This window comes from Schistocerca americana, chromosome 3, assembly GCF_021461395.2.
Source record: "Schistocerca americana isolate TAMUIC-IGC-003095 chromosome 3, iqSchAmer2.1, whole genome shotgun sequence".
Classification (NCBI taxonomy): domain Eukaryota; kingdom Metazoa; phylum Arthropoda; class Insecta; order Orthoptera; family Acrididae; genus Schistocerca; species Schistocerca americana.
In genome coordinates, this window is record NC_060121.1 from 782,707,407 (window position 1) to 782,851,585 (window position 144,179).

A 144,179-nucleotide genomic window follows, 5' to 3' on the forward strand; every position below is an offset into this window, starting at 1 on the left:
TTTTTTGTCTGTACCCTAGATATTTATAGGCATCTGTTTTTTCCATTGCTTCTATGCACGCGCTGTGGTTATCCAATATGTAATCATCTTGTTTAGTGTGTTTTCCCTTGACTATGCTATTTTTCTTACATTTGTCTGTTCCAAAAGCCATATTTATATCATTGCTGAATACTTCTGTTATCTTTAGTAATTGGTTGAGTTGTTGATTTGTTGCTGCCAGTAGTTTTAGATCATCCATGTATAGCAAATGTGTGATTTTGTGTTGGTATGTTCCAGTAGTATTGTATCCATAATTTGTATTATTTAGCATGTTGGATAGTGGATTCAGAGCAAGGCAGAACCAGAAACGACTTAATGAGTCTCCTTGGTATATTCCATGCTTAATCTGTATTGGCTGTGATGTGATAGTATTTGAATTTGTTTGGATATTAAGTGTGGTTTTCCAATTTTTCATTACTATGTTTAGGAACTGTATCAATTTAGAATCTACTTAGTATATTTCCAATATTTGTCTTAACCATGAGTGGGGTACACTATCAAAAGCTTTTTGGTAATCAATGTATGTGTAGTGTAGAAACCTTTGTTTAGTTTTAGCTTGGTATGTCACCTCTGCATCTATCATCAGTTGCTCTTTACATCCTCGTGCTCCTTTGAAACAGTCTTTGTTCTTCATTTATAATTTTGTTCTGTGTTGTATGTGTCATTAATTTCTGTGTAATGACTGAACTTAATATTTTGTACATTGTTGGTAGGCATGTTATGGGGCGATATTTAGCTGGGTTTGCTGTGCCTGCTTGATCTTTAGGTTTCAGATAAGTTATTCCATGTGTAAGTGTATCTGGGAATGTGTATGGGTCTGCAATGTAACTGTTAAATAATTTAGTTAGATGTGAATGTGTTGAGGTGAACTACTTTAGCCAGAAATTTGCTATTTCATCTTTTCCAGGGGCTTTCCAATTGTGAGTAGAATTAATTGCTTGTGTGACTTCATGTTGCAAAATTATCACTTCAGGCATTTGTGGTATCATCTTGTATGTGTGTGTTTCTGCTTGTATCCACCGTGCATACCTGTTATGTTGTACCGGGTTTGACCATATGTTGCTCCAGAAGTGTTCCATGTCTGTTATGTTTGGTGGATTGTCTATTTTAATGTGTGTGTTATCTATTGTCTGGTAAAATTTCTTTTGGTTTGTGTTGAATGTTTGCTTTTGTTTCCTTCTATTTTTACTTTTTTTGTATCTTCTAAGTCATTTGGCCAATGCTTGTATTTTCTGCTTCTTTTCGTCTAATTGCTCTATCGCTTCTTGTCGTGAGATTTTACCTAACCTTTTTCGTTTTTTGTCTGATATTTCATTTCTTATAAATTGTGTTAGCTGTCCGATGTCTCTTCTCAGTTTTTCTATTCTGATGTGTAGCCTGTGTTGCCATGCTGGTTTTGTGGGTTTCTTCTGTGTGTTGGTTGGTTCTGATCTCTGCCTAGTGCGTATATTTAGTGTAGTGAGTGCTCCTATATAAATCAGTAGTTGTAACTATTCCATAGTTGTATTTTCATTTATTTTGTTGTGTATGATTGTGTTGATAGTTGTTGTTGTTGTTTAGACTTGTGGGTTATTTGGTGGTCTATGGAAGAATGGTCTAATGTCTGTATTTGTGTCTTTGTATTCTATATATGTCAGCTGATATTTTTCTTCTATATCTAACATGTGTGTGACTTCGTGTTCTATTTGTGCTTGTTCTGGTGGCTGTCTTAGGATTTCGTTTTCCTCTGATTGTTTAATTGATCCGTGTTGTTCTTTGTTTGTTTGCTCTGGGATGTTTGAGTCCATTACTGTATATTCTTCTTCTTCTGATTGCACATTATTTTGTTCCAGTATTTGTTGTACTTTTTGTTTAATGTTTTCTAATTCTGACTGGGGTATCCCGTTATTTTTGATTATTACACGAATCTGATCAGCTAGTCGTTGTTCTGTTAAAAATTTTAATTCTGGGTATCTGGTAATAAATGTTGTGTATACTTGTGATCTGTATCCAGTTGTGTTGGTTCCTAGGTTTGTTGCTTGGTAATAACAGAACATGAGGTGTCGGTTAACTTCATCTGACCATCTCATCCTCTGTCTTTGTTTTCCTTCTAGAGTGATTGTAGGAAGCATATCCTGCAAAACACCTCTGTTTGGATTTAAGTCCTTTTCCGTGTGGCTAGCAGTGTCGTTACCATTGTGGACGGGCATAGGGTTCAAGCGGCGTCCCCGACCATGACAGCGCTTGTACGAGGCTTCATTAGTTCTGTCCTGAACCAACTAATCACACTGAAAGGGGGGTTAGCCCTATTAGTGGTTTGTTCTTTTCGTCGCCTTTTACGACTGGCTGAACATACCGGAGGCCTATTCTATTCCCGGGCCTCCACGGGTATTATTATTATTAATTATCTATGTGTAGCAGTTATGTCCTGACAACATCATAGATGGTTGATATAGTAAACAAATTTTACATTTCGCATATTGTAAGCAATTTAAATTAGAAATGTGTTATATTTTGAGGCTAAGTTCATTGATAAAAACATTATTTTGGTTCATACAGCTCAAACTTTGTTGAATGATGTGGTTCTGCTGCTTGGAATTTAATGCCTAAGAACAGCACTCAGATTCTGAGAGAGTTAAAATTTGCAATCTGAAACTTATATAGCCTTTCGTAATTACATAACTCTCAGGAGGATGGTTTAGTCGAATGCGCTGCCACAAATTGTGCGCTGTTGGAGAAGAATGAGGAGGTAGAAAGTAATACAGTTTATCATCAGCTATAATTCAAAGTTTCACTATATCTTCAGATATCGATTGCATTTAATATTAACGTAGGTCACGCTTCAGGCACATTGGAAGTCCTTCTGTCAACAGCAGGTTAAATACTGTGTTACAACAGATATATTTCACGGGTGCTTCTTTCAGAAATAAAGTGAATTCAGTATATACTACTGGCCATTAAAATTGCTACACCAAGAAGAAATGCAGATGATAAACAGGTATTCATAGGACAAATATATTATACTAGAACTGACATGTGATTACATTTTCACGCAATTTGGGTGCACAGATCCTGAGAAATCAGTATCCAGAACAACGACCTCTGTCCGTAATAACGGCCTTGATACGCCTGGGCATTGAGTCAAACAGAGCTTGGATGGTGTGTGCAGGTACAGCTGCCCTTGCGTCTTCAACACGATACCACAGTTCATCAAGAGCAGTGACTGGCGTATTGTGACGAGCCAGTTGCTCGGCCACCATTGACCAGACGTTTTCAATTGGTGAGAGATCTAGAGAATGTGCCGGCCAGAGCAGCAGTCGAACATTTTCTGTATCCAGAAAGGCCCGTACAGGACCTGCAACAGGCGGTCGTGCATTATCCTGCTGAAATGTAGGGTTTCGCAGGGACCGAATGAAGGGTAGAGCCACGGGTCGTAATACATCTGAAATGTAACGTCCACTGTTCAAAGTGCCCTCAATGCGAACAAGAGGTGACCGAGACGTGTAACCATTGGCACCCCATTCCATCACGCCGGGTGATACGCCAGTATGGCGATGACACATACACGTTCCCAATGAGCGTTGACCGCGATGTCGCCAAACACGGATGCGACCATCATGATGCTGTGAACAGAACCTGAATTCATCCAAAAAAATGACGTTTTGCCATTCGTGCACCCAGGTTCGTCGTTGAGTACACCATCGCAGGCGCTCCTGTCTGTGATGCAGCGTCAAGGGTAATCGCAGCCACGGTCTCCGAGCTGATAGTCCATGCTGCTCCAAATGTCGTCGAACAGTTCGTGCAGATGGTTGTTGTCTTGCAAACGTCCCCACCTGTTGACTCAGGGATCGAGACGTGGCTGCACGATCCGTTACAGCCATGCCGATAAGATGCCTGTCATCTCGACTGCTAGTGACACGAGGCCGTTGGGATCTAGCACGGCGTTCCGTATTACCCTCCTGAACCCACCGATTCCATATTCTGCTAACAGTCTGTGGATCTCGACCAACGCGAGCAGCAATGCCGCTATACGATAAACCACAATCGCGATAGGCTACAATCCGACCATTATCAAAGTCGGAAACGTGATGACACGCATTTCTCCTCCTTACACGAGGCATCACAACAACGGTTCACGAGGCAAAGCTGGTCAACTGCTGTTTGTGTATGAGAAATCGGTTGGAAACTTTCCTCATGTCAGCACGTTGTAGGTATCGCCACCGACGGCAACCCTTAGTGAATGCTCTGAAAAGCTAATCATTTGCACATCACAGCATCTTCTCCCTGTCGGTTAAATTTCGCGTCTGTATCACGCCATCTTCGTGGTGTAGCAATTTTAATAGCCAGTAGTGTAATAAATTCACTAGGCAACCATTTAACTAACGGAATTAAAGTAATTAAGTAACCCAATAGCACAGTGCTAAAGCAAAAACTGTTTTGAGTAGTTTTATTGAACCGAAACTGCAAATAGTAACAATTAAAGAGCCATTACACTTAGCTCCCAGTAGCACGACTAGGTTGAACTTGGCTCATGATGATAGATAGCAATTTGAAGTGGTGAGATCTCAGTGTATTTATGAGATGCATGAATAGATACTTTCAAGCAGTTAAAGAATGTTGGAGATCATGGCCGTTACTATTGATCCTTGATATCCTGGCCGCGAGACTACGTCAGTTTCATGTAGACAGCTCATGACGATATGTGCAATGTGTGAAGGATCATTGTACTATCGAAAAATATCACCACGGTTCCATCACGTGGGAGGTACCACAGGATGTCCATGACGTACTGTTGTGCCCTCACAGTTCCCGCACGCCCCACCTGCCGTGATGCAAAGCCACACCCAGTGGCTCCCCACATCACGACGCCAGGTGTAACACCGCTGTGCCTCTCCAAAACATTGGGAGAATGGACGTCTCCTCAGGTCGCGTATCGTACTCGTGTACGCGTATGAATTTACATTAGTGCAGAATCTCGGTTTCTCGCTGTGCCATTCATCAGCAGTCCATGTTTCTTGGTCGCAGAACTACTCCAAACGCAGCGATTTCTGTTGTGCTATTAACGGGAACCTACATACGGGATGGTAATTTCCTAGTACGGGTATTGATAGTCTCCGACCAGTTATGTGGGATGACTCAGAAAATTCTAAGGAGTCTATTACTTTTTCTCACAAGATAGGCACTGGTTGCCGTCTGCTTCATGGAAATTACGGCGGCCCTCTCTGGTGGTGATCAGACGTTGTCGACCGAAACCGTGATGATGACAGCCACATCCGAATCCCTCACAAATCTGGATATTGCACAATTTGACCAGCCAGTCATATTGAGACCCACAAACCTCTGTCAGGTGGCGATAACGTCCACGCGAATTACTGGCATCTGAGAGTCCTTCAAAGTGATCACTCAACATCTGACGCTGTTTGCACCACTTATATACCGCACCAGACTTTGTAACAACACTAAATTCTAACAACACCAACGCAGTATGTTGACCGTTCTACCCGTCACATAGAATTGCAACTCTAATGTCTCGCATACCAGGCAACGTGTGTACGCGTATGAATTCACATTAGTATCAGACCATGTATTTTGGGTGATACATTTTCTTTTGACAGACAGCGTATATCAACAAGGGTAGTGCTATAATTGCCATGATACTACATTACTGGTCTGGACTAGCATAAAAGCCCTCCAGTCCTTTTCATTGAAATGACCCAACTGCCATGATTAAATTGGTTCTAAAATTAGGAAGCGAACATTGAGTGACAAATTCTTGAAAAGCAGGAAATCCAGGACCCAGTTCAGATTCTTGCATAAATTTTCATATCTCACTTCAGTAGTACACTGAAGCACTAAACAAACTGGCATAGGTATGCGTATTCAAATATACACTCCTGGAAATGGAAAAAAGAACACATTGACACCGGTGTGTCAGACCCACCATACTTGCTCCGGACACTGCGAGAGAGCTGTACAAGCAATGATCACACGCACGGCACAGCGGACACACCAGGAACCGCGGTGTTGGCCGTCGAATGGCGCTAGCTGCGCACCATTTGTGCACCGCCGCCGTCAGTGTCAGCCAGTTTGCCGTGGCATACGGAGCTCCATCGCAGTCTTTAACACTGGTAGCATGCCGCGACAGCGTGGACGTGAACCGTATGTGCAGTTGACGGACTTTGAGCGAGGGCGTATAGTGGGCATGCGGGAGGCTGGGTGGACGTACCGCCGAATTGCTCAACACGTGGGGCGTGAGGTCTCCACAGTACATCGATGTTGTCGCCAGTGGTCGGCGGAAGGTGCACGTGCCCGTCGACCTGGGACCGGACCGCAGCCACGCACGGATGCACGCCAAGACCGTAGGATCCTACGCAGTGCCGTGGGGGACCGCACCGCCACTTCCCAGCAAATTAGGGACACTGTTGCTCCTGGGGTATCGGCGAGGACCATTCGCAACCGTCTCCAAGAAGCTGGGCTACGGTCCCGCACACCGTTAGGCCGTCTTCCGCTCACGCCCCAACATCGTGCAGCCCGCCTCCAGTGGTGTCGCGACAGGCGTGAATGGAGGGACGAATGGAGACGTGTCGTCTTCAGCGATGAGAGTCGCTTCTGCCTTGGTGCCAATGATGGTCGTATGCGTGTTTGGCGCCGTGCAGGTGAGCGCCACAATCAGGACTGCATACGACCGAGGCACACAGGGCCAACACCCGGCATCATGGTGTGGGGAGCGATCTCCTACACTGGCTGTACACCACTGGTGATCGTCGAGGGGACACTGAATAGTGCACAGTACATCCAAACCGTCATCGAACCCATCGTTCTACCATTCCTAGACCGGCAAGGGAACTTGCTGTTCCAACAGGACAACGCACGTCCGCATGTATCCCGTGCCACCCAACGTGCTCTAGAAGGTGTAAGTCAACTACCCTGGCCAGCAAGATCTCCGGATCTGTCCCCCATTGAGCATGTTTGGGACTGGATGAAGCGTCGTCTCACGCGGTCTGCACGTCCAGCACGAACGCTGGTCCAACTGAGGCGCCAGGTGGAAATGGCATGGCAAGCCGTTCCACAGGACTACATCCAGCATCTCTACGATCGTCTCCATGGGAGAATAGCAGCCTGCATTGCTGCGAAAGGTGGATATACACTGTACTAGTGCCGACATTGTGCATGCTCTGTTGCCTGTGTCTATGTGCCTGTGGTTCTGCCAGTGTGATCATGTGATGTATCTTACCCCAGGAATGTGTCAATAAAGTTTCCCCTTCCTGGGACAATGAATTCACGGTGTTCTTATTTCAATTTCCAGGAGTGTAGATATGTAAGCAGGCAGAAGACGGTCTTGCGGTCAGCTACGTTTGTATAAGATAACAAGTGTCTAGAGCAGTTCTTAGATCGATTATTGCTGCAAAAATTAAGTGAGTTTGAACGTGCTGTTATAGTCGGCGCACGAGCTATGAGACACAGCATCTGCAAGATAGCGATGAAGTGGCGATTTTTCCTTACGACTATTTAACGAGTGTACCGTGAATATCACGAATCCGGTAAAACATTAAATCTCTGACATCACTGCGACCGGAAAAATATCCTGCAAGAACGGAACCAACTACGACTGAAGAGAATCATTCAGCTTGAGAAAAGTGCAAGCCTTCCACAAATTGCTACAGATTTCAATTTTGGGCCATCAACAAGTGTCAGCGCGAAAACCATTCAACGAAACATCGTCGATATCGGTTTTCGGAGCCGAGGGCCCTCTTGTGTACCCTCCTGACAGCACGTCACAAAGCTCTACGCCTCGCCTGGGCCCGTCAACACGGACATTGGACTGTTGATGACTGAAAACAAGTTGCCTGGTCGGACGAGTCTCGATTCAAATTGTATCAAGTGGATGGACGTGTAGAGATATGGAGGCAACCTCATGAAACCATCGACCCTGCATGTCAGCAGGGGACTTTTCAAGCTGGTGGAGGCTCTGTAATGGTGTAGGGCTTTGCTGTTGGAGTAATATGGGACCCCTGATACGTCTAGTTACGACTTACGTACATAAGCATCCTGCCTGATCACCTGCATCCATTCGTGTCCATTGTGCATACCGACGGACTTGGGCAATTCCAGCAGGACAATGCGACACCCCACACGTTCAGAATTGCCACAGAGTGGCTCCAGCATTGCAATTCTGATTTGAAACACTTCCGCTGCCCAAAAACTCCCCAGACATGAACTTTATTGACCATGTCTGGGAAGCCTTGCAATGAGCTGTTCAAAAGATGTCTCCACCCCCTCGTACTCTTTACGGATTTATGGCCAGCCCTGCAGGATTCATGGTGTCAGTTCCCTCCAGCACTACTTCAGACATTAGTCGAGCCCATGCCACGTCGCGTTGCGGCACTAGTGCGTGTTCGCATGGCACCCTACACGATATTAGGCAGGGGTACTGAAAACTGTGAGCATGGCACTACAGCGGCGGTGAACACAATTCGTGGGATTCACTGGTTTTCAGTGAGGCCGTGTTACAGGCACGGCAGAGGATAATTGGTGGGTCCTAGAAAATAACTGTCAAACATGCTGGATATTTGGTATTATTGTTGGTGCGGGAAAGGAAAGTAGCTTCACATGGATGTCGATCTGTTACAGAAGACAGCATTTCACATGTTACTGCCAGAACCGATGTAAGGACAAGCGTACATTACTGCTCGTGCAGTGGCTGCGACACAAATCAGATTTAGTTTTGCAGAGGAAGTTTTAGAAAGGATTTTCAATATCCATATTCAGGGTGAGGGCTAGGAGCCACTTCACCACCGGGAAGGTTTCTTCCGTGACGCAGTGAAAAATAATAACGGTGAAAAGATGTTTTAGTAATGTGAACACGTAACGCTGATCGTTTTTGAGTGAGAGGTCGACCAGCACTGCAGCAGTTATAGGCACGTAGCGAGCAGCGACATACAGGAACGACTCTGGCTCACCAAGACTGCAGTCGCCCTGCAACTCTACTGTTTGTTGGCAGAACAGTAAGCAGGATAGTACACACTAAAAACTTCTACATCTACATGGATACTCTGCAAATCACATTTGAGTGCCTGGCTTCCAGCCCGTCCTGGCATTACTACAATATCAGAATGCCTGCAGGAAGGAAACGCTCTTACGTTAGCCTCTTACGCGCTCTCCAATGCTCCTAGACTGTCCTACGCAATCTTATCGCCAGACCTGGCCCACACTGAGTAGGTGTCGAGCAAAGGTTATCATGCCCTATCTGCATTACCGGTAACGTCATTGACCAAATGCGAAACCGTGTGGAAGTAGCAGTGAACACTAATTCGCAAAATGCACTCACTTTTACTTTTACTGTTCCTTTTTGTCTGCAGCTCGTGGTCTAGTGCGTAGCGTTGATGCCTCTGGATCACGGGGTCCTGGGTTCGATTCCCGGCCGGGTTGGGAATTTTCTCTGCCCAGGGACTGGGTGTTTGTGTTGTCCTCCTCGTCATAATCATTCGGGAGAGTGGCTAGATTGAATTGTGTAGAAACTGGACTGTGTAAAAATTGAGACTTTGTACAGAGGCTGATAACCGCGCAGTTGAGAGCCCCAAAAACCACAAAATTCTTAAGGGCTTGTCCACTCTTCAGAAGTTGCCCTGTATTCCCGTTCGCCAGCTATTTTACGATCATGGCAGTCTTCCTCTTTCAGATCTCTCATCCTCATCGTTGTAACTGCTCCACCCCACCATGTTAATCTCGTCCGTCCACGCCTTTTCGGTGGCGACCATTCGACGATTGCTTTTCTTGCCATCGTCAGTGCCCAATTCGCCGGACCGCGGCCATACCACTCAAGATTTCTATCCTCAATTCTTTACACAACTAGTTTTCCATATCCGTTATCTCCCTAATTTCCTCATTTCGCCTCTTTTCTATTCTGAACATCCTGGCTGCCCTCCTTATTCCATTATCTGTATTGCCTGTCCTCTATTTCTCTGCCACTCCCCAGGGTCCATCCTTCAGCGCCGTATGTTAGTGTACTTTCCACTACCATTTGCAGAATACTCTTCTTTGTTTCTTTTGATAAAGCCCTGTCCAACAGAACCCCACTTAGTATCTTAATTGCTCCTCTTGCCTGCTGGATCCGACGTTCACATTTGCTTTACAGCTTTCCGAGGAATAGCTAATCGATCCTAAGTACTTAAAATGCTTCACTGCTTTCTACATCGACAACCACGTCGATACTCCGCAATCCACGTTATGGCACGTGGCGTAGGGTACCCCGTACCACTGCTTGTTACTTCCTTTCCGGTTCTACTTGCAAACAGAACTGGGGAAAGATGACTGTCTATATGTCTCTATATGAGCCCTAATTTCTCGCATCATATCCTCTTTGTCCTTACGCGCAGTGTATGTTGGAAGCAACAGAATCTTTCTGCATTCAGTTTCAAAAGCCGGTACTCTAAATTTTCTCAATATTATTCCTCGAAAAGAATGTCGCCTTCCCTACAGTGATTCCCATTTGCTGCGCGGGATTAGCCGAGCGGTCCGAGGCGCTGCAGTCATGGACTGTGCAGCTGGTCCCGGCGGAGGTTCGAGGCCTCCCTCGGGCATGAGTGTGTGTGTTTGTCCTTTGTATAATTTAGGTTCAGTAGTGTGTAAGCTTAGGGACTGATGACCTTAGCAGTCAAGTCCCATAAGATTTCACACACATTTGGACACTTTTGATTCCCATTTGAGTTCCCGAAGTATCTCCGTAACACTTGCGTGTTGTTCGAACCTACCAGTAACAAATGTAGCAGCTCGCCGCTGAAGTGCTTCGATGTCTTCCTCTAATCCAAGCCGGTACGGATCCCAAACACTCGAGAAGTACTCAAGAATAGATCGCATTAACGTCCTATACGCTGTCTCCTTTACAGATGAACCACGTTTTCCTAGGATTCTGCCAATAAACCGAAGTCGACCATTCTCCTTTCCTACCATAATACTCACACGCTCGTTCCATTTCATATCGCTTTGCACCGTTACACCCCGATATTTAAACGACGTGACGGTGTCTAGCAGGGCACTACTAATGGTGTATCGCAACACTGCGTGTTTGTTTCCCCTACTCATCTGCATTAACTTACACTTTTCTACATTTAGAGCAAGCTGCCAATCATCACACCAACTCGAAATTTGGTCTAAGTCATCTTGTATCCTCCTGGAGTCACTCACCTTCGAGCCACTCACATATCTGTGAACCTATTCCATATGCTCGTACTTCCTTTGACAGCCTGCAATGGGGCACCGTTTCAAATGCTTCCCGGAAATCTACGAGGGCAGTTCAATAAGTAATGCAACACTTTTTTTTCTGAAACAGGGGTTGTTTTATTCAGCATTGAAATACACCAGGTTATTCCCCAATCTTTTAGCTACACAACACTATTTTTCAACGTAATCTCCATTCAATGCTACGGCCTTACGCCACCTTGAAATGAGGGCCTGTATGCCTGCACGGTACCATTCCACTGGTTGATGTCGGAGCCAACGTCGTACTGCATCAATAACTTCTTCATCATCCGCGTAGTGCCTCCCACGGATTGCGTCCTTCATTGGGCCAAACATATGGAAATCCGACGGTGCGAGATCGGGGCTGTAGGGTGCATGAGGAAGAACAGTCCACTGAAGTTTTGTGAGCTCCTCTCGGGTGCGAAGACTTGTGTGAGGTCTTGCGTTGTCATGAAGAAGGAGAAGTTCGTTCAGATTTTTGTGCCTACGAACACGCTGAAGTCGTTTCTTCAATTTCTGAAGAGTAGCACAATACACTTCAGAGTTGATCGTCTGACCATGGGGAAGGACATCGAACAGAATAACCCCTTCAGCGTCCCAGAAGACTGTAACCATGACTTTACTGGCTGAGGGTATGGCTTTAAACTTTTTCTTGGTAGGGGAGTGGGTGTGGCGCCACTCCATTGATTGCCGTTTTGTTTCAGGTTCGAGGTGATGAACCAATGTTTCATCGCCTGTAACAATCTTTGACAAGAAATTGTCACCCTCAGCCACATGACGAGCAAGCAATTCCGCACAGATGGTTCTCCTTTGCTCTTTATGGTGTTCGGTTAGACAACGAGGGACCCAGCGGGAACAAACCTTTGAATATCCCAACTGGTGAACAATTGTGACAGCACTACCAACAGAGATGTCAAGTTGAGCACTGAGTTGTTTGATGGTGATCCGTCGATCATCTCGAACGAGTGTGTTCGCACGCTCCGCCATTGCAGGAATCACAGCTGTGCACGGCCGGCTCGCACGCGGGAGATCAGACAGTCTTGCTTGACCTTGCGGCGATGATGACACACGCTTTGCCCAACGACTCACCGTGCTTTTGTCCACTGCCAGATCACCGTAGACATTCTGCAAGCGCCTATGAATATCTGAGATGCCCTGGTTTTCCGCCAAAAGAAACTATCACTGCCTGTTGTTTGCAACGCACATCCGTTACAGACGCCATTTTAACAGCTCCGCACAGGGCTGCCACCTGTCGGAAGTCAATGAAACTACACGAGACGAAGCGGGAATGTTTGAAAATATTCCACAAGAAATTTCCGGTTTTTTCAACCAAAATTGGCCGAGAAAAAAAATGTGTTGCATTACTTATTGAACTGCCCTCGTATAAATATGGAATGTGCCTGTTGCACATCATCCATAGTTCTCAGTATCAGTTGAGAAATGGCAAGCTGAGTTTTGCAGGAGCGATGTTTTCTAAGGCCGTGCCGATTCGTTGACATAGGTTTCTCGGTCTCAAGAAAATTTATTATATTCGAACTGAGAATATTTTCAAGGATTCTGCACCTTCAATAATCCTTGCGGCGGTACTATATCCCTTCCATCTCCTCCTACTAACAGATATTCTGTTTTGCTTATATTTATTCTAAGCCCGTTTTGTTCAAGCTATACCATTAACTTCTATACCATAAACTTGACATCCTATCTACTTTGTGCTATCAATACATGATCGTTGCCGGCCTTTGTGGCCGAGCGGTTCTAGGCGCTTCAGTCGGAACCGCGCGACCGCTACGGTCACAGGGTCGAATCCTGCCTCGGGCACGGATGTGTGTAATGTCCTTGGGTTAGTTAGGTTTAAGTAGTTCTAAGTTCTAGGGGACTGATGACCTCAGATGTTAAGTCCCATAGTGCTCAGAGCCATTTGAACCATTTGAACTTGATCGTTGGAAAATAATAAAGAGTAGATAGTACCACACTGGAAAGGAATTCTCACACCCCAGCACGACTGACTCCACGGTTCCAGTATATACTGCATATATATTTTAAACAGGATCGGCGACATACTGTAGCCCGTTCTAAGTCCTTTCGATCTTTGGAATGACTCACTTAACTTTCTCCCTACTTTAACAACAGCGAACAATTTCCTGGTATATTCTCGGAATTATGGATATTTTCTGTGTTTCTATACGGATCTACCCCATAGCTTCATACCCACCTACTCCATCGCTTCCCACAGTGCGTTAATAGTTACAAAATCACACACTATTTCTATATGCACAAATATTAAATGTACTTTCTGGCCGTTACAATACAACTACGCACTTATTTGCCTACGGCTGGAAATATGATCCATACAAAATAGTCCAACTGTTAAACTTCCCAGGTCCTCTCGCATTTTTCCCTCAATCTCATTTTCCAACCTGATTTTCAGTATAGTGCTTAGAAGTCTGCTGATAGATACCGTAACACAAACTCCTCTATGATTATTTGGGTGCTTCTTGTTTCCTTCTCTGTAGGTAGGAGATATGTACGATATACACCAGTTTCTTGATTTTTCGTCTCCCTCAACATTTTGACTGAACAATTTACATATAAGTCTCACCATTTAAGAGGGGCCCACATATCGAAAATTCCACCAAGATGAAATCGAGATTTTTATAATCGTATCTACGCACGATTGAGTACCGCAGTGGAGTTATAGGAGGGCATAAATGATAATGGTATTTTTTCTAAAACAATCTATCAACATCAATAAGATTCTGTTTATACATCGTGTGCACCATGCCGATTACAATTCATTCAAGTAGGTGTACTAACAAAACAGTTGATATGTCTAAGAAGGTGTGGCCCAAAGTTAGATGAGCAATCAGAGTTGAACCGATCCGTATTTTTTCGAGATAAAACTCCAGTACCATTAATAACGCATAGTAATAAAAAGCGTCTGAAAATAAAAAAATAGCAGCATAAATATGAGAGGGAACACTTGTTATTGACTGTCTAAAGAATCGAGGGTTATGATGAAGGCAAAGACGTAGGAATAAGTGAGAAACAAAGTGAAGGAAGAAAAGGAGAAAAATCTTCTTGTGTTTGCGAAAGGGACAGATGGGGTGAGTGGAGAGGAGCTGTTGGAATCGTGTGATGTGTTCCATTTAATAACGTCTATGTCGCAATGCTCTGCTTGCTTCGCTTATCGTCTCATTTAATACTCCAAATTCGCCCCTTCAACTCTTTTAAGACGGCAGAAGTAAAATGAAAAACCTTACAAAGATTGTCGATGGTTAACGCCGTAAAAATGAGTTTCTCAGGAAGCCGCGTGACAGAACGTCTCTGCAGGGTGGTCCATTGATAGTGGCCAGGCCAAATATCTCACGAAATAAGCATCAAACGAAAAAAGTACAAAGAACGAAACTCGTCTAGCTTGAAGGGGGAAACCAGATGGCGCTATGGTTGACCCCCCTAGATGGCGCTGCCATAGGTCAAACGGATATAAAATGCGGTTTTTTTTTTAAATAGGAACCCCCATTTCTATTACATATTCGTGTAGTCCGTAAAGAAATATGAATGTTTTAGTTGGACCACTTTTTTCGCTTTGTGATAAATGACGCTGTAATAGTCACAAACATATTGCTCACAATTTTAGACGAACAGTTGGTAACAGGTAGGTTTTGCATGTTTACTAGATCGAGACGGTACTCGGTGATATATTCCCTGGCTGGAGATCGGTTTGACGCTCCAATATTCTTGCGAGTATCGTATGTATTTCAAATGGTTCAAATGGCTCTGAGCACTATGCGACTTAACTTCTGAGGTCATCAGTCGCCTAGAACTTAGAACTAATTAAACCTAACTAACCTAAGGACAATACCACACATCCATGCCCGAGGCAGGATTCGAAACTGCGACCGAAGCGGTCACGCGGTTCCAGACTGAAGCGCCTTTAACCGCACGGCCACACCGGCCGGATCGTATGTATTTGATGACCTTTAGAGAACTTAACGATGTTTAGTTGTCGGTGCAAAATATTTTAATACCACTGAGTGTAGCGTCTGTAGAAAGAAAGGACAGGTTGGGGGTGTACAGATTGAGGGAACTATCGGTGCAATTTAGCATGCTTTGCAAAATAATGACAGCAAGCGCCAGAAAGAAAATGCTCAATTGATTATGGTGGGATATAGGAGCGGTGAGAACATATGCGTATGTTGAAAGCAGGAAGGCTACCATGTTATGTACGGGAGGAAGACTGGATTCGGCGATATTTTGATAAACAGGTTCTGTTAGAGCAGGAATTTTGGCGCATACAAGCTGAGACAACAAGAAAGCGAGTGTTAACTATTTCTGGGGCACTATAAAATTACGGAGATCTGGACTTGGCTGATATTTTTTTTCACAAAGCCATGTGACGTAAGAATAACATTGAGAATATTTTAGATGGCGATGTGTCAGCTTGGACGGGTACGTGCGGTTGAACGCGTGTGTCAACACGGCCGGCCGCGGTGGTCTCGTGGTTAAGGCGCTCAGTCCGGAACCGCGCGACTGCTACGGTCGTAGGTTCGAATCCTGCCTCGGGCATGGATGTGTGTGATGTCCTTAGGTTAGTTAGGTTTAAGCAGTTCTAAGTTCTAGGGGACTGATGACCACAGATGTTAAGTCCCATAGTGCTCAGAGCCATTTGAACCATTTTTTTTTTTTGTGTCAACACGCTCTGTGCTATTCTGCCTTCAATGGTAATTTAGAAACCTACCTGTTACCAACTGTTCGTCGAAAATTGTGAGCCATATGTTTGTGACTATTACAGTGCCATCTATCACAAAGCGAAAAAAGTGGTCCAACTAAAACATTCATATTTCTTTACGTACTACACGAATACGTAATAAAAAATGGTGGTTGCTATTTAAAAAAACGCAGTTGATATCCGTTTGACCTATGGCCGCGCCATCTAGGGGGGTCAACCATAGCGCCATCTGGTTTCCCCCTTCAGACTCTACAAGTTTCGTTCTTTGTAGCTTTTACGTTTGACGCTTATTTCGTGAGATATTTGGCCCGGTCACAATCAATGGACCACCCTATATATGGTACGGTAGTTTCGACCATTAGTTTATCCTCTTTATCGATATCATCTTGACAAGTAATTACCCTTTAAGTTATTTGAAACTTTGTATTGCATTTTATTTTGAGATTTCAGTAAGAGTATAACGATAGTCTTATAACTTTAGTCTTAGTGAGGTGTTTACAGGTATGAAAGTCTAATACAGCTTTGAAGAGAGTGCCATAGCGGCGCCGGCACAGAGTCGGATACAACACAAGAAAGTATTGGTTCACTGTTGCAGTCACTTTTATTTATATTTTTTACATCGTTCCGCGTTTCGATGTCACAACAGGCTTATCTGAAAGGGAAACTTTATTAAAACCTGATCACAGAGACAGCCAATAACAACTTCCTTTCCTCAGATTGCCGTCCCTTTCCCCTTTAGCACCCATACTTTAAACCACGAAATTAAAGATTCCGCAGATAAGAATTACTGTACAGGACTGTAAGCCGAATTCCGGCCACTAATCCACACGCCAATGGATTAACCAATAATCTAAAATCCAAGCTATATTAGCAGTGACAACAGTCACAAATAACATAGTTTTGAGAAGTGGCAGTGCTAGATTTCACCATCTAGTCACAGTTCTCAATAGCCAACTGCAGTAGAGTGACAATCAATTTGACAAAAGAATCAGGTGAACTCAAGCAGCTTTACTTCAAATAACGACGCAGGCTTGGAGTGAGCTTATCTACACTCCAGCGCCGGCAACGCGATCGCAAGCGCATAACAATAGTAGGCGCTAGCCTCAACAAAATAGCGTAATACTAGAACAAAACTGTGTGGGAATTCCTAAGGGACCAAACTGCTGAGGTCGTCGGACCCTAGACTTACACACTAGTTAAACTAACTTATGCTAAGAACAACACAAACACCAATGCCCAAGGAGGACTCGAACCTCCGGCGGGAGGGGCCGCGCAATTAGTGTCATGGCGCCTCTAACCGCACGGCAATACCAGAACGTATAAGGATAAAGCTCGCTGTCTGAAAGCACTTACAACGAACACTGATACCTTCATACCAATTACGTGCGATGGTTCCGGATCGATTATAATACACAGATCGTCTAACAATGCCGGGCATTGTACGATAAACACAAATAGGGTTACTAGGTAGGGTTACTAGTTTCTCCACGTCGGATGCTGCTGCTGATACCGCAACTGCTATTAAATTAATGAAAAGCCGCTCAAGTTCCATTTTTGCGAACCGGTAGAGAGAACAACAAAGTTCCAAAAAATAGCAACTGGAGCAACTTTCGTTAAAAGCAATAAGGTCTGCCAACAAGCTCGCTCGTGCCGTTTCCACTGCGTGTCCAGATGCACACCTCAACTGTGCAGCATCGGAGCTTTAACCCACTAGCATCAGTATATCCGTCGCCCAAGTGTGCCCTGCGTGTTAAAAGCATTTTCATGCTTTCAACACACAGGGCATACCGTCCGTCAGCCAGCGCCTTCGGTGCCCTTTTAATAGCCATACATCATGTCATACATCTGATTCTGATAGCTCGCTTTAACTGACTTCGTGCTTCCTCCTGCCATGGTCTCGTAATGGCACCCGTCTCGGGCTAGCCCGCACGCCACAAAGATGTACCCATCCCCGACATAAACAAGGATGAGCCAACTTGCGGCACAAGGTAGTTTAAAAAACTTTTACATTGTTGAATTTGTGTAGCTTTGAAAAGCGTGTAGTGATAAGCACTTGGAGTTCGCCCGGGCAGCATACGACAAATTCACTCATGGATGAAAACATTATGACCGTCTGCTTAGTAGCACGTTAGCACATCTTTGGATCACAACACAACAGCGATTCTGCATGCTGTGGATTCTAAAGTGTCCTCGTACTGAGGAGTCATAAAAGACACTTTAAAGGAGAAACAGTTTATTAACAAAACCAAACCTCAATTATAATGTCCTTTATGAATATCGACACAACTACATACGAGAGACGTATCTCCTGTGACGTTGTCTATGATGTGTCTACACGATGAACCCTGTAGTCCTAACAGGCGACGGCGTATAGACCTGAGACATTTCTGGGTCGGTACTGCCGGGTTATAGAGGCTGACATACTGCTGGTGAGACCGCTACTCACTGGGCCGCGTCTTTCCGCGTGGAGCGCTGAGACGAAACTGCTGGTACTGACAAACTGTAGCGCTGAGACTGAACTACTGAAGCGGAGGGGCTGAACTGCTGGTACTATCGACTGGAGGCATCGGGTGTAACTGACTTAGCATATTCCAGTGGTGGCCTAAATAGTCGGGCGCGGATGGATATCCCCGTGGCGCTGCAAGGGCAAGTGACCTGGCACAGCAAAACAGTGCCCTGCTGATAGCACTCTCTGCTGCGTCCAGCACGCTGCCTGTCGCTGCAGACAACACTCCAGGTTATACCAACAACATACGCATATATTCAGATGGCGGTAGCATCGCGTACGCAACATATAAAAAGGCGGTGTAGTGGCGGAGCTACCATTTGTACTTAAGTGATTCATGTGAAGAGGTTTCCGACGTGATGATGGCCGCACGACGAAAATTTACAGACTTTGAAGTCTGTGCTGCAAATATCAAATTTAGGCATTACCTCTCACCACGAACAACGCAATGGCCGACAGACTTCACTTAACGACCGAGTGCAACGGCGTTTGCATAGCGTTGTCAGTGCTACAGACAAGCATCACGGCGTGTAATAAGCTCAGAAATCAGTGTGGGACGTACGACAAACGTATCCGTTAAGGCAGTGCTGCGAAATTTGGCGTTAATGGGCTATGGCAGCAGACGACCGACGCGAGTGCCTTTGCTAACAGCACGACGTCCCCTGCAGCGCCTCTCCTATGCTGGTGACCATATCGGCTGGACCCTAGACGACTGGAAAATCGTGACCGATCTCAGCTGGTAAGACCAGTTCTCAGGATTCGAGTATGGCGCCGACCCCACAAAGACATGGACCCAAGTCGTCAAAAGGCACTGAGAAAGCTGGTGGCGGCTCTGTAATGGTGTTGGCTGTGTTTACGTGGAGTGGACTAGTTCCTCTGATCCAACTGAACCGATCATTGACTGGAAATGGTTATGTTCGGCTACTTGGAGACCATTTGCAGCCATTCATTGACTCCATGTTCCCAAACAACGATGGAATTTTCATGGAGGGCAATGCGCCATGTCAGTGGGCCACAGTTGTTCGAGATTAGTTTGAAGAACATTCTGGAAACTTCGAGCGAATGATTTGGCCACCCAGATTGCCCAACATGAATCCGATCTAACATTTATGGCACATAATCAAGAGGTCAGTTCGTGCACAAAATCCTGCTCCGGCAACACTTCCGCAATTATGGACGGCTATGGAGGTAGCATGGCTCAATTTTTTTGCATGTGTCTCCCAACGACTTGTTGAGTCCACGCCCCGTCGCGTTGCTGCACTACACCCGCAAAAGGAGTCCAACATTAGGTGGTAGCCCACGACTTTTGTCTTCTCGGTGTATATCTCTTTTACGGACATCCTCCCGGCAGAGCCGCTGCCCTCATTGCCTGCCTGCTGTCGCGAGGAATTTACTACCGGGCGGATACAACATACTCGACAACTCACTGGTAGATTTCCGCAGGAAATGACACCAGATCTCTGCAGATACAGGGTAGGTCATGCAATTCTCTTAAATTGCGGTGATTTGTGGGCGCGTAGAGACCAAAGAGCCGTTCATCTGGATGACGAAATATCCGGACCTGCTGTAACAAGGAATATGATTCACGAGACCATGTCACAAGTTTCCATTGCTCCACGCTCCAATCCATACGATCTCGTGCCCACTGCAGTCATAACTGACTATTGCATTTGATCAACATGGGAATACGTAGGGGTCGCCTGCTGGGGAACCTTATGTTTAACAATGTGCGCTGAACAGTGTGCTCTGAAACACTTGTAACTGCACAAGCATTGTACCCTGTTGTCAGATCTGCCGCAGAGTGTCACCTACCCTGCCTTCCAGAGCGGGCAAGCTCTGGCGCCTACCTGTGGTTTCACTGTCCTTCAACCGGTTGCCACAGATGCTCACAATAGCAACACGCGAACAGCCTACCAGCTTCGTCGTTTCTTAATCCACCTGGGGACAATGGAATGACCATCGAAACACGTAGTCGCGTTAAAAATGATAGCGATTGAAGCTGTTTGCCAACAGTTCTTTTAACAGTGTTTTAACATGTCTCAGTTGATCGTAAGCACATCTGAGAATCGACTTAGGCGCACAGTTTTAACCTGTCACATGCTGTCGTAATAAGGCCCTGCATCTAGTGTCTATGACTTAATTCTAATGCTGGAAGCAACTGAAAAAAAAACCATAATCATGCAGTTTGTTGTTGTTCTTTAGTTATACGTTCATTCACTTCACTTCATTAATGACATCATCGTATAAGAGAAAATCTGATCCATATAATAAACCACTAGCGGTTACTCTCATAACGTGCATATAGGCTATAGTGACAACACTCGCTGTCATGTGGTCACATATAAGAATATCAGTTTCTGCGTAAGTCTAGCTGTTGGGTGCCATAATCGCAAACCCGAACAAAGGTGACCATAAAATGTACCAAGATCACACTCTGGTGAAAAATGGAAACAGCTCAAAGAAATACTACTTCTTGTGTTATACTCTATATTATATACTACATACAACAGTAATCGGTAAGTCATATGAAAACAATAATTTGGACAACTTTACTGTACCCTGCAATACCACCCTCTAGCTAAAATGCTGATAGCGCGCGTAGACACAGCATAGAGGTGACTAATGTGATCTTGTGAGATAATGTTCCATGATACTTCAATCTGATGTAGTAAATGGTGAATCGATGTTCCCGGGAATGCGGACTAACGAAGACACCACTCCACATATATGCACTATAAATACTTAGGCTTCTGCGGCCGTTGTCAGTCTCATTCAAATACTTCTGGGTGTATTGTCAAGAATGCTTCATCTTTTTCTTGTAGTTTTATCCTGCATCGGCGTAGAGTCGGCGTGATTATTAAAGGATTTCGCTTGGTTAGTTTAAGAGGTAGCCGGATACCCCAGTTACCCCTCACCAAACCCCTACCCCCCACCACCACCCCACACTCCCGCACTGTGGTTTAAATGCACCCGTAGAAAGAAGTCTTAAGTTTGCTAAATGTTTGAGAATCTTGTAAATGAGATGAGACTTGGATACCAACTTGGTATTAACCTGGTGGTATGTAGAAAACCACCCACAACCATGTCCAGGCTGGCCGGAACACCGACACTTGTCGTTAAACCGCAGGGCAGATTCGATCCGGGGCCCACACACATCCAAGTTCCGGAAACGGCACTTTAATACATGCGACTATATGGGCGTGTAAAATACTTTAAGTGCTAAAATACTAAAAAATCAACGTTTCAACCATGTAACAAAAATGGTTCAAATGGCTCTGAGCGCTAAGGGACTTAACATCTGAGGTCATCAGTCCCCTAGACTTAGAACTACTTAAACCTAACTAACCTAAGGACACCACACACATCCATGCCCGAGGCAGGATTCAAACCTGCGGCCGTAGCAGCAGCGCGGTTCCAGACTAAAGCACCTAGAACCGCTAGGTCATAGCGGCCGGCAACCATACTACAGCGGGCTTCTTCAGAGCGTACACTAATTTAGTTGCGGAATCGGTGCATCAGTATATACTGTCGGGAAAAAAGTCGTAACACCAAGAACAAGTTGTGCGAAATAAACGAATGTTGGTAGGCGTGTTTCTACATCTGAAAGATGACGTCTATTCAAAATTCACGCCAATGCATAAGAGTGGCGCTAGTAACGCCACTATGAGAATGCAAATCAGGTTTGCTTTAAACAAACGCTGTAACGCTCGTGAGCGTTAGTTACCTTTGAGATTGGGCGTGGTGAGTTTATGTTAGTAAACAATGCCTCTGAAGCGACAAAGATGCCGTTATCAACACCTCACAGATTTTGAACGAGATCGTGTAATAGGGCTAAGATATTGACCTTGTCGTTGGGCGCCCGTAAGCTCCTCCAACGAGAAGCTGGACGTTCCTTCTGCGATATTGCAGAAAGACTTGGTAAGGAATGTAGTCACTGTACATGATTGCTGTCAGCGGCGGTCACGAGAATGTACGGTCGCTAGAAGACCAGCCTCTGGACGGCCACGTGGCACTACCGAGGGGGAAGACCATCACGTTCGGCGTATGGCTCTTGCGCATAGTACTGCATCTGCAGCAGCAATTTGAGCAGCAGGTGGCACCTCGTGACACAAAAAACTGTTACAGATCGGTTGATTCGAGGACATCTCCGAACCAGACTCCAAAACGACCCTCATTTGCAACTTCAGTGGTGTCAACCGAGATATCATGGGAGGGCTAGGATGAAGTCTGTTGTGTTTTCTGGTGAGGGCTGGTTCTGCCTCGGCGCAGTTATGGCTGTGCGTTGGTTAGAACGAGAGAAGTTGAGGATCTGCAACCAATCTGTTTGCGTGCTAGACGCACTGGACCTACAACTTGCGCTGTGGTGTGGAATGCGATGTTGTATGACGGCGGGAACACAATCGTGGTTAGTACGTCAGTCTAGTGATTCGACCTGTTGTGCTGCCATTCTTGACAGAGTTCCAAGGGGTGTTTTCCAACAGGACAACGTTCCCCCACACATCGCTGTTGCAACCCAATATGTTCTACATAGTGTCGACATGTTGCCTTGGGCTGCTCGATCACAAGACCCGTCTCCAGCCGAACACATATGGGACATCATCGGACGATAACTCCGGCGTCATCCACAAACAGCGCAAACCGTCCCTGTATTGACAGAACAACAAGAACGGAAATCCATCCCGCAAGCTGACATCCGACACCTGTAAAACACAATGCATTCACGTTTTGCATGTTTGGATTCCAAATTCTGGCTTTTACACCGGTTATTAATGTATCAGCATTTCACATTTGCAAAGGTGTATCTCTTGCTCACGTTACCCTGTGATCATGCAATGTTAATAATATGCCACCTAGATCATTACCCTACATTATCATTTGGTGTTACGATTTTTCCTTCAGTGTATATAGTTTCTAGCAATGTTATAAGATTTACATTTTATTCGTTCTTAACCAAGCTAAGGTTCGTGGTTTATCCGGCTTGTTGGTGTCGATCTATCGTGCTGCTCCAATCAAACATAGTTCTTATTATCTGCTTTGCAGAGGAGAACAAGCCTTCTGGTTTCCCCAATGTAGGCGACACCGCAATGTTCTCATATACGCCTGCCGTGTTCAGAACAGCGTCCTTTTACCTCTGCATCTGCATCTATACTCAACAAACCGCTGTGAAACGTACGACAGGACGTACGTCCCATTGTACCATTTATTAGCGTTTTTTTTCCGGTTCCATTCACATGTGGAGTGCGGGAAGAATGGTTGAATGCCTCATTGTGTTCTGTAATTAATCTAATCGGGTCCTTACAAGGAGTGATATGTAGGGGGTTGCATTGTGTCCACAGAGTCATTTAAAGCCGGTTTTTGAAACTTTGTAAGTAGGCTTACTCGGGATGGTTTACTTTTATCTTCACGAGTCTGCCAGTTCAGTTTCTTGATCTCTGTAACAGTCTTCCATAGGTCAAAATCCAGTGACCATTCATGCTGCTTTTCTCTGTATACATTCAATATCCCATTACTTCTCTTTGGTCCCACACACTTGAGCAATATTCTAGTCTGGGACACACGAGCTATTTTTAAGCCGTCTCCTCTGTAGACTGCTTGTATTTCGCAAGTATTCTACCAATAACCCAAATTCTGCCATCTGCTTTAGCCACGACTAACTGAGCCTTTGTGATTACTCCATTTCGTGTCGCTACACAGTGTGACACAAAGGTGTTTGTATGAGTTAACGGATCCCAACTTCGACTCATTGACATTGTAAGTATAACATACTTGCTGTATTCTTTCGTGAATATTTAAAGCGAGTTATCAATCTTTGCAGCACTTTGAAATCTTATCAAGATTTGACTGAATGTTTATGCAGCCTCTTTCAGACATTATTTCGTTATAGATAACTGATTCATCTGCGAAAAACTTGAGTTTATTATTAAAATTGTCAGCAAGGTGATTAATAATCAACATGAATAGCAAGGGTCGCAACACACTCCCTCGAGGGCACACCAGAAGTTAATTGTACATGTGTCGATGACTCTCCATGCAAGATAACTTGCTGCGTCCTCACTGCCAAAAAAACCCTCAATCCAGCCACATATTTCCTTGGCAGAAGCTATCAAATTCTGATTTCTGTTGACATTCTGGAAAACTGATTTTAAGCCTCCTAGGAAATTACCGCCTACTCGTTCGCTAACAGCGTTGATGTAAGGTAAGCATACCACTGAGAGCTGTTCTTTTACTTCATTTTCTGTACCTCGCTTCCTGTTGAACGTTAACTGTTTCAGTCGTTACTTGACATTGCCTTTTTACCACTGACACGTTGGGTTTGGGCAGTTAGCGTTTGTAGGACGGAACACTTCTGAGGCGAATACAGCGTGCAGGTACCGGGTTAGTGTGGTTAGGTATCCAGTAAACTTCGTGTACCAGATCGCTGTTAGGAGTTCTGTAGACCTGCACACCCATAAAGGGATGCGCCATTACTCTCTTGTTCTAGTATAAACTGAATAACAATATGCAGACTGTTAATATGCTGACGAAACGTTTCCATCTCTGCTTCTGCACGAGGCCAATTGAAAGCATCGGCGACGTATCACAGCCAACAGCACGAACTGAACAGCACAAAGCTTAACGTAATTTGCTCACAAGATTTCATGAGCATGTCTGCTGTTATCAGAGAGTGGTTGTCCCATTGCCACTACGTCCGTTTGTTCATAGTATGATCCACGCCACGTGAAACAGATCGACAACAGACATAACCATACCCCGTCAAAGGCAACAGTTTTATTCGTTTCTGAAGAAAACTAATAATCTCTCTTCCTAAGATATGTTGGTGAAGAGAGAAATTAGAGCAAGGATTACCATTAAATCAGTTTGCTGTGTCCAATGGTCGTGTACCAGTTGGATGAAGTAAGTCGAATCCATCACATTCGATTCTGTGTGTCCCACAACGTTATACAGTTTTCTAATCAGATACTTCGCCATATTGAAGGTGGGTGAATTGTTTCCATTAATTATAGGCCTGTAGGCCCATAAATTCGTAGTGTTGGATGAACTGTCGCTATGGCCGGCCGTGGTGGCCGAGCGATTCTAGGCGCTACAGTCTGAGAACCGCGCGACCGCTACGGTCGCAGGTTCGAATCCTGCCTCGGGCACGGATGTGTGTGATGTCCTTAGGTTGGTTAGGTTGAAGTAGTTCTAAGTTCTAGGGGGCTGATGACCTCAGAAGTTAAGTCCCATAGTGCTCAGAGCCATTTGAACCATTTTGAACTATCACTATGAGTCATCTGGCTATGTCATAATTAGTTCTGGAGTCTTTGATTTATTCTTTCACCATCTAAGATATTGGAATAGTACCACAAGCTAACACTAAAAATGTGTTAAGGTTCTTCACTGGAGATGCCAGAAGTCAAGCCGCTTGAGTCAATGACCGGCAAACTTTCAACTAGGAGGAAATATTGAGCAGGCCAAGGTGAACACGGAAGCGACTGCTACAAGGGGGAACAGTCGAGCGCCTCAGTCCGCAGATGACTTCATGGCAACAGGCATATCGTGGCACTGGTAATACAGCAAGGTCTTAAAGCCAAGTTATAACACCAAAATGTTCCACAAAGAATAATGTTTTCTTGATGGTCTCGAGCGTGGATACATCCTCCTCATCGCACCCTGCTCGGTCCAATCATGACAGTCGTAGGGGTCTTGCACAGGACCCATCGAGTGAGATGGCGCAGTGCTTAGCTGACTGGACTCACATTTCGAAGAACGGTAGTTCAGACCGCGTCCAGCCAGCCAGATTTAGGTTTCCCATGATTTCCCTAAATCGCTCTACGCGATTTCCGGGATGGTTCCTTTCAAAAGGCCATGGCCGATTTCCTTCCCCCTCCTTGACATAATCCAAGCTTTTCGTTCCATCTCTAATGATGTCAATGTTACCGAACGTTTAATCCAGTCTTCCTTCCTTCTTTCCTTCATCTACATCTACATCTACATCTACATTGATACTCCGCAAGCCACCCAACGGTGTGTGGCGGAGGGCACTTTACGTGCCACTGTCATTACCTCCCTTTCCTGTTCCAGTCGCGTATGGTTCGCGGGAAGAACGACTGTCTGAAAGCCTCCGTGCGCGCTCTAATCTCTCTAATTTTACATTCGTGATCTCCTCGGGAGGTATAAGTAGGGGGAAGCAATATATTCGATACCTCATCCAGAAACGCACCCTCTCGAAACCTGGCGAGCAAGCTACACCGCGATGCAGAGCGCCTCTCTTGCAGAGTCTGCCACTTGAGTTTGCTAAACATCTCCGTAACGCTATCACGGTTACCAAATAACCCTGTGACGAAACGCGCCGCTCTTCTTTGGATCTTCTCTATCTCCTCCGTCAGACCGATCTGGTACGGATCCCACACTGATGAGCAATACTCAAGTATAGGTCGAATGAGTGTTTTGTAAGCCACCTCCTTTGTTGATGGACTACATTTTCTAAGCACTTTCCCAATGAATCTCAACCTGGTACCCGCCTTACCAACAATTAATTTTATATGATCATTCCACTTCAAATCGTTCCGCACGCATACTCCCAGACATTTTACAGAAGTAACTGCTACCAGTGTTTGTTCCGCTATCATATAATCATACAATAAAGGATCCTTCTTTTTATGTATTCGCAATACATTACATTTGTCTATGTTAAGGGTCAGTTGCCACTCCCTGCACCAAGTGCCTATCCGCTGCAGATCTTCCTGCATTTCGCTACAATTTTCTAATGCTGCAACTTCTCTGTATACTACAGCATCATCCGCGAAAAGCCGCATGGAACTTCCGACACTATCTACTAAGTCATTTATATATATTGTGAAAAGCAATGGTCCCATAACACTCCCCTGTGGCACGCCAGAGGTTACTTTAACGTCTGTAGACGTCTCTCCATTGATAACAACATGCTGTGTTCTGTTTGCTAAAAACTCTTCAATCCAGCCACACAGCTGGTCTGATATTCCGTAGGCTCTTACTTTGTTTATCAGGCGACAGTGCGGAACTGTATCGAACGCCTTCCGGAAGTCAAGAAAAATAGCATCTACCTGGGAGCCTGTATCTAATATTTTCTGGGTCTCATGGACAAATAAAGCGAGTTGGGTCTCGCACGATCGCTGTTTCCTGAATCCATGTTGATTCCTACATAGTAGATTCTGGGTTTCCAGAAATGACATGATACTCGAGCAAAAAACATGTTCTAAAATTCTACAAGAGATCGACGTCAGAGATATAGGTCTATAGTTTTGCGCATCTGCTCGACGACCCTTCTTGAAGACTGGGACTATCTGTGCTCTTTTCCAATCATTTGGAACCGTCCGTTCCTCTAGAGACTTGCGGTGCACGGCTGTTAGAAGGGGGGGGGGGGGGGGCGCAAGTTCTTTCGCGTACTCTGTGTAGAATCGAATTGGTATCCCGTCAGGTCCAGTGGACTTTCCTCTGTTGAGAGATTCCAGTTGCTTTTCTATTCCTTTGACACTTATTTCGATGTCAGCCATTTTTTCGTTTGTGCGAGGATTTAGAGAGGGAACTGCAGTGCGGTCTTCCTCTGTGAAACAGCTTTGGAAACAGGTGTTTAGTATTTCAGCTTTACGCGTGTCATCCTCTGTTTCAATGCCATTATCATCCCGTAGTGTCTGGATATGCTGTTTCGAGCCACTTACTGATTTAACGTAAGACCAGAACTTCCTAGGATTTTCTGTCAAGTCGGTACATAGAATTTTACTTTCGAATTCAATGAACGCTTCACGCATAGCCCTCCTTACGCTAACTTTGACATCGTTTAGCTTCTGTTTGTCTGAGAGGTTTTGGCTGCGTTTAAACTTGGGACTGGAGCTCTCTTTGCTTTCGCAGTAGTTTCCTAACTTTGTTGTTGTACCACGGTGGGTTTTTCCCGTCCCTCACAGTTTTACTCGGCACGTACCTGTCTAAAACGCATTTTACGATTGCCTTGAACTTTTTCCATAAACACTCAACATTGTCAGTGTCGGAACAGAAATTTTCGTTTTGATCTGTTAGGTAGACTGAAATCTGCCTTCTATTACTCTTGCTAAACAGATAAACCTTCCTCCCTTTTTTTATATTCCTATTAACTTCCATATTCAGGGATGCTGCAACGGCCTTATGATCACTGATTCCCTGTTCTGTACATACAGAGTCGAAAAGTTCGGGTCTGTTTGTTATCAGTAGGTCCAAGATGTTATCTCCACGAGTCGGTTCTCTGTCTAATTGCTCGAGGTAATTTTCGGATAGTGCACTCAGTGTAATGTCACTCGATGCTCTGTCCCTACCACCCGTCCTAAACATCTGAGTGTCCCAGTCTATATCTGGTAAATTGAAATCTCCACCTAAGACTATAACATGCTGAGAAAATTTATGTGAAATGTATTCCAAATTTTCTCTCAGTTGTTCTGCCACTAATGCTGCTGAGTCGGGAGGTCGGTAAAAGGAGCCAATTATTAACCTAGCTCGGTTGTTGAGTGTAACCTCCACCCATAATAATTCACAGGAACTATCCACTTCTACTTCACTACAGGATAAACTACTACTAACAGCGACGAACACTCCACCACCGGTTGCATGCAGTCTATCCTTTCTAAACACCGTCTGTACCTTTGTAAAAATTTCAGCAGAATTTATCTCTGGCTTAAGCCAGCTTTCTGTACCTATAACGATTTCAGCTTCGGTGCTTTCTATCAGCGCTTGAAGTTCCGGTACTTTACCAACGCAGCTTCGACAGTTGACAATTACAATACCGATTGCTGCTTGGTCCCCGCATGTCCTGACTTTGCCCCGCACCCGTTGAGGCTGTTGCCGTTTCTGTACTTGCCCAAGGCCATCTAACCTAAAAAACCGCGTGGATAGATCCTCCCCATCGCACCCTGCTCGGTCCAATCCCCTTCCTTTTCCCATAATATTTTCTTCGTCAGATTATTCCTGAGTTCCTTGTAGGTAAGATCACTCAACAAATCGATTATTTTCTATTCATACAACACAGTGCCGGCCGGAGTGGCCGAGCGGTTCTAGGCGCTACAGTCTGGAATCGCGTGACAGCTACGATCGCAGGTTCGAATCCTGCCTCGGGCATGGATGTGTGCGATGTTCTTAGGTTAGTTAGGTTTACGTAGTTCTAAGTTCTAGGGGGCCGATGACCTCAGAAGTTAAGTCCTATAGTGAAAAATTCCCATTTGAAAAATTTTTGAACCACAACACAGTGTTCGTTACAACCATAACATGCCCTTTATCGACATGGAGAATCGAAATGTGCTCATTGCTACTCATTTCTCACTCTCTCTTCCTTGCTTTGTGATGTGTTTGGGCGGTTTCTCTCTTTGTAGGATTCATAGTGTATACTATCTTGTCTTTTAGGTTAAGAATTGTGAAAACTGTCGTATGTCGATCAACAGACTGAAAAATTTCTTGTAGGCGTCGCTATAAAGTTCTGCCACCTGGACGGTATTTCCGTCGCTGCTTCGTTGACTGTCTGTTACGACAGGTTTATGATGATTCTAGATGCATTCACATTCTGATTTCTTTCCTTGCTCGTTCCTCGAATTTCTTCTTCTGGCGGTGACAGAATTTTTTTTGTTGTTGCGATTTTTGCCGATTTTGTTCTAGTCTCTTTCCGTTACTTTGGACGACACCCAGAGATGCTACTTAGCACCATTCTATTGTTGATGTCCAAATTGCTACGAATCTGGTTACTCCTTTTCCACAGCAAAGCATGTTCGTAGATAGCTCTTGATTTTGGACGAGTTGAGTGGTAACGTGCTTGCCTACCATGCAGCCGGTCCCTATTCGATTCGGGGCCGGGTTGGAGATTTTCTCCGTTCGTGGACTGGGTGTTGTGTTGTCATCATCATCCCATCATTACCGACGCGCAAGTCACCCAATATGGATGTCTCTTGAAGTAAAGACTTGCACCTGGCTGACGAACTCCCACGAATGGGGCCTCCCGGCCAAGAATGTCACACGAACATTTCATAACATTTCATTTCGGGACTTGGTAATCCTGCAACCTCTTAAAAAATTCCAAATCATTGAGCAGTTTTTCCTTCGTCTTCCTCAATAATTCCAACTTTCGTATATGTTGGCAGAACTTTCGTATATGTTACAAAATTCCTTTCCATGCAGATCACTGTTGTAAATACGTAGGTTTCGGCGACAGGAGTCAACCTTATTAAAATACTTCTGACTGCAATGCCTAGTCATCGCAAAAAATATTTAAAGTGCTAAAATGTTAAAATATCCAATGTATTGGGTTTTCTCAGGGCACAGACCAATTTCGCTGGGGAGTGGTTGCTTCAGCGTACTGCATTACTAACCGTGTCATAAGACCCACCGACGTCTAATTTCTTAGGTTTTATCGGCCCTAAAATACTAATGAGCGGTGGTATTGCAACAATATCCAAAAGAAAGCAAAAGAATAGTGTCATCATTTATGTAACAGATAGCTTTGACTCCAAAACAGAGGAAAATTACTTCTAAATTTGTTTGTATATTACCCGTAAATTTAATTTATAATAATTCTGCACCGTACTTACCATTGTTATCATACAAGCACTTGAACTGAACAGTGGTACATGTATTGTGGTTGCCTGAAATGAAAAATTACAAAGAGTATATCTGTATTAGGTATAAGAAAAAGAAACACAAACAGTGCAAAATAGATAGCAATGATTTGTGGTTACACTTCAGAACTGCTTTCTTGTGACAGCTACAACGTTTAGTGTTGCCATCCCATACAAAGGGTTGGTAATACTGGCTGTTTGACGCACGACGGAAGTGATGCGTCGCCACACATGCTCCGCCCACTTTGTTGGACTGTGCCAGATGCTGTATCGGTTTTAACCGATCTTTACGAAGTGGAAGTGGCACTGAAAAGATGCCTGAGAAAATCACTGCCCTTTTGAACAGAGGAGACTGTTGTGTGAGGAGCATCTGCCACACAAAAGTTGTGACGAAGATTTTCTCCTATTTAGCAACGAGATCTATTCGACAAGTACCCTCTGCCTCTGTTAATAATCTTGTATTCACTGTTCTGTTATTTCATGTTTATTACTGACTTTTTTTTAATACCAAATGCAAAATGTGTGTTTTAGAACATCTAAAATTGTATTTGTAAATGTATGTTTTGTTGTACATTGTGTAATATTAATGTAAAATTTGAGGTTTGTATAATGATGTACTTTGACCATCAGAAAAAAATTAATATCTAGGTCTTATAACCGAAGTTATAAGACGGAGATAGAAGGAATGGTGCTAATGGTGAACAAAGTTTGATGGTGGCATGTTTCTGAAAGAACGGTTCATGTACTGCCGAAAGAAGAAGTATTTTCAAGAAATCAGTAGACAGCGGCACGAGGAAAACTGTGCGGAACGAAGTACTGCAACGAAGAAAATTAAAGTGAAGCAGTTTTGGACAACTGCACAGCCTAATGAAGAGTGTTGTCGTGAACATTAATGGAGACGTGTTAGCACGGGACGACCGTCTCTAAACCTATGCCATATATTGACGGCATAATGACTTGAACATTTTTACGCTTAAAGCTACTGGAAGCCAGCAACAGAACTCCAAGGTAGGAAATCAGAGACACAATTCAGAGGTCAGGCAAAAGTAATAGCGTTTAGGTTACCACAAGTAAACAGTAACGGTAGAGATCTGCCAATTGCAGACACTAGAAAATTATCTGTTAACTCCAAACAACACCTACGCTCTGTTGTAAGGTGTCACAGTAGAAGATGGCCACAAACAGGCACGCCTTAGCATGGACAGCAAGCTTGATCTGGAGAACAGCAACGTTAGTGGGAGCGAGATGGGAAATGGGTAAAACTGCTAGAATACCAATCCCCACTCACGACGCGTCTCAGGGCGGGGAAGAGTGATGTACACTGCGCTGACAAAAATCACGGGACCGCGATACCGCTAGATACACATATGCAGATATCGCTAGAATCGCATACATACGGTATAAAACGGCAGTGAATTGGCGGAGCTGTCATTTTTACTCTGGTGATTCACGTGAAAAGGTTCCAACGTGATTATGGCCACACAACTGGAACTAAGACTTAGAACGCGGAATGGCATTTGGAGCTAGACAGATGGGATATTCTATTTTGGAAATCGTTAGGGAATTCAACATTCCGAGGTCCACAGTGTCAAAAGTATGACGAGAATACCAGATCTGAGGCATTACCTCTCACCATGGACAACGCAATGGCCGATGGGCTTCACTTAACGACCGAGAGCAGCGGCATTTGCGTAAGGTTGACAGTGCTAACAGACAAGCAACACTGCGTGAAATAGCCCCCAGAAATCAATATGGGACTACGAGGAACGTATCTATTAGGACAGGTCAGCGAAATATGGCTTTAATGGGATATTGGAGCAGACGACCGCCGCGAATGTCTTTCCTAACAGCGTGACATCGCCTCAGTACCTCTCCTGGGTTCGTGACAATGTAGGCTGGACCCTAGACGACTGGCCTTATCAGATGAGTCCCAATTGCAGTTAGAAAGAGTTGATGGTAGGGTTCCAGAGTGAGGCAAACACCGCGTAGCTATGGACCCAAATTGTCAACGCGGCACAGTGCAAACTGCTGGTGACTCCATTGTGGTATGGGCAGTGTTTACATGGAACGGACTGCGTCCTCTGGTACAACTGAACTGACCATTATCTCGAAACGACTATGTCCGGCTACTTGGAGACCATTTTCAGCAATTCATTGACTTCGTGTTCCGAAACAACGACGGAATTTTTATGCGACATGTCGCTGGGCCACAAATGTTTGCGATTGGTTTGAAGAACGTTCTGGACAACTAGAGCGAATGATTTGGCCACCCAGATCGCCCGACGTCAGTTTCATTGAACACTTATGGGACAAAATCGAGAGGTTAGTTCTTGGACAAAATCCTTCAACGGCAATACCCTCTTAGTTATGGATGGCTATAGAGGCTGGATGACTCAGTATCTCTACAGGGGACTTCCAACGGCTTGCTGAGTTCATGCCACGTCGAGATCCTGCACTAAGACAGGACAAAGTAGATTCGACACGGTATTAGGTGGTGTCCCTTAACTTTTATAACCTCAATGTAGAACACTGTTGTCGCTAACCATAATAAGGAGGGCAGTGACGTAGAGCTTTCAACTGAATGCTGTTGCTGCCAAAGTTTGAGTTTGTTAATGTATGAGGGCCACTCCAAAAGAAATGCACACTATTTTTTTTTAAATCCATCTTTTATTTTACATGTTTGAAAGTTTTACAATGTGTAGATACATCCTTTAGGAACAATATCTTCATTTCTCCAGATAATTTTCATCCCTCTCAACTGCCTTACGCCATGTTGGAACCAGCGCCTCTATACCCGCGTGGTAAAATTCTGGACCAACCTGTTGGAGCCACTGTTTGGCAGCGTGCACGAGGGAGTCATCATCTTCAGACCTTGTTCCACGAGGAGAGTCCTTCAGTTTCCCAAAGAGACGATAGTCACATGGAGCCAGGTCAGGACTGTAAGGCGGGTGTTCCAGTGTTGTCCATCCGAGGTTTGTGATCGCTTCCATGGTTTTTTGAGTGACATGTGGCCGTGCATTGTCGTGCAACAGCAAAACATCCTGCTTTTGCCGATGTGGTCGAACACGACTCAGCCGAGCTTGAAGTTTCTTCAGTGTCGTCACATATGCATCAGGGTTTATGGTGGTTCCACTTGGCATGATGTCCACAAGCAAGCGTCCTTCGGAATCGAAAAACACCGTCGCCATAACTTTTCCAGCAGAAAGTGTGATTTTGAATTTTTTTTTTCCTTGGGTGGATTTGCATGATGCCATTCCACTGACTGCCTCTTCGTTTGTGGTGAAAAATGGAGCCATGTTTCATCAGCAGTCACAATTCTTCCAAGAAATTCATCTCCACCATTCTCGTGCTGTTCCAAAAGTGCGTTGCATACCGTTTTTCTTGTTTCCTTGTGAGCCACTGTCAACGTCCTGGGAACCCACCTGGCACAAACGTTTTTTAACGCCAGCACTTTCAGTATTCTGCAAACACTTCCGTCCCAACGTAGCTCGACGATTCGTTCACTGTGATTCATCTGTCAGCAGTCACCAAATCCTTAACTCTGTGCACATTGTCTGGAGTGTGTGCAATACGAGGCCTGCTGCTGCGAGGACAATCCTCAATATTGCCGTGCCCGCTTTCATCACGTAACTTGCTTGCCCACCGGCAACTGTACTGCGATCGACAACAGCATCTCCATACACCTTTTTCAACCTCTTGTGGATGTTTTGCACTGTCTCGTTTTCACAGCACAGGAATTCTATGACAGCACGTTGCTTCTGACGATCGTCAAGTGTAGCAGCCATCTTGAAGACATGCTGTGACTGCGCCACTCACGGGAACAGATTGAAATAAGTTTGAAAACAAGCGGGAAGGATGTATCTACACACTGTAAAACTTTCACACATGCAGAATGAAAACTGTATTTTTACAAAAATAGTGTCCATTTCTTTTGAAGTGACCCTCGTAAAAACCAGGAACACCCTTACCTAAATAATAGGAAGAGCGGAGGGGTCTGGAAGTGTTTGGCAGGAGGTACTCTGAAGATACAAAGCCTCATATCGTATTAGCCGAAGCCTGTACAGTACCGGCGGTTTGGCGGACCGAACTTTAGATAGGAAGAAATAGTGCGTCGCCGCAGTACTTTATAGTCTCAGGTTTTTTATATATATTCAGATGAGTTCTCAGTCAGATTGTTGGGATGCGATATCCGTGTCGCTCGTCGCCAACCTCTGGTAAGTTACAAGTTTGTTTTAATCACTTGCAGAACTGCTATCGGTGCTTATGCTTTTTTATTTTAGCCATCAGTCGTATGACTGATCTGATGTGGCCCGCCACGAATTCCTCTCCTGTGCCAACATCATCGTCTCAGTGTAGCACTTGCAATCTATGCCCTCAGTTATTTGCTGGATATATTCCACTCTCTGCCTTCTTCTACATATTTAGCCCTCTGCAGCTCCCTCTAGTACCATGGAAGTCATTAATTGATGTCTTAATAGATGTCTTATCATCCTGTCCCTTCATCTTGTCAATGTTTTCCATATATTCCTTTACTTGCCAATTCGGTGCAGAAACTCCTCATTCCTTATCTTGTCAGTCCACGTAATTTTCAACATTCGTCTGTAGCACCACATCTCAAATGCTTCTATTCTCTTCTGTCCAGTTTTCCACTGTCCACGTTTCACTACTACACAATGCTGTGCTACAAACGTGCATATTCAGAAGCTTCTTCCTCAGTTTAAGCCCTATGCTTGATACTGCTAGACTTCTCTTGGCCAGGAATGTCCTTTTTGCCAGTGCTAGTCTGGTTTCAATGTCCTCCTTGCTCCTTGGCTATTTTCCTACCTAGGCGGACGAATTCCTTAACTTCAAGTATTTGGTGACCATGAATCCTGAAGTTAAGTTTCTTGCTGTTCTCATGTTTGCTACTTCTCATTACGTTCGCCTTTCTTCGATTTCCTCTCAATTTATACTCGTTAGACTGTTCATTCCATTCAGCAGATCATGTAATTCTTCTCCACTTTCACTTAGCGAGTCGTATCATTGATATCCTTTCACTTTGAATTTTAATTCCACTCCTGATCCTTTCTTTTATTCCCTACCCCTATTTTTCTTAGAATTGGGAACATCTTACACCATTTTACATTGTCGAACGCTTTTTCCAGGTCGACAAATTATATGAACGTGTCCTGATTTTTCTTTAGTCTTGCTTCCATTATCATTCGCAACGTCAGAATTGCCTCTTTGTTGCCTTTATCTTTCCTAAAGCCAAACTGATCGTCATCTGACACATCCTCAGTTTTCTTTTCCACTCTTCTGTACATTATTCTTGAAAGCAACTTGGATGCATGAGCTCTTAAACTGATAGGGCGATAATTCTCGCATTTGTCAAATCTTGTAATCTTCGGAATTGTGTGGATGATAGTTTCCGAAAATTAGATGGTATGTATCCAGACTCTTACATTCTACACACCAACGTGAAAAGTCGTTTTGTTGCCACTTCCCCCAATGATCTTAGAAATTCTGATGGAATGTTATTCATCCATTGTCCTATTTTATCTTGATTCCTCCAAATCTCTTTTAAATTCTGATTCTAATACTGGATCCTCTACCACTTCTAAATCCTGCTGCTTCTTCGATGGCATCAGGCAAATCTTTCCCCTCATAAAGGCCTTCAGTGTACTCCTTTCACCTATCCGCTCTCTCCTCTGCATTTAACACTGGAATTCCCGTTGCACTCTTTATGTTATAACCCTTCCTTTTAATCTCACCGACGGTTATTTTGACTTGCTTACATGCTGAGTCAGTCCTTCCAACAATCATTTCTTTTTCGATTTCTTCACATTTTTCACGCAGAAATTTCGTCTTAGCTTTCCTCCACTTCGTATTCATTTCATTCCTCAGTGACATGTGTTTCTGTATTGCTGAATTTCTTTCCAACCTCTGTGATTGCTATTTTAAGGGATGCCCATTCCTCTTCAACTGTACTGCCCAATTAGCTATTCCTTATTGCTGTAGATACAGTGAGTCCAAACAAATGCTGCTCTTTACGACTTTCATGCGACGCCCATTGTCGACGAAAAGGACTGTTGCACCGAATAGGCACATAAAATTTCGCTTTAAAATTCATTTTCTGCGGGATACAAGTAGACGCTTTTCGTTGACACTGGGCGTCGACTGAAAGATGTGAGGAGTAGTATTTGTTCGGGCTGACTCGAGCTATATAATGCAAAAATAAGTAGCAAATATCTGCCGAAACACTAGACAAAATGTGGATGACGATTATTAGGAGAGATATCTTTGATATACACCGACGGAGAGAAAAGGATTCCACTTACCCCAAAATCACCGCTATCTGTGACTTCAGTGGTATCAAGCGAGAGCTCATTGGAGGGCAGGGTGGAGTTCTGTTGTGTTTTCTGATGAAAGCTGGTTCCGCCTCGGTGTCACTCTTAGGAACAGTTAGTCTCACAGTACCTAATTGCTACATTGGACCTCTGATAAAACTTTAATTTGAAACTGAGCCGTGGAATTTGTAATTGTTCTGCTACGATGAGATAAAAAAATATTTTGAGATGTATCCTTTCTAAATACTGCGCAATGTAGCTAAGGGAAACCAAGATGGACATATTCGAATCTTTTGCGCAGAACACGTAGGAAAAGAAATATGTTATTGGTGGAAACCCTTGGGACAGAAAACAAACTGCGGGGCTTCCTTCATTGTGTTGAACATAGAAGATAGTAATTACACTGGTGTGTAAAACTCAAGATCGAAAGTAACTCTCCCGTGAAGTGCACCTGCCAAGTAATGTGGGACGGTGAAACCTGGACCATACACTGAGGTGACAAAAGTCCTGGAATACCTGATAATATCGCGTCGCACCTCCTTTTACCAGACGGAGTCCGTGGTCTAGGGGTCAGAGGGCTTAACTACCCTCTGTAATAAAAAAAAAAAAACTGAGTGAACGGATCAACGGGTGTCATCAGACGTCTGCCACGAACATATTCAACGAACAGTATATGTATATATATGTATATATATATATATATATATATATATATATATATATATATATATATATATATATATATATATATAAGGGGGTAGTGTCTTTGATTCATAAACAGAACGTCTTCGGTTCCGGGTTTGAATCCCGCCGCTGCTTAAATTTTGATTAATAATCAGCATTGGCGTTCGAGGACTTTCGGCATAAGAAATCGCCCTCATCCTGCCAACGGTCTTGTCAAAGAGGGCGGAGGAACGGACAGAGGTTCAGGCTACTCTTGTCCTAGGGGTGGGAAACTGCCCCTAAAGGCGGAAGAATCAGTAATCATCAACGGCATGAGGATGCAGAAGGCAATGGAAACCACTGCATTAAAGACACGTAATGTGTATCCACAGGACATGTGGCCTGTAATTTAAGAAGTGTTATAATGATCTCTCCAATGGTAAAAGATTACGGAAGAGACCGCCATTCGGATCTCCGGGAGGGGACTGCCAAGGGGGAGGTTAACATGAGAAAAAGATTGAATAATCAACGGAAGAATAGGGTTCTACGAGTCGGCGCGTGGAATATCAGAAGCTTGAACGTGGTAGGGAAACTATAAAATCTGAAAATGGAAATGCAAAGTCTAGATATAGTAGGGGTTAGTCAAGTGGAAAGAAGACAAGGATTTCTGGTCAGATGAGTTAGGGTAATATCAACAGCAGCAGAAAACGGTATAACGGGAGTAGGATTCGTTATGAATACGAAGGTAGGGCAGAGAGTGTGTTACTGTGAACAGTTCAGTGATAGGGTTGTTCTTATCAGAATCGACAGCAAACCAACACAGACAACGATTGTTCAGGTATACATGCCGACGTCGCAAGCTGAAGATGAAGAGGTAGAGAAAGTATATGAAGATATTGAAAAGGTAATACAGTACGTTAATGGAGACGAATATCTTATAGTCATGGGAGACTGGAATGCAGTTGTAGGGGAAAGAGTAGAAAAAAGGTTACAGGAGAATATGGGCTTGGGACAAGGAATGAGAGAGGAGAAAGAGTAATTGAGTTCTGTAACACGTTTCAACTAGTAATAGCGAATACTTTGTTCAAGAATCACAAGAGGAGGAGGTATATTTGGAAAAGGGTGGGTGATACGGTAAGATTTCTGTTAGATTACATCATGGTCAGACAGAGATTCCAAAATCAGACACTGGATTGTAAGGCGTACCCAGGACCAGACATAGACTCAGATTTCAATATAGTAGTGATGAAGAGTAGTCTGAAGTTCAAGATATTAGTCAGGAAGAATCAATACGCAAAGAAGTGGGATACGGAAGTACTAAGGAATGACGAGATGTGGTTTAAGTCCTCTAACACCATAGATACAGCAATAAGGAATAGCTCAGTAGGCAGTACAGTTGAAGAGGAATGGACATCTCTAAAAAGGCCCATCACAGAAGCTGCGAAGGAAAACACAGATACAAAGAAGGTAACAGCAAAGAAACCATGGGTAACGGAAGAAATACTTCAACTGATGGATGAAAGGAGGAAGCGCAACAATGTTCCGGGAAACTCAGGAATACAGAAATACATGTCGCTGAGGAATTAATAAAAATAGGAAGTGCAGGGAAGCTAAGACGAAATGGCTGCAGGAGAAATGTGAAGACACCGAAAAAGAAATGATTGTCGGAAGGACAGACTCAGCATATAGAAAAGTCAAAACAACCTTCGTTGACATTAAAAGCAATTGTGATAACATTAAAGGTGCAGCGGGAATTCCACTGTTAAATGCAGAGGAGAGAGCGGATAGGTGGAAAGTATACACCGAAAGCCTCTATAACGGGGAAGATTTGTCTGATGTGATATAAGAAGAAACAGGAGTCGATTTAGAAGGGATAGGGTATCCAGTATTAGAATCAGAATTTAAAAGAGCTTTGGAGGACTTACGGTCAAATAAGGCAGAAGGGATAGATAACATTCCATCGGAATTTCTAAAATCATTGGGGGAAGTGACAAAAAAACGACTATTCACGTTGGTGTGTAGAATGTATGAGTCGGGCGACATACCATCTGACTTTCGGAAAAGCATCACCCACACATTTCCGAATACGGCAAGAACTGACAAGTGCGAGAAATCACACACAATCAGGTTAACAGCTCATGCATCGAAGTTGCTTACAAGAGTAGTACACAGAAAAATGGAAAAGAAAATTTAAGGATGCGCTAGATGACGATCAGTTTGTGTTTAGGAAAGGTAAAGGCATGAGAAAGGCAATTCTGACGTAGCGGTTAATAATGGAAGCAGCACTAAATTAAAATCACGAAACGGTCATAGGATTTGTCGACCGGGAAAAAGCGTTCGTCAGTGTAAAATGATGCAAGATGTTCGAAATTCTGAAAAAAGTAGGGGTAAGCTATAGGAGAGAGGTGTCATATACAATATGTACAACAAGCAAGAGGGACTAATAAGAGTGGACGACCAAGAACAAAGTGCTCGTATTAAAAGAGGGTAAGACAAGAGTGTAGCCTTTCGCCCCCTGTTGTTCAATTTGTACATAGGAAGCAATGATGGAAATAAAAGAAAGATTCAGGAGTGGAATTAAAATTCAAGGTAAAAGGATATCAATGATACGATTCGCTGATGACGTTGCTATCCTGAGTGAGAGTGAAGAAGAATTACATGATCTGCTGAACGGAATGAACAGTCTAATGAATACACAGTATGGACTGAGAGTAAATCGAAGAAAGACGAAAGAAATTAAAAGTAGCAGAAATGAGAACAGCGGGAAACTTAACATCAGGATTGATGGTCACGAAATACACTCCTGGAAATTGAAATAAGAACACCGTGAATTCATTGTCCCAGGAAGGGGAAACTTTGACACATTCCTGGGGTCAGATACATCACATGATCACACTGACAGAACCACAGGCACATAGACACAGGCAACAGAGCATGCACAATGTCGGCACTAGTACAGTGTATATCCACCTTTCGCAGCAATGCAGGCTGCTATTCTCCCATGGAGACGATCGTAGAGATGCTGGATGTAGTCCTGTGGAACGGCTTGCCATGCCATTTCCACCTGGCGCCTCAGTTGGACCAGCGTTCGTGCTGGACGTGCAGACCGCGTGAGACGACGCTTCATCCAGTCCCAAACATGCTCAATGGGGGACAGATCCGGAGATCTTGCTGGCCAGGGTAGTTGACTTACACCTTCTAGAGCACGTTGGGTGGCACGGGATACATGCCCACGTGCATTGTCCTGTTGGAACAGCAAGTTCCCTTGCCGGTCTAGGAATGGTAGAACGATGGGTTCGATGACGGTTTGGATGTACCGTGCACTATTCAGTGTCCCCTCGACGATCACCAGTGGTGTACGGCCAGTGTAGGAGATAGCTCCCCACACCATGATGCCGGGTGTTGGCCCTGTGTGCCTCGGTCGTATGCAGTCCTGATTGTGGCGCTCACCTGCACGGCGCCAAACACGCATACGACCATCATTGGCACCAAGGCAGAAGCGACTCTCATCGCTGAAGACGACACGTCTCCATTCGTCCCTCCATTCACGCCTGTCGCGACACCATTGGAGGCGGGTTGCACGATGTTGGGGCGTGAGCGGAAGACGGCCTAACGGTGTGCGGGACCGTAGCCCAGCTTCATGGAGACGGTTGCGAATGGTCCTCGCCGATACCCCAGGAGCAACAGTGTCCCTAATTTGCTGGGAAGTGGCGGTGCGGTCCCCTACGGCACTGCGTAGGATCCTACGGTCTTGGCGTGCATCCGTGCGTCGCTGCGGTCCGGTCCCAGGTCGACGGGCACGTGCACCTTCCGCCGACCACTGGCGACAACATCGATGCACTGTGTAGACCTCACGCCCCACGTGTTGAGCAATTCGGAGGTACGTCCACCCGGCCTCCCGCATGCCCACTATACGCCCTCGCTCAAAGTCCGTCAACTGCACATACGGTTCACGTCCACGCTGTCGCGGCATGCTACCAGTGTTAAAGACTGCGATGGAGCTCCGTATGCCACGGCAAACTGGCTGACACTGACGGCGGCGGTGCACAAATGCTGCGCAGCTAGCGCCATTCGACGGCCAACACCGCGGTTCCTGGTGTGTCCGCTGTGCCGTGCGTGTGATCATTGCTTGTACAGCCCTCTCGCAGTGTCCGGAGCAAGTATGGTGGGTCTGACACACCGGTGTCAATGTGTTCTTTTTTCCATTTCCAGGAGTGTAGATGAAGATAAGGAATTCTGCTATCTAGACAGTAAAATAACCAATGATGGACGGAGCAATGGGGACATCAAAAGCAGACTAACAATGGCAAAAAGGGCAGACCTGGCCAAGAGAAGTCTACTAGTATCAAACATAGGCCTTAATTTGAGGAGAAAATATCTGAGAATGTACATCTGGAGTAGAGCATTCTATAGTAGTGAAACATGGACTGTGGGAAAACCGGAACAGAAGAGATTTGAATCATTTGAGATTTGGTGCTGCAGGCGAATGTTAAAAATTAGGTGGATAATTAGGTAAGGAATGAGGAGGTTCTGCGCGTAATCGGAGAGGGAAGGAATATGTGAATAACACTGATAAAGAGAAGGGACAGGATGATAGGACATCTGTTGAGACATGAGGGAATAACTTTCATTGTACTAGAGGGAGCTGTAGAGGGCAAAAAATGTAGAGGAAGAAAGAGATTGAAATACATCCAGCAAATAATTGAGAACGTAGCTTGCAAGTGCTACTCTGAGATGAAGAGGTTAGCACAGGAAAGGAATTGGTGGCAAGCCGCATCAATCCCGTCAGAAGACTCATAAAAAAACCTGAGTGCAGCAACTCTACTTGGCACGGACTCAACAAATCGTTGGAAGACCCCTGCAGAGATGCTGAGCCATGCTGCCTCTATAGAGGTCCGCCATTGGAAAAGTATTGCCGGTGCTGGATTTTGTGCAAGAACTGACCTCTCAGTTATGTCCCATATATGTTCGATGGGATTCATGTCGGGTGATCTGACTATTTGCTCGAATAGTCCAGAATGTTATTCAAACCAGTCGCGAAATTGTGGCCAGTGACATAGGGCACTGTCATCCACAATAATTCCACACTTGTTTTGGGACGTGCTGTACGTGAATGACTGCAAATAATATCCATGTAGCGGAACATAAGCAGACGACCCAGTCCATTCCATGTAAACACAGTCCTCACTAAAATGGAGCCACCATCAGCTTCCACAGTGCCTCGTTGACAACTTGAGTCCATGGCTTCGTGGGGTATGCTTCACACTCAAGCATTATCACCAGCTCTTACCAACTAAAATCGGGACTGATCTGACCAGGCCACGGTTTTTCAATCGTCTATGGTCCAACCAATAGGTCACGACCCCAGGAGAGGCGCTGCAGGTGATGTCATGCTGTCAGCAAAGAGGCTGACTTCGGTCATCTGCTGCCATAGCCCATTAACGCTAGGTTTCACCGCAATGACCAAACGAATAAGTCCGTCGTTCGTCCCACATTGATTTCTGCATTTATTTTAAGGAGTGTTGCTTGTCTGTAGTGGCGATAGGAGGGGTACCCAGCCACCCCTTAAATTAATCATGCCAAATCCGACCCTAACCTTGCCGACCCTCGGCAACTGCAGGAGAAAGGCACAACAAGAAGAAGAAGAAGAAGAAGAAGAGTTTTGCTTGTCTGTTAGCAATGATAACCTAACGCAAACTCCGCTGCTCTCAGTCGTTAAGTGAAGGGCGTCGGCCACTGCACTGTCCGTGGTGAGAGGTAATGTCTGAAATTTAGTATTCTCGGCACACTCTTGACACTGTGGATCTCGGTATACTGAATAATCTATCGATTTCGGAAATGGAATATCCCATGAATCTGGCTCCAACTACCATTCCGCGTTCAAAGTCTGTTAATTCCAGTAGCGCGGCCATAATCACGCCGGAAACCTTTCCACATGAATCACCTGAGTACAAATGACAGCTCCATCAATGTACTGCCCTTTTATACCTTTTGTACGCGATACTACCGCTAACTGTATTTGTGCATATCGCTATCCCATGACTTTTGTCACCTCAGTGTACACAGAAATGAAGGCTACAGTACAGTGCGGAAGACAGCTGAAATAAATACGCAATGAGGCGAACAGAAAAGACAATGTTATTCAGAGACAATAATTACATTGAAGCCACCGTGATTTGTGTGTTTTGAAATGTGAAAGTGACAAACACGTCCGCATCACCCAGCTGCCTGCGTGATGGAGGCCTAGTCCAGATGGTTCAGAGCAAACAACAGATTTTCAGAGAACACCTAGCTGGTGAAACAGAGACGTGTGTGGGAGGCACTCACCGGCTGGTGGGAAGAAGTAGGGCAGGCACGCGCAGGTGGCGATGGCGTACTGGCGGAAGCATTCAAGTCGGCAGTTGGCGTACGAGTAGGCGCCCTGCTGCAGCGCGTCCCTCTCGTTGCTGTACAGGCAGCCTCGGTCCCCCGGCCGCAGCGATCGCACCGTATCCGTCGTGTACGTCACGTCGCTCGACACCCTCACCACGGCCATTTGGTCTGAGCCCACGATCAGACCGTCCATCCGCAGCGCAGTCGGCTCGTTCACCGACACCTGCGCCGGCGCTTTGTTTTACTGCCTGGTGAAGCTCTCTTCTATGCCACATCTTAAGCTATGAAATCTCTGTAGAGTAAAAATTAGCTCTATAAACATCAACAAGTGTTCAGCGAACAGAGATCCTGTTAACTTCACCCTAAAGCCAGAACACAGTAGGTGGCGGTGCCCCGGTTGATCCGTTTCCCTTGACTTTTTCTCAGGGAAGATGGGGTGTTGGGAATTCGGAACACTGTCATTTATACACGTTCCAGTCACATTAATGACCACCTGTCAAACCTTGAATAACCACATTTTACAGCGCAGAATCGCTGAGAGAAGTGCAGGAAGAGATTCTGTGAGGTTCTTGAAGGTACTGGCAGTGATGTGGAGCCATGTAGACTCCCGTGCCATGGCAAGCTGCATAGATTTGTCAGCTGTTGGTACATGGGGTGAACAGGAAAATCAAGATGGTCCGAGAGAATCTCGATCGGGTTTAAAACCGGGAAGTTTGGTGGCCAGAGGAGTACGGTAAACTCATCCCAGTGCTCTTTGAACCACGCATCTACACTGCGAGCTGTATCATAAATTACATTTTCCAACTGATAGATGCCATCGTGTTGAGGAGAAACAAATTGCATGTAGTAGTGGAAACGGTCTAGAGATAGACGCATACTTGTGTTAATCCACTGAGCCTTCCAGCATGACGAGTTCACCCAGGGAACAGCCTCCGGCCTGGTCCCTTACGGCCAATGTTAGAGGGTTTTTGGTTACAGACGTTTCATGCCGTACATGCCACCGGCCATCTATCCCATGGAACACAAAACATTTATCTGAAGAGATTACCTGTCGCCACTCAGTGGACGTCCAGTTGCGGTACTGGCGTGCAAATTCCAGTCTTCGTCGCCAGTCAACAACAGTCAAAAATGGTTCAAACGGCTCTGAGCACTGTGGGACTTATCTTCTGAGGTCATCAGTCCCCTATAACGTAGAATTAAACCTAACTAACCTAAGGACATGACACACATCCACGCCCGAGGCAGGATTCGAACCTGCGAACGTAGCGGTAGCGCAGTTCCAGACTGTAGCGCCTACAACCGCTCGGCCACTCCGGCTGGCAACAGCATGGGTGCATGAACCAGGCACCTGCTGCAGAGGCCCATATGCAGCAACCTTCGATGGACGGTAATTGAGGAGACACTGTGGATAGCCCCTTGGTTCATCTGAGCGGTCTGTTGCTCAAGAGTTGCACGGCCATTCGCCTGTAGACATCTCCGCAGGCGTCGTTTACCTCTGTCACATATGGCCCCTGATTCACCACAGTTGCCTCGACGCCGGTTTTGGATAGCGCCATTATACAATTTAGCAACTTAGCTGTTTCGGAAATGCTTCGTCGACCCTAAAACCAATGATCATGTCCCTTTGGACGTCAGATAAATCGATCCGTTACCCCATTACGACAACGACTGTACTTCTTTCCGCATCCCATCCTCCATTGCACGTTGACACTGAACATAGGCGGTGGTCACATTAGTGTGACTGGACTGTATAAGCACAGATATCGCACGTGGCGAGCCCGAAGCGTTTGTCCGGACCAGTCCCCACCACTAAGGAATAGAAACCAAGAAATTTTTTTTATTTAAATTTAGGTTACAGATTCGGACTCCCGATAACATTGCTAGTAATTTGATCCTAAAATCAGTCCAATCAGTTGATTAATTACAAGTCGACAAAGTGAACCATTTTGTTTCCAGACAACAAGCTGGAGGTAGCGGTTCAATTTTGATATTCCCACTGTAATTAAAATATAAAGCCCCGTAAGACGACGAAATCCAATGAAGCTCCCTGGCGTTATTTAAAATTTAGGTTGCAGCTTCGCGGCGGTGGTGGATGCTTGTCAGTTCCTACCTCGTCTGAAGAACCTGCAACGGAACAGGTGCCGCGACCTGAGAAGCAAAGAGACCGTGCCGCCGACGGAGCGTTGCTGCACAAACAGTTCATTTGCACACCCTGTCACGTTGGCTGTGGGAACTCAGTTGTCAACTGCGAACACACACCAAGGTGTGGCATCCGTGGTTACAAATGGCAAGTAGAGCCACTGTCCACCCCATTCAGTTGCAGTTTCTGAACGAGATGACATCGCGAGAGTCTTTGGGCGGAAGTTACCGTAATTTTACCTTCCATTACTTTGAACGCATCCTTGTGTTTAGTCACCCTTGATCTGTTCGTCATTATTTGAATTAGGAAGTGCCCAGCAACGACAGTGGTTACGACTATGCTACCGTGATGTTTACACCACGAGATACCGGCTTTCCAAATCCACGTGTGTGGAATACTTTTTCGCCCGACCCCTGTTTTCTGTGACAGTATTTGTTGCCCATGCGTAGCTTCCGTCGTTGTCGTGTTTCAGTTTGGTTTACTTTCCGCACTATCTCTATGCGCTAGACTTTATTCTGTGAATGTAACTATGGAACTACGAGGGCTATTCGGAAACTAAGGAACGATGGTCGCGAAATGGAAACCACAGTGAAAATCAAAACTGTTTTATTTGCAACAATTAGCTACAACTACCAGCTACTTATCTCCATAGTCGCCGATCCGACTTAGACGTTTGTCGTAGCGCTGTACCAACTTTCCAATACCCTCGTTATAGAAGGCAGCCGCCAGTCCTTTCCGCCAATTCTCTACGCTGGCCTACAGCTTGTTGTCTGTGCCAAAAAGTTGTCTTCATAGCCAGCGGTTCACGTGAGCGGAGATGAAACTCAGAGAGAGACAATTACTGGCTGTATTGTGGGTAATCAAACATTTCAAATTGAAAACGATGCAGAAGCATCTTCATTGCCCCTGCAGAATGCGGCTGAGAATTGCCTTGAAGAAGGAAAACGCACGACAGTTATGTAATGTTGGCTGCATAGCTTCTGGCGAAATTTCTCGCCAGGCCCTTGTACTTGGCGGGAGACACCATTGTTCTACTCGTAGGTATCTTTATGTGCTCCCTGTGTGCTCAGAACTGAAAAGAACGACGTAACGCGATCGATGGGCATACTAGAGACACTGCCCAACACACCAGGGAAAAACATCGGATTTTCTCTGTGGTTTCATTTAGCGACCGATCGTTCCTTACTTTCCGAATAACCCTCGCATTTATAACTTCTCGTCCTTCAAGTCAACTGCAAGGCAAGGTGCTATTATTTGTGGGCGGTAACTGAAGGAAGAAATTGTGCCAGATTACCTAGTTTTCATGTGTTACTTATTGAATATGTGATTTCATTACCAGAATCTACTGACTGCCATCGGTCTGTAGCTTCCGTGCCTTCTGTCCTTTGTTTAATTGATTCATTACTACCGACGAAATACATACAGTAGGAGAGGGAGCCAGACGCTGGGCGGTCGAGTACAGAAAATCAGCAGGTAACTGGTCTTTTAGGTAACAATGACAGTTTATCTCCGAACACCACTTTCCGCAATCTGCTCAACAGTAAAGCAGCTCCAAAATTTATATGGAGAAAGACATTTGCATTTTTGTTTTAATGCCTATAGCTATGATCTGATTTATTGTAAACTCCTTGTAACTTCTCTGAGTGTAAATAAAAAGAGTGTTACACTGGAATCATTAGCCATTACTGCCGTTACAACACTGGTCGTCAGTCTTCTGACTGCCCCGGTCTGGACCACCACGACTCTATCTTGCGCCATCTCAGTGCAGCGCTTGCACCCAACATCCTCAAATATTCGTTGGATACATTCCGGTCTCAGACTTCCCCTACAAGTTATGGCCTTTACAGCTCTCTCTAATATAATGGAAGTTATTCCCTGATGTGTTTGCACATATCTTACCATTCCGTTCCCTTCTTTTATGTGTTTTCCATATAGGCCTTTCCTCGCCGACTCTATAGAGAATCTCCTTATTTCTTACCTTACCTTATCCTTGCATAGCGCCACATCCCAAACACTCTGTTTTCCTTCTTTTCGGTTTTCCCACGATCTACGATCCACTTCCACACTATGCTGTGTTCCAAACGAGCTGAGAAATTTCTTCCATAAAACTAAAGTCTATGTTTCGCACAAGCAGATTTATTTCAGCGACGACGTACCCCTCTGCCTGTACCGGTCTGCTGCTTTTATGCCCCTGCTTGGTCCACCATGTTTTATTTTTTTATTTTTCTTCCAATGTAGCAGAACTCCTTCACTTCATCTACCTCGTGGTCCCCATTTTAAAGCTACGCTTATCGCTAATCCAGTTTCTCCTACGCTTCATTACTGTCGTCTTTCTTTGGTGCTGTTCATTCCATTAAACAGGTAATTTTGCGAGAGTACTCAGAGGGAGAATTATAAGGCCGTTTTTTTTATTTTCAGTACATACATAAATAATCTAGTAGACAACATCTGAAGTAGTCTGCAGGAAGGTTAAAACGCCAGAAGACTGTACCGAAATGCACGAATTCCTGACGAGGCTCGACAATTGGTGCAGGTACTGACAGGTAACAGTGACTGTGACTAAAGGTCACGTCTTGTGCATAAATAGGCAAGGGGATCCATTGCTGTTCCATTACGCCATTGGCAAAAAATGCCTGAAAACAGCAACAGGTTGGATTAATTCGAGAGAGAGAGAGAGAGAGAGAGAGAGAGAGAGAGAGAGAGAGAGAGAGAGAGAGAAGAACCAAGAAAGAGCAGTGCGTTCGTCACGGGGTATTTAGTAAGCAGGAGAGCGTTAAGAACATGCTCAACTATCTGACGTGGCAGAAGCTACAAGAGAGGCGTTTTGTTTCGAGGAGAGGTTTACTACTGAAATTTCGAGATGGTACTTAAAAAAAAGCTTGCGACAAATTACTTCCTTCCACATACATCGTACGAAATGACTTCGTCAAGATAATCAAAGAAATTAAGGGTCACACTTGAGTTTACCAACGGTCATTCTTACAGTCACCATTCGCGAATGGAATATGGATGGTGGAAAACAGTACAGATGTAGTTTTTGCTGTAGATGCAGATGTGTATCTCTACCAGACAAGGTATTACTTATCCATCATAACCATGCCACTAGCACAGTACATTCAGTACCATCATTACCAACCCTTCTGTCGTAGTTACCATCAACCGGTAATCAACTGAAATTTCATTTTGAGTGCTATGCTTCGATAGAAATCGGGCCGTGACTTTCTATTTCTGCCTGTGCCTTTAGGCCAAACGCCTTTGTGTCAACTGCAAGCCATAAAATTTCGAAAATATTGGTTGAGGAGATGAGACACATGATAGAAGTTCACAAATTAACACAGTTATAGATTACTGTTATTGTTATAGTCAAACCTTCAAATATAGGCTTCATGCAGCTCTATCCTGAGTGACTCTCTTCCTCTCCGCACAAATATTATGCAATCTAAAAGCACTGAGTATGCTTACTGTGATCAACTCTGCTCTCTTTCTATACTTTACTCGTATAAACCCTCTCGACACCCAAATTACCTACGTGACCAAAGTAACTATTTCTTGACGCCTCAGGGTGTATCATAAAGCTCTTTTCTCCTCGACTGAATGCAGCGCCTCTTCAATCATTATTCGATCTACTAATTTAGACGTCACGTTCTTCTGGAAAACGACGTTTGAAAATCATCTCTTCTCCTATTGTCTGCACTGCTTATCGTCCGCGTTTCACTTCCATCTCAGGCTCTACCCCAGACCAGTATTTTCAGAAAAGACTCCCTAACAATTAAAATTACACTGTCAAATCACATCAGTGTGACTACCTGTCAGAAGCCTGAATAACTACCTTTTGCAGCGCTGTCTGCTGCGAGACGTGCAGGAAGAGCGTCAATTGATGAGGTTCTGGAAGGTATCGACAGGGGGGGGGGGGGGGGGGGTGAAGCCGTGCCGACTCCTGCGCTGTGACCACCCCTGCTAGGTGTCTCGATTGAGGATCCACGAACTGCCCGGTTGAGGTGCTCCCTCAAATTCTCGATTGGGCTTAAATGCGACAAGTCTGATGGCTGCGACACAACGGTAAACTCATGCTGGTGTTCTTCGAACGACGCACGTGCATTGCGAGTTGTGCATTGTCCTGCTGGTAGATGCCATCGTGCCAAGGAAAAACAAACTGCACGTAGGGGTGACATGATCTGTGAAGGATCGTTTAATACTCCTGATGACCCACTGTGCCTTCCAGAATGACGATGTCACCCAGAAAATGGTTCAAATGGCTCTGAGCACTATTGGACTTAACATCACAGGTCATCAGTCCCCTAGAACTTAGAACTACTTAAACCTAGCTAACCTAAGGACATCACGCACATCCATTCCCGAGGCAGGATTCGAACCTGCGACCGTAGCGTTCACGCGGTTCCAGACTGAAGCGCCTAGAGCCGCTCGGCCATCAGCGTCACCCAGCGAATGCCACGAATATATTCGTCAGACCATAACGCTACATTCTTCAGCCTGGAACGTTCCGATGATTGCAGCAGAGTGTTTGTTTTCTTTCTGATGGAGCATAAAACGTGATTCTTCTGAAAAGGCCACCGTCGACACTCAGTGGACGGCCAGTAGCGGTGCTGGCGTGCGAATTCCAGCCTTCGTCGCCGATGAACAGCAATCACCGCGGGTTCATGAACCAGGCCACTAAGGCGCAAACCAGGTGTGTGCTGCGGAGGTCCATACGCAGCAATGTTCGTTGAGTGATGGTTCGGAAGACACTGTCGGTAGCCCCTTCGTTCATCTGGGCGGTCAGTTGCTCAACAGTTGCACGTCTGTTCGCCCGTACACACAGCCGCAACTGTTGTCCACCCCTGTCATCTATGCCCGGTGGTGCACCACAGGTGTCTTGGCGCCGATCTCGGATAGAGTCATTTTGCCATGCACGGTACACTTTAACCACAGCAGCACACGAGCAGTTTACAAGCTTAGCTGTTTCGGAAATACTTCGATCTTTGGCCAGGAAACCAATGATTATTCCCTTGTGGATAAGATAAAACTCTCTGCGTTACAACCACTGTACGGTTACCCGCGTCCCCGCCCCCCCCCCCCCCCCACCCCCCCGGCACGCTTTATGTGCCCTCCATTGTGTTGCCACCTGCTGTCTGTGAGTAGTTGGTTGCTGCACGTTGAGGTCGAACACAGGCGGTGGTCACATAAATTTGTCTGGACCGTGTGTATTCGACGTTAACAAATTTCTCTTCTTTCAGAAAAGCTTTCCTTGCTGGTGCCAGTCTGCATCTTATAGGCTTTTTACTGCAAAAATAGAAAAACACGTTACTATTTTTAGCTTCTCATTTTCTAACCTAAATCCCACAACATCGCCTGATTAAATTCGATTGCACACTGTTACCCTTGTTTTATATTTGTCGCTGTTCATCTTACCATTTTTTTAAAGACACTACCCATTCCATTCACTTGATTTACCAAATCTTTTGCCGTCTCTAAAGAAACGGCTATGTCATCTACAAGTCTTAAAAATTTGTTTTTTACACCTTAAAACCTTTACTTTGCAGGTAGAACAAACACACTACAGTAGAGTCTCGATAGTTCGAGGTGAACGGGACCGGAACCACCTCGAACAATCGCAAACTCTGACTATGGAAATTTAAATGGGAAAAAGAAATATGAACTTTATTAAAATAAAAGTATTTACACATGCATTTGCATTGGTAGAATAACAATAATTATTTATTTAGACAAGTAATAGTGAAGTGTCTTGTTTGGTGAAACTGCAACGTTTCCTCGCGGCAGTGCCACGCCACCGTCTCAGGAGCAGTAGGTCAGTTGGTGTCGCCTCAGGCTGTTGTTCCACGTAGCATATGGCGGCCTCGAGAGCAGCGTAGTCATCGGTGTGACTCATCATCGGTGCAGCCTCTGCTTCGTCATTCTCGTCTCTCACACACTGCGATGGAATGTTAACCATGTCAATTATAGAAGAGTCTGTCACTTCCAGCTGTTCGTCCGAACTTAGCCACTCGCCTACTTCCACCTCTGCTGCCTCTACACACCCTGGCAATCTTCTGATTAAATTACGCAAGGGTTGATCGTCCTCATCTGCTAAATCTTCAGTTTCTGTCTCTGGCATACTTTCCTGTAGAATTTTCCTCCATGACTTAGAGATTGTGTCTGACTTTACTTCGCTCCAAGATTCGCTAATCCAGTACACGACGTCCTTCAAAGTCACTTTCTTCAAAGCTCCTACAATGCTTTCGTTGTCTTCGGAATGCAGGATTGACTGTAACAATCGTCGTCGATACTTTTTTTTAGACATTCCAGAATGTCCTGATCCACGGGCTGAATGAGACAGGTAACGTTTGGTGGGAAAAACAAGGCGCGGATACCGTCGCACTGCAGTTCTCCTGCACTTGGATGTGAGGACGGATTATCCATGAGCAAAACTGCTTTGCATGGCAGTCCCCTTTCTTTTAAAAAATTCTTGCAGTGAGGTACAAATGAGTTAAAAAGCCAGTTCTTGAAGATTTCCTGATTCATCCGGGCATTATTCTGATGTGTATAGACAACCGGAAGAGCTGAGATGGATACATTCTTGAATGCTCTTGGCTTGGCAGACTTTCCAATCACAACTAGTTTTAGTTTGTGATTTCCAGTTGCATTTGAAACTGCCATAACTGTGAGCCGCTCTTTGCTTTTTTTGTGCCCAGGAGCACTTTTTTCTTCACAAGAAGCAAGTGCTCTCGCTGGTAACATTTTAAAATTTAGCCCAGTTTCGTCACAGTTATATATTTGTTCATTAGACAAATTTTCGTCAGTTATGATTTTTTTAAACTCTACGATAAATTCTGAAACGGCCTGAGCGTCACCAGAGAGTTTTTCTCCACATACGTCTAATTGACGCACTCCATAACTCTTCTTCCACTTGTCGAGCCAGCCCACACTAGCAGCGAAATTGTCATCTCCTTCCTGCAGCTGGTTTTTGAAAGACAAAGCCTTTTTCTTGCAAGATTGGGCCAGAAATCGGAGCACCCTTATGTCTCTGTTGGGTAAACCACATGAACGATGCCTCATTTGCTTTTTCTAAGTCTGACTTCTTCATACTTCTTCGACTGAGAGATTCGTATGAGCATTTCTGTGAAGAAAACTGTTCCAATTTAAGTCGGTTTCTTCACCAGTCACCAACAGTAACATCACCGACATCATATTCGAGAGCAAGATTTTTTTTATTGTTTCTCCTTTGTCAAGTCGTCTTAGTGCTTCTAATTTTAGATGCACAGGCACAAATTTCCTGTTTTTTGTTACAGCACTCATCTTTGTAAGGTGTACAACGGAACACACAGTCAACAAACAAAACGACACACAACACTGTACAGTACGGGTACTGGGAACCACAGTAGCGTATGAACACAGTTTTGATGGGTAGCAGCCGGCAGCAGTCGGGGTATTTCGTGCCATACTGACAACAGATGTTCGTGCAACAAGGCAGCGAGCTAATCGTCGGTGCTGATTGCATTGTTGTCTGCTTTGTCACTGAGCTGTACTCTCCCTATCTATCTTTTGCAATGATGTTTTCATTATTTATCATGTCAGTAAAAAAAGAAAGTAGATAGTTGCAACCTCTTTTTCTTTTTTTCTTTTTCTTTTTTTTAAGTGTCTCGGATTATTGGAAACTCTAACTATAGAGACTCGAACTATCGAGACTCTACTGTAACAGTAACAACAGTTGCAGTCCGTTGTGGGTGTCAGACAACAGTTTTCCGCCGGCCGCGGTGGCCGTGCGGTTCTAGGCGCTCCAGTCCGGAGCCGCGCTGCTGCTACGGTCGCAGGTTCGAATCCTGCCTCGGGCATGGGTGTGTGTGATGTCCTTAGGTTAGTTAGGTTTAAGTAGTTCTAAGTTCTAGGGGACTGATGACCACAGCAGTTGAGTCCCATAGTGTTCAGAGCCATTTGACCCATTTTGAACAACAGTTTTCCATGTTATGTAGGCCATGATAACCACACTAAGTCGCTGAAGAATATGTATCATCAAAATCTCCTCGCTGTTGTAAACCAATACAAAACTTTCTCAGTTTAGCCGCGATTCCGTAGTAAGCGGTGTGGGGGACGTACAGTGTAACTGGTCATACCTTCCCACCCGAGACTCCACTAGCTAAGCTAACTAATTGTTGGATTTCTCTCTACTTTTCTTTTGTAAACCTCTCGTAGATGTTGTCACTCGAAACAGTTCTTGTAGCGCATTGGATTATTCAGAAGATGTCGACTTAATGGTGCAGTTAATTATTCTTGAATGCCACTCATCCTCTCTTTAAATGTTGTCTTCCTCTTCGATGACAGAGTGTTTCTCCCAAGGTACGATTCCTTTCTCCTGCTATTTAGCATTCCTTAGGTCATTTCTCTCCTAGTACCCTGGTATCGAACAAAACGCTACCTTGTTTTGTTCCTCTTCTTCTGCTTCTTTTCCCGACGTAGATTAGGTGATATCGACTGCTTCGGTCAACAGCGACCAGCCACCTCTTCCATGGTCTTCTGTCTATCCCTCTAAGATTGCGGTCAAAAATTTGTTTCGAAAGTATATTTTCATGCATTACTCGTTTATCTACATGTTACCACTATATGTTACTGCTTAGGTCTCTCGTATTGCACATTGAAACAACTCGCAATTTATTTCTAATGTTTTTTTAAACCTTTTTCTCTGGTGTAACCTGTAACAATAACGAGAAATGTATTTCTGCATTTGTATCCTGCTCATATCCTCCTTGGATACTCAGGTTTCAGATCGATAGAGCATAGTAGGTATGCCTATGACTATATGACTCATCTGTGTCTCTTTTGTGGCTTTTTAGCGCATTTCTAATTGTTCCACAGATTAAGCTAAATTGTAAGAGCTTGTTAACAATTTCACTATCGAAATTCCGTCCCATCTCACAGCCGAGATACTTAGTGGGTTACTTGTTCCAATATTACGTTTTTGTTATAATTTTACATCTTACAGTCAATCTTCGTTCGAATACCGCAACCTTTGTTTTACTACTGGAAATCGTGTTATGATTCCCAACAAATTATGTCAAACAGCTCTTTGAAAATTATCTTCATTTTCTTGAATTACTATTTGATTATCTGCAAACAGTAGAGCATTTATGGTCATTTTTCTGAAATGCTCTGCTGGATGGAAATATTTTTTCTAGTGATTGCTACGAGCTGATAAAAACTTTTCCCAAGGAGATCTCTCAGTTCTTTTAGTTCTCTGCGTGCTTCTGAGTCGTACAGGGTGTACCAGAACTCTACCGACAAACTTTCAAGTGTGTTACTATGTACCAAACCAAGGAAAAAAGTCCAGTTCACATGGATTCTCAAATGCATACGTTAAGAGCTGTGAGCATTTGTTCATCTTCGCTACTGCGAAACAAATCGCTTCTGCAGAAGAAGTTCTCGTAGCTCTTAAGGTATACACGTTTCAGAGATCGTGTTTACTGGACATTTTTCTTGTCTTGGTCCGTACTACCTTCTCCCAAACTACGGAAAGCAAAAATCTTGCAGTAGTAGAGATGTCTTTCACAGTATCGTAGGTTAGCAAGTACTCATTGTTCTTTAGGTATGAATTTTAGATCTCATGTTTACTGACACTATTTGGTTGTTTTCATCCATACTACTACATCTGATAGCTTACTGTTGGAGCTCTGGTTCACGTTGTACGTAGTATTCCAAAATTCCTGAGAGGACATGTCAACTTGCACTCTAGATTCGTACTGTTAGTGGATGATGACATTCTGTTATCTATAATACAAGTTTATATGTGATTTACAACAAATTTATTGCATAGAAGAGTTTCATAACAAGTTGTATATAAAGATATTATGTTTTTATCTTTTAAGGGTGGAATTAATTTTATCCATTACTGGAGATATAAAAACTTAAAGCCAATTAAGCAGATGTCTTGAATGTAGCCACAGGAGCAGCTAAGTTGTGAGGGGGAACCAGGAAGTTATCTTCCCTGCAGGCAAAGCGGCGAGAATGACACTCAACGGTGTGCGACCTGGACCGTTGTCATGGAGATTTTTTTTCCGTGTCTCAATAGTTTTACCTCTTAAAAGCAGCAGTTCTGGTTAAGTATGACCTCTTGCAAACTACTTCATGGTTGACCATTCCATTCGCACTGAACAAGCCGACCTACGTCGTTTCCACGTTGGTTTATATCTTTTTTTTATTTTTTTTTATTTGTGGTAAGTTCCTATGGGACCAAACTGCTGAGGTCATCGGTCCCTGAGCTTACACGCTATTTAACCTAAGTTTAACTAACTTACGCTAAGGACGACATACACACATGCCTGAGGGAGGACTCGAACCTCCGACAGGGGGTGCCGCTTGAGCCGTGGCAAGACGCCTGTTTTATATTTCCTAGTGGTAGTAAGGAATTTCTCCACTGGCGTAATTGTTGCTTGAGTTGTGTATCATATCCATAACACCTTGCCGCATCGTCTCTTAGAGCAACTGATTAATGTCAGGAAAGCGCTTCACCACAGACTACTGACTCTGTAACTTCTCTGTAACTTAATATATTGACTTTCGACACTACCCCAGTGGTACAGCATCGTCATTCGTGAGACCGGTGGAACGAGCCACTAACTATCCGAATCTTATTCCTTTACGATACTCAAATAAATACACGGTCCAGTCACGTTAAACTGACCGCCGACTAAGTTCAACGTCAACGTGCAATAACCACTCAGAGACGACAGGTCTTCTATGCTATATGCATTAGCTGTGGAAGATACATAAAGCTTGTCGGGGGTCACGGGAAACCGCACAGTCATCGTCGTAGTGAGGAAACGGCCCAACTTATCTGAAGTCCAAGACGGCATGATCATGGGCGTATCTGACCAAGGGCCGCGAGGGGTAGCCGCGTGGTTTGGGGAGCCTTGTCACGGTTCGTGTGGCTCCCCCGTCAGAGGTTCGAGTCCTCCCTCCAGGCGTGTGTGTGTGTGTGTGTGTGTGTGTGTGTGTGTGTGTGTGTGTGTGTGTGTGTGTGTGTTGTCCTTAGCGTAAGTTAGTTGAAGTTAGATTAAGTAGTGTATAAGCCAAGGGATCGATGATCTCAGCAGTTTGGTCCCATAGGAACATACGCCAAATTTCCAAATTTCTGACCAAGGGTCTAAGCATTTTCGAAACGGCTCAGTTTGTAAACTATTCGCGCGCCGTTGTGTTTAAAGTATATCGCGCATGGCAGACGGCGCTATGCAAAAGTGGCGCTGAGAAAACAATGGTGCACAATGGGCCATGGATGACAGGATGAACGACGGCTGCGGATATGTATACGGGAGAACAGACATGCAACTGTTGAGCAGCTAACACCCCAAATGAACCAAGCACTACCAACAGAGTCCCGTCAAGGACCGTTCAGCGAACATTGCTGCGTATGGGTCTCCGCAGCTGGCGCCTGGTTCATGTACCCATACTGACTGCTGATAATCGGCGACGAAGGCTGGAATTGGTGCGCCAGTACCGGAACAAGACGTCCACTGAGTAGGGACCGGTGTGCTTTTCAGATGAATGGTGTTTTGCACTCCGTGGGACAGACGGCCGGTAGCAACCAAATACACTCCAACAATCGTCGGAAGGGTCCAGGCCGGAGGGCATTCCCTGGGTGATGTCGTCATTCTGGAAGGCACAATGGATCAACACAAGCTGGCGTCTATCGTTGGAGACCATGTCCACCCCTACATGTAGTTTATTTTTCCTCGGCACGATGGCATCCACCAACAGGACGATGCAACTGGTCACATAGCTCGCGGTGCACGCACATGGTTCGAAGGGCACCAGGATGCGTTTTCCGCACTCCCTTGGCCACCCAACTCACCGGATTTAAATCCAATCGAGCATCTGTGGGACCAACTCGATCGGGCTGTTCGCTCCAAGGCTCCTGAACTGAGAAATGTAGCACAGCTACAGCACTGGAGTCTGCATGGGTCCACATCCCCATTGTACCTTCCAAAACCTCACTGACTCCCTTCCCTCAAGTCTCACAGTGGTTCGCGCTGCAGAACGTGATTATTCAGGCTTTTGATGGGTGGCCACTGTGTGCCTGACGCAGGTTAATGTTTGCCTGGAACGGCCAGAATGGATTTAGCGTAGCTTACTCACCACAACGCCCCTCTGCACGCTTAGCCCTGGCGGCTGCAGGGAGGATGTGTTGACGTCGAAGCGCAAGCCAGACCACTTGCCAGAGGAGGACACGCGACGTGGCAGCAGCTCCCCGTCCCGCGAGTGTGTCCTGGAAACAGTGCTCTGCTTTCATGTATGTTCTTGTATCCAATTTATACTTCCACCTACCTCACATTTCCTTTCCTTGTACTCCTTTTGTTTCATCTCTTCGTCCTCCTTGTACTCCTTTTGTTCCACCTCTTCGTCCTGGTCTAATGACTGTTCACAATTGGAAGAGCTTCAACAAGTGGAAGCTTTCAGCAAAAAACGCTCAAAACGCTCACTTATTGTATACAAGGAGTCGACATTTCGTGTTTTTTCTTCCTAAGCCATCCGTGAGCTAACGGCCTTACCACAGTTGCAACATCGATTCCCGTGAGTTCATCGAAGTTAAGCACTGTCGGACTTCCCTAGCACTTGGACGGGTGACCGTCTGGGTCTACCAAGCGCTGTTGGTAAGCGAGATGCACTCAGCCTTTGTGATGCCGATTGAGGAGCTGCTAGACCGAAAAGCAGCGGCTGTGGCCGGAAGACTGACAGCGACCAGGAGAGAGGTGTGCTGACCACATGCTGCCCCGTATCCGCATCCAGCGACGGCTACCGGCCGAGGACGACACAGCGGTTGGTCGGTACCGTCGGGCCATCCGACGCCTGTTCGGACGCAGTAAGTCATCTATAGGAGTTCAGTTCTACAGACCAATGCAGGAGTCCTAAGTGACATCACCGTTCGTTTTAGTCTTCAGACACTTCTAGCCAGTAGCACGACCATGAACTCTGACTCCCATCGCTTCTTGGCTGATAGATCAATCACCGACATCTCTCCTTGAGTTCCAAAGAAAATCTTTGTACGAGCTGATACGGTCCTACAGACTAGTGATCCCGAACAGTTTTACTTCCAAAAAAAATTTTGAGCTTAGTACTTCATGGCACTTCCTGCACTCCAATGAGATCACTGACAATCAATCGCGTTAGCGAAGGGTGTTATTGCTGAAACAACCGGTTTTCGGTTATACACTACCGGCCATTAAAATTACTACACCACGAAGATGACGTGCTACAGACGCGAAATTTACCGACAGCAAGAAGATGCTGTGATATGCAAATGATTAGCTTTTCAGAGCATTCTCACAAGGTTGGCGCGCCACTGGCGACACCTACAACGTGCTGACATGAGGAAAGTTTCCAACCGATTTCTCATACACAAACAGCAGTTGGCAGGCGTTGCCTGGTGAAACGTTGTTGTGATGCCTCGTGTAAGGAGGAGACATGCTTACCATCACGTTTCCGACTTTGATAAAGGTCGGATTGTAGCCTATCGCGATTGCGGTTTACCATATCGCGGCATTTGCTGCTCGCGTTGGTCGAGATCAAATGACTGTTAGCACAGTATGGAATCGGTGGGTTGAGGAGGGTAATACGGAACGCCGTGCTGGATCCCAACGGCCTCGTATCGCTAGCAGTCGAGATGACGGGCATCTTATCCTCATGGCTGTAACGGGTCGTGCAGCCACGTCTCGATCCCTGAGTCAACAGATGGGGACGTTTGCAAGACAACAACCATCTGCACGAACAGTTCGACGACGTTTGCAGCAGCATGGACTATCAGCTCGGAGACCATGGCTGTGGTTACCCTCGACGCTGCATCACAGACAGGAGCGCCTGCGATGGTGTACTCCACGACGAACCTGGGTGCACGAATGGCAAAATGTCATTTTTTGTGATGACTCCAGGTTCTGTTTACAGCATCATGATGGTCGCATCTGTGTTTGGCGACATCGCGGTGAACGCACATTGGAGGCGTGTATTCGTCATCGCCATACTGGCGTATCACCCGACGTGATGGTATGGGGTGCCATTGGTTACACGTCTCGGTCACCTCTTGTTCGCATTGACGGCACTTTGAACAGTGGACGTTACATTTCAGATGTGTTATAACCCGTGGCTCTACCCTTCATTCGGTCCCTGTGAAACCCTACATTTCAGCAGGATAATGCACGACCGCATGTTGCAGGTCCTGTACGGGCCTTTCTGGATACAGAAAATGTTCGACTGCTGTCCTGGCCAGCACATTCTCCAGATCTCTCACCAATTGAAAACGTCTGGTCAATGGTGACCGAGCGACTGGCTCGTCACAATACGCCAATCACTACTTTTGATGAATTGTGGTATCGTATTGAAGCTGCATGGGCAGCTGTACCTGTACACGCCATCCAAGCTCTGTTTGATCTGATGCCCCGGCGTATTAAGGCCGTTATTACGGCCAGAGGTGGTTGTTCTGGGTACTGATTTCTCATGGTCTATGCACCCAAATTGCGTGAAAATGGGATCACATGTGAGTTCTAGTATAATATATTTGTCCGATGAATACCCGTTTATCATCTGCATTTCTTCTTGGTGTAGCAATTTTAATGGCCAGTAGGGTATTTTCGGTAATATGTTTCTTTTCGTGGCAGTTTAACCTAATTGTTATAACCAGTTTCTGAAATAACCGGTTTTCGGTGTTTTATTCCTGTAATAAACGAGGAAAACGAACAAAGATTGAAAAATTTTAGTCCAGTTTCAAGATACATAGAACCAAAATATTAAACAGGCACCGTTCGCTGCTTTACTCGAATAATGAGCGGTTGAATGCTACAAAACATGATCGGTAGTCTCCTATCGATTCTAAGTTTTTGAAACTGCTCAAGCATCACGTTGTAATCGAGGAACATGACAATATTTCGGGATTACCAATCGTCAGAGTCAAAGGGTGAAAACTGAGGTTGAAGAACTCAATTTTTCGTGTCAATTTGTCCGTTTTGAAGGGCTACATGCAGATAAAGGCGTACTATGTAGAGACAGCATCAGATCAGCCATTATCTATTTTTAGTGCGTACTATGAATGACTTGTTGTTAAGCTTTTAATTGTTTACAGTTACAATTATTTCCTTCCTCTTATTATTTCATAGAAATGGCTGACAAATCTTTAATCTTTTAACGCAAACGAAGCATTAGACTTCATTGCTACGTCACTTTATAAAAATATTTCCAGACTAGGTCTTGTGCCCTTCTACAATACTACGGATGTCCGGCGACGCCAGTGAGAAACTACCTTACAGACGAGGTGGGTGCAACTCTTGTCCACTGCGCGTACACGCGTACCGTAGCCAAGACACACGGCAAGTTAATTATTTTCTCAGGAATACTGTACCAATTCTTGTGCCATATGTTTGTTGCTCGTATCTGTCGACATTTTTATTAAGATAACACTGATCGCTTTTCGCATATGCTATTATAAATCAGTATTTCAAACCAATTCAAATTTTAGGAATAAACATTACTTTTTTAAACAAAAAACAAAGGTTTATTTAAAAATAAAAAATTTTGCATTGATTTATATTTTGTTTGTAAAAAATAAAAAATACCTCTTATAACCGAAACTGAACAAACCGAAAATACCGGTTTTTCAAAAATACCGGTATCGGTTTTAACTGGTCAATTTTTCCAATCCCTACATCGGGCTTCACGTAACACTGGATAAGTCTGTCTGAAGGAATATCGCAAATTGGAGGGCCTCTACAATTATGCAGCGTCTGAACACTTTAAATTTCTTCCGTGGTTTCACTGAAACAGAATAGATGAGTATGATAAGGAATTGTGTCTGAACCTAAACGTGGATAGGAATAACAGAGTCATTGTTCCTCGTGCGCCTAGATGTTTGAAGGGGGAGACTTTCATGGTTCTCCGTTATACAAATGCGCAGAACTGTTGAAACAGTGACAACTGTCCGATTTCTACACTCCTGGAAATGGAAAAAAGAACACATTGACACCGGTGTGTCAGACCCACCATACTTGCTCCGGACACTGCGAGAGGGCTGTACAAGCAATGATCACACGCACGGCACAGCGGACACACCAGGAACCGCGGTGTTGGCCGTCGAATGGCGCTAGCTGCGCAGCATTTGTGCACCGCCGCCGTCAGTGTCAGCCAGTTTGCCGTGGCATACGGAGCTCCATCGCAGTCTTTAACACTGGTAGCATGCCGCGACAGCGTGGACGTGAACCGTATGTGCAGTTGACGGACTTTGAGCGAGGGCGTATAGTGGGCATGCGGGAGGCCGGGTGGACGTACCGCCGAATTGCTCAACACGTGGGGCGTGGGGTCTCCACAGTACATCGATGTTGTCGCCAGTGGTCGGCGGAAGGTGCACGTGCCCGTCGACCTGGGACCGGACCGCAGCGACGCACGGATGCACGCCAAGACCGTAGGATCCTATGCAGTGCCGTAGGGGACCGCACCGCCACTTCCCAGCAAATTAGGGACACTGTTCTTCCTGGGGTATCGGCGAGGACCATTCGCAACCGTCTCCATGAAGCTGGGCTACGGTCCCGCACACCGTTAGGCCGTCTTCCGCTCACGCCCCAACATCGTGCAGCCCGCCTCCAGTGGTGTCGCGACAGGCGTGAATGGAGGGACGGATGGAGACGTGTCGTCTTCAGCGATGAGAGTCGCTTCTGCCTTGGTGCCAATGATGGTCGTATGCGTGTTTGGCGCCGTGCAGGTGAGCGCCACAATCAGGACCGCATACTACCGAGGCACACAGGGCCAACACCCGGCGTCATGGTGTGGGGAGCGATCTCCTACACTGGCCGTACACCACTGGTGATCGTCGAGAGGACACTGAATAGTGCACGGTACATCCAAATCGTCATCGAACCCATCGTTCTACCATTCCTAGACCGGCAAGGGAACTTGCTGTTCCAACAGGACAATGCACGTCCGCATGTATCCCGTGCCACCCAACGTGCTCTAGAAGGTGTAAGTCAACTACCCTGGCCAGCAAGATCTCCGGATCTGTCCCCCATTGAGCATGTTTGGGACTGGATGAAGCGTCGTCTCACGCGGTCTGCACGTCCAGCACGAACGCTGGTCCAACTGAGGCGCCAGGTGGAAATGGCATGGCAAGCCGTTCCACAGGACTACATCCAGCATCTCTACGATCGTCTCCATGGGAGAATAGCAGCCTGCATTGCTGCGAAAGGTGGATATACACTGTACTAGTGCCGACATTGTGCATGCTCTGTTGCCTGTGTCTATGTGCCTGTGGTTCTGTCAGTGTGATCATGTGATGTATCTGACCCCAGGAATGCGTCAATAAAGTTTCCCCTTCCTGGGACAATGAATTCACGGTGTTCTTATTTCAATTTCCAGGAGTGTATTTATAACTGGATGCACTCATATCGCAACCCGGCAAGAAACGTAACACAAGTCAAAAAATGGAATTTTTTTGTTAAGTCCCTGACGATTACGTGCGAAGTGCCGCAACGTGCACGAAAACTATAAAGGAATTTGCTGCCAAAAATGATTACTTGAAATGTAAATGAGGCTTATTCAATTTTATACAGGTTTTATAGAATTTATTCTTTAAATATTTTTCTTTCCTCGTATTGCATATTTAACAGTATCATTGTTTTTGACGGGGTGAGATATATTTGCTTTTAATGAGCGGCAATGACTTCACTCTCCAGGATTGATTTGATTTGAACAAGGAAGCTAAAACAGCTTAGGTCTAACCCGCCACTGCCCGCATCGAAACTAAGTCTATTGTGCGGTATCGCTCCCTGTATATCTAGTAAAGCCAATCAATGCCCTTAAATAGTGCAAGAAATCCCTCTATCACTTTTTTGTTAGACGCTATTTCTTCAGGTCAAGTTGTCCCGAAGATTATTCATCTTTTACTCTCCAATGCCATGCATTCGAAGACTAGGTGTGATGCAGTTTCTTCTCCATCACAGATCCTACATTTAGGGTCCTCTTCCGTTGTACCCATTGTGTGTAGGTATTTTTTTTTAAATTCCCATGGCCGGTCATCAGTCCAGTCATAAGTTTGATCTCTTTTCTGTTCAATCCCTGGATTACAGAGCTTCTTTTAAAACATGGCTTGGGCACCATTACCTTACCATGTTTTTGTTTATGGACCTTGGTGCAATATCCTACGCGCTGTTTCCTAAGCCAGTTCGGTAGTTCTAATTTGATCGTACCTTGGTGATTGTCAGAACAGATTCCGGTCCAATAAATGGAGTTGTTGCCCCCATCCTAGCCAATTTATCGGCTTGTTCATTGCCACAGATCCATGAGTAGCCTGGGACCCAGACTAGGTTTATCCTATTGCTTCCCCCTAGCTCCACCAGAGCTCTGTGGCATTCTGCAGCAATCTTAGATCTTGTTGCAGGGGCTGCCAATGATTTCAGGGCTGCCTGGCTGTCTGAATAGATGTAGATGCTACGGTCGTTGTAGCACCTACGCATATTCTCCTCCACACATGCCCTGATTGCAACAATTTCGGCTTGGAATACAGAGGCCAGTTTGCCTAGAGAGGTGATGCCTTCCAGTCTTGGCTGAAACCCGTACATCCCTGCCCCAATGCCTTGATCTATTTTCGACCCATCAGTGAACTAAACGATATCCTCCATACGGTGTCAAACTGTTTTTTCCCACTGCTCCCTGCTTCCAATTACTATATTGTAAGGCTTGTCGAAGCAGTTGGGAGCTGTTATGTAGTCGGCAGGCATATCCCCAGCCATTCCTATTTTTACCTCACTCACTATGTTAGTGTGTGATTCTCAATATCCGAATGAGACCCAGTTTTTGCCAGTTTTAAGTCTGTGTGACCCAGCTGCTGCCACCATCTTGACCCAAAGGTGTAGTGGAGGCATGTCTAGCATGGCTTCCTTTCCAGCGGTTGGTGTGCAGCTAATTCCGTCTGTTGTGGATAAACAGGCCAATCTCTGCACCTTAGCAAGCTCCTTAGCTGCAACCCGCTGTTCTACCTTCTTCCACCACACTACGGCCCCGTAGGAAATCTACGTCTGACCACTGTGCTGTATATCCAGTGCATACTCTTAGGGCTTAGGCCCTTGTGTTTGCTACAAGCCTTTCTAGTACTCACTAGAGTACTTTTTGCCTTGGAGCAGATGCTCTTAATGTGAGGGGTCCATGTTAGTTTCTCATCTAAGGTTACCCCTAGATATTTCACTATCCCCTTCACAGATAGAGTTTCATCGAAGAGCTTTAGATTCAAACTTGAGTGTTGAATATGTCTCTTCGTAAAAGTCACCACAACAGTCCTCTTAGGATTAACCCTCAAATCCTGTTTGATGCACCAATTTTGCACAATGTCCGAACTTCCTTGTGCCATATTTCTAAGTGTGTCAGTAAATTTGCCAAGTATTACTATGACAAGGTCATCTGCGTATCCTTGGCAGGAGCATTGTCTGGAATTTAATTCCTCAATGAGTTCGTCCCCACAATAGAGGGGACAAAACCACTCCTTGTGGGCAGCCTCTATTGGTGTTAATTACCACCTTTTCATTCATCATGGTAGCCTCTACCTTCCTTCCACTAAGCATGGCCCTGGTCCACCTGCCTGTAGTGGTCCCCAGGTCATGCACCTCTGCTGCCCTTCCCATGGAATCGAAGGTCGTGTTACTGAAGGCCCCTTCGATACCCAGGAAGATGCAGAGGGCTATTTATTCGAAGTGAAGTGCTTTTTCCACCTTCCCGACGAGTTGGTGGAGAGCTGTCTCACATGATTTACCTGGTTGGTATGCGTGTTGGTTCAGGTGTAGAGGGACCCTACATAGCCTCCTCTCCCCAACGTATACATAAATCAGTTTTTCCAATGTTTTGAGAATGCAGGAGGACAGGCTGATTGGTCTCATATCCTTAGCCTTGGTATGATCAATTCTCCCTGGCTTTGGAATGAAAACAACCTTCACTGCCCTCCAAGCATTGGGAATGATTCCTATTGCTAGGCTAACCCTGGATACTAACGGCTGTATGAGTTTTCGGTGTACTGTCACTTCTAGCTTCCAACTCTCTGTAGGGTAAAATAAGCTTGCCTCGTAGGGAAACAAATCATAAAATGGAAATAAATCACAATCGTTAGGTTACCGGCCGCATGCATCATCTGCACCTGAGGAAGGTGAGCGACCTGGCAACGGTGCAGAGAACAGACGCCGCGTCGAACAGCATCCTGTGATTGATTGTTGCCATGACCGCCGTAGAGTAAACAACTAGGTTTTAGTCACATCGTTATTTTGAGTCACACTTTTTATATACCCCCAGTTGCACGTACGTGGTGTGCGCAGCGGCTCTTGGCCACACAGTGCTGTTTCAAATATGCTTCGCAACAGAATCGAAGGATCACCTTTTCGAAACCTCGTAATTGCCTTCCATTGTGACGCATAAGTTTGAGATTTGGGTCAAAGGTGTGTACAACTATCCTGTGTGATGGTGCAAACATGGCTCTCCGCGACATTACGATTGGGGTAGACGACGCTTCAGATTTGCACCAAATTTCATCACCAGTCCTGCCTAACGCCACCGTGGACATGTCACACGATGGGAACGTCGCCACAGCTGCTTGTACCTGTATTTCATCCCATATTTTGATGCCTGTGCGATGGAGGTCAGAATCGCGACACCCAGCGTTGAAATTACCCGTTTTTCTTACGAGTGGCTGGGGAAAATATTCCAGACACGCCACCGCTCTGAAATGGACAAAAATTCCTCATGGGGCTGGCATAAAAGGTGTAAATCAAGCCACCCCTTTCCTTAGGGCGTTGAATACGACAGTTCGCAGTGCGATGTGAAACAAGAAGACGTTCTTGACAACCTTTGACACTTCTGACCCCTTCTGATGTTTCAATCCTTTCTAAGGACATGGTGGGACTGCATTCGAATTGAAGGTAATCCCGCCCCTTTTGAGCACACCGCGAGTGCCATTTTTGCTCTTGTGTACAGGATGGAACCACTAGCGCCCGTCCAAAACAATGAGACTAAATTTGAACGCGATCAGGGGTACCAAAGGGCGCATACGCTTTTTCAGGCCTCACAACAGAGGATCCCCCTAAGAAGCCCTCCCACCCTCCCGCCCCCCCCCCCCCCAGAGCTCGGGAGAACCGTTGGTGGTATTCAAATATGGCCTTTTTTTCGCATATGTCGACCTTGTTGTTTGAAGCACCGTCGATCCTAAGGGTGGCGTAACAGCGGGCCACGCTTTAGCCGCATTACAGAGGAAGGCTTTGCGCACCTTTCACCCACATTCCAAACTTATGCATCGCAATGGGAGGCAATTACAACGTTTTAAAAAAGTGATCCCTTAATTCTCCTGCGCAACGTATAATTCGTAATAACTAACAATATATAGTAATATTCCATAAAATTTCGGGCGTGCAGCCGCATAAATTCAGCTTCTTCTTCTAATATTTCGGCTAAATACCGTCCAGCTATCTTCAGAGTGAGCCGAGGTGACTGACGCTCCAGCACTTGCTCCGTCCTTTTACACCCGTGTACCTTTGGCCGCATACGCAGTGGTTCGGTCCTCGAGTGTAAAAGGACGGAACAAGTGCTGGAGCGTCAGTCACCTCGGCTCACTCTGAAGATAGCTGGACGGTATTTAGCCGAAATATTAGAAGAAGAAGCTGAATTTATGCGGCTGCACGCCAGAAATTTTATGGGACAGTCTTTACGCCGCGAAAACATGACCTTGCACAACAATATACTTAATAGTCGAAACAAAAACGTTTTGTTCAAATTCGATAAACACAGTACAACAGTGGTTAAAGGTCAAGGACATCACAATCCAAATAAACGAGTACCGAGTAAAGTACTAAGAGCTGGCAAAGACCCACCGTGGTCTGATGACACTATGCGAAGAGTTTTGTGAAAACAGAGACTACTACATTCTCGTTGCTAAAGAGAAAGTCAGTAAGCTACTAGACAAAACTCACGTGTGTATAAGAAAGGCGATGCGTGGAGAGAACAATTTTTTAGAAGATCAAGACTCGGCGAAGTCCGCCTACGTAGCTAAGTGGTCAGCGTATCTGACTGCCATGCGGAGGACGCGGATTCGATTTCCGGAACGACCAGTGATTTTTTTTTGTCGGTGAGAGCGCTGGAGCAGGGCGCACTCAGCGTCGTGATGCCAACTGAGGAGCAACTTGATTGAGAAGAGGCGGCTTCAATGTCTGGAAAGGCGACAACGGCCGGGAAAGTGATGTGCTAACGCTATGCTCCTCCAAACTGCACCCGAATGACGCCATAGGCAGACGACGACGCAGCGGCCGGTCGGTACTGGAGGGCGCGCCAGGGCCATTAGACGGAGCTGCAGCTTCACTTTTCTGGTCTCTGCGAAAGATCTGTCAGATAGTCCTAGGAAGCTGTGGTTGCATGTAAAGTCAATGAGAGGATCCAAACCTTCATATTCTCGTGAATCAGTGTGGTAAAAATGGAAGTGAACGTATGACACCGTTGGCCGGGAGGCCCCATCCGGGGAAGTTCGGCCGCCAAGTGCAAGTCTTACTTAAGTCGACACCACACTGGGCGAACTGCGCGCTAGTGAAGAGGATGAAATGATCATGAGGAGAACACAACACCCAGTCCCCGAGCGGAGAAAATCGCCAACCCGCCGGGGAATCGAACCCGGGGCCCCCTGCATGGGAAGCGAGCACGTTTCCACCCAGCTAAGCAGGTGGAAATCAGTGTGGTGTTCAAACTGAAGTAAACATACGGAAAGACGCAATATTAAATTTCACACTCAAAAATATATTCATATTTGACGATACTCCGGTTATCGCATACACTCATCAACGGGGTGTAATAGAAAGATGTGGCCAAACTTTTAGGAAACGTTCCCAACACGTACAGAAAGAACCTACGTTATATGGACATAGCTTATTTCCATGTTAGAACTCAGATTTTACAACTCTTGAACATGCCAATCATGCGACACACGCAGGGAAATAACCTATCAGAACGATATGAAACAATATAATAAACGAAATGTTGAACTTCCCTCCTTTCGCTATCGCATTGAACCACTGATGCCTGATGTACCACTGGACAATTGTGTATTGTTTCACAGCCTTCCACAATGCAGGCACGAACACTACGTCGTGTACTGAGGTTCCTTACACAACAGGTCTGAAACGCCTCCACAAATAAAAGTCTAATGGTTTGGTCTGAAGAACATGGAGGCCAAGGAATCTGGAGGGCCACGTTTCGAAGTCCCCGTCCGTCCATCCAGATTTAAGTTTTCCGGGATTTCCTTAAGTCTCTCGAGCCAAATGCCGTAATGTTTCGTTTGAAAAAAGCGTGGCCAATTTTATTCGCCATTCTTTCGTAATCGGAGCTTGTGCTCCATGTACAATGACCTCGCTGTCGATGGGACTTTAAACTCAATCTCCCTTTCTTCGTTGCTTCATTTTTCTGGGCGTCGAAAACCAACTGCGGATCGTTTCATGTAAGGAAACAATTCATATAATGCTAATACCATTGAGAGGTATTCATATTATTTTGCATACTCTGTCAGTTCTGCTCCTTACGTAAAAATCGATACGCATAGGTCACACAGAGCAAAAGCATGTAGTTGAGTAATCTTTGAATATTGCTACAGTATCTTTGTGTTGCTACGCAGTCTCAGCTTGAGAACGCTAGCAAAATTACAAGCATTCTAAGTGGAACATACGTATTCAGATTGATGGAATTGGAGTAAGAATATTTTTGTAACAATTATGGAGAGAGAAGGAAAGGAAATTATTTGTGAGTCTTTCTGGAATGCTGACAGATTGAGGTAAGCGTGCAAATGCGTAGCATTGTTTTGTGTTACTAAGATTGTAGTAGCAAATCTAAGACAGAAGGGTTGCTATAAAGATTGCTCTGATGGAAAGATGGGATTCCCCGTGGTTAAAGTTATTTCTTTAAGTCATGTTATGTAAACACAATTCCGAGCATTTAGCTGATTTTTAAAGTACTACTCATGAAAGTAGTTTCATTTGAATTTTAGCAGAAATCATTTCTTGCCATTTAAAATTCCTACTCTTCATTCAGTTTATTAAGTACATACGGATATTGCACTTTCTGGTAAGGAAATTTCACTTTTAGTTCTTTAATGTTACTTTGCCGCTGTCTGGTGTGTGCTGCTTTCGAGAAATTTGCAATAATGTCTGTCAAGATTCGAAACTAAACTAAACTCTGCCCGAATAGGCCATGAAGGCCGAACGGTACCGACCGGCCGCCGTGTCATCCTCAGACCACAGGCGTCACTGGATGCGGATATAGAGGGGCATGTGGTCAGCACACCGCTCACCCGGCTGTATGTCAGTTAACGAGACCGGCGCCGCTACTCCTCGGTCAAGAAGCTCCTCAGTGTTCCTCACAATGGCTGAGTGCACCCAACTTGCCAACAGCACTCGGCAGACTGAATGGTTAACTTCCGTGATCTAACGGCAACCGGTGTTACCACACTGCGGCAAGGCCGTTGGCCTCATAAAGACTCAAGGTAAGTGAAAATACAGTTTGTGGTCAGCAATTTCTTTATAAGTTCAGTTGCGCATTTATTTCAGGCGTCAGATTGCATTCAGGGCAGCATTGCATTTTCATAGAAACAGTTGGCTTCAGTTTGTAGACAGTGTTGAGCAAATGGTATTAGTCTTTGTATAATTCGATACAGTCAGAGTTTTGCACAGTACACGAGTTTAAGTAAGGAATTAGTTTGTGTGGTAATCTTTTTAAGAGTGTCTGGTAGACAGTTTTAGGAAGATTGGCTCAGACAGAGAGAAGCTGACAAGCGGTTAAGTTACACATTATGTTTCTGAGTGTATCCCACGATTAAACTGATTCTACAGACAACTAGAAAATGTGCTCTAACATGAAAGTTAAACGTTTCCAGACTCGTATCCACATAAATTTTACTCCTGTATGTTCGACGAACATTTCCTGAATGTTAGTCCATACTTTTTTGTGATATCCTTTGGAGAAACATGTAAGGCTGCTGAAGGTGAACGATGCTCTAGCCACTGTCCGAATTGCTGCTAGATTCGATTCTGCATATCCTGCTAAATTGTCCTATATCCTAGCTCAGGCCGACCGCTGTGGCCGAGCGGTTCTAAGCGCTTCAGTCTGGAACCACGCGGCTGCTACGGTAGCAGGTTCGAATCCTGCCTCGGGTATGGATGTGTGTGATATCCTTAGGTTACTCAGGTTTACATAGTTCTAAGCCTAGGGGACTGATAACCTCAGATGTTAAGTACCATAGTGCTTAGAGCCATTTGAACCATTTTTTTCCTAGCTCAGATTTATCGGGAATCGTTCGCGGAACAAATACGGCTCTAAGTACTATGGGACTTAAATGCTGAGGTCATTAGTCCCCTAGAACTTAGAACTACATAAACCTAACTAACCTAAGGACATCACACACATCCATGTCCGAGGCAGGATTCGAACCTGCGACCGTTGCAGCAGCGCGGTTCCGGACTGAAGCGCCTAGAACCGCTCGGCCACAGCGGCCGGCGCGAAACGAATAGTCTCACATAAGTGGAAGCCAACTTAGACAGTCTTCCTTATGGTGAGAGTAAAACGAGGGGATCCGTGAATTAGAAACCAATATTGATCGATGAAATTCTTCTGTTGCAGAATCCCCGAGCATATTCTACGCACAAACATTGGGACATCCTGGAAAGGAAAGTACGTTTTCCTCAGAAAATCAGTATAGATTTGGGACAAACCCCTCTTGTTAAACACCGCTTGGATACACTAATTATAGGTGAACTTTCGTCTCACCGTATTTCCGAAAAGCTTTGGTGTATAGCATCGACAACTGCCAACCTACATTCTATCAGAGGTGGCATCTTGTGAGATGTGTGGTTGACTTGATGAATTGACTTTATGAATATTTGATTAAGGGAACACTGTGCGCTATACTAGACATGCATTGGAAAACGAAAAAAAGTGGAATGGTCTATGGCATTAATGGCCTGGTGATCCGGCCTATGCTTGATCGCCAAGCTAGCTCAAGTCCTTCCAATTGACGTAATTTCGTTAAATTGCGCGCCTTAGTAGAACAGATTAAATGAAATGATCATGACGACACAAACACTCGATCCCAGAGCGAAGAAAATCAATCTCCCCCGCCCCCTAACGGAAACGAAAGTAACATCGCATGTGCCCCAAGGTAGCGTAACAGGATCTCCATTGTCTCCCAAACACAAAAACGATTCGTAAGGCAGGATCATCAGAGCTACAAGATTGTTCGCTGAGAATGCTGCTGTATAGAGAAAAATATTATCGTTGGACAAAAATTGCATTTGGTGTAATGAATGGCAGCTTTCTTTAAATTTTGGTTAATGCATGGTAACACCCATAACAAAGAAAGCGAAGGCATTGATAGCCAGTCAGGAGATCAGTAGTTTATACCTGCAACACGTCATGTCGTTTAAAAATTTCATAGTATTGCTAGAAAGCAAAGGGTCTGGGAAAGTGCAGAGCATCTGTTTACAAAATGCTACTGAGACCAGTTCCAGACGTACGCTCGTGGGTCTGGGGTCCTTATCAAATAGAAGTCACAGCAAACAGTGAAATTTTCAATCTGCGCTAATATGAACTTCCTTGCAGCTTAAAACATTGCCCTGGACCGAAAGTCAAACTTGGGGCCTTTACCTCTGGACCTTAGCCTTTTGCCAGCAGCTGCTTTGCACGGTTCAGTCATATTAACGTGGCCATCGCCTATATTCGACGTCAACGTGAAATAAGCAAGCACAGATGTTATGAGGCAGCATCAGCATTGGATGGTATATAAAGCATGTCGGGGATCGCGGAAACCAGCGCAATCGTTGTCATAACGCGGAAACGGAGCGATTTAACTGACGTCCAAAAGGGCATGATCATTGGCTTTCGGGCCGAGGGTGAAAGCATTTCCGAAATGGGTAAGTTTGTAAACCGTTCGAGTGCCGCTGTGTTTAAAGCATACCGTAAATGGCAAATGACGCTTTCCAGATCCGGCGCCGAGGTACTTGTGGTGCACCACGGGCCGTAGATGACAGGGGTGAACGACGGCTGAAGTGACACGTACGTGAGAATGGAAGTGCTGCTGACCACCCAGATGAGCCGAGGGGCTACTAATAGTGTCTCCTCAACGAACGTTGGTGCATTGGGCCTCCGCAGCAGGCGCCAGGTTCACACGCCCATATTGTATGGTAACCGTGAACCTAGAAACGACGGAGAGGCTCTGTCCCCGCCGCAGCCTCAGTGGTCCACAATCCACGACGACTACCGCAGTCCACTTCACCCCTCCGCCGCCCCACACCGAACCAAAGGTTATTGTGCAGTTCGGCCCCAGGTGCAGCCCCCAGGGAACGTCTCACACCAGACGAGTGTAACCCCTATGTTTATGTGGTAGAGTAATGGTGGTGTACGTGTAAGTGGAGAACTTGCTTGCGCAGCAATCGCCGTCATAGTGTAGCTAAGGCGAAATAAGGGAACCAGCCCGCATTCGCCGAGGCAGATGGAAAACCGTCTAAAAACCATCCACAGACTGGCCGGCTCACCGGACCTAGACACAAGTCCGCGGGGAGGATTCGTGCCGGGGACCAGGCGCTCCTTACCACTCCGGAAAGCCGCGCGCTAGACCGATCGGCTAACCGGGAGGGCTCACATGCCCATACTGACTGCTGTTCACCGGCGGCGTAGGCTGGAATCTGCAAGGCAGTACCCCAACTGGACGTCCACTGAATGGCGACAGGTGACCTTTCAGATGAACTACGTTTTGTGATCCATCGGATAGATGGCAATTGGCGTGTACGGCGTTAAACGTCTGAAAGCAAACATTGCAACTATCGTCGGAAGGAGCCACGGCTCAGTAAGAAGCGTTATGGCCTCGGGAATGCTTTCGTGGCACTCTCTGGGTGATTGCGTTGTCCTGGAAGGCACAATGGATCAACACAAGTATACATCTATCCTTGGGGCCATGTACTCACGTACATCTACCAGCAAGATAATGCAACGTGTCACACAGCTGGCAGTGTATATCCTTGGTTCGATGAGCAGAAGGATGAGGTTACCGTATTCCACTGGTCACTAACGAGCGAGGTGGCGCAGTGGTTAGCACACTGGACTCGCATTCGGGAGGACGACGGTTCAATCCCGCCTCCGGCCATCCTGATTTAGGTTTTCCGTGATTTCCCTAAATCGTTTCAGGCGAATGCCGAGATGGTTCCTTTGAAAGGGCACGGCCGATTTCCTTCCCAATCCTTCCCTAACCCGAGCTTGCGCTCCGTCTCTAATGACCTCGTTGTCGACGGGACGTTAAACACTAACCACCACCACCACCACCACTGGTCACTAAACGTCCCAGATTTTTAAAGCCCTATCGAGAATTTGTGGCACTTCCCCAATCGGGCTGTTCCTGCCTTAGATCCTCGACCGAGAACCCTAGCACAGCTGACCACGCCACTGCAGTGGGCATGGCGTCACATCCAGTCGGCACCTTCCAGAACCTCACCTACTCTTTTCCTGCACGTCTCGCAGCGTCCGCGTTGCAAAAGCTGGTTACTCAGGCTGTTGACAAGTGGCCACATTAATGTAGTTGCATAATGTAATAACTCTGCAGAGCACGTGCCCGCAAAAAGCAATGATTCCGAGTTCTAGTCTCGATCCAGCTCACAGTTTTGATCTGCCAGGAAGTTTCATGACAGCAGACATCGAACGAATTCAGAGACGCGTAGCTACGACCGTTACAAGTCGATTATAGCCTACATGGAAGTGTAACACATATGTTCAGGAAACTTAAATGGGAGCCTTTGGACGTTGTTCTTGCAGAATCCCGGCCGGCAAATTAGTGGAACTTTATTCGAGGGAAGGCTACGGTACTACAACGAAGCTGGAAGGCTTCATATATCTATCATATATCCGGCGCAGGGATCATTATAATCACATACAGTGATTAGGGTGCTTACGAGGCATGTAGAAAGTTATTGTTCACTCAATAAGTAAATGAAACACGACAGAATTTTCTAATGCACAGAAAAAGAAGAAAATCGTACCGCAAGGATGTATCAAGAGGGACGAACTTACCTTGACATGTGGTTGAATAAGGAGTTAAATGCGAAGCAATATCCTATGTCGGTCAACAGGACTTCGAAGATATCACAGCAGTTCCGCGTCTCGCTACGCCAGTAGCAGGCATTGTGGAAAAACTCCTCGCACTTAGGCATCACCTATTTGAAAGAACACAATCAGCTCACCGTGTACAGTCGTAGCAATGCACAAGCACGACCGTATTTTACGGGCTATTTTTAAGCTATTAAAAAAATTAACACCGACTAAATCTGCTAACTTGTAAAATTCATAGACACACACGGTTCTTATTAATAAAAGAAAATGAAATTCTGTGTGGTTTGGGTGAAGAAATATGATATTTTATCTTGAACAGGTAAAACACAATCTGTCATAAGGTACTGGGTTCTTTAATACAAACAGGAATGCGAAACTTAAGGACGAAAGTAACTGCCAAATAACATAGCTCTATGAAAGTTGTACCACATGCAGGGGTGTACCATAATTAATGGCGTGAACACATACAGTTGAAAGTACACGATACTAGAAGCAAAAAAGTCTCAGTAAACATAGGGTCGAAAACACATACCTAAAGAGCTACGAGAAATTTTTCATCTTCGATACTGTGAAACAAATCTCTTCCACTGCAAGCTCTTTGCTTTCCATATTTTGGGAAGTGATAATATGGACCAAAAGAAGAAAACATGTCCAGTAAACATGTGTTCTAAAATGCCTACCTTAAAAGTTATTACCACTTGATCGTTAGAAGAGTTGTGTTCCAAAGTACCGATGATGAACAAGTGCTGTAGCTCTTAAGGTATGCATTTTAGAGCACATGTTTACTGGACATTTTCTTTTATTGTTTTGGTCCATATTATCACTTTCGTAAATACGGAAAGCAGATAGCTTGCACTAGAAGAGATTTGCTTCACACTATCGAAGATGAAAAATTTCTCGTAGCTCTTAAGGTACGCATTTTCGACCCCATGTTTAATGAGATTTTTTTGCTTCTAGCATCGTGTACTTTCAACTGTGTGCGTTTACGCCATTAATTATGATACACCCTGTGTAGAAAGAACTGCTGCAGTATAGTACAGAAGGTAAGGAACACACAATAAAGAAATGACACTTGTATGCAAAGACAGATTTGCACTTAAGTCACCACGATTGATGGTCCTCTGGACACAACAAAAAGCGCAACATGGCTCTTAATACCCGTGCTGACCACAAGGCTGGTAAGGACTTCTCGTGGCAGGGCGTTCTGTTTCTCCACCAGCATGGATGCCAGCTGCTGGGTGGTCGCTGGTGCATGTGGACGTGCTGCAGTCCGTTTTCTCAATGCATCCCACTCGCGCTCGATGAGATTTAACTCGGGGGAAACGCGCAGGCCAGTCCATTTGCCGATTATCCTCTCGTTCCGAGACTACTCCACCTGCGCCGCTCGATGGTGTCACGCATTAACGTCGATAAAAGTGAAGTCAGGGCTGAGTGCACCCCTGAGAAGACGCGCAGGGAGGAAGACTACAGCATCACAATAATATTGACCGGTGAGCGTTCCGTGTTAAACGATTTGGAGGTCAGAACGCCCGTGCATCTTACGGCTCTTCACATTATAACACCTAGTCTACCAAAACGATCGTGTTCGACAGTGTTTGACGTATCCTCATTAGGAACATTATCGAAGATGATCGTTTTGGTAGTCCACGTGGTATGGTGTGGGGGGGATAATGTTGCTTGGGCGTAGTGATCTCAAAATCCGAGAGAGTTAAATCGAGATTGTGTGGTGAAGGTAGTGGGGGAATCCAACAGAATTTTGCAGTTGCTTCCATGGTTGTATGGGCCTGATGATATTGTGTTACAAGCGAAAGTTGGACTTCTTGTCGGTTCTGACTGAAAATTCTGACTTTGAGACTAGTCAGAGACGTCTTCTGACGTTCTGAATTAATAGGCGCTGTAGGCTCTAAGATATCGAAAAGAACAGCACTTTGTCTGCCCCAGAAAACTGTGCACATTACTTTGCCTGCCGATGCCTGTGACTAGAACTGCTTCTTTGTTGGGTTGAATTTGTATGTTACCACTCCACGTACTGTCTTTGGGATTTCGGCCCGTAGTGGTGACACAATGTCTCGCCTGCGTTGCTGATGGTGGTCAGATTGTTGACTTGAGCCTAGTACTGGTCCAGCAGGTCCCAAGACGAATTTCCATTTAGCGACATTTTTCGTCTTATGTATCCGTGGGACCCATCTAGCACTCACTTAGCGATAACCGAGGATACGTAACGTCTTATCTAAGGCACTGTAGCAGACATTCATCTGTGCACTCACTTCCTTCGTCGTAATCCAGCGGTCATCGATGTGGATCGAGACGCTGTTCGTTATGAAGGAAGGCAGTTGGTAGTCCCCAGCGCATCACACCACTCACCTCTAGATACACTTTTAGAGAGCGTTAATGGATTTCAGTTGGTGCGTTTTGTTCAGCATCGACGAATTCAAGGACCGAGGACACGTCTATGTTTTATACGCACGTGAAAGTCAGAAGCCATCTTAGGATGCTCCCCTACTGCTGCAGTCCGCTGCAGGACAACGTTATATTAGCGGGAGGAATCGTGAATTAGTACTACACCAACACAGTCTTGCTCTAACTCTCAGAGGCAACGTACAAAATAGGAAGCTTTGGTTTCGAAATGAACCTCGTAGAAATGGCCGCACTATTGGTGCTAATCCGTGTTATTCCTTCGACTGTTAATTACAGGATGACACACACGTAAAGTTAAGCCCGAACGACAACGAAGGTTTGTCGCATGCTTATAGCACTTCCACTTCTGCCACAGCTTCCTTCACCAATAATGTCATCAGATTCGAAGGGTTAATAAATATAATTTAATTTATAGACAGGTTTCTGAAGTGAGCCCCCGCTGTCAGCTATAAGACGTTGTTCATTAGGTAATTTCGTTCGTTAATGCGATGTGTGTAAAATTCTCTGTCTTGTAGCAATTGTCTAGACAAATCTTTGTCATAGATATCAAAAAGCGTTTGAGACAAACTGCATCCTTGACGTAAGCTTATACTTGTTATTACTTTGTCAATTTCTTTTTTGGCAATGGTTATTTTGGACTTGTACTTAGTAATTTGAATCACATTGTCTACATTGTATGTCACATGGAGTAATAACGGCGTTATAAATTGAAAAAAGGTACCTCGAATTTTGTACGATACTTTTGCCAGGGTATCTTGTTCTGCTTTGCCACACCAAATGATAATTAAATCAACAGCTGTCTACTACAAAAACAGACAGAGTGAGGGTCTCCCTTGTTATGCACCGACACGAGCTAATATGTGCGTCCTGAGGAGAAGAAATAAAAATAAATGCTCAACGTCCGCTCCACTACGAGTTCATTGGACAGAGAGCAGGACGTGGAGGACGAGATTAGAAATTGACCATGTTATTTCCAAAGGAACCTTCCCCTTATTCATCTTAATCGATTTAAAAAAAACACGGAAATCTGAAAGGGTTGACAGCGCGTCGTAAGCACGACCTGGGCTTAGGGCCATGGCCATAGCTGTACCCGTCCCCCCTCCCCCCTCCCCCCCCCCCCCTCCGCCTCCTCCCCCCGCCAGCTTGCTATACCTGACTTCATACAACACTTAGTATTTGCTAACACATTTTTTATCATTGCCGACTTCAACTGTATCAAACGTTTATCTACGAATGAACGAGCAGCTTAGTTGCTTAGTTATATGTTCCTTAGATCATCTGAACGATTTTTTGTTTAGATGACTGGGAACGAGTCAGTTTACAGTATACATATACATAGTTAGATTCAATGGATGGCCTCATGCTGGCCTGACTGGCAAAGAGGCCTAAATTTAACATTACTGAACATATGGAAACTAGTTTTCGCTGTCTAAAAATTCTTCTATGCAGTAGAAAGAGCTTTCCACAAGACCTGATTATAGGTTACATACAAAACTTGCGTTACTACCAGTCAGACTTTTGTATCATTGGACAAATGATCAAAAATTTTTGTTGGTACCTATTCAATTCCTCTCTGAACCATTGACAGTTTTAATAATGGATAATGAAAAAATCTTCAAATGTGTGTGAAATCTTATGGGACTTAACTGCCAAGGTCATCAGTCCCTAAGCTTACACACTACTTAACCTAAATTACCCCAAGGACGGACAAACACACACACACACACACACACACACACACACACACACACACACACATATATACACATACACATACACATACACACACACACACACACAGGTCATGTTTAGGGTTCCGTAGTTCAATCGGTAAAAACGGAACCCTTATACGACCACTTTGTTGTCTGCCTGTCCGACTATTAAGAATCTCAAGTTCAAATTTATTTCATATTCTTAGACACATGGTTCCTTGTTGATGTAAAAGATTTAAGTTTCTAAGTCAATGGAGTCAAAAGATACCGCTATTTATATCACGCATTTTGATACCCCAAAACTCACTCTTTAGAAACTAAAGAGTACTTCCCGTTAACCTAGAATCATGAAATTTGGTAAGAAGCAAGTTTTCACACTACAATTAAGAGCAAAACCCGAAAATTGTTAATTTGTAATTATATCGCATTAGAAAACGTTTTTTGGCATTTTACATCCAACTTTCTGTCCGTCTGTCGCTTTTACTCATGAATTAGAATGTCAAATGCGAAATTACACATAAAATTTAAAGATGAAGCTCAGAATTAAAATATTCTCCAAAGTCTTGGAATTCCCGGGACTGATATTTTGCCAGTACTGATATCAGTAACAGGCAAAAATAGTCAAGATTCTCGATTCCCGGGATGGATGTAGGCCTACTATGTATACGAGGTATGTACAGGGTGTTCACAGAAAAGTGTCGAATACTTTGTAAGGTGGTAGCATTCATCGAAACAAGAAAAATAAGTCCAATAGACATCGGTCCGGAAACTCATGCTTTCCGGGATACGCAAGTGTATATAGGAAGGACTGCGTGACGCTTGGTTGCGGTTATTTGTACAGTTGTTGCATTGGCGCTCCGTCAAATGTGTCAAATGTCTCACTCACAGTACTCTACCTACTACTAGGTGGTCTGCATTCAGTTGTGTGGTTCGTCGTGTTTGTGTGCCCGATTGTACAGTGCTGTCAACCCTGGGTTCTTATCACGGTGTTTTACCTTCTTCCAAACATTGATTCACGTACTGTTTACTGTTATACTGATCTTTGTACGTACAGATGGTGTAGTACACTTACATTTTGTAAGAAATGGAAACCTACTGCTCGACAAGTCAAATGGCGGATATTACGTATATTGTGCTATGCTTTAGCAAGCCCGTGCCCTCTACACTGAAAATATTCACAGCGCAGAGTGCCCTCTGATGAGCGGTTCGCCAGACCTTTCCAGCGTTGAGGGACACAGGTACCCTTGCATTTCGGATGACTGTGGGAGGCCCCGCACAGTGCGCATGCCTGACATGGACGACCGTGTGTTACGATCAGTGGAAGAAACCCCTGGGACCATTGTGCTACGATTAGCAGCAGCACGAGGCGTGTCTCATTCTCTTATCTGAGGGGTACTTCACGAACAACTGCTGTACCCATTTCATCTACAGCGCATTCAGGCCCTAAGACCACCGGATCATGATAGCAGACGGCGGTTCTGTCAGTAGCTGTTGCAGAAATGTGCCGCAAATCCACTGTTCACATTCAAGATTTTATTTACCGATGAGGTCGGTTCACATGAGCTGGTATTGTGAATTTTCGTAACTAGCATGTATGGGCAGATACGAATCCACAAGCAATTCAGGAAAGGGGAAATGAACACCGATTCTCAATCAACGTATGGGCAGGCGTACTTGGTGGCAGATTAATAAGGTCTAATGCGCTACCACAAAGGTTAACTGGGGCGCATTATGTTGACTTTCTCGTTAATGTATTGCCTATCTTGATGGCGGCTGTGCCATTGCAGCAACGAATACAAATGTAGTTCACGCAAGATGGCGCACCAGCACACTTTCGTCACAATGTGCGCGAACATCTGACGCAGTCACTTCAGGACAGCTTGATTTATTGGGAAAGGGAGGGGAGGGGGGCACACCTCGGCCTGCTCGTTCCCCAGACATCAATCCCTTAGACTTTTGGTTATGGGGACACTTCAACGAATTCCTGTTGATCCACATGGACAGGCGACATCGGGTCGTTAGGTAGTTGACAATATCAATGAAATTTTCGAACAGTCGTGTAACTGAGATGTTATTTTAATTTATTTTGAAGGCTACCAGTTTCGGCATTTCTCTACGCCTTCTTCAGGCCCAACATGCATCTCCCCAAACAAACAATAGTGTCATACAGTGCCATGAGTCCCTGGATGTCGTGAATTCAATCGTTTCATTAGTGTTTCATTCGAATACTTGAATTGCTACACTATTGGCTATTAAAATTGCTACACCACGAAGATGACGTGCTACAGACCCGAAATTTAACCGACAGGAAGAAGATGCTGTAATATGCAAACTATTAGCTTTTCAGACCACCCACACAAGGTTGGCGCCGGTGGCGACACCTAAAACATGCAGACATGACGAAAGTTTCCAACCGATTTCTCATACACAAACAGCAGTTGACTAGCGTTGCCTGGTGAAACGTTGTTGTGATGCCTCGTGTAAGGAGGAGAAATGCGTACCATCACGTTTCCGACTTTGATAAAGGTCGGATTGTAGCCTATCGCGATTGCGGTTTATCGTATCGTGACATTGCTGCTCGCGATGGTCGAGATCCAATTACTGTTAGCACAATATGGAATCGGTGGGTTCAGGAGGGTAATACGGAGCGCCGTGCTGGATCCCAACGGCCTCGTATCACCAGCAGTCGAGATGACAGGCATCTTATCCGCATGGCTGTAACGGATCGTGCAGTCACGTCTCGATCCCTGAGTCAACAGATGGGGACGTTTGCAAGACAACAACCATCTGCACCAACAATTCGACGACGTTTGGAGCAGCATGGACTATCAGCTCGGAGACCATGGCTGCGGTTACCATTGACGCTGCATCACACGTGCTGGGTTAGCCGAACGGTCTGAGGCGCTGCAGTCATGGACTGTGCGGCTGGTTCCGGTGGAGGTTCGAGTCGTCCTTCGGACATGGGTGTGTGTGTTTGTCCTTAGGATAATTTAGGTTAAGTGGTGCGTAAGCTTAGGGACTGATGACCTTAGCAGTTAACTGCCATTAGATTTCACACACATTTGCTGCATCTCAGACAGGAGCGCCTGCGATGGTGTACCCAACGACGAACCAGGGTGCACGAGTGGCAAATCGTCATTTTTTCGGATGAATCCAGGTTCTGTTTACAACATCATTATGGTCGCATCCGTGTTGGGCGACATCGCGGTGAACGCACATTGGAAGCGTGTATTCGTCATCGCTAAACTGGCGTATCACCCGGCGTGGTAGTATGGGGTGCCTTTGGTTACACGTCTCGGTCACCTCTTGTTCGCATTGACGGCACTTTGAACAGTGGACGTTACATTTCAGATGTGTTAGGACCCGTAGCTCTACCCTTCATTCGATCCCTGTGAAACCCTACATTCAAGCCGGATAATGCACGACCGCATGTTGCAGGTCCTGCACGGGCCTTTCTGGATACAGAAAATGTTCGACTGCTGCCCTGGCCAGCACGTTCTCCAGATTTCTCACCAATTGAAAACGTCTGGTCAATGGTGGCCGAGCAACTGGCTCGTCACAATAAGCCAGTCACTACTCTTGATGAACTGTGGTATCGTGTTGAAGCTGCATGAGCAGCTGTACCTGTAACCGCCATCCAAGCTCTGTTTGAAAAAATGCCCAGGCGTATCAAGGCCGTTATTACGGCCAGAGGTGGTTGTTCTGGGTATTGATTTCTCAGGATCCATGCACCCAAATTGCGTGAAAATGTATCACATGTCAGTTCTAGTGTAATATATTTGTCCAATGAATACCCGTTTATCGTCTGCATTTCTTCTTGGTGTAGCAATTTTAATGGCCAGTAGTGTATCAAGTCTTCGAACGAAGCACTAGTGAAACGATTGAATTCATGACATTCAGTGATTTATGGCACTATATCGTATATTTGGAGAGATGCATATGGGGCTTGAAGATGATATACTGAAATGCTGAATCTGGTAGCCTTCAGAATAAAATAAAATAACATCTTAGTTAAGGCTGTTGAAGGATTTCATTGATAGTGACAATCTTCAAGGAATTGGTCTACGCCACGCCAATCAGTAATGTGCGGACACCACAGAGTCACGTCTTCAATGAGTACCATCACGTGCAGCAACAGCCGGGTATACTTCAAAGGGTGGGTCATTCCTCACACCAGAGGGGTGCATTGTTATGAATGGACGCCACGTAGAACCCCTGTAAACACCCGTTTATCACAGAAAGTATTCACTTCCGGATCCATGAAAATATGCATTTCCGAAACGATACTCATAGGACTTAGTTTCTCTGTTTCGATAATAACTACCACCTGTCAAAGTATCCGACACTTTTTTGAACATTCTGTGTAATTAAGTTCGTACGGAACCTTCAGACTGCGATTTCTATTCGCACTTGGCCAAGTTTTCTTCTAGTGTTGCAGGTACAGGCATCGATATTCTTATCAAATTTTGATGAAATATGTAAGACTAATTACACTGCAAAGACACAGTTGCAATGCCTAGCTCCTTGAAGAGTACCTGCAGGATGACTGCGGGTGAACTTCGCATGTTATTTCTTTTCAGGTGCAAGTAATAACCACGAAAGCGTCATGGGGATGGCCAGCTAACTCCAGTGGCGAACGCTGCAGGAGAGGCGTTCTGAATCACGGTGTGAATTACTGTTAAAATTCTGGGAGGTTACATTCCTACAAGATACAACCGATATATTGCTTCATGCTACATATACCTCTCGAAAAGACCGTGAAGGCAAAATTAGAGACATTCGAGCTCACACGGAAGCTTACAGGTATCGTTCTTCCCGTGAACTATTTGCTGCTGATACAGGAAAAGCGGGAAATGACAGTCCTGCACAAGGTTCCCTCCACCACACACAGTAAGGTGGCTTGCAGACTATAAATGTAAATGTTATTCTCATTATTTTGTGCGATCAATATTTTCTTTCTAAGTGATAATTGTTATAATTCATTGAAAATATCCAAAATGTACTAGGAGGTTGTCTTATTTGCTTTCGAGACTAGCAATTATACGAAGAGAAAAAATTGCTGAAGTTAATTGTCTGAGTAGCTCAGTAGTATGTTTCTTCCAGAACAAATTTTCATAAGTACGTATACTCAAAAATTTGGATATTCTACCCTTATTTACTGACTGTTGCTCGCATACTACATCAGTTGTCGGTATTGCTATCTGTTGTAGAGGACTGAATATAGTGAGTTTTCTCAAAATTAAGGAAGAGTCTATTAAAATCACTCAGTAATTGACTGATAATTTCTTCTGTTATCTCTAACGGGATACATTGTAACACCAGTATTGTCTGCAAAAACTACCAGTTCTGCTTCATTAATGTTATGTGGAAGGACATTTGGTGTTTCTAAAATGTGGCAACGGCCTTGCCGTAGTGGCTACACCGGTTCCCGTGAGATCACCGAAGTTAAGCGCTGTCGGGCGTGGCCGGCACTTGGATGGGTGACCATCCAGGCCGCCATGCGCTGTTGCCATTTTTCGGGGTGCACTCAGTCTCGTGATGCCAATTGAGGAGCTACTCGACCGAATAGTAGCGGCTTCGGTCAAGAATACCATCATAACGACCGGGAGAGCGGTGTGCTGACCCCAAGCCCCTCCTATCCGCATCCTCCACTGAGGATGACACGGCGGTCGGATGGTCCCGGTAGGCCACTCGTGGCCTGAAGACGGAGTGCTTCGTGTTTCTAAAAGGCATGTAAGAAATTAGAGGGCTGGTAGAGTGGGTCATAAAAAGCAACTTTGGCCTAGCAACTAATGTCCGCATTGTTAGGCGCCACTTAAGTGTCGCACGCGGCCACAAAGGTAGGCATACAATCCGCCATCCGAGTTGACATGGTAGCAGATCTACAAGGCAACGTTTTCAACTTCCGCGTGACATCAAGGAAAAAGAGAGGTGGGGCTGAAGTTTCATAACCTTTCTTTGCAAACATTTATAAAAACTGCTCGAAATTACTCCCTTCTGCTTTAACGCACACCGTGCAAAGGCGCCTGAGTGATTGTAGTAACCTTTGAACCTGGCAAGGTGGGGTTGCATCACAGGCTGCCATAATTCGCGCTACCAGCTCTTCATCCTTCTCGAAAAGTGTTTTTCAACAGATCTCAGGTGTCCACAGATGAGCAAATCAAGGGGTGTCAACGTGGCCCAAATGATTTCGCAGCACGTGAGCGCACTGCACAGAAACACCATCATGTTGGTACCACATGCGCTGTCGCACGTTGAGGGGGACATTTTCTAATATCTCTGGTAGTGTTTCCCTTAAGAAGATTAGATAACTGTTTACGTTTAGTCGTCCGGGGAGCATCTATGGACCAATCAGATTATCACCTACCAAACCAACCCAAACACTGACATCGAAGCGCTCTTGTACGAACAAAGATGGCGCACAGACTTCCCTGTGTCCACGCGTGCTGAATGTGGCTTTTAAACACGACTTCCCTTTAAAGAATGCCTCATCTGTAGAAAGTACAAAGTGTGGAAATTCAGGTTGAATGGCACACTCGAAGCCACTGGCAGAAGTCACTGCGACGCGAAAAATCTTTTGGATTAAGGGCTTAAACTCCTGAAGGCGGTAAGGCTGCAAATTATCTTCATTCCAGGCACATCAGTCCGTGGAATGTCATACACCCATTTCTCGAGCAACACTCCGCGAGCTTGTTGAGGGCACGTTTTGCATCAGTGCTACGAAATCCTCTTCGAATTCTTGTTACGAAGAATGAGTTAACGACCACTTTCGTCTGGCCTTTGCACCTGTGTCACAAAATGAATGCATCGGATTTCGATGGGGTAGGCCTTAAATACACATACGCCATCACGATACCTTGTTAGTGGACAACTCACCTCAAGTACACCTCGTACACCCAAACCTCCAGATGTCAGACACCCATATCGGTACCAAACGTTGTGTGTCGATAGAGTATCAACCAAAACACCTATTTCGTTTGTGCTGTGTGAGTCGTCCTGTAGAAGATGTGTGAACGGTAATTAAAAGTGACAGTAGAACAACGGAGTATACGCGAACTATATCTGTGACGTCTGAATTGAAGATCTCTGGTAGGTGAATTGGTAGGGCGTCAGATTGTCGTGCTAAAGGTGCGGAGTTCGAAACCTATCTATACAAATGTACTCTATAGGTTTGCTACCTTCAACTGACGAAGCGAAAGCAGACTGCCAAAAGAACGTTTCTACAAACTGTGAAACGTCCTTTTACAAGGCAGAAAAATGTTCTCTCATACAACAATTTCACGCGTAATCTTTTAAAAAAAGATCGCCGTCGGTGGATTTAGAACTCGCGAGTTTTGGTACAACGATCTGACGCTCTACCAACTCACCTACCAGAGATTTTCACATTCAGAGCTCACTGATACGGTCTGCCTATACTCCGTAGTTCTGGCGTTACTTTTAATTACCATTTACGCATCTTCTACTGGACGACAGCACGCAGCACATACAAAATCGGTGTTTTGGTGTCTTGGTTGATACTCTATCGACACACAATGTTTGGTACCGATCTGACTGACTGACATCTGGAGGTTGGGTGTTAGGGACGGGTGGATGGCGGTGGATGTGCGTGAATCAGGCTCTCGACGATTCGGAAACCGCTGAACAGCAGTGATAGCATTTCCATCCGCAACTCTGTAAGCATAGTGCGTGTCTGCCCTTTCCTCGAAAGAAAAGCGTTCTGCGACACAAAGTGTTCCCATTTGTTGACATACTGACGCAGGGTGAACCAGACTCTACAGTGTGGCATCGTATCAACCAGGCATTTGCATTGCCAAACGCAACGCTTTCGTGTCCCAGCAAATCCCGCAACTCCGTTGTGTTGTCCCGCTCGGAATATATGGCTACTATGTCTACTCGGATGGCGGGTTGTGTGCCTACCTCCGCAGTGGCGTACGACACTGTTAAATCGCGCCTAGCTCCGAACGCTAAACAATGTAGATTATTGATTGCTACGTGAAAGTTGTTTGTTAAGAACCACTCCACCAGCCCTCTCATTTTTTACAATCATTTTAGAAACACCCTGTATAAAGAAAAGGAGTGGACCCAAAACTGAACCCTACTGGACTTCCTTCGAGGCTGTAAGTTCCTCTTCTTGCAACACTGTTTTAATTACTTAGCAAAACTTTCTGGTTTCTGTTTGTTAAGTATAATCCAAACCAGCTGTCTGTAAAGCCATCAATTTCATAAACTGAAGTGTTTCTAACTGTGAGTGAGTGATCTACGTCCTACACTATGAAACGCCTTGAACAGGACACAAAAAAAACCAATTGGCGATGTTTTACAATTTAAGGCTTATAATATTTGATGAGTGAATGTGTAAATAGCTTTCTCAGTCGGACATTGCTTCTGGAATCCAAAATGTTATGTGCGAGGTACATTTTGTGATATTACTCTCGAGCAGTGGCGGCTCGTAGATATACATTATGGATGTTCACCAATTTTTAACTACAGATAAATATAGGAGTGCGAAATTAATAGCAACTGTTGTATAAAAGTTATTAACATATTTATACAAGTTCAGCTGCTGCCAATAATAATAATAATAATAATAATAATAATAATAATAATAAAAAGATCCCAATACCACAACAGATAAATGCAGACTTTGCAAACAACAAACAGAAACAGTAGATCACATCACAAGCGGGTGTACAATACTAGCAAATACAGAATACCCCAGAAGACATGACAATGTAGCAAAAATAATACATCAACAGCTTGCCTTACAACATAAACTTATAAAACAACACGTTCCCACATACAAGTATGCACCACAAAATGTACTGGAGAATGATAAATACAAATTATACTGAAACAGAACCATTACAACAGATAAAACAACACCACATAACAAACCTGACATCATACTCATCAATAAAAAGAAGGAATTAACACAACTAATCGAAATATCCATAACCAATACAACAAATATACAAAAGAAAACAGGAGAAAAAAATTGAAAACTACATCCAACTGGCTGAGGAAGTCAAGGACATGTGGCATCAGGATAAAGTTGACATTATACCAATTATACTATCAACTACAGGAGTCATACCACACAATATCCACCAGTACATCAATGCAATACAGCTACATCCAAACTTGTATATACAACTACAGAAATCCGTAATTATTTATACATGTTCAATTACCCGAAAGTTCCTAAATGCAATATAACATATACTGTACAGTTAAAAGGAAGTCACGCTTGATCAAGGTCCCCGTCACTTTCCATTTTTGACCAGACATAACGTCTGAGAAAAGAAAGAAATAATAATAATATACATAACTTGTCTGAAAAGAGAAAGAACTGTTTGTGAAATTTTGTTGTTTTGTACATAATTAAGTAAAGTTTACGACAAGAACGAAATAATGTTTAAGCAGTTTTGTGTAAGTGGGAGTTTTCGTACATTTTAATTTTTCGGACAAATCTACAAGATCCCTAATTCATGTATTAGTTAACGAATTAACTTCCGGGTTGAAAATCATTGTTACGTTGCACCCACACAACCACTTACGCTTGTTATACATTTCCTTGTTAAATGTTTGCTTGTAGTCATGCTTATTTGATTTTGTCACTTAGACAACGGATCTCGTCTGGGAGGCCTACTTTCTTTGCGGCTAATTTTTCCTGGTAATTTTCTTTTTTGTTAGCCCTTAATACAGGTTCAATAGAGTTCATGTCGACACTGCACAGGAAATCCGATTCCTGCACAGTAAACAACCAGCTCCAAACACAAATCGCCGTTTGTGGAAATTATTAAATTCAAGTAGTACTATCTACCAACAATACAATACTAGAATACAAATGAAGCTGAGAGCCATAAGGACCTAAGGACCAAAAGCACACCGTCTTCGACCCCCCACCCCCCAGCCACCCACCCTCCCAGCCCCTGCATGTAATTGAATATCAGAGAAACCAGTGAGAGAGCCTTTCGTGAATGTTCAGATATACATACACTGTTGGCCTACAGTACAGATAAATCTGACACACCATAAGATCAAATGCTGTCAAAAGCATGAATAAATGCTATAGTCTCACAATCGGCAATGATATGCTTTACGGTTCTCAGCGTCTCAAATGGATTACTATATGATAAAATACAAAACTTAATGTACTATATCCTCATTCAGAATCCCACAAAATAGGTTTTTGTGTCAGTACAACTATAATATGTACTGATGACCGACCTAATTTTACTGTGTAGTGAGTGAATTGGCATATCTAAGGAGTGTGCTAAAGCTTGGCAGGATTTATGCCAAGTGAATGTGGATAAATGTCTGCTGCAATGTGCAACCACCTGGTGGAAATGACACAAACTTGTAGTTGGGTGGTAAGGGCTAGCAGTGCACGCCGCGAACAGTGCACATTGTTGATCAAATCAGTAAGTACAGGGTGTTTCAAAAATAACCGGTATATTTGAAACGGCAATAGAAACTAAACGAGCAGCGATAGAAATACACCGTTTGTTGCAATATGCTTGGGACAACAGTACATTTACAGGCAGACAAACTTTCGAAATTACAGTAGTTACAATTTTCAACAACAGATGGCGCTGCGGTCTGGGAAACTCTATAGTACGATATTTTCCACATATCCACCGTGCGTAGCAATAATATGGCGTAGTCTCTGAATGAAATTACCCGAAACCTTTGACAACGTGTCTGGCGGAATGGCTTCACATGCAGATGAGATGTACTGCTTCAGCTGTTCAATTGTTTCTGGATTCTGGCGGTACACCACACACTTTCAAGTGTCCCCACAGAAAGAAGTCACAGGGGTTCATGTCTGGCGAATAGGGAGGCCAATCCACGCCGCCTCCTGTATGTTTCGGATAGCCCAAAGCAATCACACGATCATCGAAATATTCATTCAGGAAATTAAAGACGTCGGCCGTGCGATGTGGCCGGGCACCATCTTGCATAAACCACGAGGTGTTCGCAGTGTCGTCTAAGGCAGTTTGTACCGCCACAAATTCACGAAGAATGTCCAGATAGCGTGATGCAGTAATCGTTTCGGATCTGAAAAATGGGCCAATGATTCCTTTGGAATAAATGGCGGCCCAGACCAGTACTTTTTGAGGATGCAGGGACGATGGGACTGCAACATGGGGCTTTTCGGTTCCCCATAAGCGCCAGTTCTGTTTATTGACGAAGCCGTCGCAGGTAAAAATAAGCTTCGTCTGTAAACCAAATGCTGCCCACATGCATATCGCCATCATCAATCCTGTGCACTATATCGTTAGCGAATGTCTCTCGTGCAGCAATGGTAGCGGCGCTGAGGGGTGGCCGCGTTTGAATTTTGTATGGATAGAGGTGTAAACTCTGGCGCATGAGACGATACGTGGACGTTGGCGTCATTTGGACTGCAGCTGCAACACGGCGAACGGAAACCCGAGGCCGCTGTTGGATCACCTGCTGCACTAGCTGCGCGTTGCCCTCTGTGGTTGCCGTACGCGGTCGCCCTACCTTTCCAGCACGTTCATCCGTCACGTTCCCAATCCGTTGAAATTTTTCAAACAGATCCTTTATTGTATCGCTTTTCGGTCCTTTGGTTACATTAAACCTCCGTTGAAAACTTCGTCTTGTTGCAACATCACTGTGTTCTAGGCGGTGGAATTCCAACACCAGAAAAATCCTCTGTTCTAAGGAATAAACCATGTTGTCTACAGCACACTTGCACGTTGTGAACAGCACACGCTTACAGCAGAAAGACGACGTACAGAATGGCGCACCCACAGACTGCGTTGTCTTCTATATATTTCACATCACTTGCAGCGCCATCTGTTGTTGAAAATTGTAACTACTGTAATTTCGAAAGTTTGTCCGCCTGAAAATGTACTGTTGTCCCAAGCATATTGCAACAAACGGTGTAATTCTATCGCTGCTCGTTTAGTTTTTATTGCCGTTTCAAACATACCGGTCATTTTTGAAACACCCTGTATTTGGCCCCTTGGCAATTACATCACGCCAGCTGCGCAAGCGCAGAAGCTCCTTAGAACGGGCACAAGTGGAGGTGTGTTCACGACCCTGATGCTAATTTTCACTGAGTCTAGAGGAGCAATGTTGCACAGCGCGGTAGATGATGATGATGATGATGATGGTGTTTTGTTTGCGGGGCGCTCAACTGCGCCGTTATCAGCGCCCGTACAACTTCCCGACCTTTCCCCAGTCCAGACTCGCCACATTCGTGAATGATGATGAAATGATGAGGACAACACAAACACCCAGTCACCTCGAGGCAGGTGAAAATCCCTGACCCCGCCGGGAATAGAACCTGGGACCCCGTTCTCGGGAAGCGAGAACGCGACCTCGAGACCACGAGCTGCGGACAGCGCAGTAGAGTCATTGCCGCGGATTTCAGATTACCACATTCACATTACGTTTAACCAATAAATCCGAAATGTGTTAAAAGTTAGGGTGTTCACGTGCTCTTGTGCTCTTACACAACAGCCGCCGCTGCTCTCTCGTAGATTACTTTTTTTAAATACACTCCTGGAAATTGAAATAAGAACACCGTGAATTCATTGTCCCAGGAAGGGGAAACTTTATTGACACATTCCTGGGGTCAGATACATCACATGATCACACTGACAGAACCACAGGCACATAGACACAGGCAACAGAGCATGCACAATGTCGGCACTAGTACAGTGTATATCCACCTTTCGCAGCAATGCAGGCTGCTATTCTCCCATGGAGACGATCGTAGAGATGCTGGATGTAATCCTGTGGAACGGCTTGCCATGCCATTTCCACCTGGCTCCTCAGTTGGACCAGCGTTCGTGCTGGACGTGCAGACCGCGTGAGACGACGCTTCATCCAGTCCCAAACATGCTCAATGGGGGACAGATCCGGAGATCTTGCTGGCCAGGGTAGTTGACTTACACCTTCTAGAGCACGTTGGGTGGCACGGGATACATGCGGACGTGCATTGTTCTGTTGGAACAGCAAGTTCCCTTGCCGGTCTAGGAATGGTAGAACGATGGGTTCGATGACGGTTTGGATGTACCGTGCACTATTCAGTGTCCCCTCGACGATCACCAGTGTAGGAGATCGCTCCCCACACCATGATGCCGGGTGTTGGCCCTGTGTGCCTCGGTCGTATGCAGTCCTGATTGTGGCGCTCACCTGCACGGCGCCAAACACGCATACGACCATCATTGGCACCAAGGCAGAAGCGACTCTCATCGCTGAAGACGACACGTCTCCATTCGTCCCTCCATTCACGCCTGTCGCGACACCACTGGAGGCGGGCTGCACGATGTTGGGGCGTGAGCGGAAGACGGCCTAACGGTGAGCGGGACCGTAGCCCAGCTTCATGGAGACGGTTGCGAATGGTCCTCGCCGATACCCCAGGAGCAACAGTGTCCCTAATTTGCTGGGAAGTGGCGGTGCGGTCCCCTACGGCACTGCGTAGGATCCTACGGTCTTGGCGTGCATCCGTGCGTCGCTGCGGTCCGGTCCCAGGTCGACGGGCACGTGCACCTTCCGCCGACCACTGGCGACAACATCGATGTACTGTGGAGACCTCACGCCCCATGTGTTGAGCAATTCGGCGGTACGTCCACCCGGCCTCCCGCATGCCCACTATACGCCCTCGCTCAAAGTCCGTCAACTGCACATACGGTTCACGTCCACGCTGTCGCGGCATGTTACCAGTGTTAAAGACTGCGATGGAGCTCCGTATGCCACGGCAAACTGGCTGACACTGACGGCGGCGGTGCACAAATGCTGCGCAGCTAGCGCCATACGACGGCCAACACCGCGGTTCCTGGTGTGTCCGCTGTGCCGTGCGTGTGATCATTGCTTGTACAGCCCTCTCGCAGTGTCCGGAGCAAGTATGGTGGGTCTGACACACCGGTGTCAATGTGTTCTTTTTTCCATTTCCAGGAGTGTACTTTGGAAAAAGACGTCATTAAGAGAAATGGAAGATAATCGCAGCTAGAGTGCTGAAACGCTCAGTGTCTGACCGGTCACGGCTCGCCTGTTGACGGGGGGACCGAGCAGCTCGTGTCCAGCCCCACACGACTCGGCTCGGTCACGCACTCGCCCTGCAATACAATCGCAGATAGAAGACGAGTCTCATTTCCAAACAAAAGAGATATTTTTCCTTTCATTTATACGAAACATTAAATAAGTGCTTTCCCTGCAATCTAGAAGACAACCATCTTCATAAAGAAAGCATACAAAGAACATTAAACATTTACAGACGTAACTTGTCATACGTTTCAATTGTTTGCAACATAAACAAAATTATAGTTATTGTTGATCAGCCGGAAATCACTAACGCGTTCCGGATTTAATTGGCTGCGGCAATTTGTTAGTAACATGCCGGCTTTACTAAAGCACCTTTCACTAGGAGGGCTTGTTGCTGGGATACCTAAAATACGTCTTGCAACTGCAGCCAAACCTGGCAGATCTGTTTCATGTCTGCTCCACCACTTAAAATATCATCTCCGGGGTGCATTAAAATGTACAGATCTACTTCCTCTGCTGCGGATGATCTGTTGTTCCTCCATTCCTTGAAACGAGCTCTCTTTCTGGGTGGTGATGACACAGTACTTGAAGGATCTATTATAATAAACAAAAGAGACAAGTAATACAGAACTGATATGGAAATCATCGAAACATTCCCGTAAGAGACCGATGACCTCGCTGTTTGGTCTCTCCCCCCAAACACCCCGACCCCCGTTCCCGTAAAAACGTGATGTTTTACGTTAATGAAATATTATACGAGTCACAACATTCCCGTTTCTCTATAATACACTTTCCACTAACTGTGCAAAACCGATTATGTTAATGATTGAATGTTGTACCTGCGTACGTAGCACACATTTGTCGCACATTGTTAAGAACTTCCTGCTTTTCACTTATTTCAAGCATATTAAGATAACGGAAGGACGGCCAAAGAAACGATCTTTGAGAGGTTTCTTGCAACTGTGTTTCTTTAAATGAGTGGTTCCCGACTGGAAAAACAATAAAGTGGAGCAGTTTATGCACGATACGTACCCAGTAGACGCAATGTTTTCATCTACAACCAACAGAAATGTACTCCATACTTGGCTTTTTAGACCTTCCCGTTTCTTTAATGTGTAAACATTGGTTTCAATCTTACGTCTTACTACACTGGCTTCCTCGCGCTGCATGATTACAGAGAGAGACACACCATAAATAAGAAGCCCGTACTGGCTGCAGTGTCACACGGATAGTAACATGTGTAATGTGTTTGAAGTTACGTGCTACGTATTCGGTCACGTCCTCTATGCTCGGTCACAACAACTAGTGCGGGTAGCCTATTCAGTTAGGGTGTGCTCGCCCCACCTCGTATTTTGTGCTCGCTTACTCGGTCATGCACGACTCTAATCGCAGCCTTACTCACGTCCAGACCTGTGCATTGTCACTGACAGCAAGCAGAGAGCGTACCTGCTTCATGACGTCGGAGAAGTTGACGTGTGACAGCGTGTCGAGGGCGCGGTAATTAGCGAGGTCTTTGGGGGTGAACAGGTCGAAGTCGGCCCACTCCATCTGCGCCAGCGATGTCACCAGGCTGCGGAACACGGCGCGCGTGTCGGCGTCCAGCTCTGATAGCTGCCTGCAACAGTGGCGCCCTCTTCCGCCAACGCTCTGACAGTGAGACAGTTAATAAACCAGATGGCGCTCAACAACGTCAGTAATCGTAGTATTCATTCCACTCCATCTTTGGCTGATTGATACAGCGACCAGTTTTCATTGTTATATATTGAAAATAGAACCGCCACGGTTGCAACGTTATTTTTATTTAAAAATAACGCGTTTCGCCGCGGTTAGGCATCATCACATTATGTAAAATTGTCAAATGAAGTTCACTGCACCTTCTACCTAAGCTGTACATTATCCGCATACACATAAACCATGTGGATGAAAGTACTGTCGTAGGAATAACTAAAAGGAACTGCCGGAACCTTTGAACTGTTACAGCATCAATTAGTGCGTGGCATAGAGCCAAGCGTACATGTTGGCCTGGATGCCAAACAGCGGGGGCGGGGGGGCGAGGGAGGGGAGGAGGGGGGAGTGTGGGCGGAGGGGGGAGGGGGGAGGGGGGATGGGAGGAGGGGCGGAGGAGGGGGAGGGGTGCCGACGATACTGTACAATATGTGCATAAGGAAACATCAATAAGTCCAGCTTCCAGCGCTGCTGTGTTGCAACATTTTACTTGGTCACCTCAAAAACCTTCGAAGCAGTGTTCACATGAAAGTAATGTAATTCGATCAAGCGTACGATGAATACTGAAGGCTGCGAAGTGGAAAGTGTAAATTCCAGGATCGCTCTACGCAAGGAATGCGGATGACCCGGATCGAAGGCTGGACTATGCAAGTGGTCTGGTCGCGAGGATGAGCGGTTTGCACGGATGGTTATCTGGTCTGACGAGGTGCAATTCAAACTGAACGGTACTGTAAGCCGCCACAACTGCGTGTACTGGGCTCCTGAAAATCCTCACGTGCACGTGGACAAACATGTTAATCTACCGGGTGTTAATGTGTGGTGTGGTCTGTCATCGCGCCCTTTGACTGGCTCATTCTTTTTGAAGGTACCGTGACTGCTGAGATGTTTCTTCAAATGCTGCAATCATAGATTTTATCTGTCATCCGAGAGATGTAAGAGCCTACTTGGATCAAAATCTGCCTGGACGATGGATAGGTCGAAAGACGAGCTGTTGAGTACCCACCACGGTCTCCAGACCTTACACCTCTTGACTTCTATCGATGGTGCACCTGGAAAAATGAAATTTATCATCAGACTCCAGCTACACTGAACGAGCTACGAGAAACCATCGAGGCGTTCTGTGTGGCTATCACACCGGCAACACTGACACCCGTTATTCAGTCAATAGTTCGCCGGCATCTATGTTGTTTGGCTGCTAATGGGGGTAAGTTTGAACACGTAAAATAACCTTCCCCCCGTGCAAGAATTGTAATGGTATGTCATTTTGTTCCATTAATGTTGACTATAAAAAGTGTCTACATTTTTTCGACCCCTCTTTATAGGATACAGGAAAAGAAACATCATCATCTCTCTTTCTGAAATGGCCGCTAAGGAATATTTTAAATCTTCAACAGATGGTTCAATGCAAACGTTTAATCACTAAACTTCTGACAAGACTAGTACATCCAAGCCAGCATTCCTCATAGAACTCTGTAACCTATAAAAAGTACTAAAACAATTAAATATTGAAAAGTAGATATCGGTTAGCTTTTGGAGCTAGAGGTATAGTAAAACATGAATTGGAACATCCACATTCTTCAGCTACAATTGAGATATTGATATAGGTGGGTTTAAAATTTGAAAAATGACTACGCACGTTTATGTCTCCTAGCATAGCTACAGTCGCTTTTAGAAAACCTCGAAGACTTCAGGCCCTTAAAATTAGAAGAGATGTATTCAACAAGCTTCTGGCCCACATTATAAGCCTTGTCGATAATGCGGTGAAGGTTGAATTAAAGAACTATGTGATGCAAATTCCTTCTGTTCCAATGATGCTTATCTTTAACTCCTGAAATGTAAAGGAAAGTTTTGAAAATCAATAATAGATCTTAGGAAAAGGGCTGTCATTGAAGACAGATGAAATACTGTACCTGTAATCCTAGACTGCACAAGTCTGTCCAATCTACTAGAATTAAAGTCTGGGAGCAATTCAAAAATAAAAGAGAATACTTTAGATTCTTATGGGCATATACTGGTAAGAATCTGAAGTGGGTGTCGCATACTACAGAAATTCTCAAATTTCTAACCCTTGCAACGTGTGTGTTAACGATTAATACCATATTTCGGAAATGAAACTGTCAAGACGTTGACACTTCTCTTATTTTCATTTACTAGTGTCGTAAGGTATCACATTTGTTGATAACCTGCCATTGCCCAAGAAACTGTTCGTTTCACACAAGCATGTAATAAGGATAATATGTGATGTCCACTCTAGAACAACAAGAGTGTACAATTATTCCCTTGTCAACTTTGCTGTCAAAAATCAGTCTCAATTTTCTCAGTAGCATTTCTCGAAAAGAACGCCACCTTCCTTCCAGGGACTCCCATTTGAGTTCCTGAAGCATCTCCGTAATATTTGGGTACTGATCGAACCTACCGCTAACCAGTCTAGTAGCCCGCCTCTGAATTGCTTCGGCGTCTTCCTTTAATCCAACCTGGTGGGGATCCCAGACACTGGAGCAATACTCAAGAATGTCGCACTAATTTTGTAGAGGATGTTCAAGTTTCAGTTTCAAAACGCTGTATAAAAAAAGGGACACTGTTCAGAATGGCGTCAGATTTGAACGGAATATCATTGGAGAAGGGGGAAACGTTACGGAAACAAAAATTATTTAACGAATATTTTAGCATTTTATGGCGCTGCAAACGCCAGAATATGCAAAATGATAGAGACGGTATACACGGCTGTTCCTCGGTTTGCGTTGAGATGCTCGGCATGACTGTCTCAATGTAGGATTTCGCGCTGCTGGAAAAGTTCTTTTACAAGAACGGCAACTGTGCGCCAGTAGTTTTGCAGAAATTCTAGGCACTCAGGGGTAATAAAAAGGGGTTTGTTCGACGTCTGTCAAGGTTCTGGAGAAAATGATTACAACATTCGAAAAGACAGGTCCATTTGAAGTGCAGGTGGTGGAGGGAGGAAAATAATTGATCCGACGCCAGAAGAAGATGTTGCCACAGGACTGCAGAAGGGGTCAGGCAGTGATGTGAAAGCATGCAGTGCACGGTGAATTGCCCGTACTTTGGACATGCCTGTGACCACGGTGCATAAAATTCTACCAAACATTTTGCATTGTTACCCGTACATAGTTATCCATGCTCAGAAGTTACTTCATACTGACCTACCAGTAATGCACACGATTGCCATAGGATTTACTGCTCGCGTGAGAGTGGACAATGAATGGCCATGGAAGATACGTAGACAGATAAAGCCCGTTTCCATATCCAAGGAATCGCCAATACACAGAATTGCGGAATATGGGCACGGAAAACGCGCTCGCACCTCAACTGGTACCACTACATTCTGCAAAGGTAACTGTGTGTTGCGGGTTGTCGGCATCGCTTATCGTAGGGTCGCATTTTTTCAAATATGGTTCAAATGGCTCTAAGTATACTGTGAGACTTAACATCTGAGGTCATCAGTCCCCTAGACGTAGAACTACTTAAACCTAACTAACCTAAGGACATCACACATATCCATGCCCGAGGCAGGATTCGAACCTGCGACCGCAGCAGCAGCGCGGTTCCGGACTGAAGCGCCTAGAACCGCTCGGCCACAAGGGCCGGCTCTCATTTTTTCTAGGAGATCCGTCCTGCTGGTCCTGTTACCCGTACCGCCACTGGTAAACACTATGAGAGTCTTTCGCACACCAACATCATTTCCACCGTTCAACAGGATGCATGTGTGGGTGGGGTAGGAAGTTTTTATGCAAGACGGCGCCCCTAAACGCAGTAAACAACCAGTGAATCGGCTGTTGTAGAGGCATTTTGGTAATGCTAGAATTATCAGCAGTTAATTCCCTAAGGCCTGGTTGTCCAAATAACTTGATTTTAATCCGTGTGACTTCTGGCTGTGGGGTTATCTGAAAGTTGCTGTGTCCAGTGCGCCGATTACAAACTTATCTGAATTGAAAGCACGCATATTGAGCAACGCTCTCTGAATGTGACCTCTGAGATATTCTGATCTGTTGTGGAACGTGCTGTTTCTCTATTCCAATTTGTGGCAGGAAACGGTGGACAGCATACTGAACATGTCTTGCGCCACTCTCGTAACAGTTAAAAACCGATTTTATTGTTGCTATTTGTGCGATTTATGACCTCGGGAAAGTTAGAACCCGATTTCAGTGCTGCTTTTTATGAGGTTTCTGGCCTCAGCGCAACTAAACATTGAGTTCATTGTTGTCTTTCATGCGGCTTTTGGTCTCGGGACGATTAAAATGGATGTCATTGTCGATTTTTATGCGGTTTTGGTCATGGACAATTAAAGACCTTGCCGAGATGGTTGGCCTTACCGCACCAACAGTGCCACAACTGTTGGATATCAAACTTGTAAGGTCACGCACATTGTACACTACGGTTGTTTTAATGTGCAACTCACACCATACCCGTCGTACTGCGTTTCATCTATCATATGTAGCAGAACCCATTTACGTTATGACGCTTACCGTGCTATCTAGTGGTAAAATTTTCGTTATTTTTTATAGTGTTTTCCCCTTCGTCAATAATACGAGGTGTGGCTAGAAAAAAACCGGACTAGTACTGGTGAAACAATAAAACGAATGCAATAAGGCTGAAAGTCGCGTGGCCTGTCACGTGACTCTCGCTCCGCCTACTGCTCGAGTTTCATCTGCCTCCTGCACTCAGTCTGCCCGTGGCGTCTGTTTTAAGTAGTTGACGTTTTGTCTGTGCGTCGGAAAATGTTGAGTGTACAGAAAGAACAGCGTGTTAACATCAAATTTTGTTTCAAACTAGGAAAATCTGCAAGTGAAACGTTTGTAATGTTACAACAAGTGTACAGCGATGATTGTTTAACGCGAACACAAGTGTTTGAGTGGTTTAAACGATTTAAAGATGGCCGCGAAGACACCAGTGATGACACTTGCACTGGAAGACCATTGTCAGCAAAAACTGATGCAAACATTGAAAAAATCGGTAAACTTGTTCGACAAGATCGCCGTTTAACAATCAGAGCAGTGTCTGAGTTAACAGGAGTTGACAAGGAAAGTGTTAGGCAGATTCTTCATGAAAGTTTCAACATGAACAAAGTGTGTTCAAAAACGGTTCCAAAGTGTCTCACAATTGAACAGAAGGAACGCCGAAGAATGATTTGTTCTGACATCCTGGAAAACATTGAAAGTGATCCCACCTTCTTACAAAATGTTATTACTTGCGATGAATCGTGGTTTTTTACTTACGATCCCGAAACTAAACGCCAATCGATGCATTGGAAAACTCCTGGTTCTCCACGACAAAAAAAAGCACGAATGTCAAAATCGAAATTCAAGGCAATGATGATTGTTTTTTTTGACATCAAAGGGATTGTGCACATTGATTGGGTACCAGAGGGACAAACAGTGAATCAGCATTACTACATTAGCGTCCTGGCTACCCTACGTGAGCGAGTACGGAGAAAACGGAACGATTTGTGGAGAAAAAAGTCATGGATCCTTCACCAAGACAATGCCCCAGCTCACAGTGCGTTGTCAGTGAAGACGTTTTTGACAAAACACAACATTCCCATCTTAGATCATCCACCCTACTCACCTGATTTGGCCCCCTGTGACTTTTTTCTTTTCCCTAAAGTCAAGTCAGCTTTGAAAGGAACTAGATTTGAGACTGTTGAAGCAGTAAAAGAAAAAGCGACGGAAGTAATGTATGGACTTACCGAAAATGATCTGCAGCATTGCTATGAACAGTGGAAAATTCGTATGGAGCGGTGTAGAGACCGAGGAGGAGAGCACATTGAAGGAGATAACATGAAATTGTAAATAATTGTAAATAAATGTTTTTTCCAGCATCAGTCCGGATTTTTTCTAGCCGCACCTGGTATTCCTTTCAAATTTGACGTCATTCTGAGCAGCAGCTGTTTTTCTACAGTATTTCAAAACACTTCCCTAAGACTCTCCCAATAAACAAGTCGACCATTGGCCTTCTCCACTACAATCCTGGCATGCTCGTTCCATTTCATACAGCTCTGCATCGTTACGCCTGGATATGTAATCGACCTGACTGTGTCAAGCAGCACATTACTAATGCTGTGTTCGAACATTACGGGATTGTTTCTCCTACTCATTACAGTTTTCTGTATTCATCACACGAACTAGAAATTTCGTCTCAATCCTATCGTCGTACAGTGACCCAACGTCGACAACTTCACGTACGCCAGAGCGTCATCAGCAAACAGCCGCAGATTTCTGCCCATCCTGTCCGCCAAATCATTTCTGTATGTAGAAATATCAGCGGTCCTATCACACTTCCCTGGGGCACACCTGACGATACACTTGTCTCTGATGAACACTCGCCATCGAGGACAACGTACTGGGCCGGCCAGAGTCGCCGTGCTGTTCTAGGCGCTACAGACTGGAACCGCGCGACCGCTACGGTCGCAGGTTCGAATCCTGCCTCGGGCATAGATGTGTGTGACGTCCTTAGGTTAGTTAGGTTTAAGTAGTTCTAAGTTCTAGGGGACTCATGACCTCAGACGTTAAGTCCCATAGTGCTCAGAGCCATTTGAACCATTTGAACAACGTACTGGGTCGCATTACTTAACAAGTCATCGATCCACTCACATATCTGGGAACCTATTTCATACTTTCGGACCCCTCCATTAACAGTCTGCAGTGGGGCACCGAGTCAAAGTTTTTTCGAAAATCTAGGAATATGGAATCAGCCATTTGCCCTTCATCCATATTTCGTGGTATATCTTGTGAGAAAAGGAAAATCTGTGTTTCACAAAACCGATGCTTTCAAAAACCTTGTCAATTCGCGGGCAGAAGTTTTTCCATCTCACGGAAGTTCATTACATTCGAACTGAGAATAGGATATTCAAGAATACTGCAGCAACGATGTCAGATATTGGTCTGTAATTTTGTGGAGCAGTTCTGTTATCCTTTTTATGCGGAGGAGTCACTTGCGTTTTTATCCAGTCGCTAGGGACTTTGGGCTGGACGAGAGATTCGCGATAAATACAAACTCAGGAAGGGGACAGTGCCTTGAGTACTTTTTGTAAAACCGTAATGGGATTCCATCCGGATGTACCGACTTGTCCAGTGTGCTTATTTCGTAACATTAAGTCATTTAATTGTACTGAAACGGTAACAAGTCCAGCATGGTCAGACGAGTTGCCTGACCATGCTGGGCATGTTACTACTATGAAGATGCGGAACCCAGTTTATTTTGGACTCGCTGCATACGACTCTGTTCGTTGGACATGCTGGCGTACATGCTTGACAGCTTTCCAATTTGATGATCCATTGCTCTTTGTCGTTGCGGCTGTGAATGTCGGCCTACTCTTGGGGCTTTGGGATAACACCATGTGTTTAATCAATGACATTGGATTCCAACCCGCTGTTGGTTTTGTTACCATTATTCAAGTAGTGTAATGATTGGTCTGAGAAATTGAGGTGCACATGAAGTGCACGCAGCGACTCTCACCTGCGCTCATAGTCGAGCAGCTTGTCCCAGTGCACGCGGTTGTTGTCGCAGACGACGACGGCGGGGTAGGCGACCTCGTACACGGGGTAGTTGGTGGACTCGACGACGGTCATGGTGGTCCTGGAGCCGAAGCGGCGCGCCACCTCCAGCGACATGACGACCGCCCCCAGCACGGCCAGCACGCAGGTCCCGGCCCAAGCCACCCTGCGAGGCCCTCACCACGATCACTCCACAGTCCTCTCGCTTACCACACGATGGCTGCCGTCTACTCTCCTAACTGGCAATGCTATCTACACTGTTTTTAATTAATACGTGGCGTGCTGAAAAATAATCCCTACAAATTTCTTATTCCCTTCTCAATATTGGTTCAGGTATTACATCTCATGTGCGTTACTCAGTCGACCTTCTAGCTTCAGTGACCGAAGTTGCAACCCTGTCCCGCTAGAGGACTCTACACTCTAGCGTGTAACAAGGCGATATGTAACATAACTGTACCGGTTCGTGAGAAACAGCCTGCTGTAATCGAGTTTCGAATTCGAAGAGTTCTTTCGCACATGGAGCACCCTCTCCTTCATTATGACAATGCCAGCTCACACGTGGGCACTGTGACATTTGCAACAATCCGACGCCTTAGGTTCACTCTCATTTATCATCTTCCACACAGCGTGGACCTCGTCCCATCCGTTTTTCATTTTTTTACAACACTTAAACAACACCTTCAAGTACTTCACTTTGATAGTGACGAGGCGGTGGAAGCAGAGCTGAGGCTGTGGCTCCGCCAACATCAAGTCAAACATTCTACAGTAATGGTATCAACATACCGGTCTCTCTGGTTTATCGCCAGGATGACTACCTTGAGAAATAGATTCGTAGACATCAAGAATAAAGATATAGACTGTTAAAAATGTTCGTTTTATTTAAAAATCTTTAAGTGTTATCACACGAAAAATTCAGGTTCATTACTTTTCAGCACGTCTTCGTACTAGCAAATACAGTTCAAATGCTTCAAATGGCTCTAAGCACTATGGGACGTAACATCTGAGGTCACCAGTCCCCTAGACTTAGAACTAATTAAACCTAGCTAACCTAAGAACATCACACACATCCATGCCCGAGGCAGGATTAGAACCTGCGACCGCAGCAGCAGCGCGGTTCCGGACTGAAGCGCCTAGAACCGCTAAGCCACCGCGGCCGGCAGTAAATAGTGATGGCCGCGTACAATCATCAGCCAGAACATTATGAACGCAACCTACTATCGATATAAAGCCGTCCAGGCAATGACAGCGTCACCTTGCTGGGAATGACTGCTACTCACGCACATACGCGATGCTGTCTGTGACTAGAATGGCGACGGAGCCCGATTTATCCGAGTTTGACTGAGAGCAGATTGTGATGGCCCGGAGACTCAGCACGAGCATTTCGAAAACTGCACGACTTTTCGAGTGAACAAGCACTGCTGCGCTGAGTGTCTTCAACACGTGGCGAAAGTAAGGTGAAACAACATACAGTTGTCGTGGGGTTGAGCGGCTACCCCCCATTACAGATGCCAGAAGTCGTAGTCCGGGCAGACTGGTAAAACAAGACAGGTGGCGAACAGTGGCAGAAATAGCATCAGACTTTAACGCCCGGCAGAGTAGAGGTGTTTCTGAACACGCAGTGCACCAAACACTCCTAACCATGGGCCTCTGAAGCCAGCGACCCATGCACGTGCCAATGTTAACACCACAACATCGGCAACTGCGAGTGAAATGGGCACGTGACCATCGGCACCCAAAGTTGGCGCAGTGGCAGAGCACTGCATGCTCTGATCAATTCCAGAATCATATTCACCATGCTGATGGTAGGGTACAAACCCAGAGGAACAGCTCCTTAACACCTCTACTGCAGGACGGACGTAAAATGGCGGCAGCCCCATTATGCTCTGGGAACATTCGTGTGGGCATCCATGCGTCTAGTGGGGCTCACGCAAGAGACCATGACAGCCAAGGAGTATTAACCATGTTTCCCAACGGTAATGACATTTTTCAGCAAGATAATGCATCATGTCAGAAGGGCAGGAGTGTGATGGAGTGGTTCGAGGAACACAGTGAGAAGTTCCCGAAGAAGTTCGTCAGATCTGAACCCGATCGAACACATCTGGGATGTGACTGAACATGGAGTCAAGACCTCTTCGGCCCCCTCCCCAGAATGTATGAAAATTAGGTGACTTGTGTGCGCAGATGTTGTGGCAACTCCCTCCCGTAACGTACCAAGGTCTCATTGCTTCCAAGCCACGACACGTCGCCACTGTTATATCAAATTTGGACACACCGGCTATTACGCAGATGACCGTAATGTTCTGGCTGATCAGTGTGCATCACTGCATCGTACCAATGAACGACAGTGGATTGCTAAAACTCTAGTAAATATTTTTGTAGACAGTATCTGTGTACATAGTTAAATAAACAGTTCTCAGGCTTCCATTCACATAATGTGGCTACAGTACCACGAGCTTTCAATCAAGCGTTCCTTTCCCATTGTCAAATGGAATAACTGTTGACGGACTGCAGGTGCATGATTAAGTACTCTAGCTTTTGGCTGCGACATCAATGGTGCCGGCGGTGTTGCCATACATGGGCATACGTCGACTCCAATTTCGATACCCTGTAATATCACAACTTGAATTGTTACATTAATAACAATATGAAACATCTCAGCTGATATCATACTGAAAACTATGTCATGACGTACAATTTGTGGCGCCCTATGTAAACGGCATCTCACTGTGCCAGTGCCATGCCACCAGCTTTGGAGGTACCGTAGATGCGTGGGTGGATGACAAAATACAGAGGCGGCAGCCCTCACCTCATTGTAGCGTGGGATACAGCATTCGCAAGGATGAAGCGGGCAAATCGAACGTGCAGTCAACGTATGGCCCCATTTATGTTGATATCGTGAGCACCAGTTAGAGCATAAAAGGATACACCTGTAGCCCGTCAGCAGTCGGATGTGCTTGGTCGAAAGCTCGTGGATTTTTACCACTTAACGTGGCGGGAAGCCTAAGAACATTTTATTCAGTGTTACCACTATGAGTCTCTGCATTCTTACATATACGAGTACACATAGGCTGCTCAAAAAGTAACGTATTCCCGAGGAGACGTTTATTCGGGAAATCAAAGAGAATTGAATTGACATTAAAGATGCATCCTATACCAAGCTTACCATCACTTGCAACCTACATCCTCAATTATTTGCTGGATGTATTCCAATCTCTGTCTTCCTCTACAGTTTTTGCCTTCTACAGCTCCGTCTAGTACCATGAAAGTAATTCCCTGATGCCTTAACAGATGTCCTATCACCCTGTCCCTTGTCATTGACAGTGTTTTCCATATATTCCTTTCCTCTCCGATTCTGCGAAGAACCTCCTCATTCCTTGCCTTATCAGCCACCTAATTTTCAATATTCGTCTGTAACACCACATCTCCAAAGCTTAGATTCTCTTCTGTTCCGATTTTCTCATAGTCCATGTTACACTACTATACAATGTTCTACAGCAGATGTACACTCTCAGATATTTCCTCCTCAAACTGAGGCCTATGTTTGATACTAGTAGACTTCTTTTCAGCAGGAATGCCCTTTTTGCCAATCCTTGCTCCATCCGTCGTTGGTTATATTGCTACCTAGGTAGCAGAATTCCTTAACTACATGTACTTTGTGATCATCAATCCTGATGTTAAGTTTCTCCTCCAGAGATCTGAATGGGGGACTATTCCGGAAAACTTTCCCAACGGAGAGATCAACACGACACTTTTTCTGTTAAGGCCACATGTACTGTGCATACACGTTATATGTCTTTAATGCAGTGGTTTCCATTGCGTTCTGCACCCTCATCCCGTTGATCATTGCGATTCTTCCGCCTTTATGGCCAGTTTCCTACCTCTAGGACAAGAGAGTGCTCTGAACATCTGTCCGCTCCTCCGCCTCTTTTACAAGGCCGTTGGCAGAATGAGAGTGACTTCTTATGCCGGAAGCCTACAGCTGCCAATGCTGATTATTAATCAAAATTTAAGCCGTGGTGTGTTTCGAACCCAGGACTGCGGATGTGTTTCATTAGTAATAAAACACGCTACCCCTAGACTACAGGCGCAAAGGAGGTATTGACTTGCACCTTTATTAAAACAAACATCACACTGAGGATTGTCTCTTCCTCTGAGTTCGCCACCAATGGACAGTGTGCTACCATCTACACTCATAATGGAGGAAGGCAACGAAACAGTTCTGACATTGCATACCAGCCATAGACTACATGGTCCTGCAGACTGCTCACTCAGAGCTCACCACACTCTATATGATGTCACACTGTTCCAGATAAGCATAGCCATGACCGTCTGGTTACTCCTGCATGATGCTGGTCTGAACATTGACGTACAGGCTGTGTGCCCCAGCACAGTTGGTATGCTCTAGTAGGAGAAAAACCATTTCCAGCATCTGAGTCCACAGCTCGTGGTCTCGCAGTCGCGTTCTCGCTTCCCGAGCACGGGGTCCCGGGTTCGATTCCCAGCGGGGTCAGGGATTTTCACCTGCCTCGAGATGACTGGGTGTTTGTGTTGTCCTTATCATTTCATCATTATTTTCATCATGGCAGCGACAAAGACAATTTCATCATCTTTCATGAAAGCGACGAGATTGGACTGAGCAAAGGTTGGGAATTTGTATGGGCGCTGATAACCGCGCAGTTGAGCGCTCCACAAACCAATCATCATCAACCTCCTGCATCTGACATGCGTTCATCTAGCAAGTTTCACTTGTACAGAGCTCCAAACCCAATGCTCGCAAAATTTAAGGGGCTGAAACGACTACTTTATACATCATCAACAACATCAGTGCAGTCCGATATAAAACATTTACAGATTTCTGGACGGGTACATCATTCCTATACCTCTTGTATAATGTTTGTGATGGCGTTACATCAACAGCCCTATGTGACCCAAGTTAAAATGAGTGGAAACATGAAACTTATAACCCATATATACGATCTGCTTGAAAACGGAAACTCAAGACATGGAAATTATACTTATGCTGTGTTTCAAAGATCAAAAATAGATCGAGGTACAATGCCTGTAAAATTCGACATATACTTGTGTGGATTACTTCTTGGAATGTATAGTGGCTGCATCACTGGCAATAACATAGCCAGCCACTTTAGATCTACCATGGACTCCTCATTATCTCAGATAAGCAGCTCGTTAAAGTATTGTTCCTCAATGGTGTTAATCACGGTGTGATTACAGAGCTCCCAACACAATGGTCGCAAACAGCATCCTCTATAAATAATGGTCAGCGACTGTAAACGCATGTGGTGACACAGTGACAGCTAACGAGGGCAATAATCTGTCACACTCTTACACATGACATTTCAGCATGTAAAACAGTCACCAGTAGGACACACTGGACCACAGGCATTTCAGCACGAGAAACAGGCACCGGCGTCAGACACCAGACCGCAGCACACTATGTACTTAACACTGACCAGAAGTCAGGAACGCTAATATTATATTCCAACGCATATTTGACAACATAATCTCAGAGTAGTTTAAGGTATATCCACCATTCCATTCATTGAGTTTCTTCATAGCGATCCATATTGCATAGTACAAGTCACACAGATTCACCACAGCTAAACGCTTGAAGTTACTTGACAAAGGCACAAAATCATTCTCCCACTGCTCCATATGCAGGCGAAATTGCAAAAGGGGCTAAACCATGCCTCTCTCTCACCGTATCCCAGGCTGCATAATTTCACAATTGCATTTGGGTACAGCACTATACTACACCATTCAGCTAATATGCTTTATCACTCCTTCCAAAACAATGTTCAGGTATAAAACCAAAGGCCACCGACTGTCCAAGGCACTGTACTACCCTGTCTGAAACCATGTTCAACTACAGTGCTGCGTCATACTGGCCACCTAAAGCGCTGTACTACTGCAGCTGAAATCACGTTCCAGTACGGAATCATACTCTACGGTCCGTATAATGTGCTTAATACCGTGTCCACAACTGTTTCCGGGTACAGCGCTATACTATACTGGCCGACTATTGCATTGTACCTCCCATTTGTGGGGTGACACTCGTGAGGGGAAGTCTTTCCCCTACAATAAACACGATGTGTGGTTCACCTTTTCAATGTCCGCCCCTGGTAGCTGAGTGGGCCGGCATGATAGCTCAGCGTTTTCGGTCAGAGAACTGGTTGGCCTCTGTAGTAATAATAATAAAAAAACTGAGAGAAAGGATCAACAATGAACTTGAACGGATGTCATGTGACGTCCGCAACGCCCAAACACAACGAACGAAATGGAAAAAAAAAGTGGGCAGCGCGACAGAATGTCAATCCTAAGGGCCCGGGCTCGATTCCCGGCTGGGTCGGAGATTTTCTCCACTCAGGGACTGGGTGTCGTGTTGTCTTAATCATGATGATTTCATCCCCATCGACGCGCAAGTCGCCGACTTAGCGTCAAATCGAAAGATTTGCACACGGCAAACGGTCTACCCGACGGGAGGCCCTAGTCACACGATATTTACATTTTATTTACCTATTCAATACATATACATAGTTACGATTCATCATATATCAGCTTCTTACGAGGGTAACTACCAATCGCACCCCCCTCAGATTTAGGGGTAAGACGGCTCATTGGATAGCCCATCAAAAGCTGAACACAAATCGAGCACGAAACAGGAAGAAGGTATACTGAACTGTGAAAAAGTAAGGAAAATAGAAACAGTAAACGGTTGAAGGGCAAGAAGTGTGATATGGAGCAAAGTAAAACAGCAATGGCGTCGTGATGAAGTGGTCACGGCGTAGGATTGCCATCCAGGTGACATATGTTTAAATCTCTATCGTGTCCTTTATTTTTTTTATTTTTTCACAACATAATGAGTTGTTCGATCGGTCAAAAAAAATGGCTCTGAGCACTATGGGACTCAACTGCTGAGGTCATTAGTCCCCTAGAACTTAGAACTAGTTAAACCTAACTAACCTAAGGACATCACAAACATCCATTCCCGAGGCAGGATTCGAACCTGCGACCGTAGCGGTCTTGCGGTTCCAGACTGCAGCGCCTTTAACCGCACGGCCACTTCGGCCGGCTCGTTCGGTCATTGAAATGTTTGTTCTCTTTCTGTAGTCTTGGCAGATGTCATACTATACACTAGTTATAGAAAATAAGTCATGTGGTAAGAATACGTAAGTAAATGTGATGAATAGTGAGAGCAGGCGAGATACCACATAGAGGGCTCATAAAAATAAAAATCAACGAATAGACGGGTGTGAACTATATTACAACAAAGGAGTTCAAGAGTTAAAACTTCCAACCCTAAAAACGTTAAAACATATGTTCTGATAGAGCACAGAGAAACTTTCCGGTTGACTTGTCACCTTGTCATCAAAAGTTTGCGGTTCACATTCGAAAGCCACTTCCTTTCGGTTGCTAATAGAGTAGTTGTGCAGAATCAAAAATGGTTCAAATGGCTCTGAGCACTATGGGACTTAACATCTGTGGTCATCAGTCCCCTAGAACTTAGAACTACTTAAACCTAACTAATCTAAGGACATCACACACATCCATGCCCGAGGCAGGATTCGAACCTGCGACCGTAGCGGTCACGCGGTTCCAGACTGTAGCGCTTAGAACCGCACGGCCACACGGGCCGGCTGTGCAGAATCAACTGTCCTTACCCCTCGCTGTTGCAAACGGACGTTACATTACGACGCAGACACAGATTTAAATGCAGCGAACAGAGAAGAAGAAGAAGAAGAAGAAGAAGAAGACGAAAAAGAAAGGAAAGTGAAACGGAAATTGGCTCGAGGAAGGTTTGAACACGGCTTGCCCGCGGTCTAACACCGTGACCACTTAACCACGACGCCATTGCTCTATTGGGCAGTCCCATATTGCACTTCTTGTCCTCCGACCGTTCACTATTTTTATTTTGCTTTTTTTTTTTCACAGTTCAGTATACCTTATTCCCGTTTTGATGCTTGATCTGTGTTCAGGTTTTGACGGGGGCCCTCTTACCACTAAATCTGCGGGAAGTTTCCCTTGTTAGTAGGATGTTGTCTCCAACTGTCGAACACTTTTGAAATGTGTGGTACCATTAACAGCTTGTCAAGTTTATCTCTGTCAAGGCTGATAAACCATGTCTACTACATGGAGATGACAATGCGGTAGCGGGAGGAATACTGAGTAAAATCAGCAAGAAAGTATATAAAAGACCCATGAACAAATCATGTAAATCGTGGTTGGCTAGAGTTAAAATTGGTGTTGTGATGGGACAACTTCCGGAATACTGCAATAACTGTCAGTTCTTCTTCCACGTACAAGATGAACTGTTAGACTTATCCACTGTCAATCCAACTATATCTCTCTTGAAATTATATTCCAATAGGTTCATCTACATGTTTTATTACAGTTCTTTCGCTATAGTCTATGCTCATTTTCTTAGAATTTCAAACATCTATTCACCACCTCACGAAAATCTCACTTCCTGACAATTGAATGAGTCAGAAACTCTTCCCAGTGCTGCAGAAATGTGATAGGAAGATATCTAATAATGGTCATATATTGGTAGAAACTGTGAAAAGCTTTACCAGAAAAGACAACTCTTGGACCTTTTAGGGTAAAAAACTCATCTCATGCAAAATGTGATAAGTCTCTTGGACATAGGAGCAGCATTTGGATTGTAAAGTGTCTGTCTGACATTCCAAATGTATGAACTACCAAGGCTCTCTCTCACCAATATCTGAACCATTAAATCTCATGGCGTGTATGTATGCAGGAATAAAACATAAAACTATATTGTTTATTATATCAACTTTTATACATTATTAATATGTATTTTGTACGTTTTGAACTGTTTAAAATAAATAACCATCATTAAGAAAACATCGTAATTTTCTTTTTTCTACATGAACCCCATTCATCACTCTGCTGTACTTCCCAAATAACTATATTTTACATGCTTTAAATTCTGCATGTATCTCATGTAAGCCAACTGGAGCACTAACAGACTTAGGAATACCGTCCATAAACTCCGCTTGTATGGAATTTATCTATGGGAGTAATACTAGCAGGCTTAGGCATGGCACACACACACACACACACACACACACTGATAAGCTGAAACATTATGATCACTGCCCACCGTGACATTGGATACTGTCTGGTGGCTTTGTGGGCACGTGATGAAGTAACAAAAGTATGTAAGTGGAGCAGACACAGACGGGGATCACGCTAGCGAAGATGTGGGCTGCAAATGGAAATATCCATTGAGATAAGTGACTTTGATAAAGTGTAGATTATTATTACGCAGAGCGTGTGAACGAGTATTTCGAAAACGGGGAGCTGGTTGAATGTTCACGTGCTACTGCAGTGAGCATCTGCGGAAAGAAGTAGGACAGTGAAACCACAGATAAGCACTACATGGTTGGACGTCCAAGACATTTCACAGAACATGGGATTGAGAGGCTTGTTTGCTCTGTGAAGTAGAATAGATGGTGATCTGTGGCACAATGCTGGCACACGCACAAATGTTTCGAAGCACACATTTCATCATGCGTTGTTGAACATGGAACTCCACAGCAGGCCGCCCATACGTGTTAACATCTTGACCCAACAACATCGACAGTTACGATGGCAGTGGGCACGGGACCATCGGGGATTCGATCATAGATCAATAGAAACATGCTGGCTCTCTGGGTGAATCACATTTTTGCTACACTAGGTCCTTGATTTGTCTTCAAAAACGCCGCCATCGAGGTGAACGGCGGCTCGAAACGTGCAGTGCGCCACGGACGCAGGCTGGTGCGAGTAGTGTTATGCTATGGGAGGCAGTCTCCTATACTTACATGGGACCTGTGGCAGAAATCGAAGACAAGCAGACAGCCGCAAACCACCTGCATCCCTTCATGCTTGATGTCTTCCTCGAAAGCAATGTCATCTTTTACCAGTATAATTGTCCCTGTCTCAGAGCCAGAAACGTGCTACAGTGGTTTAAAGAGCATTATAATGAAATCTGGCCGACCAAATTCCCCTGATGTAAATCCTATGAAAACTATCTGGGTCGCTATGGGACGCCGTCACTGTGTACGAAAATCACTGGCCCGTTATTTACGCTAATTATATGACCTGTACTTAGACATATAATCTCACATACCTCCACAAACCTACCAACAAACTGCCAGATCCCTGATATGCATAATCAGTGATGTATTTCCTTCCAAAGAAAAACAAACAAGCTGTTAAGTAGGTGGTAACAATGTTTTAGCTCGTCATTGTACACACACTTAACCCCCCTCCCCCTCCTCATCGTGTTCTTGTTTTTCATGTTCCAGCACATACTTGACAGTATAATTGAATCGCGGTTTAACATACCTTCACCATAGACTGAATCTCTCCCTGGTTATCCTTACTGAATTGTACAGGATACACAGGTTTGTGATACTTTCAGGTGGGTCTTGAGATATTAATATCATCATCTCATCCTCAAACACGTTGACGATGAACGCGTTGTTGCTGCTGAAGATTCGATGTACTCGCTTGCCATGCAATCGTCGTTTTATTTCAGCTTGCTGCATAGTTGATCCCAAACCATATCACTGCACTTCACCTTTGAACCATGCCAGAAATTCTCTATATCCTCTATAAGTTCGAAGCCTGCGTCAAGTGCTAAACCAACGTTAACATGCATCGATCTGTTAGCAGTCTACTGATAAGTGGTGTTGAACAACAGCACTCTGCCACGACTTAGCTGAGGCTTCGTGAGTAGTGCAGTTACTGGATGTAGTGGGAATTTGGAGTCTTGAAATAATTCCGTGATGTACTCTGATATATCAGATGCTGCATCTGAGTGCTAGTCTGTGTCTCACTTAGTGGTGCTGTTTTTTTTTTTTTTTTTTTTGGTGGGGTTTAAGGGCGCTCAACTACTGAGGTCATTAGCGCCCAGTCACTGTTGTTAGAGCACATGGAATCTAGTAAAACTCAAGGAGAGGGCGGGACACCAGAAAGACCTGACAAAGATGCAGATAAAATAAGTAAAAAGGTTAGATGTCTTTGAACAAGCCAGTCAAAGTTATAAAACGCAGAACACGAGCAGCTGCTCGAGCGTCATCAGCTACAATATCCGGTAAAGTAGATGGCAGGGACAGGACAACACAAGATTGACTAAAGCGGGGACACGACAATAAAACATGGCACACTGTTAATGCCTGACCACAAGGGCACTGCGGGGCTGGCTCACCGGAGAGCAGGTAGCGGTGGCTAAACCGGCAATGCCCAATCCGCAACCTGGTCAGAAGGACCTCCTCTCGCCGAGATGGTCGGGAGGAGGTTGCCCAAGCAGTTGGGAGCGGTTTTACTGCCCGGAGCTTGTTTCCTTGGAGGGATGACCAAGCATCCCACCACAAGGACACAAGCCTCTTACAAACATCCCCACGAACGTCAGATGACGGGACACAATGGGAGGCTGGCCGAGGCAGGAGGACTGCAGCCTTGGCTGCAGCTTCCGCAGCCTCATTCCCATGCACTCCTACATGTCCGGGAACCCACAGAAAGCTGACAGGAGAACCATTATCAGCGAAAGAATGGAGGGACTGCTGTATCCGTTGAACCAAGGGATGGACCGGATAGGGAGCTCCAAGGCTCTGAAGAGCACTGAGTGAGTCAGAGCAGAGTACATACGATGAATGGCGGTGGCGGCGGGCATACTGAACGGCCTGATGGAGAGCAAAAAGCTCGGCCGTAAAGCTGGAACATTGGTCGAGGAGCCGGTATTTAAAGGTGGCGGCCCCGACGACAAAGGCACAGCCGACACCATCGTCAGTTTTGGAGCCATTGGTGTAAATAAAGGTGTGACCGGCAAGTCGAGCACGAAGTTTGACAAACCGTGAGCAATACACTGCAGCCGGAGTACCCTCCTTCGGGAGTGAGCTGAGGTCGAGATAAATATGAACCGGAGCCTGGAGCCAAGGTGGTGTCGGGCTCTCACCCTCTCTGAAGGTGGTAGGGAGGGCAAAATCCAATTGTCGAAGCAGGCGACGGAAGCGGACTCCGGGGGGCAGCAGGGCAGACACATACAACCCGTACTGACGGTCGAGAGAATCGGCGAAGAAGGACTGGTAAGAGGGGTGGTCGGGCATAGACAACAGCCGGCAGGCATACCGACACAGCAGTACGTCGCGCCGGTAGGTCAATGGTAATTCAGCAGCTTCAGCATAAAGACTCTCGACAGGACTAGTGTAGAAGGCTCCGGTCGCAAGACATAACCCCCGATGGTGGATGGAGTTGAGACAGCGTAAGACGGATGGCCGAGCAGACGAGTAGACAAAGCTCCCATAATCCAGCTTCGATCGGACTATGGACCGATGCAAGCGAAGCAGGACAGTGCGATCCGCTCCCCAAGATGAACCACTAAGAACTCTGAGGACATTAAGGGAACGTGTACAACGGGCCACCAAATAAGAGACATGCAGAGACCAACACAGTTTCCTGTCCAACGTGAGCCCTAGAAACTTAGTTGTTTCCACAAATGGGAGAACAACGGGACCGAGATGTAAGGATGGCGGAAGGAACGCTTTATATCGCCAAAAGTTGATACAAACCGTCTTCTCTTCAGAGAACCGGAAGCCATTTGCCACGCTCCATGAGTATAGGCTGTCTAGACAACGCTGAAGGCAGCGGTCCAGGAGGCATGTTCTCTGGGCACTGCAGTAGATCACGAAGTCATCGACAAAGAGAGAGCCTGAGACATTAGGTGGAATGCAATCCATAATTGGATTGATCGCGATGGCAAAACGGGCTACGCTCAAGACGGAGCCCTGAGGCACTCTGTTCTCCTGGAGGAAGACGTCAGACAATACGGAACCCACACGTACCCTAAACTTTCGATCCGTTAAAAAGGAATCAATAAAAAGGGGCAGGCGACCGCGTAGGCCCCACCTGTGCACAGTGCGGAGGATACCTCCTCTCTAACAGGTATCATAAGCCTTCTCCAAATCGAAGAACACGGATACCGTTTGGCGCCTTCGCAAAAAGTTGTTCATGATGAATGTCGACAAGGCCACAAGGTGGTCAACGGCGGAGCGGCGGCGACGAAAGCCGCATTGGACATTGGTAAGTAGCCATCGAGATTCAAGAATCCAAACTAACCGAGCATGAACCATGCGCTCCATCACCTTACAGACACAGCTTGTTAGAGAAATGGGGCGGTAACTAGAAGGAAGGTGTTTATCCTTCCCGGGTTTGGGTATAGGAACAACGACGGCGTCATGCCAATGCATGGGGACCTGACCTTCGGTCCAGATGCGACTGTAGGTACGAAGAAGGAAGCTTTTGCCCGCCGGAGAAAGATGTGCCAGCATCTGAACGTGAATGGCATCTGGCCCCGGAGCAGAGGACCGGGACAGTGCAAGCGCACATTCGAGTTCCCACATAGTAAAGGGGGCATTATAAGTTTCCAGATTCAGCGAGTGGAAGGAAGGTCGCCGAGCCTCTTCTGCCTCTTTCCTGGGAAGTAAGGCAGGGTGGTAATGGGCGGAGCTTGAAACCTCAGCGAAAAACCGGCCAAAGGCGTTGGAGACAGCCACAGGATCAACAAGGACCTCATTACCTGAGGTCAGGCCAGGTACTGAGGAGTGGGTCTTAATGCCCGACAGCCGGCGCAGGCTACCCCAAACGACGGAAGAGGGAGTAAAACTGTTAATGGAGCTGGTGAAAGAGGCCCAACAAGCTTTTTTGCTGTCTTTGATGACTCTACGGCATTGTGCTCGGAGTCGTTTGTATTCAATACAATTCGCCAACGTAGGATGGCGGCGAAAGGTGCGTAAAGTACGTCGTCGAGCACGGATAGCGTCCCTACAAGCCTCGTTCCACCAGGGGACGGAAACGCGACGTGAAGAAGAAGTAGTACGAGGAATGGAACGATCGGCAGCATTGATGATAACAGCCGTGAGGTATTCGACCTGACTGTCACAACTGGGAAAATCGTGGTCCGGAAAGGTCGCCAGGGAGGAGTAAAGTCCCCAGTCAGCTTTCAGTATGTTCCAGCTCGAAGGACGTGGGGATGGGGTGTGGTGCAGGAGACGAATGACACAGGGGAAGTGGTCGCTCGAATAGGTGTCAGAAAGGACATACCACTCGAACCGACGGGCAAGAGTGGTAGAACAGATCGAGAGGTGCAAGTGGGAGTAGGTATGAGTAGAGTCCGAGAGGAAAGTTGGGGCGCCAGTATTGAAGTAGACAAGATTGAGATGAATGAGATTTTCACTCTGCAGCGGAGTGTGCGCTGATATGAAACTTCCTGGCAGATTAAAACTGTGTGCCCCACCGAGACTCGAACTCGGGACCTTTGCCTTTCGCGGGCAAGTGCTCTACCTCTCCTGCGAGGAGAGCTTCTGTAAAGTTTGGAAGGTAGGAGACAAGGTACTGGCAGAAGTAAAGCTGTGAGTACCGGGCGTGAGTCGTGCTTCAGTAGCTCAGTTGGTAGAGCACTTGCTCGTGAAAGGCAAAGGTCCCGAGTTCGAGTCTCGGTCGGGCACACAGTTTTAATCTGCCAGGAAGTTTCAAGATTGAGATGGTTGAAGACATCCGCCAAGAGTGAGCCTCTTTGACAGGATGCAGGAGAGCCCCAAAGGGGATGATGGGCATTGAAGTCGCCAAACAATAAAAACGGCGGGGGAAGCTGAACAATCAGGTGCATCATGTCAGCCCGACTAACAGCGGATGACGATGGAGTGTAGATGGTACAAACTGAAAAAGTAAAAGCAGAAAGAGTAATATGGACAGCTATTGCTTGGAGTGGGGTGGTCAATGGGATGGGATGGTAATAGACATCGTCCCGAACGAGCAACATGACCCCACCATGAGCTGGAATACCGTCCACAGGGGTGAGGTCATACCGCTCAGAAGTATAGTGGGAAAAGGCAATACGGTCAGTCGGGCGCAACTTGGTTTCCTGGAGACCAAGGGCGAGCGGACAGTGCGGGTGGAGGAGCAGTTGTAATTCCTCCCGATTAGATCGAATACCTCTTATGTTCCAATGTAACAAGGCCCTCGCTAGTCAAAAAAGAGGGGGAACGAGACGGGGGAAGAGCTAGTCACCTCGACGGCCGCGGAGGGCCAGGTTTCGAGGGAACAACGCTACAACCGGCGAGAGGCGGATCCTGTTCCATCGAGTCGTCGCCAGCTGCGGCCGCTGTCCCTGGTGGTGTAGGAGGGGCAGCATCATTTGCCGACGAGAGGCCAGCTGAGCGCCTGGCAGCAGAGCGTCCCGGCGAAATTGAGGACGGCCGGGAGCAGCGAATCACGGATGGAGCATCGGACGAATCCTTCTGATATGCGGGACAGTCTGAGGATCTAGGCGAGTGGACGCCAGGACAGTTAACGCACTGAGGTGGTGGGGTGCCTGTATGTTCCTCATGAAGAGGACGTCCACAATCGCCACAAAGGGGCTCAGTCTCACACCGTGATGACATGTGCCCAAAGCGCAAACACCTAAAACAGCGCATAGGAGGCGGGACGTAAGGTCGCACTTCACACCGGTAGCACATCACCTTTACCTTCTCCGGGAGAACGTCCCCCTCAAAGGCGAGGATAAAGGCCCCGGTGTCGATGCGACGGTCTTTGGGGCTGCGCTGGACTCGCCGGACGAAATGCACGCCTCGGCGCTCCAGGTTGGCCCTGAGCTCCTCATCAGATTGTAGCGGGAGGTCACGATGAAATATAACCCGCTGCGTCCTATTTAGTGCCAGATGTGGGAGAATGGATACTGGGATGTCCCCTAGGCGGTCGCACGCCTGGAGCGCCGTCGACTGTGGGGCGGAGGTGGTCTTGAGAAGAACGGACCCTGAACGCATATTGCTGAGTGCCTCGATTTCCCCGAAGACGTCCTCAATGTGCTGAACGAAGAACATGGGCTTGTAGGTGGCGAACGTCCCTCCGTCGGTTCGAGAACAGACCAAATAGCGGGGGAAGTACTTCGCCCCAAGCCGGCAGGCCTGTCCCTCCTCCCATGGAGTGGCCAAGGGGGAAAGGGCAGGAGAACCAGAACTAGAAACGGTACCTTTTCTTTTGAAAGACTCGGCCGCAGAGCGACCTGATACATGTTGACGTTTCATCTGGGAAACGTCCGTCCCGATACCACCCACTCCGACCAGGGGCTCTCCCCACGGGCGCCACCCAGCCGCAGCAAGGGCCACCTGGCAGGATGACCATTGCCAGGAGTCCTGATGCCCCAAGGAGACGGGCATCTACTCCTTGGCCGATGTGGGGAGGGTGCAGCTCAGGTATCGGCAGTACGATCCCTGTGTTGTCAGGGGGCAACAACCTAGAGGGTACATGACGACCCCACCACAACGGGCTGGCTACCGTGCTGGATTTCTGGTGCCATGGAAAGTCCATCATGATCGCTGGTGCAGATGGAGATGCACTATGGGCGTAACTTGGACAACCCATCACGCATTGAGGCCCAATTTGAGGAATAGTGGGTATGGTTACAACGCCAGTGCAATGCTGAGTGCCAAGGTCTTAGTGCACTTAGGACCAGTGGTACACCATGTAAGGTGTCCTTCCCCAAAAGGCTCGTACTTCTGTAGAATTTTGAAAAATGGAGGTCAAACCCCAAGGGGGACCATCACATAGAAGGCCGAAACGGTTGAAACTCCTTTTAGTCGCCTCTTACGACAGGCAGGAATACCTTGGGCCTATTCTTACCCCGGACCCGCAGGGGGCATGCCCCAAGGAGACGGGCATCTACTCCTTGGCCGACGTGGGGAGGGTGCAGCACAGGTATCGGCAGTACGATCCCTGTGTTGTCAGGGGGCAACAACCTAGAGGGTACATGACGACCCCACCACAACGGGCTGGCTACCGTGCTGGATTTCTGGTGCCATGGAAAGTCCATCATGATCGTAGGTGCAGATGGGGACGCACTATGGGCGTAACTTGTACAAACCATCAGGTGTTTAGGCCCAATTTGAGGAATAGTGGGTATGGTTACAACGCTGGTACAATGCTGAGTACCAAGGTCTTAGTGCACTGAGGACCAGTGGTACACCACTTAAGGCGTCCTTCCCCAAAAGGCTCGTACTTCTGTAGAATTTTGAAAAATGGAGGTCAAACCCCAAGGGGGACCATCACATGGAAGGCCGAAATGGTTGAAACCCCTTTTAGTCGCCTCTTACGGCAGGCAGGAATACCTCAGGCCTATTCTTACCCCAGATCCGCAGGGGGGAGTGGTGCTGGTGTTGGATGTGGTGGAAACTCAAAGACTGTAAACTGTTCTACATGCTGAATTGATTTCCATTCCAGTGCACTGAGCTCTGCATCAGCGAGATTGTCTCCATGCTGATATGATTTCTGATTCTGTTGCTGCTGCTCAGATGTACTTGACTTCCACTCCAATATGTTGGGAGCGGCCCTATCTTATTATGGTGCCAGGGTTTGTCTATAGTTTTATGATAGCTATACAATCTCACAGAACATGGCATGGTCTTTTGGCGGTAGTGGTAGTGGTAGCAGTAGTGCACCTGGCCTGACCTGCTCCCGACAGTGGGCATGTGGCCATTACAGTTCCTGGGGGGTTTGTGGATGTTAGCGCACTGTCCGCAGGCACTGAACTTGGTGGGAGAGACCGTCCTCAGTGTGGTATTTGTTTTAGTAAAGCTGCAAGTCAATACCTTTCCTACTATCATGATACCAAAAACCATACAGGCTGCATTAGTGGGTCAATCAATTTTAAAGTTAGGGTGAGTGCTCTAGAGTTTTGACAGCCAGCAGACTTCCTATCACTTTAAACTTGGCGGAAGAGGATTTTCTCAACATTTTGAACTTATGGTAGCTGGTGTGGAGGAGTGAATTGTTAAACTGTAATGTCAGAGGGGATATGGAGGTCACTTAAGCATAGCACAACTGGACTTAAGGGGGAGCTGTCCCAGCTCGCTGTGGAGCAGCGCAGACACTCACTGATCGTGGAGGGTGGTAGTGTGTTGTGGGTGGCATCAGTGATGCAGGGGAGGGTGGGGGGGGGGGCACTAGCAGTGGCGGTGGTGCAGGCAGCAAAGGGGAACATGGGAGCAGAGAGCCCTTTCCCTTCTCTGGCATCTGTTTACATAAAGATACAAGTGGAGAAATCCAAACTTAGAGTGAGGACAGCCTGCGACCACATATACCCCCAAAAACATACGTTTTTCATATTAGGTGCATTGTTCTGCCACCTACTGCCAGGTACTCCATATCAGCGACCTCAGTAGTCATTAGTCGTCGTGAGAGAGTAGAGTGGGGCGCGGAACTCACGGACTTCGAACGTGGTCAGGCGATTGGTTGTCACGTGTGTCATATGTCTGTACGCGAGGTTTCCACACTCCTAAACATCACTACGTCCACTGTTTCCGAAGTGATAGTGAAGTGGAAACGTAAAGGGACACGTACAGCACAAAAGCGCACAGGCCGATCTGGTCTGTTGACTGGGAGACTGCCGACAGTTGAAGAGGGGTCATAATGTGTAATAGGCAGACATCTATCTGGACCATCACACAGGAATTCCAAATTGCATCAGGATCCATTGCAAGTACTATGACAGTTAGGTGGGAGGTGAGAAAACTTGCATTTCATGATCGAGCGGCTGCTCATAAGCCACACATCACGCTGGTAAACGCCAAACGACGCCTCGCTTGGTGTAAGGAGCGTAAGCACTGAACGATTGAACGGTGGAAAAACGTCGTGTGGAGTCACGAATCACGGTGGACAATGTGGCGATCCGATGGCAGGGTGTGGGTATAGCGAATAGCCGGTGAACGTCATCTTCCAGCGTGTGTAATGACAACAGTAAAATTCGGAGGCTGTGGTGTTAAAAGTGTGGTCGTTTTTTTCGTGGAGGGGGCTTGCAACCCTTGTAGTTTTGCGTGGCATTATCACAGCATACGCCTACATTGGTGTTTTAAGCACCTGATTGCTTCATACTGTTGAAGAGCAGTTCGGGGATTGACAGTTGCATCTTTCAACACGATCGAGCACCTGTTCACAATGCACGGCCTTTGGCGGGGTGGTTACACGACAATAACGGAGGGTTCCAAATGATTGGAAAAGAGCACAGATAGTCCCAGTCTTCAAGAAGGGTCGTCGAGCAGATGCGCAAAACTATAGACCTATATCTCTTACGTCGATCTCATGTAGAATTTTAGAACATGTTTTTTGCTCGCGTATCATGTCACTTCTGGAAACCCAGAATCTACTATGTAGGAATCAACATGGATTCCGGAAACAGCGATCGTGTGAGACCCAACTCGCATTATTTGTTCATGAGACCCAGAAAATATTAGATACAGGCTCCCAGGTAGATGCTATTTTGCTTGACTTCCGGAAGGCGCTCGATACAGTTCCGCACTGTCGCCTGATAAACAAAGTAAGAGCCTACGGAATATCAGACCAGCTCTGTGGCTGGATTGAAGAGTTTTTAGCAAACAGAACACAGCATGTGTTATCAATGGAGAGACGTCTACAGACGTTAAAGTAACCTCTGGCGTGCCACAGGGGAGTGTTATGGGACCATTGCTTTTCACAATATATATAAATGACTTAGTAGATAGTGTCGGAAGTTCCATGCGGCTTTTCGCGGATGATGCTGTAGTATACAGAGAAGTTGCAGCATTAGAAAATTGTAGCGAAATGCAGGAAGATCTGCAGCGGATAGGCACTTGGTGCAGGGAGTGGCAACTGACACTTAAAATAGACAAATGTAATGTATTGCGAATACATAGAAAGAAGGATCCATTATTGTATGATTATATGATAGCGGAACAAACACTGGTAGCAGTTACTTCTGTAAAATATCTGGGAGTATGCGTGCGGAACGATTTGAAGTGGAATGATCCTATAAAATTAATTGTTGGTAAGGCGGGTACCAGGTTGAGATTCATTGGGAGAGTGCTTAGAAAATGTAGTCCATCAACAAAGGAGGTGGCTTAAAAAACTCTCGTTCGACCTATACTTGAGTATTGCTCATCAGTGTGGGATCCGTACCAGATCGGTTTGACGGAGGAGATAGAGAAGATCCAAAGAAGAGCGGCGCGTTTCGTCACAGGGTTATTTGGTAACCGTGATAGCGTTACGGAGATGTTTAATAAACTCAAGTGGCAGACTCTGCAAGAGAGGCGCTCTGCATCGCGGTGTAGCTTGCTCGCCAGGTTTCGAGAGGGTGCGTTTCTGGATGAGGTATCGAATATATTGCTTCCCCCTACTTATACCTCCCGAGGAGATCACGAATGTAAAATTAGAGAGATTAGAGCGCGCACGGAGGCTTTAAGACAGTCGTTCTTCCCGCGAACCATACGCGACTGGAACAGGAAAGGGAGGTAATGACAGTGGCACGTAAAGTGCCCTCCGCCACACACCGTTGGGTGCCTTGCGGAGTATCAATGTAGATGTAGATGTAGATGTAACATCCCTGTAATAGACTGGCCTGCACAAAGGCATGAAGTGAGACCTACAGACCACCTTTGGGATGTTTTGGAACGCCGACTTCGTGCGATGCCTCTATGACCGACATTAATACCTCTTCTCAGTGTAGCACTCCTTGAAGAATTGGCTGCCATTCCCCAAGAAAGCTTCCAGCACCTGACTGAACGTATGCCTGAGTGGAAGCTGTCGTCAAGGCTAAGGGTGGGCCAACACAATACTGAATTCCAGCATTACCGATGGAGGGCGCCACGAACTTGTAAGTCATTTTCAGTCAGGTGTTCGGATACTTTTGATCACATAGTGTACCTCTAAGCTTGGGAAAACATGTCAAGTAGGTCACCAGACAGGCATAGACCTGCACAAACATCCCTTGTTTCAGACATTGTAATTCTAGTATTTTATAACTTGGATTATGTAATCACAGAATGTGCCCCGATATCTCAAGTCTTTGCCAGAATGCCAAATTGCTAGGTTATTATGAATAACCAAACATACCTGAGATGGATTGTGACGTCATAAAGCTGATAACACTATTCCAGCTCTAAGGCACTGTACCAGAATTCTAGGCTATTTAAATAGCCCAACAGGTCTGCGGTGGATCATGATATCATAGAGCTGGGGGTCAGTATTCCATCTCTGGGTCTGTACATCAGGATTCTACGCTGTTATACACTCCTGGAAATTGAAATAAGAACACCGTGAATTCATTGTCCCAGGAAGGGGAAACTTTATTGACACATTCCTGGGGTCAGATACATCACATGATCACACTGACAGAACCACAGGCACATAGACACAGGCAACAGGGCATGCACAATGTCGGCACTAGTACAGTGTATATCCACCTTTCGCAGCAATGCAGGCTGCTATTCTCCCATGGAGACGATCGTAGATATGCTGGATGTAGTCCTGTGGAACGGCTTGCCATGCCATTTCCACCTGGCGCCTCAGTTGGACCAGCGTTCGTGCTGGACGTGCAGACCGCGCGAGACGACGCTTCATCCAGTCCCAAACATGCTCAATGGGGGACAGATCCGGAGATCTTGCTGGCCAGGGTAGTTGACTTACACCTTCTAGAGCAAGTTGGGTGGCACGGGATACATGCGGACGTGCATTGTCCTGTTGGAACAGCAAGTTCCCTTGCCGGTCTAGGAATGGTAGAACGATGGGTTCGATGACGGTTTGGATGTACCGTGCACTATTCAGTGTCCCCTCGACGATCACCAGTGGTGTACGGCCAGTGTAGGAGATCGCTCCCCACACCATGATGCCGGGTGTTGGCCCTGTGTGCCTCGGTCGTATGCAGTCCTGATTGTGGCGCTCACCTGCACGGCGCCAAACACGCATACGACCATCATTGGCACCAAGGCAGAAGCGACTCTCATCGCTGAAGACGACACGTCTCCATTCGTCCCTCCATTCACGCCTGTCGCGACACCACTGGAGGCGGGCTGCACGATGTTGGGGCGTGAGCGGAAGACGGCCTAACGGTGTGCGGGACCGTAGCCCAGCTTCATGGAGACGGTTGCGAATGGTCCTCGCCGATACCCCAGGAGCAACAGTGTCCCTAATTTGCTGGGAAGTGGCTGTGCGGTCCCCTACGGCACTGCGTAGGATCCTACGGTCTTGGCGTGCATCCGTGCGTCGCTGCGGTCCGGTCCCAGGTCGACGGGCACGTGCACCTTCCGCCGACCACTGGCGACAACATCGATGTACTGTGGAGACCTCACGCCCCACGTATTGAGCAATTCGGCGGTAGTCCACCCGGCCTCCCGCATGCCCACTATACGCCCTCGCTCAAAGTCCGTCAACTGCACATACGGTTCACGTCCACGCTGTCGCGGCATGCTACCAGTGTTAAGGACTGCGATGGAGCTCCATATGCCACGGCAAACTGGCTGACACTGACGGCGGCGGTGCACAAATGCTGAGCAGCTAGCGCCATTCGACGGCCAACACCGCGGTTCCTGGTGTGTCCGCTGTGCCGTGCGTGTGATCATTGCTTGTACAGCCCTCTCGCAGTGTCCGGAGCAAGTATGGTGGGTCTGACACACCGGTGTCAATGTGTTCTTTTTTCCATTTCCAGGAGTGTAAATAGCCGAAGAAGTCTGAGCTCGATTGTGACATCATAGAGCCATGGCTATTTTTCAAGCCAACCAGCATGACAATGCGTCACCTTGCATTTCCCGTCAATTCATACTTAAGGACAACAACCCTACTTCCACAGGTAACACACTACGGCATTTGGACTATTTTTTGAGTTTCTCGCGAAACACATGTCATAGCATACTGTTCCTTCTCCTTGTCAGTGTTTTCCATATATACGAGGGCAGCTCAATAAGTAATGCAACACATTTTTTTTCTGAAACAGGGGTTCTTTTATTCAGCATTGAAATACACCACGTTATTCCCCAATCTTTTAGCTACACAACACTATTTTTCAACGTAATCTCCATTCAATGCTACGGCCTTACGCCACCTTGAAATGAGGGCCTGTATGCCTGCACGGTACCATTCCACTGGTCGATGTCGGAGCCAACGTCGTACTGCATCAATAACTTCTTCATCATCCGCCTAGTGCCTCCCACGGATTGCGTCCTTCATTGGGCCAAACATATGGAAATACGACGGTGCAATATCGGGGCTGTAGGGTGCATGAGGAAGAACAGTCCACTGAAGTTTTGTGAGCTCCTCTCGGGTGTGAAGACTTGTGTGAGGTCTTGCGTTGTCATGAAGAAGGAGAAGTTCGTTCAGATTTTTGTGCCTACGAACACGCTGAAGTCAAACGATCAATACACTTCAGAGTTGATCGTTTGACCATGGGGAAGGACATCGAACAGAATAACCCCTTCAGCGTCCCAGAAGACTGTAACCATGACTTTACTGGCTGAGGGTATGGCTTTAAACTTTTTCTTGGTAGGGGAGTGGGTGTGGCGCCACTCCATTGATTGCCGTTTTGTTTCAGGTTCGAAGTGATGAACCCATGTTTCATCGCCTGTAACAATCTTTGACAAGAAATTGTCACCCTCAGCCACATGACGAGCAAGCAATTCCGCACAGATGGTTCTCCTTTGCTCTTTATGGTGTTCGGTTAGACAACGAGGGAACCAGCGGGAACGAACCTTTGAATATCCCAACTGGTGAACAATTGTGACAGCACTACCAACAGAGATGTCTAGTTGAGCACTGAGTTGTTTGATGGTGATCCGTCGATCATCTCGAACGAGTGTGTTCGCACGCTCCGCCATTGCAGGAGTCACAGCTGTGCACGGCCGGCCCGCACGCGGGAGATCAGACAGTCTTGCTTGACCTTGCGGCGATGATGACACACGCTTTGCCCAACAACTCACCGTGCTTTTGTCCACTGCCAGATCACCGTAGACATTCTGCAAGCGCCTATGAATATCTGAGATGCCTTGGTTTTCCGCCAAAAGAAACTCGATCACTGCCCGTTGTTTGCAACGCACATCCGTTACAGACGCCATTTTAACAGCTCCGTACAGCGCTGCCACCTGTCGGAAGTCAATGAAACTATACGAGACGAAGCGGGAATGTTTGAAAATATTCCACAAGAAATTTCCGGTTTTTTCAACCAAAATTGGCCGAGAAAAAAAATGTGTTGCATTACTTATTGAACTGCCCTCGTATGAATGATGCTGCAGTATACAGAGAAGTTGCAGCATTAGAAAACTGCAGCGAAATGCAGGAAGATCTGCAGCGGATAGGCACTTGGTGCAGGGAGTAGCTACTGACCCATAACATAGACAAATGTAATGTGTTGCGAATACATAGAAAGAAGGATCCTTTATTGTATGATCTTATGATAGCGGAACAAACACTGGTAGCAGTTACTTCTGTAAAATATCTGGGAGTACGCGTGCGGAACGATTTGAAGTGGAATGATCATATTGTCCGCATCTCGTGGTCGTGCGGTAGCGTTCTCGCTTCCCACGCCCGGGTTCCCGGGTTCGATTCCCGGCGGGGTCAGGGATTTTCTCTACCTCGTGATGGCTGGGTGTTGTGTGCTGTCCCTAGGTTAGTTAGGTTTAAGTAGTTCTAAGTTCTAGGGGACTGATGACCGTAGCAGTTAAGTCCCATAGTGCTCAGAGCCATTTGAACCATTTGGAATGATCATATAAAATTAATTGTTGGTAAGGCGGGTACCAGGTTGAGATTCATTGGGAGAGTCCTTAGAAAATGTAGTCCATCAACAAAGGAGGTGGCTTACAAAACTCTCGTTCGACCTATACTTGAGTATTGCTCATCAGTGTGGGATCCGTACCAGGTCGGGTTGACAGAGGAGATAGAGAAGATCCAAAGAAGAGCGTCACGTTTCGTCACAGGGTTATTTGGTAAGCGTGATAGCGTTACGGAGATGTTTACCGAACTCAAGTGGCAGACTCTTCAAGAGAGGCGCTCTGCATCGCGTTGTAGCTTGCTGTCCAGGTTTCGAGAGCGTTTGTTTCTGGATGAGCTATCGAATATATTGCTTCCCGCTACTTATACCTCCCGAGGAGATCACGAATGTAAAATTAAAGAGATTCGAGCGCGCACGGAGGCTTTCCGGCAGTCGTTCTTCCCGCGAACCATACGCGACTGGAACAGGAAACGGAGGTTATGACAGTGGCACGCAAAGTGCTCTCCGCCACACACCGTTGGGTGGCTTTCGGAGTATAAATATAGATGTAGATATAATTTTCTTCGCCGAATCTGCGGAGAACCTCATCATTTGTTACCGTATCAGTCCACATTACAGCTAAAATGCTTCGATTCTCTGCTGTTCCAGTTTTCCGCAACTCATGATTCACTCCCATAAAATGCAGTGCTCCAGGTTTACATTTTCAGAAATTTCTTTCTGAAAGCCTGTACCGTACGTAACCGATAGAACGGAGCAAGTGAGTGAGCCCTGTCTGTTTATCAGGATAATACTTAGTGCTAGAGCCCCTACAATCGTCAATCTCACTACAGCATGTGCTCCTAACATCATGTAAACACGACGCGGGTTATTCACAGGTGTGACATCACGGACCAAGCCATAAGGTTGAATCGAATTTTTGTATCATTATGACTTACACTGGTGAATAATACCGTTGAAAAGTTACATCAGCAATTAAATCATTGCCCGTTCTGATTACGAGACGTGTATGACCTACTGTTTCGCATAAAGTCACTAGGCAAAAAGGTGCATCACCGTTTGAAACCTTCTACAACTACATACACACTTACTTGTACATTTAATCTCTGCATGCAACCTTGCGGTGTGTGGCGGAGGGTACTCCGTGTACCACTGTCATTTCTCCCTTTCCCTGTTCCAGTCGCGAACGGTTCGTCGACGAAAGATTGCCGGTAATCCTCCGCGTGGTTTCAAATCTAATTTATCTTCATATGTGTAGGAAGGGACTACATATTTGTTGACTCTTCCAGGAACGTACGCTCACGGAACTTTATCAGTAGACCACACCGTGATGCAGAAGGCGTCTCTTGCAGTATCTGTCTCTGGTGATGGTTGATCATCTCCGTGACGCATTCGTGCTTACCAAATCAACCTGCAACAAAACGCAATACCCTTCTTTTGATTTCCCTATTTCCTCTGTCAGTCCTGTTTGATACAGTCCCATAGTGACGAGTAATATTCAGTTACTACTCTAATGAGGATTTTGTAATGTGCCCTCTTTGTTGACGGACTACATTTTCTAAGGATTCTCCTAGTGAATCTCAGTCAGACATCTGCCTTTCCTACGATCACTTTTATGGGGGATTTCCACTTGAAATCGCTCCTAAATACATTAAGGAAGTAACTGCTTCCAGTAAGTGTAATGATACAATAGGAAGACTCCAGAATGAGATTTTCACTCTGCAGTGGAGTGTGCGCTGATATGAAACTTGCTGGCAGATTGAAACTGTGTGCCGGACCGAGACTCGAACTCGGGACCTTTGCCTTGCGCGGGCAAGCGCTCTACCGACTGAGCTACCCAAGCACGACTCACGCCCCGTCCTCACAGCTTTAATTCCGCCAGTACCTCGTCTCCTACCTCTCCTGCGAACCTTGCAGAACTAGCACTCTTGGAAGAAAGGATACTGCGGAGACATGGCTTAGCCACAGCCTTGTGGATGTTTCCAGAATGACATTTTCACTCTGCAGCGGAGTTTGCGCTGATATGAAACTTCCTGGCAGATTAAAACTGTGTGCCGGACCGAGAATCGAACTCGGGACCTTTGCCTTTCGTGGGCATGTGCTCAAGGAACTGAGCTACCCGAGCACGACTCACGCCCCGCCCTCACAGCTTTACTTCCACCAATACCTCGTCTCCTACTTTTCAAACTTCACAGAAGCTGTCCCGCATACTGGCACACAGTTTTAATCTGCCAGGAAGTTTCAATAAGAGGTCTTTTTGTCTACGTATACGCAATACTTTCGATTTCCTTACGTTGAGAGTCTATTGCCAATCCCTACACCCTGCGTCCAACCTCTGCCGATCTTCCTTCATTTCACTACAGTTTCCTAGCTTTGCGACTTCTCTGTATACAACAGGATCATACGCAAAAGCCACTTGGAACTTCCGACGTTGACCACTACGTTTGTTAGAAACTCTTCACTCTAATCACACAGTCAGTCTGATACGCCGTACGCTCGTATTTTGTTCATTAGGCGGCAGTGAGGAATTCTTTCGAACACCTTACGCAGGTCAAGGAACGCGGCATGTCCGAGTACCTGGGCGTCGGTATCTACTGTTTTATGGGTCTCGTTGAAGAACGGAGAGAGCTGGGTTTCACGTGTTCGTAGTTTTCATAACCCATGTTGATCCCTGCAGAGAAGGTTTTCGGCCCCCAGAAACGTCATAACACGCGAACATAAAACTTGTTCCAAAATTCTAGAACAAGCCGATGTCAGAGGTATAGACCCATAGTTTTGTGCGCTGTTCGATGACCCTGAAAACGGGAATCAACTGTGCTTTTTTTTCCAATCATTAGGAACACTTCGCTGCTCCTGAGAGTTACGGAACACAGCTGCTAGAGAAGCGGCATTCTTCAGTACCATCATCGCGTTCACACAGCAGCACCACATTGGTTTGCCTGTACCTTCATTCATATTAAGAACTCTCACCCCTGTGCGGCTGGTCCCGGCGGAGGTTCGAGTCCTCCCTCGGGCACGGCTGTGTGTGTTTGTCCTTAGGATAATTTAGGTTAGGTAGTGTGTAAACTTAGGGACTGATGACCTTACCAGTTAAGTCCCATAAGATTTCATACACATTTGAACATTTGATTTGAACTCTCACCCCTCCGTTACTGCTCCACTATTTTTACCACTTTCGTTGCAGATTTCATTGTAGCACTTCCTCTTTGAAACGCAATTGTTTATAGCACTTAGTTACAATCGCTAAGTTGACCTGACTGCTTTGAGTAAATTTACCGCTCTGGTAAGCGATATCCGGCATCGACGAGGAATCTGAGGCCATGGACGGATGCGTTGGCGCAGTAGTCCCTCAGGCTGGCAATCAGCCCATCTCGGAGCACTGCCGCGGATTTCTTCCGCTGGCTATTGACCGCTGTCTGCCGTGGAACGACGCGTCCCTGAAAGCACAAACTAGGATCAATGTTTCAGGCTTGGAGTGTGAGAAATTCAGAATTAAAAGTAGAGTCGGACAAGAATATTCCACGTAACCAAAACTACTCTGAGAAGTCTAAGAGACAGTTTTTCAGGTTCTTAAACGGGTATCACGAGGAACAATCGCGTGTTAATGCTACATTCATAAAGCTCCTTCAAACGCGAACATTTTCGGTTAGGTTTGTACCGTGATATCGAATTAAACTGTTACCTGACAACAGTAAACTTCTTACCTTACTGCAGTGTCTGCATATGACAGTCTCTCTATAGTTCCACGCAATATTCCCTCGTACATGCATGCATGTCCGAAAGAACATTGCATTGATCTGTAGTGGCACTGTCAAATATAGACACTGCGCTAATGTATTTCACGCCAAAGTCGAGACAACCTGAAGGGAAATACAGGGTGTACATAAAATCCGGGAACACTTTCAATTATTTATTGCACAAGAACTAAACATTGTACAGATATCATACATATGTCATTTTGAAGAGAAACCCTGAAAGCTTTCATTTTATGTATACCACCACAGCGTAGTTTGGTAATTTGCTGATAGTCAGCGCTACTCACAAAAATTACGAGTTCAGGTACGGAGCGACCTTCCTGATAACTGTAGTTCGACAAAAGCAAGTGTGCTACAGCTGTTCAACGGACGTTTATACCCAAGTACGGTAAGAAGCCACCGACAAGGAAAGCCATTTACCTCTCACACAACAAATTCGTTACGACGGGTTGCTTGTGCCAGGCAAACAGAAGCGGACGTCCCAGTCTGAGTGAAGGGTTGGGTTTGGGTTGTTTTGCGGGAGGAGACCAGACAGCGATGTCATCCATCTCATCAGATTAGGGAAGGACGGGGAAGGAAGTCGGCCGTGCCCTTTCAAAGGAACCATCCCGGCATTTGCCTGGAGCGATTTAGGGAAATCACGGAAAACCTAAATCAGGATGGCCGGACGCGGGACTGGACCGTCGTCCTCCCGAATGCGAGTCTTGTCTCCAGTGTGCTAGCCACTGCGCCAACTCGCTCGGCGTGTGTGAGTGAAATGAATGTGGAGCGTGTACGAGAGACATTCTTAAGGAGTCCAAAGAAATCGGTGCGTCGTGTATCCTGTGAACTTGGAAAGGCGCCGGTGACAGTGTGGAAAGTCCTGCGACAGAAGCTGTCGATGAAACCATTCAAAAAGGAGCTATTGCAGAAGCTCAGTGACGACGACAAAGACATGCGTTTTGAGTTTTGTTCGCGGTTGCAACAATGGAATGAGAATGGGGATGGCAATGTTGATCGATTAATTTTTAGCGACGAAACCACTTTTCACACTAATTCGAAAGTGAACAGGCATAATTGTCGAATCTGGGGTACAAAGCCTCCACCCGAATGCACTGAATTTGAGCGTGATTCCCCAAAGGTAAAAGTTTTTTTGTGCCTTGTCGCGTCCAAAACTATACTGGCTATTCTTCTTCGCCGAGAGCACTGTCAGTGGATATTCCTACTTGGACATGTAGCAGCAATGGCTGATGCCTCAAATGCAATCGGCATTTTCATCGTGAAGTTCGTGAGTACCTGAACACGGAGCTGTCGCATTGATGGATGGGCCGTGCTACAGAAGGGGGCAGCTGTTCCATGAAATGGCCTCCCGATCACCAGATCTCACTCCGTGTGACTTTTTCTGTGGGGACACATTAAATATCTGGTGTATGTATCGCCTCTACCAGGTGATGTAGCAGAGCTCCGGTAGAGAATACGGGAAGCGACTGCCACAGTCGACGATGCCATGCTGGGACGGGTATGGCGAGAATCAAGAATTCGATTACCGCACTGACGCCTTCCGGGTCACTCATGGTTCGCATATCGAATGCTTGTAAAAAAAAAAAAAAAAAAAAAAAAAAAAAAAAAAAAAAAAAAAAAAAACTTTCAGAATTTCACTTCAAAATGCAATATGTATGGCATCTGTACAATGTTCACTTCTTGTGCAATAAATAATTATAAGTGTTCGCGGACTTTATATACACCCTGTTTAGAAAGCCTGTTCCTGTGAGGAAATCACATAATTGTGCGAGAACTAAGGGAAGTAGACACTGGAACATATGGAGATTTGGGTCGGTATGTGTTAGTACTTGATTGTATATAATCAATCAATCAACTCTTGCAACCAAGTCTTCGAATGAAGCACCTGGGATATTGTTTTGAATTCACGACATCCAAGAACTTATGGCACTATATGACAATATCGTTTATTTTTGAGAGATGCACATGGGACCTGAAGGTGGCATAGTGGAATGCCGAAACTGATAGTCGAAATAAAATAAAATAACATCTTAATTCGATGGCTGCTGGCGAATTTTTTTCATTGATAATTACTTGACCAGCTGATGTCTCTTGTCCACGATGCGCCAACAGAGATCGATTGATCGTTGTCGGTCTGTCAATTTCTCTGCATTGGCTGTCGACGCCTGCGCCCCCTAGACATAAGTTTGAGAACGAAGTTCTCGTAGCCTACCGAAGAGCCGAAGATTACCTTAAAAAGTGGTTTGACTAAGCAAACTCTCCTTTAAGATTATCAGTTTCGCTAATGTAGCAAAAGCAATTCCTGCATGTGAAAAATATGTACAAGCATCAAAGTTGATGGGTACTGAAGATAATAAAAATTAATTGTACGAAGAGTTCCGTGGACTAAATAAAACTTTGGAACAATTACAATGTCAAGCTTCTGCGTCTACAAACTCGTTTCCGTGGAAAACGTTTCTAAACGGAGAAGAAATGTCTAACATAAAAGACATTAAAGAACGATGATGGAGGTTTCGTGCAGCAACGCCTATGTGTAGAAAGTCTTCAATCACATGAATCATTTATGCTCTGATGCCAGAATCAAAATTAGAATCGAAGTGGTAAAAGCAGAAGTGTGCTTTCGTCGTAGTTTAAATTTTGCATCATGTAAAGAACTTTGCCAAAAAATTAAAGGTAACAAAGATTTGTTGAAAGATATAACTAGCAATAATAAATGTAATCTTTAATGCTTACTATGTGTTTTATTGTGTTCGTTCAGCAAATCATTTTGCCAGCAATCTTCGGAAATGTTGTCAATTTAATCTGGCGACCTTTCTAACAATGCTGGCACGAAGACTGTACATATCGGGTACCAGGGTTCCGCAAGCAAGAGATTTCACATATTCCCACAAATAAAAGTCCAGAGGGTTTAGGTCCGGAGAGTGTGGAGACAGAGGAATTGGTCAAAAAAGGAACTGATCAACTACTACCTATTCATTTGTCACACAATCTATCATTTAGAAGGCTACGAACATTAACAGTGGACTGAGGAGGAACTCCAGTTCTCCTGAAGTATGTGTTTGTCGTTCTCGTAAAGTCACATGTTCTAGCATAACAGGTAGAAAATCATGTAAGAAAGCATGGTAAGTTTCTCCGCTGAGTCCCGATGGAAAAACATGAAGTCCTAACCTAACAGTCACCGACAATGCCGGGCCAAACGTTGACAGAAAATCTTGGTTCATGACGTGACTGCACAATTTCGTGAGGATTCGCGATTGTGCTGATTGTGAAAATTTGCAATACGATCACGATGATACTAAACCTCGTCCTTGAACAGCACATTTGCACTAAAGTGAGAGTTGTCAGATTTTTGAATGAATCATTCGCAGAAGTGTTGCGGTGGAAGAAAATCAGCTGCTTATAATGCCTGTGCACGCTGTGCATAGTAGGTATACAACAGGTTTTCACGTAGAATTCTCCAGACAGTCACGTGCTCAACATTACTTGTTACAGCTAATTGTCCCACGCTCACACTGCTATTGTCGTTTATTGCACAAAGAAGTTCCTTCGGCAGTTGAGTTGTCCTTGTCCTTCTGTACAGTAAACAGGCGTCTACCATCTCCATATTTGAGTGTACTTTCGTTACATTGTACCAGAAACCAAGTCCGTGATGAACACTAAACAGCTGATGCTAAGTGCTCGATGCTAGTAGTCACATGTTAGAACAAGCATGAAGTGATTCACATCTTAATATTCCCTTCGTTGTATTGGAACAGCAAACACTGGTTTTGAAATTAAGAGTCACAACTTACTGTACAACCTAACGTAACCAGGTGACAAGAAAAAGTTTCATGTAATGCTGGTACGTCCTTTTTGTGTGTCTTCCCCATGAATGATGTGATTATGAAGAGAAGTATAAAATGAACTATAACATGCAAATAAAGCGTTTCTGGACCCATGCCCATACAACACATTTTATTCGTCTATGTGTGAGGATTTCTTCTTGAAAGTTAGGCCATACCTTTTTGTTATATCCTGTAGAGGCAAAAAGAGTCGGTCTCCTACCTAGTCATCTAGAGAAATTATTTACATTTTCGAAGCCACAGTTAAAATAAAACTAAAGCAGCGTGGAACGAGGTTCCTGTCCGTGACTGGCTGGCACAAACATTTGTTGGGTGAAGTGATCAGAACACAATACTCAAAGAATAAAGTACTTCAGCCGGGGCACTCACAAGCAGTGGACGCGCAAGACTTCTTCCTCAGTACTCGCAGGCTGGCGGATAGGTCTGATTTTAGTGATACACAACACTGGTGAGATGTTGTGAATAAATTGCCGAGCTCTATTGGTGTTGGTATTCCATCACCATGAGCAATTCTTGGACTAGCCATACTAGCCATTTTAGTGCATATAATAGTAGCGCAAGACATAAATAGTGCTTCCACAAAGTTAATTAAACATATTGAAGGTGGTGTACGGCTACTACAACAAAAACTGGTCTTGTGCTGACTTAGCGTTCCATTATGCTGGTTACCCGGTGGTGGCCTTAGGGATTTTATTAGTTTCTGCTGATATTGCGCGTGCTGTATGCTGAGTGTGGGACAGAGCACAGAGGTGAAGGTTTCGGTGGGGAACAGTTGTGTTATTGCACAACAACGCAAATATCCCTCCGCTGGTTCCCAGGGCTACGGAGTCCAATCGCGCAAGCACAATACGACAACAGCATTTTAAATCACTAACGCACTCGACTTGTACCATTACAAAATGTCGATATACTTTCTTAAATATATGACTGGTTATTCATTTTGTGTAGCCCTTACATTTTCGCCCGTGTAAGATTATTATCGTGTATAAACAAGACAACAAGACCGTTCAAAATAGTAATGAAGTCACAGAACATGTTGGTGAGTTTTTGTACACTTCTTGACGACTGCTAAGGAACAACTGATACTTGCTAAGGAACAGCTGCCAATTGCTACAGAACAACCGTCAATTGCTACGGAACACGCGTCCAATGGTACTAAAAAGAAATGTAGAGGGCGTAACGTATTATAAGTGCAGCGAAGCCGATGCATGCATTCGACAGATCACGCAGTATGGTGTCTGACAAAGGTCGCTGTGGACCTGATTAGTGCGACAACCTATCTGGTACGGCAATATGTCTGCAAGACATCATTTCACTACTTAAGATAATAGACAAACAATTGCACGGCTCGAAGCGGGTCAAAGTGTCATTCCTGTGGCCACAGTAATGGATGTACCCAAATGCGTCATCTCGCGATTAAAAATGTCACAGAAGGTACAAATGCTATGCTAAAGCATGTCGGTTCTCGTAGACGGACGTCCACACCGCAAGAGGATCGATACGTAGCCCTAGCGGTGAAAAGAGACAGACATGTCACTCCGAGCCAGATAGCAACAGACGTTGCAAGCTCTACCAGTACACAGGTGTCTGCCAGAACCATTCCGCAGAGATTAAATCAGGCTGATTTGTTTGCTCGGAAGCGTATTACATGCATCCCACTTTAGCCACACCATCGTCTAGAAAGAGTTCGCTGGTGTAGGAAGCCCGTTGTTTGGGGTCAGCAACAGTGGTCCAGAGTGATGTTCTCTGACGAATCGCTCTTCACTGTAGCAAGTGATTCTGGCCACAAGTTAGTGTAGTGAGGTGGGGTGGGGTGGGGTGGGGTGGGGTGGGGTGGGTGGGGTGGGGTGGGGGGTGGGGGGGGGGGAGCGTTACACACCACAGAACGTATGGCCTACGCGTTCGGTGTGAGCAGGCATTGTGGACAATGGCTGAACACCAGTGTATATCTTTGCGCGAGGTACCGTTACAGCCTAGCGGTACTGCAGGAAGATTATTCTGGGTCGTCTCTGTCTGTTGATGGTTGCAGTAGGTTCCAAATTTCTATTTATGAACGATAATGCACGCCGACACGTGACCGCTGAGGTGTCGAACAGACCGAAAAGTGAAGATATTGAAAGTATGGAATTGCCTGCGTACTTCCCGGACATAAGCCCTATAGACTAGAGCAGGCCCGGAACTGCTGTGTCGTCCGAACAAGACACAGCCAGGGCAAAATCACCACAGGCGCAAAAGATACGAGTGGTATAGAGACTCGCCACTTGCGCGAGTTGCACCAGCGCCACAGGCGGCGCTGAGGTTGAAGATACCGACTACGCTTTGGCTATAGATCATCGACCAGGGCTGACTTACACAGGAATCGTGGTTTAATGAACTCTTAGAAGTGAACAGACAGTAGCTGTTGATATACTTTCCGGAATGTGAGGTCGTGGTCCAAGGAAAAAAAAAAAAAAAAAAAAAAGGAGCAGAAAAGTTCTTGGACCACGACCTCACATCCCGGAAAGTATATCAACAGCTATGTCATCCGGTCGTGAAAGCCTTCATTCTACAATATGAACAGACAGTAGTTGTAAATTGCATTTGCTATGTTCTATGAAGCTTACCCACGATTATTTGCACTTAGTCATTGAGGGCCTTTCTTGTGTTATATTACAAGCAATGTTGCACACTTCATGATTCGGCTAGTCACAAAGACAAGTAAACATTTTAACTCGTTTGCGTGACTTTGTTACTAATTTGTTGGAGTCTTGTAGAACCTTCGTTCTCCTATCCTGTTGCCTGATCCTGGGGCATAGCTGTGTAATAGTGGCAGGAAGAAATAGTCTTAGCGGTGTACTGCACAAGAAGCCTTTTCACGCACTCACGAGCTCGATATACCATGAGAATGGTGGCAACTCGGCCTCCACAGCAGTAGCGACGACGCCTTACAAAACTGGCGACGACAGTTTACAAAAGGAACGTTCTTGGCAGACGTCTACCTCAACAAACATCACCTCCCAAAACAGTGCAAGAACCGAAAATCTTCTTCAGAGGGGAGTGGAGCAATACCCGCCTGGGACTCCTCAACAGTTTGGTAACCAGCATGAATAAGAGGTGCAAAATGCACTTTAGTGCCCGAGGAGGGCATATTCCTTACTGAGAGTCCGATATCAACCTTTATGTTCCTTAGCGATCGTGAAGCAGTGTATTTAGGGTAGTTGAAGGCCATAACAGGATGATACGGGAAAGAAATAAACATAAGAGTAAAAATAACTGGAATGATTTTCGTGAACCAAACAAGATTTTCAAAACTGTCTTGTAACGTGTCTGAAATGAAAAGTTTAAAGTCAGTGTGTAGTCTCAAGCTTGACATATGGCGTAAGAAATGGGCTTTTAATGTGAAAGGAATTAAAAACTGTCGGTTTCTCAGCGAACAATCGAGAGACGCTTGTTAATAGTTGTTACGATAGACAGAAAAATAAACAAGTGGAGAACGCAGCAGACTGGAGTGGAGTACTTGATGAAAATGAACTGTAGATGAATGGTACATGTAGCCACGCGAGTGTACCAAAAAAGTTCTTTGCTGCAAGAAAGAAAACGAACCTACGTGATAACCTAATGGTAGATAGATAAATTGATGATGAGGACGATGATTGGTTTGCTGGGCGCTAAATGGCGCGGTTATCAGCGCCCGTACTTTACTTAATCCAATCTCGTCACTTTCATGAATGATGATGATGAAATGATGAGGACAACACGAACACCCAGCCCCGGGCGGAGAGAGTCCCCAACCCGGCTGCTAGCCACTAGACCACGAGCTGCGGACGTAGGTAAGTTACATTAGAAAACATATAGCAGCAACATTGATGCGTATCACAAAAAACCGCACGATTTATCTTGGAATAACGAAAAGAGTTCGTCATCCTGAACTGCAACTGAATGGAAGTGGGAGAGTAAATTCGAGTCCATTACCTTTGGTAAAATATGTAAAAATTATTTGCTTTCAAGATTTCTTTGCAATCGAGAAATTAATGTAACAAAAGTAGTTTAATGTTAGTGCTTTTGGAACTGAAAGAACGTAAATTTAGTTTCTCGTCAAGTATGAGCATTTTATTTACATATTTTGTTTTGCACATTTTGCATGCATATCTTAGACTATTTGCTGCACGAATGTATACCTATTAAAAGGATTGTTACCGCATAAAACACCAGACTTTAGTTATATTTCTCTTCCGGCCATGGTCTGATTTCTAAAACAGAGCCAATGTTATTTCTTCGAGTAGTTTCACAGCTGTCCTCCACCTCAGATACGGAGGCAGTCACGACGTGGCAGCCGCTGATAATAATATTCTGTTTACTTTTACGTACCAGTTCATGCCACCTGATTACTGTCCTATTACTTAAATGTTAGCGGGTACTTTCTTCTCAATTTCTGTTTACTCATCTGAGAAGCACATTAATTCAGATCAGCTTCCTTTCTTCTGGTCTTCATCACCGTCCTGCTTTTAATTCTGTTCTGGTAACGTTTGGGAGTCTGAAATTTTGACTAAATTTACACTGCTGTAAATACACTGAAGAAAAAAAACCGCAACACCAAGAAAAAGTTGTGCGACATAAACGAAAGTTGGTAGGCGTGTTTCTACATTTAAAAGATAATGTCTATTCAAATTTCGTGCCAGTCGCGTAAGACTGGCGCTAGTAGCACCACTACGAACATGCACATCAGGTTTGCTTTAAATACGCGCTGTAACGATAGTGAACGTTATTTGCCGTTGGGATTGGACGTGCTGAGTTGATATAGTCAAGAATGCTTTTAAAACGAGAAAGACGCCATTATCAACAACTCACTGAGTTTAAGGAGGTCGTGTAATAGGTCTAGGAGAAGCTGGATGTTCCTTCTGCGATATTGCAGAAACGCTTTCAGGAAGCAGCCACTGTACATGATGGCTGACGGTGGTGGTAACGAGAGGGTACGATCGCAAGAAGACCGGGCTCTGGACAGTCATGTGGCATACCAAGAAGGAGAACCGTCGTGTTCGGCTGTGGTTCTGGCGAACCTGCAACAGCAATTTCAGCAGCAGTTGGCACCACAGTGACACAACGAACTGTTACAAATCAGTTACTTCAACGACAGCTCCGAGCCCGATGCCCTGTTACGTGCCTTCCACTGACCTCAAACAACTGCCAATTGCAGCTTTAGCGGCGTCAAGCGAGAGCTCTCGGAGGGCAGGGTCTGTTGTGTTTTCTGTTGGAAGATGGTTCTGCCTTAGCGCCAGTGATGGCCGTGTAGGTCTTAGGGGGAGGCCAGTTCAGGGCCTGCAACCAACCTGTACTGCGTGCTAGACAGGTGGTTCGACCTCTTGTACTGCCATTCATGAACAGCATTCTAGGGGGTGTTTCAGAGTAACTTCCGCTCGCCCACACACTGCTGCTGTAACCTAACATGCTCTGCAGAGTACTGGCATGTTTTGTTGGCCCGCTCGGTCACCAGGTCTGTCTCCTATCGAGCACATACGTGACATTGTCGGACGACAACTCCAGTGCCATCCACAACCAGCATTAATAGCTTCTGTATTGACCGACTAAAGCAGGCATGGAACTCCATCCCACAAACTGATATCTGGCACCTGTACAACACAAAGTATGCACGTTTGCATGTTTAGCGTTCAACATTCCGGCGGTTACACTGGGCAATCCCTTACCTCTCGCGTACATTAACCTGTGATCTTGCAATGTTAATCACTTAAATACGGTACCTAGACAAATCTATTCCCGAAATTTCATTAATACACATTAATTATTTTTTGGTGTTCAGATTTTTTTCCGTCAGTGTATCTAATTACTGTATTCCCGTTTATTCCGCAACCCTTTACCTTCTGAATCCAGCATACATTGGTTCTCTTGTTGACGAAAAACTTCAATATCTGGCGTGTTAACCTCTACTGGTCCATTATAAGGATGTGTTCGAAGAACATGATACTCTTTTTCCCTGGTGGTGTACGAGATCCAGTCTGGTTAGATATAGAAGTTTTGATTCACTCGTCTTCTACATTGACCGTCTCCTGTTCTCCGAAATCTCAATATCCTCATGACAATCCTTTGTTTCGCACGCTGTAGCCTCCTGCGCAATCATGTTCTTACCTGTTTCAGACTAGGTGGAGTACATAAGGCTTCAGCCTGAATCAATCACCATCTTGTAATGCTTTAACTTTACACTGGTCGAAACATTCTTCTGGTTTTAAATGTTCTTACTGGGTTTGCATGTTAAAATCACCTTGTTTACTCGTGCTCTCATAGCTTTATCTTCTCTCAAACAAGTTTCTATCTGTTCTCTTATTTATTTAAATCTCTCTACCTTCTGAAATTTCCTCCTTGTAAAGTCATCCATCTAGGAGCAGTCTTGGTGTTCGACGTACACTGTGTCTTTTCGATGCAGATCTGTAAATCTGCTGCTTGCCTGTGGAATAGGGCAGCTTGATTTGTCGCCTCTTCGACTGATTCTGACAGTACCACAAGATCGTCTGCGAGTTCCAGACGGTCTATCTCTGTTCCATTTTTCTTGTCTCCCAATAGTATTCCACTCTTTCCTTTCATTTCTCGTCACCATTCGCTGATCACATCATCAAGAACATAACTGCAGAGAAAGGGGGAGAGGCTATCTCCCTGTCTGATAATGGTTTCGATCTCGAAGGATCCTGAAAGCGTCCACCTGAACTTGATCTTAGAGGTCGCGTTGGTTAAGATCTGTTTAATCAGGTCAGTGAATTTTCTGTTCAAACCGATCTTCTCCAAAATTTCGAACGTTGTCACCAATCTGCTGAATCATGTTGTGAAGTCCAAGAATGCGAGCAGGAAATTCTTGCTTCTATGTTTTTCTCTTAGCGGCTTTTGTTACTTTTTCACTCTGTTCAGCAACGCTCTTGAGGATATCTCTCAGGAGACTGGTATTAACTCTATAGTTAATAAAATCCTTTATTCTGACAAAGATCTGCGTCAGCTCTTGAGACTCAATGACTGACAAAACTTACAGGATGTCCGTAATTAAAGTTCCAGCAGTTCAAAAGCGCTGTAGAAAAAGGACCAAATGCTCTGAACGACGTCAGAATTGAACAGCATATAGTTTACGCAGTGGAAAACCTCGCGGAAAAAATAAATAATTAAACAAATAAATAAATAACGAAAATTGTACCGATAGATAGCGCTGTACGCGTCATAACGAAAATGGGTCGGCTCCAAATGACTGATGAATCGCAATACGACGGCTGTGGTTTGACTTGCACGCTACACCATTCGTACTGCTCAGTGTGCATGATTGCAGAATTTCTGCAGTATACAGTTGTGGCACTGTCAGTTGGGTAAGCCCATCCACCACGGAAAGGTCATACCACATCGGATGGGAAAAATCGGTTTTTAATTGTCCTGAGTTCAAAAACGGCATAAAAAGCATAATGATATCGATTTTTAATGGTCCTGAGGCCAAAAACCGCATAAAAAGCAAAATGACATTGGTTTCTAATTGCTCTGGGTCGACAGGCGAGGTTGTGGGGAAATGACGTTCGATTATTCCAGCATATCTGAAAAGGCTCTGCAGCAGCCGCTATACTGGGTGTAGAATGTGCGGAGGAGGCCGCGATGTATAAACATGAACCTACTCACAAATCCACGATGCTGAACGGATGAAATGGCGTTGGTGCGTGAAACACACTTATAGCGTTTACCAGTGACGATGCAGGTAACTCATCTCCTCGAAATCATACCGCCCTACTGTAAACGATGCGCTCAACCTGCACTACACAGTCACCCTTACTGAATGTAGTGGCCCGGTTGATGTTCAAATGGTTCAAATGGCTCTGAGCACTATGAGACCTAACATCTGAGGTCATCAGTCCCCTAGAACTTAGAACTATTTATACCTAACTAACCTAAGGACATCACACACATCCATGTCCGAGGGAGGATTCGAACCTGCGTCCATAGCGGTCGCGCGGTTCCAGACTGAAACGCCTCGAACCGCTCGGCCACCACGGCCGGTTCGGGTTGATGTGCGTGTTCATTTATTCTGAGTATTGGCATGGCCTTGGAAATGGGCTTCGACTGGCCACAGAATGTTCTACAACCACTCATTGTCCATTTACACGCGAGCAAGAAATTAAAAAAAAATGGCTCTGAGCACTATGGGACTTAACATCTGTGGTCATCAGTCCCCTAGAACTTAGAACTACTTAAACCTAACTAACCTAAGGACATCACACACATCCATGCCCGAGGCAGGATTCGAACCTGCGACCGTAGCAGTCGCGCGGTTCCGGACTGAGCGCCTGAACCGCTAGACCACCGCGGCAGCCAGCAAGAAATTCAAGAGCGAATGTTTTCTTGCTGGCAGGTCAGCAGGAAGCAAATCCTGAACGAGGGTGATTTTGTACGAATTGAAATGCAGAATGTCTCGTAGGATTTTATGCAACGTGCTCGAAAGCGTGTCCAGCGTTCGGGCAATTCCCTGCGCAGTAAATATTTACAGACCACAACTCGACCCTTCCTGCAGCGTTGTGGTCACATCTTCGACAGGCGTCGGACCAGCTGCTTTCCTCCCTCTGCCACACTGCAATCGTAAAATGCGTTTTAGACAGGTACGTGCCGAGTAAAACTGTGAGGGACGGAAAAAACCCACCGTGGTACAACAACAAAGTTAGGAGACTACTGCGAAAGCAAAGAGAGCTTCACTCCAAGTTTAAAAGCAGCCAAAACCTCTCAGACAAACAGAAGCTAAACGATGTCAAAGTTAGCGTAAGGAGGGCTATGCGTGAAGCGTTCAGTGAATTCGAAAGTAAAATTCTATGTACCGACTTGACAGAAAATCCTAGGAAGTTCTGGTCTTACGTTAAATCAGTAAGTGGCTCGAAACAGCATATCCAGACACTCCGGGATGATGATGGCATTGGAACAGAGGATG

At 45.5% G+C, this 144,179-nt stretch overlaps 1 protein-coding gene, 1 non-coding gene and 1 pseudogene across 2 annotated transcripts; 1 reads left to right on the forward strand and 2 right to left on the reverse strand.

The window, feature by feature from the left end:
• Positions 1–8,757: 8,757 nt before the first annotated feature.
• Positions 8,758–103,187, reverse strand: LOC124606402 (pickpocket protein 19-like). The gene is made up of 7 exons (XM_047138382.1): positions 103,033–103,187; positions 95,284–95,452; positions 75,650–75,792; positions 58,886–58,994; positions 44,392–44,659; positions 31,049–31,102; positions 8,758–9,005 (listed from the first exon to the last, which is right to left on the reverse strand). The coding sequence occupies exons 1-7, from the start codon at positions 103,185–103,187 to the stop codon at positions 8,758–8,760; spliced, it is 1,146 nt and encodes a 381-aa protein (XP_046994338.1).
• Positions 85,213–85,330, forward strand: LOC124608592 (annotated as a pseudogene).
• Positions 103,188–129,422: 26,235 nt separating the features above from the next.
• Trnaa-cgc lies at positions 129,423–129,497 on the reverse strand. The gene has a single exon. It is a non-coding gene; the product is annotated as a tRNA-Ala (tRNA).
• Positions 129,498–144,179: the final 14,682 nt, after the last annotated feature.

Excerpts from the sequence above, each read along its gene's own strand:
- LOC124606402 (XM_047138382.1), bottom strand. The coding sequence starts at position 103,187 with ATGTCGCTGGAGGTGGCGCGCCGCTTCGGCTCCAGGACCACCATGACC. Across the intron at positions 95,453-103,032 it reads CTGCTCGACTATGAGCGCAG|GCAGCTATCAGAGCTGGACG; the intron begins GTGAGAGTCGCT and ends CCACTGTTGCAG. Across the intron at positions 75,793-95,283 it reads TCTCCGACGTCATGAAGCAG|GTGATGCCTAAGTGCGAGGA; the intron begins GTACGCTCTCTG and ends TCTTTCAAATAG.